At 41.9% G+C, this 120,000-nt stretch overlaps 3 protein-coding genes across 6 annotated transcripts; 1 reads left to right on the top strand and 2 right to left on the bottom strand.

The window, feature by feature from the left end:
- The first annotated feature begins 28,614 nt into the window (after nucleotides 1-28,614).
- On the top strand, nucleotides 28,615-93,637 carry atp2c1 (ATPase secretory pathway Ca2+ transporting 1). Its single transcript, XM_007901701.2, has 27 exons — nucleotides 28,615-28,735; nucleotides 39,557-39,667; nucleotides 45,939-46,055; nucleotides 54,808-54,897; nucleotides 55,562-55,597; nucleotides 58,812-58,873; nucleotides 60,716-60,824; nucleotides 64,805-64,960; nucleotides 65,175-65,243; nucleotides 65,887-65,962; nucleotides 66,359-66,425; nucleotides 68,169-68,293; nucleotides 68,520-68,617; nucleotides 69,622-69,717; nucleotides 69,845-69,934; nucleotides 73,469-73,573; nucleotides 75,285-75,441; nucleotides 80,008-80,178; nucleotides 83,286-83,383; nucleotides 84,144-84,194; nucleotides 87,255-87,421; nucleotides 88,437-88,505; nucleotides 88,798-88,914; nucleotides 89,651-89,798; nucleotides 90,174-90,269; nucleotides 91,888-92,029; nucleotides 92,533-93,637. The coding sequence occupies exons 1-27, from the start codon at nucleotides 28,718-28,720 to the stop codon at nucleotides 92,649-92,651; spliced, it is 2,760 nt and encodes a 919-aa protein (XP_007899892.1). The 5' UTR covers nucleotides 28,615-28,717; the 3' UTR covers nucleotides 92,652-93,637.
- A 2,089-nt stretch (nucleotides 93,638-95,726) lies between these two features.
- LOC103183936 (asteroid homolog 1) lies at nucleotides 95,727-110,630 on the bottom strand. Of its 4 annotated transcripts, none has more exons than XM_042332137.1 (5): nucleotides 110,473-110,630; nucleotides 101,448-102,808; nucleotides 100,720-100,927; nucleotides 99,338-99,524; nucleotides 95,727-98,767 (listed from the first exon to the last, which is right to left on the bottom strand). In XM_042332137.1, exons 2-5 carry the CDS (start codon nucleotides 102,783-102,785, stop codon nucleotides 98,473-98,475), a joined length of 2,028 nt encoding a protein of 675 aa, XP_042188071.1. In that variant the 5' UTR covers nucleotides 102,786-102,808; nucleotides 110,473-110,630; the 3' UTR covers nucleotides 95,727-98,472. The 4 variants fall into 4 exon arrangements, with proteins under 4 accessions (XP_042188071.1, XP_042188069.1, XP_007899893.2 ...); XM_042332135.1 differs by lacking the exon at nucleotides 110,473-110,630 and adding an exon at nucleotides 109,353-109,869; XM_007901702.2 differs by lacking the exon at nucleotides 110,473-110,630 and adding an exon at nucleotides 107,786-107,948.
- LOC121852549 (iron-sulfur cluster co-chaperone protein HscB-like) lies at nucleotides 107,001-107,751 on the bottom strand. Its single transcript, XM_042346522.1, has one exon. It carries the CDS (start codon nucleotides 107,749-107,751, stop codon nucleotides 107,002-107,004), a length of 750 nt encoding a protein of 249 aa, XP_042202456.1. The 3' UTR covers nucleotide 107,001.
- Nucleotides 110,631-120,000: the final 9,370 nt, after the last annotated feature.

The following is a 120,000-nucleotide window of genomic DNA, read 5'->3' as shown; positions in this document are numbered from 1 at the left end:
TGGGCTCTGTGCACTGGGCTCTGTACACTGGGCACTGTACACTGGGCTCTGTAAACTGTGCACTGTACACTGGGCTCTGTACACTGCGCCATGCACTGTGCTCTGTACACCATACTCTGGGCTCTACACTGTGCACCGTACACTGCTGTGTACACTGGGCTCTGTACACTGTGCACCATACACTGTGCTCTACACTATATACACTGTGTACCATACACTGTGCTCTGTACACTATTCTATACACTGTGCACCATATACTGCTCTGTACACTATTCTATACACTGTGCACCATACACTGTGCTCTGTACATTACACTGTGCTCTGTACACTGTGCTCTTAACACTGCTCTGTACACTACACTGTGCTCTGTACACTGTGCTCTGTACACTACTCTACACTGTGCTCTGTACACTGTGCTCTGTACATTGTACTCTACACTGTGCCCCATACACTGGACACCATACACTGTACACCAAATATTGCACACTACTCTATATACTGTACACCATATACTGTACACTACATCATACACTGTACTCCATACACTGCAAACCATACACTGTACACTATACACTGTACATCATATACCATACACTGTACACCATACACTGCACACTGATAATATGCACTGCACACTGTACATTATACACAGCACACTGTACACTACCCTCAATTGGCTTTTCTCCCCCACATCAAAGCCATGGCCCGCTCTGCCTTCCCTCACCTCTGTAACATCGCTCGACTCTGCCACTACCTCACCCCTCAGGCCACTGAAACTCTTGTTCATGCCTTCATCACCTCCAGGCTCGACTATGCAAACCCCCTGCTTGTCGGCCTTCCCAACTCCTCCCTCTCCCGCACCAATCTCCATGACCCCATCTCCCCCACTCTCGCCCGACTCCATTGGCTCCCTATCCTTCAGAGGATCCAGTTCAAGATCCTGGTCCTCACCTACAAAGCCCTCCATGGCCTCGCCCCACCCTACCTCTGCGACTTTCTAACCCCCTACCAACCCGCCCGCTCAGCCGGCTCTGGCCTGCTCCACGTCCCCCTCCCCACCCGCCCCACCATTGGCGGGAGAGCCTTCAGCCAGTTTGCCCCCAACCTCTGGAATTCCATCCCCCAGTCACTTCCCCTCCCTTCTCTCCCCCTGACCCCAGCTCAGGTCTGAAATGCTGTACACTGTCCAACACCTTGGGACATCCTCCCGATGTGAAAGGCGCTATACAAATGTAATCTTGTTGTTGTTGTCTACACTGTACACTATACACTGATAATATACACAGCATACTGTACACCATACACTGTACTCTGTACAATGTACACCATACACTGTACTCTATACACTACTCCATATACTGTACACTGATAATATACACTGTACACTATACACTGTACACTATACTCTATACACTGTACACCATACACTGTACTCTACACTGATAATATAAACTGTTCACTATACATTGATAATATACACTGCACACTGTACACTACACTGCACACTATACACTATATACACTGATAATATACACTGTACTCTATACACTGTACACTACACCATACACTGTACACCATACACAGCACAGCGATAATATACACTGTACACTATACACTGCACACTGATAACATACACTGTACACATACACTGCACACTATACACCATACACTATATACATTGCACACTATATACCATACACTATACTCTATACACTGTACATTGTACTCTAAACACTGTACACCATACGCTGTACACCATACACTGCACACTGATAATATACACTGTACACCATACACTGCACACTGTACACCATACACTATACACTGTACTCTATACACTGCACACTGTACACCGTGCACTATACTCTATACACTGCACACAATACACCATACACTGTACACCATACACTGCACACTGTACACCATACACTGCATACCATACACTGCACAGTGTACACCATACACTATACACTGTACACTAATAACACACTGCACACTATAGACCGTATACTGTACACTGCATACCATACACTGTACACTGCACACTGATAATATACACCATACACTGTACACTATACACTGATATATACATCATACACTGTACACTGATATATACACCATACACTGTACACTGCACACCAAACACTGCACTGATAATATACACCATACATTGATAATATACACAGTACACTGCACACTATACACTGCACACTGTACACTATACACCGTACACTGTACACTATATACTGTACACTGCACACTATACACTGCACACTGTACACTATACACCACTCTACACTGTACACTGCACACTGCACACTGCACACTATACACTGCAAACTATACACTGCACATTGTACACTATACACTGTGCACTGCACACTATAAACTGCACACTACACACTGTACACTGATAATATACAATATACACTGCACACTGTACACTATACTGCACACTGCACACTATACACTGCACACTGTACACTATACACTGCACTCTGTAAACTACGCTGTACACTATACACTGTGCACTGCACACTATACACTACACACTGCACACTGATAATATACACTGCATGTTGTACACTATATACTGTAAACTGCACACTACACACTGTACATTGCACACTGTACACTATACACTGATAATATACACCATACACTGCACACTGTACACTAATAACATACACTATACACTTGAAACTGATAGTGTATAACATTTTTGGAAAACAGTGTTGAATTTAGTGTTAAATAATTTGGAAACTGATTTTTGCAAATCACAAAATGAATTGTAGAAATTTGTAGAAATTAATTTCAAACTAAGTCTGAATTTAAGCCACTTCCAAAGCTTAAATTTTATGATACTGTTTTTTAAGCAGAAGAACATGAGTAATTTGGGGCATCTAAAAATGGCTTTTTAAGATATATATTGAGTGAATATATTGAGTGAACATTAACCTTAATTTATCAGGGATGATTGGTTTCTATGATCACTTTGTGTATTTGTGTTTTTCTTTAATCAGTGTGAATGTGGGGAGGGTGGGGGGAATAGGCTGCAATATGTTATATAATCATTAAGCAATCAGGGTCTCACTGGGCTGAGCTGGCTCCAGGGTGATATGCTTGGCATAGGAATGTCGGAATTGAGTTAACCCTCTGGTGGTCTTGGTACAACAAATTTACATTTATATAATATATTCAGGAGGACATCCCAATGCACTGGTAGCAAGATTCATGAGCCATTCAGATTCGCAGTTCTCCAAGGAACTGTTGATGACAGACACTGTTAATGACAGCCTGGTTCATGGCAGTGTTAAAGGGGCAGGGAGTGATGGAAGAATACGTGCCCCTAGTCTACAAACTCAAATTTCAAAATGTCCTTGAACCCACAACCTAGGGAACCTACACTAAGGAATGAGTGTGTTATCAACTGAGTCAGGCTTGATAATAGTATTGGAAAATGTACTTTTATTTCAGACGGCATGGAAGTATAATTGATGACTCCCTGGTAGACCTATCGTATTTGCAAAGCCTTTGACTTGGAAATTTTTACTCAGGATGATTGGTGGCCAGTTCCCAACTATTTACATACTTAAATAGTAAAATACCCTCACCACTAAAATGCATCTTCAGATCCGCAATAGAATTTTATTTTGGTCAGTCAGGTGTCTGACACATGCGGAAACCCATCACCATGCTTAAGAGTATCCAAACCAAACTGAAAATTCCATGCATCCCACCTACACATGGAAACCACAGGAATTTACTATAGTAAATCTAGGACAAATTAGATGCCATTTAAGAAGTTTTAAGTTAACATAAGATTCTAATAGAGTCAAAAGGCTGCTGATGTAGAACACATATAAAACACTGCAAGGCATTATTATGGTATTAAGAAGGAATTGAACCAGAAATGATTATGGTGGTGGCTCTAGGAGAGAATTATTGTGAACGACATCAAACTAATTCAGCGATTTGGTCAGTGATGGATTTGGGGTATTTCAGGCTAAATATGAAGCAAATGCCTTAAGGGGATAGATTGGTTATTATAGAGTCCTTTATAAGTAGGGAAGTGACATTACTGTATAAATAGTGCGGAGAACTGATAACTTCAACAATTGGATTGATTGTCCAGACCAGTTATTGGTGCTGATTCCAGTTACTCTGGATGAGAAAGTTAAACTTTATTTTAGCAACTGTGACACATTTTTACTAATGATAATAATAAAAAGAACTTTACATTTTATATAGTGCCTTTCATGTCAAGAGGACATAATAATAATAACAATCATTGAATTTGATATAGCGCTTTTCACGTCTTCTAGACATCTCAAAGCACTTCACAGAATACACTGTAAAGTGAATTGACCATATATTTGTGGGTGAAATGCGGCAGCCAATTGCGCACAGCAGTGTTCCACAAACAGTCATGGATTGAGAATGACCAATTTATTATTGTTTTTGGTTTTGGAGGGATTATTATTAGGTGTGTGGAGTAAGAAAACTTGCCCAAGGTTTCGCCCTCTGCCTGGAATTGAACCCAGGTGTCTCACTTGCAAAGTGAGTGCTCTAACCACTGAGCTACACTATATGACATCATAAAGTGCTTCATAAGATTTACTGTGAAGTGTAGCGATTGTGTATTCTATAGGCAAACATGGAGCCAATTTGTGCACAGCAATGTCCCACAAACAATCAATGAAGTGAATGATCAATTTTATCTCGCCAGGATTGTTGGTCAGGATATTGGGAGAAACTCCCTTGTCTTTTTCCAATAGTAGGATCTTGAACATTTATCTGAACAGGCAAACACAACCTTGTTTTAACATCTCATCTGAAGGACTGCTCCTCCAACTATGCAGCATTCCCCAACCACTGTATTGAAGTGTCAGGCTAGACTGGGAGTTCAAAGTACTGACTTGGAGCTTGAACTCACAACCTTCTGATACAGATGCCACAGTGCTAAGTATTGGGCCAGGCTCAATGTTTAAATTGAAAAACTGTCCAACCATTATGTGTTTGTGTAAAAACAATTGCCCAAGAATTAACTTTGGCATGTTGGGGTGAAAGTTTGGAAACATATTGTCTTTCCAAAATACTCAAGCTCCAGTGTGATTGTGTTTAGATTAGGATATTCTACAGACAATGGGCAAATTCTTTCACTCCTCAAATAAATTAGTCCTTTGAAGCTTCCAATGAAACTCGAATCAATGATTTCAAAAGCTCTGGTGTGAAAGGGGCCAAAGGGAGTACATGGAAACAGTAGGACAAATCAGCAGACAAGAAACGCAGAGAGAGGGAGAGAGTTGCATTTCAACTGCCAAAAAAATTACTGTTTTGCAAAGAAAAAGAGATTTCTTCATGTTTTCTAATGTGTTTTATTATTTTACTTACTGCCTTTAAGGTCTGTGCATATATACATTTATTGTTTATCATTCAAAATTAAAAACGTGCTCTTCAACTAGAAATGAGGTCATGGAGTTTGGTGCGGGAGAGGACACGGGCTTCAGAGTTTGGGATTATCTGCAGCCTGTGGAGGGAGGAGTTGGGAAGGCCGACAAGCAGGGGGTTTGCATAGTCGAGCCTGGAGGTGATGAAGGCATGAACAAGAGTTTCAGTGGCCTGAGGGGTGAGGTAGTGGCGGAGTCAGGTGCTGTTACGGAGATGAGAGAAGATAGAGCGGGTCATGGCTTAGATGAAGAAAAGACAGTTGAGGGTTGAACAAGACACCGAGGTTCCTGACTGATTTGGTGAGTTGTAATGTGCAACCCTGGAGGTTGATGCTGCCAGAGCCTGAGGTGCTGAGGCGCTGGCGTGAGCCAACCAGGAGGGCCTCAGTCTTGTTCACATTCAACTGTAGGAAATTTGCCCTCAATTTGGAAATTTGGACTTGATGTCCGACAGACAGTCTGTCAGGACAACAGTGGTCCTGGAGTTGATGGTGGAGGCAGAAAGATAGAGTTGGGTGTCATCCGCATACATATGGAAGTTGACCCCATGTCTGTGGATGATGTCACCAAGGGGGAGCATGTAGATATTAAAGAGGAGAGGGCCAAGGACAGAGCCCTGGGGGACGCCAGACGTGACAGTGCGGGGGCTGGAGGAGAAACCGTTAGAGGCAACAAGGTGGAGACGGTGAGAGAGATAGGAATCGAACCAGGCAAGGGCAGGTCTGCAAAGATTAAGTAAAGCAGAGAGGTGTTGTATGACGATGGAGTGGTCGACGATGTTGAAGGCGGCAGAGAGTTCAAGGAGGACAGGGAGGCAGAGGGAGCCCTGATCACAGATGTTCAGGATGTCATTAGTGACTTTGACCAGCTGTTTCCATGCTGTGGGCAGCGCGGAAGCCGGATTGGAGGGGTTCAAAGAGGGAATGGCGAGAGAGAAAGGAGCAGAGCTGGGACGCGACGACTTGTTCCAGGACCTTGGAGAGGAATGGGTGGTTAGAGATGGGGCGGTAACTGGAGAGGAGGGATGGGTCCAGGGAAGGTTTTTTCAGGATGCGGGTGATGACGGCTGTTTTAGGGGGTGGGAACTGAACCGGTGGACAAGGAAAGGTTGATGACATCGGACAGGAGAGGGACCGGCCAGAAGGTGGAGCTGGGAAATGAAGAGAGAGGTGGGGATGAGATCGAGGGAGCAGGTGGTGGGTTTGAGTTTGCGAATGATGGCGGTGAGAGAGGAGGGAGAGATAGAGTCAAAGGAGTAGAGGGGGGGATGGGTGGGGGCTGGGTCATGAGGGAGAGGTGATGTTTGGGTGGCTGTGGACGGAGCTGAGGTGGCTGAACGTATCCCCTCGATTTTAGATTCGAGGAAGTCCAGCATCTCCTCACAGTTGGCGTTTGAGGAGAGGATGGGCGAGGCGTGGGAAGGTGGACGGAGGAGATGGTTTGTGGTGGAAAAGAGAAGCCTGGGGTTGTCCTTTGCCTTTGATGAAGCCAAATCTGCTGATAGACTGTTAGCTTGGATTTGGTCCAGGCGAGTTTGGCAGCTCGCACTTGTCCTTGAGGGAACAGAGATGGCTGGTGTCCCAGGAGATTTACTGGAGAATGAGGCAGTTCCGAAGGTGAGGGGGGCAAAGGAGTGCAGAATGGAGGAGAGGGAGTTGTGGAGAAAAGAGAGTGAGGAGGGGAGATCGGTCAGGGAGGGCCAGAGGTGTAGGGTTTCAGATGACTCCAGGACAGTGGAGAGGGAGAGGGAGGAAATTTTTTTCCACAGATGGTATGTGATGGTGGAGGGTTGAGAAAGGGGAAGGGGTACTGAGATGTTGAGGGAGTGGTGATCCGAGATGGCTTTATCGATAATGGTGATGTCCGAGACGGTGCGGCCCCGGGTGATCACCAGGTCAAGGGGGTGGCCACGGTCATGGGTGGGGGAGTGGATGAGGAGGGAGAGGTTAAGGGAAGAGAGGAGGGAGGAGAAGTTGGCAGAGGTAGAGCAGGAGGGGGTGAAGTGGAAGTTGAAGTCGCCTAAGATTAGTGGGGCATTCAGAGCAGAGGGAGAGGGAAGATAGGAGGGCGGAGATGTCCGAGAGGAAGGTGGGAGAAGGCTTGGGGGGGACGGTAAACAAGGAGGATTTTGAGGGAAAGCCTGGAGGGGTAGTAGAGGGTAAGATGTTCAAAGGAGGGGAAGGTTCCGGAGGAGTAAGGGGAAAGACCAAGGAGATGAGAGCCACATCACCGCCACGGTGATTAGGCCGTGGGGTTTGGTGAAAGGTGTAACCTGGAGGTGTAACCTCGACTATGTTTGTGTCACCTGGGGTGACCCAGGTTTCGGTGAGGGCGAGGATGTCAATGTTTTCCTCGATGGTGAGGTCATGGATTGTGAGGGACATGTTGGCTAGTGAGCGGACATTCTGCATACCGATGTGGAGGGGCAGTTAGTGGTGGGAGTGTGGGGGAGATGGGGGGGGGGGGGGCGGCGAGTTGGATGGGGATGTGAGTGAGGGAGGAAAGGTTGACTCCCGTGGGTGAGGGCCGGTGGGCCTTGCGGCAAGAGTGGGGGAAGGGGCAGTCAGGATGGGTGCTGTAGGACAGCCAACAGCGTCTACCACAGTGGGCACGATGGAGAATGTGAAGGGAGGAGCAGAGGGAGGCCATGCAGGTTGTCGAGGAGGGATAGGAGTTGGGACAGGTGGAGGGAGAGGAGGTTTGGGTGGGAGTAATGGAGGGAAGGGGACGGGGAATCTTGGGGAAACAGCTCGGGTCAATTGCGGCAGCCAATGTGCAAAAGCTAAGACTCAGAGCGGACAGGAGTGTTCAGTGAGCCTTGGTTAGCCTGCTGCCCACTGTTTTAACTACATAATTATACAGTGTATACACGTACATTATACTGTGTATAATTCGTATGAAACTCGAGGCAGTTCGTTGACGAAAGGAGCAGCATGTGTTGTAGAGCTATTTTGAGGAATGAAACAGCCAACCTCTTCACACCTATGTTTTGATTCATGATGAGCAGGCCATACTTTGGTAAGTATAGGATGGTCTGCTGTTGACTTTATAGCTGATAATCTGCTTTGCCAGGCTAAGGGAGGCTTGTGCCTTTATTGCAAGTGCACTTCTCAACTACTGGGGAGGTGTTTTCCTGCTTATAGATGTGCTGCACATCGAAGTAGACCATCTCTCCGATAGACGAGAAACACAAAATAAAGGTTCTTCCACATTCTTCATGCCTTAATACCCTGACCTAACAAATATCTATCTACCTCAGTCTTGAAAATGTGAATGGATCCAGCGTCCACAGCCTTTTGGGGGAGAGAGTTCCAAATTTCCACTTTAGGTAAAAAACTGCCTCATAATTTCACTCCTAAGTGGCCTAGCTCTAATTTCAAGATTATGCCCCCTTGTTTTGGATTCTCTGTATCTACCCTATTGAATCGCTTTATTATTTTAAAAACCTCAATCAGAGCACCCCTCAACCTACTAAACTCAAGGGAATAGAGACCACGTTTATGCAACCTGTTCTCATAATTTAACTCTTTTAACCCTGGTATCATTCTGGTGAATCTGCGCTGCACCCCCTACAGAGTCAATATATCCTTCCTGGGGTGTGATACCCCAAAACTTCGGATGGAGTCTGACCAAGGCTCTATACAGTTGAAGCGTCATTTGGCTTGCAGGGTTAACGGGAACTGAGTGGGATGATTCCCTGCTCCCAGTGACTGGTCTGCCTTTCCAAGTCCTGCCAATGAGACAGGCTGGCTATGCTGTCAGCAGTGCCCTGGATTACTGTGGACCTGTCTGGCTCAGGAACTGGACTACCAAAACCGCCACAGAGGGCTGGCTTGATTCTGATATTCTGTTGCCAGGCATGTCACCTTGGAGCCAGTTCAGCTCCAAGGAGCTCCTGCTTACCTCCCTCTCCCCCCTCCAAGCAGGATAGCACCATCTGGTTATATATCCTCATCTCTTGATGCCAGTGATTCCCAATGATTATGCTGGAGTACAGTTATCAGGTCTCCAGTACCTTGGTCAAGTAATTCATCAGTAAATAATGGCAGTACATTTAACCATGAGGTCATTGCAGACAACACAATTCTGTCCTCATCTAACATGCACACAAGTACATTTTCAAGTAGCGATCATTAGATATAGTGCTGAGGAATAGAAACCCTAGCTGATTTCCCCTTCTCTACCTCAGAATACCGAGGTCAACTGCCAAGCCTCACTACTTAGCACAGACCACAATATGAACTCAGGACCTTTCTGGTTTATACTGTTCAATACCCCATTTCCCACTGTGTTTACCTATCGAGTTATCTGCAGAGCTACAATAAAATTTGTTCAACCAAAAAGCAAGAACAAATTCCTTACAGAAGATGCTGTTGTGGGGGATGCTAGTCCGGGATGGTAGACCCCAGCAGCTGAAGGTCTTTAATTGTATGAATAAATATCATCAAAATGCTGCAAATAGGAAAATATGTAATTATGCCTACAATACTTCCAAGAAATGGTGAATGACAAATATAGATATTACTGAGTTTGCAACATAGATTTGGTGGAATTTCTTTGTGCCTATCAAGATGATGAATTCAGTAAATAGCTTGTATTTTATAGCACCATTTTACTGTCAAGTATGGAGACTGGTTTTGTAGGCTATGCTGCCAACAAGTTTGTGTCAGCAAGGTTTCACAAATAGGCAAGAGGCAACTTACCAATTCATTTCAAGGATTGTTGTCTGGACACTGGGAGAAACTTCCTTCTTATTGCAATTATGCCATGGGATCATTGATCCGTTAGGGTGTCGACAAGTGAAATAGTTTATTTCTGCTGAATTCTAGGCAGTAACATCTTTGATGAAACCTAAGGATTTGGGTTGTGGCTCATTTCTCATCTGCAGTTGCAGAAAAAGAGGAAGAACAAGAGAAAGGAAACTTTCATTCAATCAGTCTAAACTAAATTTGAACTCAGTTCCTGATGTGAAAGGTCAATAGGTCCAACCAGCGTTTTATCCAGTACCCCAAATTCAGAATTTTATATTGTATAGTGTTTAATCTAACTTTTATTCCAGATATTTACTCAATGAAATAGTTAACTGGGCAGAGTCTGTAAATTATTAGAAGCAAGTCAAGTTGTCTATTCTTCAGTTATGTTAACAACTTGCATTTATATAGCGCCGTTCATGTAGAATAACATTTCAGAGCATTTCACAGGGATGGTTTTAGACACCAAAGAGGTAAGAAAGACAGGGAAGGTGACCATAGGTCAAACAAAAGAGATATGTTTTCAGGTGGTTAACTCACCACAGGTAAACAAAAATATCATAATATTACAGCTAGTAATTTATTAGAGCAATTGTCATTGATATGGCTGTAGAAAATTGTAATGTTTGGTTCAAAGGTTGTGGCCACAGTTTGTTAAAGTAGTTTTGATCAGTTCAAATTCAACCGCCAGGTGGATAGTCCAATGAGAGCGTAGGATGGGTGGATGGTCAGGCAGATGGTCAAATGGGAGCACGAGGCAAGTCAATGGACGGATGGATGATCCGATGGGAGCACACACTCACTGTTATTAAGAATTGCGGCGGTATAAAAAGTTACAGCATGTGTTAACAGTTGTGGCTTCTGCAACAAACATTGTGGCCTGCTAAGCAAAATATGATTCCAAGAAGTAAAGTAAATTGAGCTGGCGAAATTGTTTGAAGACATGGGATTAGCAACAATCCAAAATTACTTACGAACATCTCAAGTGATTAAGTCCTAGTAGCAATAACAATAAAAACAACAACAAAATAACTTTTATAGAGCGCCTTTCATGTCGGGAGGACGTCCCAAAGCGCTGAACAGTCAGGTGTCGGGGCCTGAGAATGGGGGAGGGGTGGTGTAGGTTGAGGGAAAAAGAAGCAAAAAAGAGGGAAGACTTTAGAAGAAAGAAGAAGGTTTTGCCATTCTTCGGATGAGATGTTAACCAGGTCCTGTCTGCCTGTTCAGATGGAGGTTAAAGGTCCCATGCACAATTCGAAAAAAGAACCGAGTTTCTCTCTTCCTGGCCAATAATAAATAAAATCGGTCACTCACTCACTCACTCACTCACTCACCCACCCACTTTGTAGAATAGACATTTTGCCTTTGCAGCAAATACCTTTTTGAAATGGGAAGAAATTATCTTTCAACCAACCATTGCAACAACAACAACAAAGTTACATTTATATAGAGCCTTTTACGTCGGGAGGATGTCCCAAAGCGCTGGATATCACATCAACCTTTAAATATCAACCAAGCATTCCTAGTTCTTGAGCACATGCGGAGATAGATACATAATCCATGGTCATTCAAAATATACTTATCAGATGTTTCTCTTGGAATTTAATGATATATTAATTTTGCCCCTCTTCAGCTGTACTCTATACCCCACAAAATATGCAATTACAATACAATTTACAATTCAATTTATATTTACATAGGGCTTCCACTTGGGAGGATGTCTCAAAGCATGTGATTAATTAGGAAGTGGACTTGATGGTCCAAGTGGCCTTTTCTCATTCCTTGCTCTCTTATGAATATAATTTAAAATTGAGAATACAATCTTGATGTGGGGATTATGCATGGAGTTGCTGCTTAGAAGCAGGATGAATGGATTTATTCATTCTTTGGTGCAGTGCTGTAAATCAAAGTTAAGACAAGTACTGTAGTTGAAATATAATTTTTTTGTGCTTGATTCTTCACCAACAGCCCCAGTGGGTCGTCACGTGTGTTATACTTAAAGATGAATGCACAAACTTCAAATACAAAAGCTCTAGACCATTGTCTTTATTAAAAAATTCTGGCTTTAGTCATCAGGAGCCTTTGTATGAAGAACTGCAACTGACGTTATTATTGCAGGAACTGAAAATAAGGAATTGAGACACATATTAGGGATTTCCCTTCCATCAAACTGGTGATACTGTATAACTGTATGTACATGGTTTGTGGGATTCTTGTCTCTCAGAGAGTTTTCAGGTGGTCTGTTCCCGAAACTAGTTTGCTGCTGCTATATTGACCTTCAGTGGATAAAATGGGGTCATAGTAGTGGTCTGTCCAATATCTATCACATTGAATGGGCCAGACATAGATCAAAACAATGCCGTTCTCAATGCCGATGCCCCAAAAGCTGGGCTTCTGCAATTGTTTTTGGGATTAAGAGTTGTGGTATTTAACTGCTGCTTAATGGGATATTATGATACAAATTACAACACAATTTACATTTGTACAGCACCTTTAGTAAACATATTGGTCAATTCATAGTAAACAAGAATTTCAAAAAGCTGGCACCCCAACAATCACATCCAAACATCTCAAACATCTTCACTTAATCAGTTATTCTAATGTGTGTGACTATTATTTTGTGAGGAATTGTGTCAGCTAATCTGTGCCAGCAACGAGCAATAAAGAGCAATGAGCCAAATATTCAATTATGTATATTTTATGAATTTGGATGATTTGGTTAGGATACTGGGAGAACTCCCTGCTTTGCTTTGAATTAGTGCCCAGGGATCTTTAATGTTTATCTGAATCACCAGAATATCTCCTCTGAAGGACGCCACCTCAAACACAGCCCTCAGTACTACACTGGAACGTAAGCCTAGATGAGGAGCTCAAATCCTGCAGGTGTTGGAGTTGAACCAAGCAAATGAAAAAAAGCTGAGGGCTGCTGGTGAAAGTCATGTGCTTCATATTTCAAGGCTCACAGACTTATTTCCTGACTGGCACAACACTCTTGCCAAGTTGTTCATTTGTCTCAATTTTCAGCCAGCTGCTGGATGAGATTTACATGCATCACATATTCAGTTACGTTTGATAATGATCTTTGCTTCAGTGGTTTGGGAGCACAGGGTATTAGTATTTAGAAATTATCATGTGAACATGGGTTTGTCTATGATTCCCCACAGAATTGGTAACCACTTGAACCATCTGAGAGGCTGCCCCAGCAGGAGGGAAAGAAGAAACCATAAAGTGTGAAAGGCACTATATCAAATGCAAAGATGAATATTATAATAATAATGATCCTTGCATTTGATATAGCTCCTTATCACATCTTTGAGACGTCTCAAAGCGCTTCACAGAATATACTGTTAAGTGGAGTGACTGTATATTTTGTGGGTGCAACACAGCAGCCAATTGCACACCTCAGGAACTGGCAGCATTACCGTCCAAAGATACACATTCCATCTCACTCAACCAATCTGGAACCTTGGCATCTTGTTTGACCTTCAATTGTCCTTTCTACCCCACCTGCTCTGCCTTCTCCACCTCCGCAACATCACCCGGCTCCGCCACTGCCTCACACCTCTGGCCGCCGAAACCCTCATCCACACATTCATCAAATCTAGGCTCGACTATGCCATCTCCCTGCTTGTCGGCCTTCCCAACTCTTCTCTCTACAAGCTGCAGATCATCCAGAATTCTGCAGCTCATATCTTCTCCCACACCAGGCTCTCTGACCCTATCACCCCCACCCTCACCCGGCTCAGAGTTCAAACGCCTCATCTTCAAGGCCCTCCAAGGCCTCTGTGATCTGCTTACCCCATATAAACTTGTCCACTCCCTCCACTCAGCAGGCTGCGGTCTGCTCCATGTCCCCCGCCTGGCCCGACCCACCATCAACAGTCAGGCCTTTAATCTCTCTGCTCTCGCCCTTTGGAACTCCATCGGACAGTCCCTTCACCTTGCTCCCTCCCTTGCCTCCTTCTAGTGTTAATAACTCGACAGGCGGTGGTAAGAGTACAGCGTTTATTCCACTAATATCAAATATATATATATATAAGACAAACGGTAAAGTTCAACAACCTGCATTTAAACCATATGACCATATAACAACACAGTAGTCCACAACATACAACGACATGGATATACAAATCAAATAACAGTGAAACAACAGCATGCACACAGAAATTGCTCAGTACTCCAGAAAAAATAATAAGCCTGAGAATGCACCTCAACATACACAGCAGAGGTCAACCCCTGGAAATCCCTCAGGGACAACTGATTCTGCAACACAAAACATAATAGGGACTGGCGCCCGGTGAACCCTGGGACACAACCAATCCTATATAAAACATACAAAGCAGAGATCACCAAACTATCACACGGAATCACGGAGAGTGGCTCCTGTAAACTCAACAGAAATAATCAGCTCTTAGCCCAGCACCTCACTCGTGCTGCCTAACCTGACTTCTGTGTTTCAAGCAGACCAACCACTACTACTGTTATTACCTCTGTGCCTAACAGACAGAACCGAAAACATATTACCCACTACTCCTCCTCTTTCACTTTGAATGGTCACTTTCCTACTGGAGGTAAATTCCCTCATCCCTGCAGATACATAGATACAGCAGAAACGATATCGATTCCACTGGGAAGTGTGCTGACCCTCTACACAACTTCAACTATTTCAAAGTTACATCTTTTATGTGTTTCAAACTCCATTGCCCCTTGTCACAGAGATAACCCCCACCCTTTGCACAGAGAGAGATATGGACAACTTCTGGGCAGCCTTCCACTGAAGGTTAATAAAAAGCCTTAAAACATGTTGATTGTAGATTATCTCTTCCTAAGATCGGTTATACTTGTCTTCTTCGTTCCCAAACCTTTTTAGTCACGTACGCCAAGTCAGCAGTGAGACATTCAACAGCTTGTTTTCACCAACCATTAAAAAACATTAAACATCACAAATATAATATTATGCAAGGCATGTCTCAAGACCCTCCTCTTCGACTGCCACCCTTTCGGCCACCCTCTTACCCCTACCCTCCTTGCCCTCCCCGCACGCCCACCCCCGATCTCAACACCCTGCTTGGATCCAAATCCCTGACTGTCCAACACCTTGGGATTCCTGATAAGGGATAAATGACTGGTAGAAATAATTGTGTTTTATAGAATGCAGCAGGTTCTTTCTTTGGATCCTTTTGATAATAATATTTGTCCTTGCGTTTGGTGTAGTGCTTTTAATGTCAGGAAGATATCCCAAAGAGCTTAACAGGATATACAGTAAAGTGCAATGACTGTGTATTTATTTTGTGGGCAATTGCTTCCTGCAAAGCATCCTCAGAAAATGCACTGTTATCAAAGTTACAAAATACGGAAGGATTTACAAATGCTGAGATTAAACTCACTTTTTGGAAGAAGCACATCACAGACCAAGAGTAGGATCATTCACCTTTATATTGTATGTCATCATTATCAGTGTGTTGCCAGAAATGTTGAACTAACTTCGGCTCTGCTGGCAGTGTTGAATTTCCATTTGAGGGCTCAGAAAGATAGCCTCAGTTAATTCATTGTGACCAGGTTAATGCTGGAGAGATGCATTCACCGGCTCACTAAAGGAGAGGATGAAATACTGAGTGCTGAGATACTGCGTAACCTTGTGGTAGCCAACTGTGGCCCACGGACTGGAAGTGCCCGCCTGGGCTGCCAAAACGGTTTGCCCCGAACATTTGCACTAGTATTCATGGCATAAATCAAGAAATATTCAATCAAAAAAAATTATTTTGTTAGCTGACCATAAAGGTTGGCCACCACTGGTGTAAGATATAGTTATATATTGGCCACTACACCCGAAACTCTGGAACTCTCTTCCTCCGCCTTGCCCCATCCCTCGCCACTTTCAAATCCCATCTAAAGACCTTCCTTTTTGATGGTGCTTTTTGATCATGCTACAGAACAAAGCCCAGAAAGGGTGGCAGAGAATTATGTTGGTGAATAATCTGTCCAAATGTATTACCTTTTTACACAGAATTAAATGTTGCTTTAAAGCTTCAAAAGGTTCCACCTCCCTCTCCCCCTGGCTTGAGGTCAGACTTTCCCACTGTCACACACTCCGGGACACTACTCTGCATGAAGGGCACTATTTAAATACAAGCTGTTGTTGTATATATGTGCAAATAGTTGGTGTTGTTGAAAGTTGTAGAAAAATTGTGCATAAATAAAAACTTAAAATGTTTTTGATGGTGATATGTCTTGACCTGGTACAAAGCCATGGTGTGTGTCTCACTGCATTGGAGCTATATATTGCAGGGTATAGGACATGCACGCATGACTCCGTATCTCATTGATGAGCCAGAAAATCTGGTCAACTATCAACAATGGGGTGAAAATGCGTTGTTTGCAAACTGAAAGTGGTTGACAGATTTGTGGGTCACAAATGAAATGGCAGGATTTGGAAAAACAAAATCACAAACAAAAAAAGAGAAGAAAATGCAATCCTCGTGGCTTCCAAAGGCCAATATTTTGATTTTCAACCTTTTCTGGGTTTATTCTTGACTCAGAAATGATCCAAATACAAAATGTTAGCACTTCCAGATGAGTCTCGTCGGAGCCAGTTAAACTCCAGGGAGTCTCACTTACCTCTTCTTTACCATAAAGGAGGATATTGTGATGTTCTTGCTCCATCTAAATTAACCTTTTTAAATGCATAAATATATAAACGCTGTTTATTTAAAATTGGGATATCTATTCTGCTGAAATGGCTTAATACAACACCTTCAATGTGTTACTGAATGAAATGTATTGTAACACAATCTGGCTGCTGCAGCCAACCTCCCTTCCAAATTCTACCTTGTATTTTCAAAATGCTTAAGGCAGTTGTGTAACAAGTAACAAAAAAATTACAAGGAACCTTCTGAAGCTTTAAAGCAACATGTAATGCTGTGTAAAAAGGTAATACATTTGGACAGATTGTTCATCACAACATCATTGTTTGCCACCCTTTCTCACCACATTGGGCTTTGTTCTGTAGAGGGAGGCTGTGTTGGGGCTTTGCAATATTTCACGTCACCTACATCCCTTTCTTTCTATATTGCCTGCTGGAAACAAATGTAGCAAGCTGAAATACTGAGGCAGTATAATGAGCATTCTTACGTGCAATACATGTGCAGTATTTAGTTGCTTAAACCTTTCTTATATAATGAAATATTATTTAGTAACCTGGAATTCCACTTTGAACAATGCATCACATTTGCCGCCACCGCACAGCCTTTTTAAATATTACCTTAAAAAGGGACCAATGAACATTCATGGAAGAGCTGACTCTATATAGCGGATTCTAACTCAGAAAATTTAAGATTCCTTTGTCTTGAACACTGTTAAAGGTCCTGTATCGTCCCACTGAGCTTACGGTGCATCAACATGAGCCTGTTGTCATAGTGATGCCTTCTGCAGCATATCATGCTGATTGCTGGTAAAGTAATCGCACAATTCTTCCCTTCAAGACTGAACAGCTGTTGCGCACAGAGAATGACATCAACACATAGCACTGGCATCATTACAAATAAAATTTATACCCATAAAATTGAAATACAGCAAATGAAAGGAATTCATTTTTGGATCAGTTTATTTCTTTTTAGATTCTACTTCCCTAACCTTTGAAGCTCCTTCCCTCTGCGCCTCCGACTCACCCCCACTCTATCTGCCTATATATTCCATCTTAAAACCAACCTCTTTGAACGTGGCTATAGGCTCCCACCTCCCTCTCTCCCATGCTCAGCATCTGACCCCATCTTTGTAAATCTCTGAGATGCTATCTTTCATGAAGGATGCGGTATAAATGCAAGTTGTTGTTGTTTTGCTCATCGCTCCTGTTCTCTGACTTCACCACCTTAGGCACCTAGTACAAAACCATGGTATGTGTCTCATCTACTGGCCATCAATTTTGCAATCCGATATTGTCAAAAGGAAAATCACGAGCTGGAAGGTCCAGTTGATATAACAAATCTGGATTATGCGACACACCATTGGCTTCCTAAATCCTTCTTCCAAATTGGATAATTGCACGCAATAACAATACTTGTATTTGATATAACTCATTTAATGCTGAAGGTGAATTGGCAAATTTTCTGTCACTGACATCCCTTTCTTTCTGCATTGCCTGCTGGCAACATGCTGAGCTAGTATAAAGAACACATTCGTAATCTTTTTTTTGCTCAAAAAAAACCCTTATTATATAATGAAATATTAATTTGTAACCTGGAAATCCACTTCGAACAATGCATCATATTCTTCCAAAGTTCAAAGTGAGAATTCCTAATGTCGATAGTGATGTGACAAATAAGCTAATCACCTGAGAGCTCATGAAAGTATAATGAAATAGCTCTAATCAGGTGTTTTAATATTTAACATCTGAGAATCATTTTCAATTGCAACCTCCACAAGAAAGCATTTACTTTGCAAGTTCACTTTGCGTGTTCAATTAATAAGCTGATACTTTAATCAGTAAAGTAATACTGATTAATGTAATTGTGGATGAATTGGTGTAATATTCGGATGACACATTAAACCAAGGTCCCGTCTGTCTGTTCAGTGGACGTTAAAGATCCCATGGCACTGTTTGAAAAGAGAAGCGAGTTTCTCTCTCCTGGTGTCCTGGCCAAAGATCCCCCAAATAATAAAATTGGTCACTCAATCCATGGCCGTTTGTGGGGCATCACTTTATACAAATTGCCTTCATTTTGTAGTAGATCCTTCTTTTTCATTTAGATTTTTTTTAAAAACCTGTAGATGGTTGGTTTTGTTTAAATATTGATTATCACCTGTGGAGATTAATAATAATAATAATCTTTTCTTTTGATATAGCGCTTTTCACGTCGGGAGGATGTCCCAAAGCGCTTCACAGAACACACTGTAAAGTGAATTGACTGTATATTTGGGGGCAAATAGCCAATGTAGTTCATTGGTTAGAGCACTCGCTTTGCAAACAAGAGACCTGGGTTCGATTGCCGGCAGAGTGAAATCTTGGGCAAGTTTCCTTACTCCACGCGCCTGATAATAATCCCTCATATAAACAATAATAAATTGGTCATTCAATCTACGACTGTTTGTGGGACATTGCGGTGCACAATTGGCTGCCGCGTTCGCCCACAAATATATACAGTCAATTCACTTTACAGTCTATTCTGTGAAGCGCTTTGGGACATCTAGAAGATGTGAAAAGCACTATATCAAATGCAAGGATTATTATTGTTATCCTGTGAAGCTCTTTGATATGTCTCAATGATGTGATAAGATACTACACCAAATGAAAGGATGATTATTATTATTATTATTATTATTAATATTCATTGCCAATTATTTTATATTATATTTCAAAGGGAAACAATAGAAAATTGCCATCAGTTTGAAACCGAATGGTGAGCATCCTCCTGGGGAGGGGAAGGTAAGTGGGGCCTCCTTGGGGCTGAACTGGCATGCTTTGCGCACAATGCACACTCTGGGGTCCCGAAGCTTTGGCTCTTGCCAACCTGCCCCTAATACTTTCCAGAATTAAGTAAGCAGGATGCGTCCCTCCAGGGAGAGAGTGCGTATCCATTCCAACAATCCAACTGTGAGATTTCCATGTGTAGGTGGGATGCACGGAAATCTCAGTTTGGTTTGGATAATCTTAAGCATGGTTTCCACATGTGTCAGACACACGGCTGACCAAAAAAAAGTGAGCATTCCAGCAGAAACAACATCAACCAAATTAGCATCAGCATCACTGTGCCCACAATGGGGAAGAAGTACGACATGTGAAATAATCACTAATGATATTAATACATGCTGCATTTACAAGATATCTTGTTTTTCTGTGGTAATTTCTTCCCTTCTATTCCCACATAGGCATTTGACTCCTTATTTGCTTCTTCTAGTGTATATGAAAACACAGACTCTGGGTGTTGTCGAGTGCTAAGTGACCATTATTCATGTGTGAGCTTTGACAGTGAATGTTGGCAGAATATTTGGTCATGGAGGAAAGATGTTATAGCCCATCCTAATTCTGACCCCATTTGATATCCACACACTTGAACTTTCTAGCAGGAGTTTCTGCATATAATTAGGAGAGATTGATTTTCCCCCATCATAAATCAAGGGCGGTAGACAAATTGTAGAGCTCTGACTATTGCTCTGCCTGAGGTCAGATCATCCAACTGGGATTAGAATTTGTGATCTTCTGGTCAGTATAGCCAAGGCCTCTTCAGTCTTTTGCAATTGCACAATGGAGTCTAACTACACGCTTTGCTAATTCGAGCAAACGGAAATCCCATTACAAATACAAATTTAAAGTCCCTAGAACGTTTAAAGAGCCCAGGATAGATCTGACATGCATTTCTAAAATGTATTTGTATAATTTTATTAATTGTTTCATCGTTGGCTGCACATACTGCATATACTGCAGATGAATATACAATCTATTGTACATTGAACTGAATGCTGACTAAAATACACAGTTTGCAGCTTTATCATTGGTTCCAAAAGCAATATGTATTTTTTCCTTTATTTAAGAAAAGTCTGACTTAGTTTAGTAACACACTTGATGTTTCAACTGCTTTGGTGTTGTTTCTTTGCTAATGCTGCCCTCTCGTGGTTGCAATGACCACAATTATGAAAGAGCACCGAATAAATGATGGAATAAACAATTCTGGGCTTCAGTGAAATGACAATTTGGAAGAGGGTAGAGAAGATGATGCCTGCACTTTCATTGGAATTGTTTAGATACTCAGACTGGAAGAATAGTCATCCTTGTAAACAAGTGTTTGTCCTTGGTGTATCTAAGAGCATTGTTCACCATTTTTCAGTCTCACTTAGCTTCTTATATTTTTCTATCTTTTCCCTTCTGAGATGTTTCTCTTCAAGTCTGAAGTGCCCAAGCTTACATCGTTGATCCTCACATCTCATCCCTCTCATACTTGCTACTCTCCTTTGTATGTATCGCCTCTATGGATGAGGCAAAATCTGTTGAGAACTTTATTATCAGACCAATATAATAATAATCCTTGCATTTGATATAGCGCCTTATCGCATCTTCGAGCCATCTCAAAGCGCATCACGGAATACACTGTAAAGTGAATTGACTGCATATTTTGTGGCCAAACATAACAGCTAATTGCACACAGCAGTGTCCCACAAAGTCGTGGACTGAGTGAACAAATTATTATTTTTCGTAATTTTTTTTAGGGATTATTACCCTCAGAAAAGTGACCTGCCAACCAACTAACAACCAGGTTCCTAATTACTGCTAGCTAAACAGAGGCATGTAGAGTAAGGAAACTTGCCCAACGTTCGCCCTGCCCGAGAATCAAACCCAGATCCTTTCACTTGCAAGGCGAGGGCTCTAACCAATGTGCTACAGTTCTCCACTTGTAACACAATGACAACTGATTGCATTTATATAGCACCTTTCACATCGAGAAGATGTCCAAAGGTGCTGGGAACACCCTCTCCCCTTTTAAAATGATCAACCATATTACAATGAAATGACTGCATCTGTGAGGAAGTCTCTGCCTATAACCTGAACCAATAGAAACGTTTGGCTGCAATTTTGCTATAGAATCCACTACAAACAGAGACCTCCGCTATAAACCCGCTAAAAATGAAGTTTTTGTCCCACGCTGTTTACCCACCGCAACTGTGGATGGAGCGGCTCTGACGTGCAAGTGGGAAATGGGCTTCACTCCACTCGGAGGCCCTGCTATTGTGATTGTCTGTGTGTGTCTCTCTCTCTATGTGTTTGTGTCTGTCTCTACGTGAGTGTGTCTCTCTACTCTGTATGTGTTTGTGAATGTCTCTATGTGAGTGTTTCTCGCTTCTCTGTATGCATGCATGTTTGTGAGTGTCTCTGTGTGAGTTTGTCTGTCTCTCTCTCCTCTATATGTACATGTTTGTGAGTGTGTCTGTGTTTGTCTCTTCAACAACAATAACTTGCAGTTATACAGCGTCCTTCATGCCGGTTAGCGTCCCGGAGCACCTGACAGTGGCGGAGTCTGACCCCAAGTCAGGGGGAGAACAACACCAGCAACAAAATTACATTTGTAAAGCGCCTTTCATGTCGAAAGGATGTCCTAAGGCGCTAAGGAGGGGGAGGTGACTGTAATCACAATCAAAAAGAAAGGTGATTAGGTGAGATTTGAAAGTGAGGAAGGAGGGGGCAAGGCGGAGGGATTAAGGGAGAAAGTTCCAAACTTTTGGGACGTAGTGGCTGAAGGCACGGCCACCGATGGTGGAGCGGAGGGGAGGACGGACGAACAGGAGGCCAGCGGAATGAAGGCAGTGCGTGGTGGAGTGAGGGGTAAGCAAATCAGATAGGTAGGGAGGTGCGAGGGCATGAAGGGATTTGAAAGCGAGTGCGAGGATCTTGAAATTGATCCATTCGATAATTGGGAGTCAATGGAGCCTGGCAAGGACTGGTGTGATGGGGGTACGGAGTTTTGTGCGGGTGAGAATCCAGGCGGCAGAGTTCTGAATTAGTTGAATTTTGTGTATGGTGGAGCTGAGGAGACCAGCGAGGAGGGCATTGGAATAGACCAACCGGGAAGTGACAAAGGGTTTCAGCTGCATTGAGGTACTGATGGAGGTAGGCAATGTGATGGAGGTGGAAAAAAGTGGTTCTGGACAGGGAATGGATGTGGGTTAGAAAGGAAAGCTGGAGATTGAACCTGACGCCTAAGTTGCGCACGGGTTCGGACAGTATGAGGGAGAACCCGGGGAGGTTGAGGAGTTCAGACTCGCAGGAGAGAAGACGTTGATGGGAGCTAATGATGGCTTCCGTCTTACCAACATTCAGCTGCAGGAAATATGTGCTCATGCAGGCCTTGATATCCATCAAACAAACTGACAGGACATCAGTGGAGTGGAAATTGCAGCTGGAGGAGGAGAAGTAGAATTGGGTGTCATTCATATACATAGAGAAGTTTACCCCTTGTCTGCAGATGACATCACCGAGAGGGAGCATGCAAATAAAGAAAAGAAAGAGGCCAAGCCTTGGGATACCCTGCAGGGGACCGGGCGGGGGTGGAAGAAGAAACTGTTTGCTGAGATGTATTGTTGGCAGTTAGTCAAGTAGAGCTCCAACAATGCAGGTGCAGTCCCACTAAGGTGGATGAGGGAGGAGAGGCGATAGAGGAGGATGGCATGATCGACTGTGTTGAACGCGAGAGAGAGGTCGAGGAGAATGAGAAGGCAGAGGGAGCCCTGGTCACAAAGAGAGAGGACGTCATTTTTTACTTTGACGAGCACTGTCTCTGTACCGTGGGCAGCGTGAAAACCGGACTGGATGGGTTTGAATAGGGAGTGGAGTATGCAGTATGGCAATAATATGCAGAGTGGCTTTGAACTCATGTTGTAACTGTTGGCCTTTCCCAAATATCCATCTAAAGGGTTGCAACGTATAACACAGAGGCCAGGGAACCTCATTGCGGTCCGGGGAAGCCTTGGTGGGCACCCGGTGCTTTAGCTCTCTGCTGTATTTTGGAGGCTGTATTTCTTTTAACATTCATGACAGTCACTATGTAATAAAAGCTTTTCACAAATCTGCATTGATTTTTCCGAAGGACATTGTTCGCTCTTTAAAACTTTTGACTTTTCTGTTGTCGGCACTTACTGCCCCGCCATTGGAGGTCAGGCATTCAGCATCTCTGCCCCCATACTCGGAAACTCTATCCTGCAATCCATCCACCTCACTCACTCTCTTGCCTGCTTCAAGTCCTGTTTAAAGACCTTCCTCTTCGACCATGCCTTTGGCCACCCTTCCTGCCCTCCACCCCTCGTGACCCCAACTCCTAGCTTAGGTCCAAAAACCCTGACTGTCCAGTGCCCTGGGATTCTTTCCGATGTGAAGGGCGCTATATCGGTGTAATTTGTTGTTGTTTTTGTTGTTGTTGTTCTAGTTGTCCTTTTTCACATTGAATTTCTTTTTTTGGTGTTTTTCTGCTCAATTAACCCATCCTGCTCTCTCTCTCTTTCTTTCAACTTGTCACATTCTCTGCTGAATTGTCTTTCTTTCCCTTTTTTGTCTCTTCAAAGCTTTATTTTCTGTAATAATACTAAGAAAAAATTAATTTTAAATTCCCCATGCTCTCGGGGTGATTTGGGGAATCTCCTACAATGTGCATGACCAAAAGTGAACCCATTCACTTTCATCCTCTTTCATATTTTCCTGATCTCACTCTTCCTCCTTTGGATGAAAAGAGCTGCCAAAGCTCTGAATCATCCCAAATATGGAGTTAATCCAGGTGGGGTGGATGATAACAGAGTACAAAAATTTGAGGTGTTGCCAATTTGGAATCGGAATTAGTGTGGCCTTTAAAAAAATTCAGTTGATTACTGTGATACCACTTTGGTTGAATTTTCTTATTCCTATGCCTGGCTACTTAATACACTGATGAGAGGCTTTATCAATTATGTGATATGATCCAATATATTGAGGGGAGAATGGTCCCTTTGGATCGTATACCTTGATCATAACCGATTGACCTACTCACCTGGTGAGGCATGTTCTACTCACCTGGTGAGGCATTTCGATTATAATATAATAATAATCCTTGCATTTGATATAGTGCTTTTCACATCTTCTAGACATCTCAAAGCGCTTTATACTTTATATACTATAAAGTGAATTGACTGTATATTTGTGCGCGAAACGTGGCAGCCAATTGTTCACGGCAGTGTCCCACAAACAGTCGTGGATTGAAATGACCAATTTATTATTGTTTTTTTCTTGAAGAATTATTACCAGGCATGTGGAGTAAGGAAACTTGCCCAAGGTTTTGCACTGCCTGGAATCAAACCCAAATTTCTCGCTTGCAAGGTGAGTTCTCTAACCATGAGCTACAGGACTCCAAATACAATACAAAATGACATTTGTAAAGCACCTTTCATGTCAGGAGGACATCCCAAAATGCTGAACATTAGGACCCGAGCGTGGGGCTTGTGATCAGGGAGGGTGCAGGGCAGAGAGGCTAGGAGGATGGCCAATGGCACGGTTGAAAAGGAGGGTCTTGAGGTGTGCCTTGAAGGAGGCAAAGGAGGGACATTCAGGGAATGTGGGGTGGAATTCCAGAGGTTGGGAGCAGAGAGGCTGAAGGCCTGATTGCCAATGGTGGGGCAGGCCTGGTGGAGACATGGAGTCGGCCGGAGCCTGCTGAGCGGAAGGAGCGGACAGGGTGATAAGAGGTCAGCAAGTCAGAGAGGTAGAATGGAGCAAGGCCATGGAGGGTAAGGATTTTGAACTCGATCCTCGAAAAATGAACCTAAATGGTATCACAGCAATCAACTGAAACTTTTTAAATGCATGGCATTTACTTGTTTAGATTGAACGATATTAGTTGCAGTGAACAGCAACAACAACTTGGGTTTATATAGCGTCCTCCATGCTGGACGGCGTCTCAGAGCACTTTACAGTTTAGGATCCCGGGACCGAGCCAGAGGGAGGGGTGGGAAGGTGACCAAAGGCGCGGTTGAAAAGAAAGGTCTTCAGCTGAGAAATTAACCTTTCAAGTGCTGATACAACAACAATAATAATATACAACTGTTTTAACATATTGTTCATGAGTTAAAGACTGAATCTCTGGAGCCGACATATGTGTGAACCACAAATGTTCAGGAGTGTGCATCAGTCGGCCAGTCATTAACCTGAGCAGATAATTTGGTAGTTCTTGATGGAGTTGATCTGAGTTGATCTGATTGCCATCAGAATCAGAGGTTCAAATAGTTGATCCCAACATTTTGTTTTGTCAGTTACGAAATTATGGAACATGGTTTTTGAAGTTTGATTCATTCGTTCTACAATTCCCGAAGATTGAGGATGTTGTCTAATATGAAATTGTTGTTTGATCCATGTAATTACATTGCATATGTCGTTGTGTTACCCGTGAAGTGCCATCTCTGATCCAAATCGATTGCTAGTGGGAGGCCCCATCGGGTAAAATTATAATGTAGTAATGTCTCTGCAGTAGCTTGTGTTATAGTACAAAGTAATGAGAAAGCTTCTACCCATTTTCTGAAGGTATCAATTACTGAGGCACATCGGTGGGGCACTAGGACCGGTAAAGTTGCTCAATCAATTGGCTTATTGTTTTTATCGCCTTCCTTAACTTTGCAAATTCAGCAACAACCTTTTGTCCCCACTTTTCTTCCAAACTCTTTCTTTATTATTCTCCACTACAGCTGCTATTTTATGGCCTTTTGGTTTATCACTGTCTCCCTGTCTGGCCTCCCACTTCATTACCATTCTCCTTTTTATCCAATTCTCATCATGGTCATTATTCACTCGGTTTCCTCAAAATTTGCTATATATGGAGCAGGGCATGAGAAACAGTGCATCTGTAACATCTCTGCTCCAAATTCTCTGTTAGTTGACATTTATTTAGTGCTGGCCCATAGGTGTGATCGAATGCATCCCACAATCTGTCAATGTAACAAGTTGTGTATCCACTGTCTGTCTACATTTTCTAATATTGAATTTGGATCTCCTCTATCGTACCCCACGGCACTCATTATAGATCTGTGCAACCCTTCCAATGTCCCTTCTCCATATTTCATTTGTAAGATTAATACATTAAATACTTGAGTAGCAAGTATCATTATTACTAACTGGCTCTCTTCTCCTCATCACATGTGTTTAGTATGGCTAACCACGAAACCTCATCAAAATGTTCGTAAGCATGCTGCTTCCCATCAAATCTCGGTATTGAGTCGGCCATTGCCTGCAGTTGAATTATGAGGTATGTTAGCCTTTTCTACTTCAGCCCTTTCATCATCAAATTCCACCTGCGTTTGGGTTGTAGTGCATATTGAAATGAACCGATTATCTGACTGTTTTCTTTTTGATTTCCATCCATGGGATACACCTCTATACAGTCTGCTATTAACAGTGACACCTCTACACAGTCTGATATTAACAGTGACCTATATACAGTCTGATATTAACAGTGACACCTCTATACAGTCTGATATTAACAGTGACCTCTATACAGTCTGATATTAACAGAGACACCTCAATACAGTCTGATATTAACAGTGACACCTCTATACAGTCTGATATTAACAGTGACACCTCAATACAGTCTGATATTAACAATGACACCTCAATACAGTCTGCTATTAACAGTGACACCTCTACACAGTCTGATATTAACAGTGACCTATATACAGTCTGATATTAACAGTGACACCTCAATACAGTCTGATATTAACAATGACACCTCTATACAGTCTGATATTAACAGTGACACTTCTATACAGTCTGATATTAAGAGACACCTCTATACAGACTGATATTAACAGAGACACCTCTATACAGTCTGATATTAACAGAGACACCTCTATACAGACTGATATTAAGTGTACTGTCTGATACAACATTTGTATAGCGCCTTTCACGTCGGGACAACGTCCCAAGGCGTTGGACAGAGTACTGCATTTCAGACGCGAGCTGGGGGGGGGGGGGGGGGGGGGAGAAGGGGGGGGAGGGGAAGGGGGGTGGCCGATAGGATGGTCGAAGAGGAGGGTGTCTTGAGGTGGGACTTGAAGGAGTGGAGTCCTGTAGCTCAGTGGTTAGAGCACTCGCTTTGCAAGCGAGAGACCTGAGTTCAATTCCAGGCAGAGGGTGAAACCTTGGGCAAGTTTCCTTACTCCACACAGAGCCTAATAATAATACCTCCAAAACAAAACAATGATAAATTGGTCATTTTCAATCTACGACTGTTTGTGGGACATTGCTGTGCGCAATTGGCTGCCGTGTTCGCCCACAAATATACAGTCAATTCACTTTGCAGTGTGTTCTGTGAAGCGCTTTGGGACGTCCTCCCGACGTGAAAAGCGCTATATCAAATGCAAGGATTATTATTATTATTATTATTAAGGAGGCCAAGAAGGGGGTGAGGCGGAGTAACTGGGGGATGGAATTCCAGAGGTTGGGAGCAGAGTGGCTGAAGGCTCTCCCGCCAACGGTGGGGCGGGTGGGTCGGGGGACGTGGAGCGGGACAGAGCCGGCTGAGCGGGCGGGTTGGTAGGGGGTTAGGAGGTCGCAGAGGTAGGGTGGGGCGAGGCCATGGAGGGCTTTGGAGGTGAGGACCAGGAGCTTGAACTGGATCCTCTGAGGGACAGGGAGCCAGTGGAGTCGGGCGAGAGTGGGGGGGATGGGGTCGCGGAGGTTGGTGCGGGAGAGGACACGGGCTGCAGAGCTGTGGATGATCTGCCGCCTGTGGAGGGAGGAGGTGGGAAGGCCGACAGTCTCTGATGGTGACAGTGAGAGCTGTGCACACGGTGTGAGGTGGAGGGGGCAGTGTCCACACGCCCCGCCCCCCCCAGCGGTTGAGTGACGGCTGTCGGCGCAGGCGCTCCCACACCGGAAGTAGGGTGTGCGCTGCTGCACCGGCGGCCGCTCACTTCCGGTCCGTTGTGTCGGGTGTTTGGGAGTCTCGAGCGGAGCGGCGCGAGAGCCGCAGCAACCGTCTGACTGGAGATTAATGGGAGCGCGAGGAGCCGGCGGTCAGCATGCCGCGGCCTGCTAACGTGAGTGTCTGACTGTGTGTGTGTGTGACTGTGTGTGTGTGACTGTGTGTGTGTGACTGTGTGTGACTGACTGTGTGTGTGTGTGACTGTGTGTGTGTGTGTGACTGTGTGTGACTGACTGTGTGTGTGTGTGTGACTGTGTGTGTGTGTGTGACTGTGTGTGACTGTGTGTGACTGACTGTGTGTGACTGTGTGTGTGTGTGACTGTGTGTGTGTATGACTGTGTGTGTGTGTGACTGTGTGTGTGACTGTGTGTGACTGACTGTGTGTGTGACTGTGTGTGAGTGTGACTGTGTGTGTGACTGTGTGTGTGAGTGTTACTGTGTGTGTGTGTGACTGTGTGTGTGTGTGTGTGACTGACTGTGTGTGTGACTGTGTGTGAGTGTGACTGTGTGTGTGACTGTGTGTGTGAGTGTTACTGTGTGTGTGTGTGACTGTGTGACTGACTGTGTGTGAGTGTGACTGACTGTGTGAGTGTGACTGACTGTGTGTGTGACTGTGTGACTGTGTGTGCGTGACTGTGTGTCTATCTGTGTGTGTTTCTGTCTGTGTCTGTGTGTGTGACTCTGTGTGACTGTGTGTGTGTGTGACTGTGTGTGTGACTGCGTCTGTCTGTGTATGACTGTGTGTCTGTGTGTCATCTCTAATATAATCTAACTTGTCTGTACAACACATTCTGCTCTGTGTGTGTATGTTTTGTGTGTCATCTCTAATATAATCTAACCTGTCTGTACAATACACAGCGCTCTGCTAATATGAGTGTATATTATACAATATAACCTGCCTTTTGTGTGTATACATTTATATATACAACACACTATGGTCTTGGCGGTATAAGTCTGTATCCAATATATGTAACCTGTCATTGTGTTTGTGTGTGTGTGTATATATATATATATATGCACAACACACTGCAGTCTGATTATGAGAATGTCTATATAATCTATATCATCTATATTACCCACCTGTAGTATATATGCAGCACACAATGGTCTGGAAATGAACATGCGCATCTTCAAGATGTCTCAAAGTGCTTCACAGAATAGACTGTAAAGTCAACATATGATCTAAATCACCTATCTCTAGCATATATGTAACACACATATGTCTGGTACTGTATTTGTCTGTAATATATCATCTATAATTGGTCTATGGTAATCAGGGTTGTCAATCTGGCTTAGTTGATAGCACTCGCACCTCTTGAGTCAGAGGATGGTGGGTTCAAGCCCCATGTTGGGATTCGTATAGTTTAAGCTGACGTGCCAATGCAGTGTTGGGAGTGTGTTCCCTTGTTGGAGATCCTTCGATATTATTTGAGAAGGAGTTTCTCTTCGTATCCTGGCCAACGATCTCCCAAATAAAATTGGTCATTCACTTTGTGACTGTTTGTGGTCTGCAGGGAAATTATCTGCTGTCTTTGCCCATAAAACACAGTCCCTATATTTAACAGGGTATCCTGCGAAGCGCTATGTGACGAGAAAGGCGCTATGCTAAATGTAAGGATTTTTGTATGCTGACAACTGTTAAAAGCACGTTTATCTAACATATAATTTATAATCCAGCTGGTAATATATAATATAATCTATATGATCTGTCTATGATCCATATACATTACACCTCAGTCTGGTAATATACATGTTTATCTAACATATAATCTGTATAATTGGTCTGTAGTAAACATACTATTTACCAAATTATTTTTAATGGATTTACCCTTCAACAGGATGGTCCATCTGGTGGCTCGGGGGATGATTTCATCCGGCCCACCGAACATTCTGTCTACCTGCCAACTCTATGGGTTTTTCAGTAGACCGCGTATTTATACGCCGTTTTACAGGGAAAACTATACCTGTAGAAACAGAATGCTGTTGGTAGTTATTGTGCATTTTAGGTGAATACGGCTGCACAGCAATGTCCGACAGCCGTAAAGTGAATGGCCAATTTTATCTGGGAGATTGTTGGCCAGGACACGGGGAGAAATTCCCTTCTCTTTTTGAATGGTGCCATGGGATCTATAACATCCATCTGACCCAGCAGACGGGACCTATATTTAAAGTCTCCTGAAGGATGGCACCTTCAACACTGCAGAGGGTCCCCAACACTGCACTAGTGTATCAGCTTAGACAGGGGCCCAACCTTTTGACTGCTGAGGGCTGGATGCTGGGCTTGAGAAACGTTCTTGGGTCCCATACTACTACAAGAAGCAACAAAACTACTACATTTGTAAAGCGCCGTTCACGTCGGGAGGATGTCCTAACGCACTGGACAACAGAGTTATAGACCCGAGGTGGGGGTCGGTGTCAAGGAGGGTGGAGGGCAGGGGGGGAGAGTAGGATGATCAAAAGCACGGTCAAAAAGGAGGGTCTTGAGATGGATCTTGAAGGAGGCAAGGGAGGGGGCGAGGTGGAGGGACTGCGGGATAGAGTTCCAGAGGATGGGGGCAGAATGGCAGTGGGGTGAGCAAGGCGGGGGATGTGAAGCAGGCCGGAGACCGCTGAGCGGAGGGAGCGAGCAGGGTGGAAGGGGGTTAGGAGGTCGCAGAGATAGGAGGGAGCAAGACCGTGGAGGGCTTCGAAGGTGAGGACCAGGAACTTAATAATAATAATAATCCTTGCATTTGATATAGCGCTTTTCACGTCTTCTAGACGTCCCAAAGCGCTTCACAGAATATACTGTAAAGTGAATTGACTATATTTGTGGGCGAACGCAGCAGCCAATTGCGCACAGCAATGTCCCACAAACAGTCGTGGATTGAAAATGACCAATTTATTATTGTTTTGTTTTTTTGGAGGGATTATTATTAGGCTCTGTGTGGAGTAAGGAAACTTGCCCAAGGTTTCGCCCTCTGCCTGGAATTGAACTCAGGTCTCTCACTTGAACTGTATCCTCTGTGTGATGGGAAGCCAGTGAAGTTGGGCGAGGATGGGGGTGATAGGGTCACGGAGCCTGGTGTGGGAGAGGACATGGGCTGCAGAGCTTTGGATGATCTGCAGCCTGTGGAGGAAGGAGGCCGACAAGCAGTGAGTTTGTGTAGTCAAGCCTTGATATAATGAAGGCGTGTATGAAGGTTTTGGCGGTTCGCGGTGTGAGACAGTGGTGAAGCCGGGCAACGTTGCGGAGATGGGAGAAGGCATGCCATGGCACAGATGTGGGGTAGAAAGGAATAAGCAATATGTTTGTGTTTGCCTTCCAGTAACATAGCCCGTAAGAATAGTATAAAAATCCTATGTTTTAAATTGTACAACAGTATTACTTAATTTCACTATATCTTAGTTATAAAGCAAACTTTAAATAGGCAAATATAAAAGTTTATACAAATTTTATAAAACAAATATACAGCCAGCATCAAGGTATCTGTGTGTGTGTGTGTGTGTGTCTCTCTCTCTCTGTATATCACTGAATTTCTCCGTCTGTGTGTGTTTCCGATGTGTGTGAATAGTGCCATGGAATCTGCTTTTATAAAGCACCCTTCATGCGGGGCAGCCGGGTGAAGAGCACTATATAGATACAAGTTGTTGTTGTCTTTGTACCCCTGTGTGTGTGTCTGTGTCTGTATCTCTCTCTCTCTCTGTCTGTCTATGTATAAAGCAGTCTCTCTCTGTCTGTATGTCTCTGTATCTCTCTCTCTGCGTGACTCTCATGTTACCAGTTTGAAAGTGATCGACATGTTTGCTGCTAACTGCCACTTGTCGTCACTGTTTTTTTCACTGGGTCAGACCAAACTTCAGCTCCGGACACGAATTGCGACCGTGTTCGTTGGCCGGATGAAATCATACCAAGTGTTGTAAGTGGCCGGTGGGAAGCCAGTTGGACCACCCTGGCCTAGATTATGAATCTGTCGTCCTGACAACCTTTTGACACTTAAGGCAAGAGTGCGACTAACTAAACCAGGCTATCACACAAGCTGACATATGAAACTCAGACTGCTTTGGATACTCAAGCATGGTAATTGGTTTCTGTATGTCTCTGACACCCAGCTGATGAAAACAAATTATTATACTTGCATTTTTTTTATAGCGCCTTATCACCTCATAGAGATGTGTCAGTGCACTTCACAGGATATAGTGTGTAAAGCGGCATGAGCGTGTGGATTTTGTGGGTGAATATGGCACCCATTTTGCGCACAGCAATGCCCCACGCAAAGCATGGAGTGAGAGTCATCAGTTTTATTTATTTTGAGACCTAGAATTAATGGCAAGGTACCTGAAGGAAAAGGAGACAAACATTGAGTTTAAAGGAAATCAAATATTTTGAACGTGACCCAAGTTAACAATTGTAAGCAATGCAGTTAGAGTGGTTATCTCACTGTGGAATGGAATTCATGTGCAACGTTCTTGAGAAAGATTTCTCAAAAGTACTTGTTTTGTGATTACTAGAAGGTAGTTCCTCTGGAATATTTTGTTTAAATCTGATGGAAGATTGATTCTAGTAAATTTAGTATTTTAGCTTTACAAAAAATTGTATTTAATAAACCTTGTAAGCAAATCTTCAACATCTGGTTTGTTAACCGAACCAGGCTTTAAGCCTGGCTCTCTTGTTTTGTAAAGACCTGTCATTTGGAAGGATGAGACAATTAGTAATCACTTTACACACTGTGGCAATGACGAACGATGCCAAGTTCATCAAACAACCACATGCCCAACCAAGCCAGCGCAAGATCTATATCGGCCTGTAAACCTGACAGTATTGATCATTCTATTTGGCTTACTTTACTTGTAAAGTAAGCCAAATAGAATGGAATAATAATTATCTTAGAGTGCTTTGCTGTGTTGCAGCACAATCAGAAGATTCAGGTAAAATCTTATCGGCTGGAGGTGTTTGTAACAATCGTGAACTCTCAAGATTGCTTTTAAAAAAGACTTTTTCAAGTCCTGCCTGAAAACTTGCCTCTTCGACTGTGCTTACGGCCACCTCCCAACCCCCCGGCTTGGAGTCGGGCTCTGCCACTGTTAAGCTCTCTGAGACACTCCCCTGCATGGGATAGCGTCTATATAAGTGCAAGTTGTTGTTGTTGATAACCCTGGTTAGATTTTGATATTGGGATCACTACCTGTGCTCCTGTTCTTGTGACTCGCTGTTCAAGTGTTTTCCACACAGGCACTGTACATAGTGTTGCAAACGCACAACAAAGACATCTTGAAAAGGGAAACAAGAACAGAAGTCGCTGGGAGCAGGTCAGGCAGCACTGTTCCCAGGGACTTCTATTTTTGTTTCAGATTTCCAGCATCTGCAGCATTTTGCATCTTGAAAAGGGAATTGGATAAGTATTTGAAAACAATATAAAGGGGAACTTGTGAAGAATAAGGAAATGGTATAAGGTTAAACAACTCTAATGGAAACTAGTATAATATAGCTTTCTTTTGTACTGTAATATATGTATAAACATTTTACACTAAAAATAGCTCTATAAATCTACTATCTGCACATTATAAACTTATTATAAACTATATGAATAATAGAAGTGCATTGGTACCTTTTTATTCTATATATAGACTGTTCCACTTTTTAACATCTACACTTATTTAATTATGCCTTGCTCAAGTGCAATGTCTGTGCATTGTCATCCTACATCAATGAAAGTGAGTCAGTGATGGATGAATTTATTACAGATGCGCCATTTTATAGTTCGGTAACACCCAGACCCAAAGGAATGTTAATCATCTACGTGTCTGAACAGGCAGTATCGTTTTCATCTTACTGGGGGTATAGGGAAATATAAAGTGTGTGTATCACACTCATGGTGGCAAGTTAACCATCTGTCTATGTATGTAGATATGTATATATGTGTTTATGTAGGTTGGGGAGGTTTAGAGAGAGGGAGAGAGAGAGAGAAACATCCTGTATTGGCTTATCTGGGGGTTAGTGCTTGTTTGTATATACTAGTGGTGGGAATCATTAACCAATGCGAGAAAAGATACTCTATATTGGGTTACCTGAAGGTTAATGCTTGAAGAACAGATCCATCACTCAACTGAGCCAGACTAGTATGCTCTTGTAATTATTTAAAAATGTCTATTTTTTGTACACCTGTTTTTTTTAAAAAAAGCAGCTTTGGTCTTTTTGAAAGGGTTTGAAATCTCATTCTGTTTGATCATAATTCTTTTTTTTCTTTTGAACTTGACCAACTCTATTGCGACTCCCACACTCGTTTTAAGTTAAATTCTATATGCTTTGTGATTCAGGAGGATGTCAGTGGACCACCTTGCTGCTGTTTTTTCAAAGAAGTGTGGATTTATATTCTCCTGGTTAACCTGGTTTAAGTTCCCCTCTTCAGAATTTATTCTGAAATTCAAACTAGTTGTTTGTCTATATACCAATCTTCACTTCATCTAGAATTTGTAAAGCGTTTCAAAATATTTTATGCGAAAGGTGCTAGAAGGTGCTGTGCTATAACACATCCACATTTAACCAGGTCTGCTTGTAGTACGGCTGTTACGTGGACCCACATTTTATGGGAGTGCAGTGCAATTCAGGTTTTGGCACTGATCTGACAGTTTACTTTGCATATTGTGGATTCTTTCTATGTCCAGGAAGTGCCATTAAAGTAACATCCTGTGTAAAAAGTGTCAAACTGAATCACGTGGTAGCATTCTCACCTATGAATCAGAAGATTGGGTTCAATAATATAATAATAGTCATAATCAATCTCTGGCAAAAGTAGTTGCTGCTTCCCATGCAAAATACAGTCATTGAGGTTTACCGTATATCCTGTGAAGCACTTGAGACATCTTCCAAATGTGAAAGTTGCTATATCAAATGAATAGATTATCGTGCATGTCTGTTATGAAGTGTCGCCAATTCACTTTGCGAAGGAAATAAAAATGCTGATTAGTATTTTTTTTAGAGTAGTCTTGAGTTTTTGAACCCAAACCATTTATAACCACTTAATCAAGCAAATAATGACTCTTCAATGAAGGAGATTAGACTACTTTTGCTCCTGGTGATTGTAATCGATCTCTATATAAATGCAAATTATTATAATATCCAAAAGACTGAGATACATTTCTTGTGTAATCTTTCAGCACACCTACAAACCTGAAATAGAAAGGGTGACATTTCAGCTGGAATCCATGAGGAAATAACTAGAGCTGGAAGCAAATTCTAAGATGAGAAATATGGTTGTGAAAACAGACTTTAGTAAAATATACAATTGTAAACAAGAAAAGTATAAGACAATAACAGAGACAAAAAGATGGACAAAGAGAAGCACACAATAGAGTTTTCAGAACTGACATCCCTGAACATTTTGATACACGGCTATGTTCAAATCATTAACCTATTTTGCTCTTTCAACTTGTTAAGATTTTCAGAATCATTGTCCAATGAGGTTACATTTTATAAAGCAGATTCTGATTAAGAAAAGTGAAAAGCTATGGTACAGAAAATGTAGAATAAATCTGAAGAAAATGTTCTGTGAGTAGCTAAATTGAAAGGACTTCAAACCTTATCAAAGATGACATGAGCAAAAATAATTGGGAGGAAGGGAAGGACACATTAGAAGGTGGAGGTAAAACATAAGATGAGGAAGAAAGATGTGCAGAAAATCTTAAGAGCAGGAATAGCTGCAGATTTGAGAAGAAAAGGCAATCAGCCAAAATGCTTCTCTAGTTCTTTATGAATGCCAGAGATGGATTCGTGATGTGTGTGTCTACTCTGTCACTTAGCTTAAGTGTACCTCACGCTTTTAGGCTTTAATATTTAATTCACCACAATTCAGATGGGAAAGAGAGAAAAAATTCTGGTTATCAAATTGCATTAACCGTCTGAGGCAGCTGTGTCTTTGCATAATTTATTATAATCAAGCGTTCTATTTTGACTGCCTGTGCAAACACTGCACCATCTGTATTATGAAGCAGTGAACCTTTCATTACCAGTAGTTTTTGTACTTATTATATCTTGAATTTTTACTATTTAAATTAATTGATTTGTGTTTTCTTTAAAAATTCGGCCACCATGCTGGATAAAAAAAACTAAGGAATTCACAGTATTTTTGAAGGTATTTTATTTTTCTATTTCTTATAAACAACTTTATTAGTTGGTTATAAGAAATAATGACTTTTCAATGAAGATTAGACACTTTTGCTTTTGGTGATCATGCTATGCCTTATTATACAGTTTTGTCACAGTAATTACTCAAAACATGTTTTTAGTAACATGTTCTCCCTGTCTAACTATTTATCATTAGCTTGTCAATCTGTGTCTGCTTTCTGGAAATATGCAAGCAGGCTGTGAACCTCCGTGGAGAGAGTATGCAAACCATGCCAGACAAAGGGAAATTTTCATGTGTATTCTTTTATGGTTCAGTACATTCTTATGTTCTTAGATTTCAGAAGGTAAGCGCGGATCTCCTTGGATATGAGCCACTTGCAAGGTGGCAGACTTACCAATAGATTGCTGAAATTGAGTCAACGCTCTGTGGTGGTCTGAATGTGCGCTCCATTCCAGATACAGGGAAATGTCCACGTGTACAAATGTGGAACTCTGGTTTGGATACCAGCTTAGTGATTGTTTTCTGTGTGTAATAATAATAATAATAATAATAATAATAATAATCCTTGCATTTGATATAGCGCTTTTCATGTCGGGAGGACGTCCCAAAGCGCTTCACAGAACACACTGTAAAGTGAATTGACAGTATATTTGTGGGCGAACGCGGCAGCCAATTGCGCACAGCAATCTCCCACAAACAGTCGTAGATTGACAATGACCAATTTATTATTGTTTTGGGTTTTGGAGGGATTATTATTAGGCTCTGTGTGGAGTAAGGAAACTTGCCGAAGGGTTTCCCCCTTCCTGGAATTGAACTCAGGTCTCTCACTTCCAAAGCGAGTGCTCTAACCACTGAGCTACAGGACTCCACAAGACTCCTGGTGTATCAGATCTAGCTGACCAAGAAAAATAATTAGTGGTACTCGATATTTTCTGTCTTGCTTACATTCACTTTGATGCATTTATTCTCGATGCTTAAGCGTATCCAATGCAGGCTGGGTGTTCCACAAATGCATACCACCTACACACACAAATTGCCCTGTGATTTAATCTGAATTCTTCCTGGTCTGTGTTACTTATAATCATAGGTAGGCTTTTGTACATTTATTCACTGAACCATTGGAGCATCCCTAATTAGATATGATTTGTGTATTCAACCATTTTACCCAGGACCATCTAAATTCTAAAGGATTTTTATTCTTTAAATTAACCCTAAATATTTTATGATTTGATAGAGTAGCATTTACTTCATGTGCAAAATAATCCATTGCACAAAGCGCTGAAATGTTTACAAAAATCTCACCCTACCTGTCTTTTTCAGGCCTAACGGGTGTAATTTGTGTTAATTGGCACTCTGACTCAGGATTTTCTACCTACTGTATAGCCCATTAATTTGGCAGTCAATATATATATATATTATAAAAATATACACTTCATAGGAATGTATTGCGATATGTTGCACCATTCTCATTTACATTTTTAGTTGAAAAGTTAATGTCTGATTGAAGTAATGTTTTCATTAACCCATTGAAGGACATAAATTAGACCAGGATAATTTATTATATGTAAGGTTTAGTTTTTATAGATTAATCAAATTGAAAAAAACCTGGTAACTACTAAATGACCAGAGTGATTAATGTAATTCAGCAATTTTTCAAAAGGGATATATTTTCATGTGAAAACCCATCAACCGATGTCATTGTCTGGAAGGGAGGGCCACACCCTGCTTTATGTAATCCCAGATGGCATTTGACACAAATTAGCATGAGCCAAGGTTTCAGAACCCCAGAGTGTGGATTGGATTAAACTCTCACCAATAACCAGCTAAAAACACATAGCTTGCCATACAGAGAGCACTGTCTGCCAAGTTTGCAGTTTGTACTTGTTCAGTTTGGACCACCCTTTCTGTTAGAGCTTTGGCTTGCAGGGTTAACAGGAGCTGAATCCCTGCAAGTCCTCCTGAAAGCCAGGCTGGCTGGTTTGTCATCATCAGTGCCTTGGTACTCCTGCAGACCTACTTGGCTCAGGAGTCGAATCAAACTACAGAGACTGCCAGAGAGCATTGACTCAATTCTGACATTCTGTTTGAAGCGTGACATGTTGGAGCCAGCTTAGCTCAAGGTGAGATCCTACTTGCCTTTGCTCCTTTCCGCCACCACTCCCCTGATGAGGATAGTAGAAAATATTTTACAATGACAGTCTCTCATTCCAAATCAAACAGAGCAAACTTTGGCAGCCAATTTCACGCAAATCATGCACATTTCTAACTTTGCTGTAAACAAAATTATTCAGAGGCATTTCCGATTTAAGCAAACACTCAGATGAGACATTAAACCGAGGTCCCGTTTGCCCGTTCAGATGGATATTGAAGATCCCATGGCACTATTCAAAAAGAGAAGGGAGTTTCTTCTGGTGTTCTGGCCAACAATCCCCCAAATAAAATTGGTCATTCATTTCATGGTCGTTTGTGGGAGCAATTGTGCTACCACGTTTGCTTGCAAATAAACAGTCACTCCATTTCACAGTAAATATTTTGAAGCATTTTGGGACGTTCTTCTGACGTGCTATGGCATTATACCAAATGCAAGGATTATTATTATGTTGTTATTATGATGGAGTCTGATCTCCTGAATGCAGAGGCAACAGGAAATCCAATTTTAGTAGGCTTTTTAGAAATCCAGTGCTGGGAAACCTTTTCAGGTTAGGAGTTGGCTTCAGACGCGGGGTTACCTCAGGGTGCACAATTACAATGCAAAAGAGACGTCAAAGAAAATGATGTGATTATGTTTTCTTCACTGCAGTTCACGACCTTTCTTTCCCTTATTGCAATAGGTTCCGAGTCCTGAGGAATTGTACCACAGTGAAAATGAGACGATGATTCCAGTACTGTCATCGAAAAGAGCAAGTGAACTACCAGTCGATGAAGTTGCCAGCATTTTGCAGGTAAGATATACATCAACAACAACAACAAAATTACATTTATTGAGCGGCTTTCACATCAGGAGGACATCCCAAAGCGCTGAACAGTCAGGTGTTGGGGCCCGAGCGTGGGGGAGGGGTGGTGTAGGGGTGAGGGAAGGCAGAGAGGTGGGAGGAAGACCAAAGGCACGGTCGAAGAGAAGGGTCTTGAGACCGGCCTTAAAGAAGGCAAAGGAGGAAGCGAGGTGAAGTGACTGTGGGATGGAGTTCCAGAGTGTGGGGGCAGAGAGGCTGAAAGCCCGGCCACCGATGGTTGGGTGGGAGACATGGAGCAGGCCGAAGCCCGCTGAACGGAGGGAGCGGGCAGGTTGGTAGGGAGTCAGAGGGGACAAGGTCATGGATTGGCCTTAAAGGTGAGGACGAGGATCTTGAACTCGATCCTCTGGGGGATGGGGGGCCAGTAGAGTCGGGCGAGGGTGGGATTGCTGGGGTCACGGAGCCTGGTGTATGAGAGTACACGAGCTGCAGAGTTTTGGATGATCTGCAGCTTGTGAAGGGAAGAGTTGGGAAGGCCGATGAGGAGGGAGTTCCCTTAATCGAGCTTTGATGTGACGAATGCGTGGGTGAGGGTTTCTGCAGCCTGAGGGGTGAGGCAGTGGTGGAGTCTGGCAATGTGGCGGAGGTGGTGGTAGGCAATGCCGGTCATGGCGTGGATGTGGGGGAGAAAGGACAGTTCAGGGTCAAACAAGGTACCCAGGTTCCTGACTGGCTCAGTGAGGTTGAGTGTGCAGCCGTGGAGGCTGATGCTGCCAGCGCCTGAGGGGTGGAGATGCTGGCGCGAGCCATTCAGGAGGGCCTCAGTCTTGCTGACATTGAGTTGGAGAAAGTTAGCTCTCATCTCGGGCTTGATGTCTGACAGACAATCTGTCAGGACGCCAGCAGTCCTGGAGTTCAGGGTGAGGCAGAGAGATGAGTTGGGTGTCCTCCGCATACATGTGGAAATTTACCCCATGTTTGCGGATGATGTCACCAAGGGGGAGCATGTAGAGGGTGAAGAGGAGGGGACCGAGGACAGAGCCCTGAGGAACGTCGCACGAGACATTGGGGGGCTGGAGGAGAAGCCGTTTGCCGCGACGAAGTGGAGGAGTGTGAAAGATAGGACCTGAACCAGTAAGGACAGAACCTTGAAGGTTGAGGTGGGAGGAGAGGTGGTGGAGGAGGATTGAGTGGTCCACGGTGTCAAAGGTGGTGGAGAGGTCGAGGAGGCAGAGTGAGCCCTGGTCACACATGGTCAGGATGTCGTTTGTGACCTTGACCAGAGCATTTTCCATGCTGTGTGCAGCACGGAAACCCGATTGGAGGAGTTCATGGTGGGAGGGAGAGGAGAGGAAAGAGCGAAGCTGGGAGGTAACGACTCTCTCAAGGACCTTGGATAGGAAGGGGAGATTTGAGATGGGCCGGTAGCTGGATAGCTGTGATGGGTCAAGGGAAGGTTTCTTCAAGGTGGGGGTGATAGTGGCTGTTTTGAGTGGGGGGAGGAACAGTGCCAGATGACAGGGAGATGTTAATGATGTCAGCGAGTAGTGGGGCAAGGAGGTGGAGTTGGGATTTAAGAAGAGGGGTGGGGATGGGGTCTAAGGAACAGGTGGTGGGCTTCATGGAGGTTACCGTGTTGAAGACAGAGGAGGGGGTGACAGGTTCAAAGTTGTGGAAGGAGGGATGGGTAATTGTCGGATGGGTAGTTGTGTGAGGTGGGGGTAGGGAGGGGGTGGAAGTTGGGAGGGCAGTGGCAGCTGAATGGATTCCCTCGATTTTGGACTTGAGGAAGTCCAGCATTTTCTCGCAGTGAGAGTCAGCGGAAGGTATCTGCGAGGCGTGACTGATGGACATGACTGACATTGTGGGAACATTTAGGCAGCGATGTTGGCATTAGATTTTTTTAATTTGGTAAAGTATGCTGTAGTAATTGGTTCTTCATTCATGCTTCACATTCAGGTTCAATTATTCTAATGCCCTGCTTGCCAGACTCCCAAGCTCCTTACCCAAACTACAGATAATCCAGAAATCTGCAATCCATATTCTCTCTCACGACAGACTCCACAAGCCCATCACCTCCATTCTGCTCAGCTCCGATGACTCCCCATTCCCCCAATGAATCAAATTCAAGATCCTTATCCACACTTTTAAATCCCTCCATGGCCTCTATGTTTGTAACCTCCTGCAATCCTACCACGCTGGCCGTCCAGCCCCCACACTCAGCAACAACAACAAATTACACTTGTATAGGGTCTTTCACGTTGGAAGGACATCCCAAGGCACTTGCTGATCGTGGAGTGTCTTAGGTACCCAATACGCTCCACCACCAGTGGGTGAGCTTTCAATTATACCCTGTGGTTTATCTGTTCCAGACATTCCAGTTAAATTGCTGCACTTACAATTGCAGATGATATTGTGCTCCCGGTGGATGGATCTTGGGCGCTGCAGTCACCATCTTGAACACATCTATAAAATACACAGTCACTATACTTTTCAGTTTTTGCTGTTGATGGGCAAAGCAGAAAGTGACATCATTGGTGATCCAACAAACCCATTTTAGCTGCTTAGTGCTTTTTTAAAAAATTGCCAACTAAAAATGGTCAATCTGGTGCCAATGATCTCGCTTCCTAATTTGAGCATTCAGAGCATGGTCAGTGACCTAATGACTCACAAGTCGGCCATTTTCATTTAAGCAGGGCAACCAGTTGGCACTCAGGCCATAAGCCAATCATCTGCGTACTTTTGCATTGAAATCGCGCCTTAATGTAGGATTGCATTGGTGTATAGTATATGCTGTAGTATAGAAAATGCTGATGGTCCAATGCAGTGCTGGAAGAGAATTGCATTGTTAAAGTAGCTGTGCTTCAAGGAGATATTAAAGCAAGGTCCTGTCTGCCTGTTCAGGTAGACGATAAAGATCCCATAACACTATTTGAAAAGAGAAGAGGTTTTGGTTAGCACTCCTCTACTTTAAGATCTTTTACATAAGGAACTATTTCAAATGCAAAAAATATTAAATCATACTGTTTCTACTACACTTCGCAAATAGCTTTTATATAATAATTTAAAATCTAAAGCAACCTTTTGAAATATCAGCAGGGAATGTTGAAAGTGAGTTTAATAATAATCCTTTCATTTGATAGAGTGCCTTATCATGTCTTTGAGCCATCTCAATGTATAATGTAAGGTGAAATGACTATATGTTCGTGGGCGAAACGGAGTAATTCAGTCAGTGGTTAATTATCTTTGCATTTGGTTTTAATAATAATAATAATTCTTGCATTTGATATAGCGCTTTTCACGTCGGGAGGACGTCCCAAAGCGCTTCACAGAACACACTGTAAAGTGAATTGACTGTATATTTGTGGGCGAACGCGGCAGCCAATTGCGCACAGCAATGTCCCACAAACAGTCATGGATTGAAAATGACCAATTTATTATTGTTTTTGGTTTTGGAGGGATTATTATTAGGTTTTGAGATTATCATAAACTGCAAGAGTTTCACTATTTATGGATAAAATTACCTATTCAACATTAAATTAATGAGTTGGGGTTCGACTGCAGGCAGTAGAACACGAGACGCCAGGATAGTTGGTTAATGGAAAATCAATTTTTTATCAACCAGGCTTCAACTGGGCTTTTGGGCCAATTGTAAAAGTTCTGCAAAAGCTTTCTCTGTGAGGTGTTAGTGAAATAAGATTAATTATTTTGCATGAATGCGTAATGTAAATTGAGTCCCCCCTCCCCGCCCCCACCCTTTCAAACTTCACTGGAGCTGCAATCCTAATGTCAATGGAAGGAGTTGGTTTTCGGAGCAGTTTGATTTATCATCAGTTGAAGATAAAGAGACTGATATGACCCCTTGGTCCCTTTGAAAACGTTCTGTGTTGGTCATTCGGATGACCCCAGAATTCTCAAATGTTGTTAAAGGTCTGGTTGCACAGCTATCCCTTTAATTGATACTAAAAAAAAATACAATTTCAAAGTTCTGTGCATATTTGCAATTCTGAACTCGGATGTTGGTGTTTTTAATGGTCACGTTAGGATGCGATATCAACTACGCAGCATAAATCAAGCACTCAAGATCACTCAGTTGTGCTGGAAAACATATTGCTTTGCTTTCAGCAGTATAAGTGATGCAGAAGTCCAGAATATACTCTCTGGTTCGTATCACTCCTAGTATCGTTGTTCAGTTTGACCCTGTTCTAATTTCATTTCAGAAGAAAAGTGCATATTTTGAGCCCTATGATTACTGTACAATGCGGCAGCCGATTTAGAAAATTTCAACATTATGCTAGTTTGAAATGTCCAGTGATGCAGAAAGCTAAAATGAGGTGTTGAGCTTTTATATCTTTAAAAACCTATTTTGGATAGTTTGGCGGGATGCAGTTTCGTATTTCAATCTTGGCTGCAGAGTCTAGAAAGGAGAGAGAAAAATTAAGTTTGTTGACTTTTTACTCAATTACTGCTGTTTCATGTTGCTGTAGTGCAATGAGAAATCACTGTGCAAAGTTTACCAGGATTACGTATCAGCTATTACAGAGAGCTGCTCACAATATATTTGCTCCAGCAAACCATTACTACAGCAGGATTGTATAGCAAGCGCAGATTTTCATGACTGAAAAGTTTAAGATTGTCGATTTTTTCCTGCCACTTTCTTTTGATTAGTACGCTAGGATAAGCCAAATAATGGTCTCTGCACATTTATTGCACTGCAAGTTTTGCTTTAGCAACTGTATTATCAAATCAAGTTAAGTTGTGCAATACTTTTAAACTTGTCATAAGGTCAGCATAATTTGGGAATAATACTCACAGCCACGAAAAATCTGAAATATTTCAGCAACTTATTTTAGATTTATGCAATGAAAAGCATAACTGATGTAAAGCAGACTATTTGAATGTGATGGCATCACATTTGTGTCTGATCCTGTTTATACATATGCTTACTTTCCAGTAGCAACCAGCAATGGAAACTATGGCTGTTTTTTTTTCGACTTCCCTCGTCGCCCAGGGAACACTGAGGCTATTTTTGGCACTGCTGGCCTCAGTCTGAAAGCTTTAAAATATTTCATGCGAGAAATAACCTCCACACAAAATAACATTTACAAAGACCTCATAATTACTTAACAACAACTTGCATTTATATAGCGCCTTCCACGCTGCGCGGCATCCCAGAGCGCTTAACAATGGTGGAGTCCGATGCTGAGCCAGGGGGAGGGGGAAGGTGACCGTAGGCACGGTCGAAAAGGAAAGTTTTCTGGCGCAAATGGATTGAGGGAGGGAGCTTCAGGGTGTAGTGGCTGAAGGCACAGCGGAGGATTCGAAGGACAAGGAGGAGGCCAGTAGAGCGGAGGCAGCGAGTACCGCTGTGAGGAGAGAGGAGGTTGGAGAGATGGGGGGGTTGCCAAGACGTGGAAGGATTGAAACACTCGAGTGAGGATCTTGAAGTTGATCCGCTCTGTGACAGGGAGCCAGTGGAGTTTGGCAACGAATGGGGTAATTGAGGTATGGAGTTTAGTGCGGATGCGAATGTGGGAGGCGGAGTTTTGGATGAGTTGAATTTTGTGAATAGTGGAAGAGGGGAGACCAACATTGTTTGTGATTTTCATAAGCGCTGTCTCTGTATTGTGGGCAGGGCGGCCCACTGTATATTCCTGCATATTGCATAATTCACAAATTAACATTGATAAACATAATTTAAAATCTCTTCTTTGAAGTCCATGTATCATAGAGAAACTAGAACTGTGCAGCATGCCATAACTTCCATGATCATATATGGAGGGGTGCTTAATGAATAAAGATAAACACACTATCAAAATGGATTTTTCAAAAAAACTTTCTTGTCCAGGTTTGTGCTAGCAAAAGGGAATGATTGGTTTATTGCCCACTCAGAAAGGAATATAATCCTTCGGAAGGGAATATAAAAAAGAAAAGAATTTATTTTTAAAAAGGTGAAAAATGTTAAAAAGCTATAGCCAACTGACTTTTTGGTTTTCAAGAAGGTTCAATAATAGTTTGTGTGGGACTTTACGATGCTTTTGCGTGTACTTGTTACATATTTTCTGCTTTTGCATGTACTTAATATTATAATGATCCTGGCATTTGTGCCTTATGATATAGTTGAGCCATCTCAAAGCGCTTCAAAGGATATATTGTGAAGTGCAAGACTGTATTTTGGGGCCGAAATGCATGTCTTTTTGCTATGATTGGATTGAAATACATTTCTGTTGCATTTATTAAGCACCTAATTTTCCAACAGGCTGACCTTCATAATGGGCTGAAAAATGGGGACATTTCTCAGCGTCGAACATTCCACGGGTGGAATGAATTTGAAATCAGTGAAGATGAACCTCTTTGGAAAAAATACATTTCACAGGTCTGTATAAGAATGAATTTTGCCCATTCATTGAAGTAGTTTTTCTTCACAATGTCTTTATTCAAGGTACCTCATGTGATGTGCTCATGCACAGGAACTTGTACTTGCCTCCAACCAGATGAAAGTAAATGCACCCATTCCTTGTTAGCAAGATTACTTATATAGCATCTGAATAGCTAAGCTCAAAACTGAAAAAACTCGCCTCTGACTGCATTCTTCCCCAAAAATCTGTTTTGTCTTTCTGTGCTTCAAATAAAGAAATTATTTGAATGCTGTTTAAATAAATTGTGTAGGATGTACGATAACGGTAGAAAACAATATTCGCTTTTAATGCTTTAGTAACTGGGACCCTAAGCACACTAGGAAACTACCCTGCCTGAAAGGCACTATATTAATGCAAGTTGTTGTTATTGTAACTGCTGTATCACTTTAACAACAACTTGCACTTATATCGCGCCCTCCACACTGGGCTGCGCCTCAGAACACTTAAAAGTGGTGGAGCCCAAGGCTGAGCCTGGGGGAGGGGCAAAGTGACTGTAGGAGCGGTTGAAAAGGAAGGTCTTCAGGCGCGACCTAAAGATGGGGAAGGAGGGGGTGAGGCAAAAGGGATGAGGGAGGGAGTTTCAAAGTTTCAGGGTGTAGTGGCTGAAGCATGTCCGCCGATGGTGGAGCGGAGGATTCAGGGGATGGGGTGGAGTCCGGACCCAGTAGAGCGGAGGCAGCGGGTACCGCTGTGGGGAGAGAGGAGGTTAGAGAGATGGGGGGGTGCCAAGAAATGAAGGGATTGAAACACAAGAGTTGATCCACTCTGTGACAGGGAGCCAGTGGAGTTTGGCAAGGACTGGGGTAGTCGGGGTACAGAGTTTGGTGCAGGTGAGAATGCGGGCCGTGGAGTTTTGAATGAGCTGAATTTTGTGAATAGTAGAAGAGGGAAGACCGGCGAGGAGGGCGTTAGAGTAGTCCAGCCGAGAGGTGACAAAGGCATGGACAAGGGTTTTGGCAGCTTTTGGGGGTGAGGTACTGTCAGAGACAGGTAATGTGGCGGAGAGTTTTAAGGACAGGTCAGGTAGGTTGAGGAGGTCGGAACCGTTGGACAGAAGATGTCGGCGGGAACCAAAGAGTATGGCTTCTGTCTTGTTGACGTTTAGCTGCAGGAAATGGTCTAAACACTTCAGACCATTTATGTGAAATAAAAACTGAAAATGCAGAGCAGGTTGATCAGCAACTATAGAAGAGAGTAAGGTTAGTGTTCAGATTGATATTTAGATAACAGTCATCTTTGTTGGAACTGGTTTAGAAACTTATTTTCACAGAGATTCCTACTCATACAACCTTCATGTGCTGATCAACCTATTCTGTCTTTACATTTCATAAACCACTGATTCAACAAAATGTTCTGCCAGTGGATGAAAATTTCCCAACAAAGCAAATTGATTTTTGATGCTTTCCATTATAATTCAGAAATGTGTTCCATTGCTGATTGATGTTGTATTCTAAAGTTTTCCATTATTGACTTGATCACGATATTCAAATTCAATTGGTGATCTCTAATGTTATGAGTTTTAATTTAGCCTATCAATATATTTTACTAAGACACAAAGTTTTATCATTTAAATTTCAAACGCGGATGGTTCAGATCTGGCTTATTTGCTGTGTGTCAGAGGAAGTCATTATCATTTGATAACCTCAAGTTAACACAAGTTCAGAAAAGTTCAGCTTGGTGATAAATGTGGTGTGGCACTTTGTACTTTTCCTTATAAATAAAGAAGTTAGATTTGAGCTAGGATTTGTGCTGAGATAGCTGATTTCAGATGGGTGTTACTGATACTGAAACTGGCTTCAGTTCCTGAATGAGCCCCAGTAATTGGGCAAGTTCCAGCTCTAACTAGGGAGTGTCTCAGGGCGGCAGATGAGTTCTTTAGAGGTGTTGCTGATCATTAAGCAGCTGATTAACAAGTAATGGCGAAGTACTGTTTCTTCCTATGCTCCCAAAGTGTACTGTTACCAACCTTGGATGATCAATATTATACTAGAAAGAATGAAACCAAGAATGAGCTGAAAAATTCTTCCCCTTCTGTGATAACCACACCCTATTTCCATGCTCATAGTTTAAATTTCGTAATTAATTGCGTGAAAATTACTCGTATCAAATTTTCCATTTTTCACAACCATCTGTGACCACTGAGATTACTATTTTGTACTGGATTAAGGGGTGCAGAGAGTGGATTGCACACATTTTTCATAAAGGGTTTTTAACAATCAGAGAGAATTTCTTCCCATCTTCACTGGGTTTGATTCCTGTTGTAGGGATTAAAGCACAGAATTTAAATGGCTGTACCGCTCAGTACCCTATCCATTGAAAATTATGTTCTAAAGTGGTAACAAGAGACTGCTTTATAGTTACTTCACTTATCTGTGTACAGGGTAGTAAACAATGAGGCTAAGTTTTAGTGAGAATTACATGAAGCTATTGTACTTTCCTAGCAAGAATGGGCCAGAACATTTAATTCTTCAGATGTGCCTTTTAGTGAATAGAGATTATCAAGAAATAGTCCATTTAGATGGTCCTGACAAAATCCTCTTGTGTATAGAAGCCAAATACTGTAAATTAATTCAAAATATGGATTCAGATTCAACCAATTGTTTGTGGTAATTACAAAACTCCCTGTGAAAAATCTTAGGGGGTGGGGGGGGGAAATATTTTGTTTGTATTCACTGACCCCTATTTGAATACCTCCTTTCTGTTTAAGTTGAAGGACGAGAGAATCCTTTTAGAATTAAATGAGCACAATCTTCATCAAGGAATGATTGGAATACTTTTTGTGGTTTGCCAAGCACTTGACCAATGATCCAACTCATGTCAAAACATATTCAATTACAGGAAAACCTTGTGAGAAGGCAATTCACCATACCTCAGATTTGCTAATAGACTTGTATAAAATTGAGTTGTGGGCCTTTGATGATTTCTTACTTTAAAATCAAAATTATGCGACCCAAATTCTGTTATTATGAAAAAATGGCTGACTTCCAGGTCACCTCTAACGTCACTTGCCGTGTTCTGTGCTTGTATGTTATGTGCTAACAGCACTTGTGACATACTGTGTATGAATGCCACAATGATTCTCACATTGGATATAATACATTATCCTAATTGCAGGAATCACTGTTTGACATCTCTTTGCACAGGAATTGATCGAGTTGGTATTTTCTTGCACATTGCACATGTTTGCACTGAACATACAGCAAGTGACTTTGATGTATCAGCCTCGCTCTGTTGGTAGCACTCTTGCCAATGAGTCAGAAAGTTGTGGGTTGAAGGCCAAATGCCAGCTTCTCCTAGTGCCCTGGCCAACACAAAATTGGTCATTTCACTTCATGGCTGTTTGTGCACAAATGAGCTCCCACATTTGCCCACAAAAGTTATTTCACTTTACATTATATTCCGTGAGAAAGGTGCTCTACTAAATGTATTAGTAGTGGTGATGTGAGAACCCAGGAGTCAGCTATTTCATCATGCCTCTTTATAACGCGGGGTCTTGAGATATTAGGCTCAGGTCACTGCATTATAAAGGGATTTCCATTATTAACAAATAACTTGATTGTACCACATTTGACAAAACCATATCTCTGGGTTACTGGCTGCTTAAGTGACTTCTTTAAATTACATCATTGATTCTTCTGTAAGAAACCAGCATCTCCAGTCACAGAATACTTCGTATTTGTTCCCTGATTGATATTCAAACTTTCTTTTGGCTTTTTTGGGAATGAGTTGCAAATGATTCACCATATAGTATATTACAATATGCTACATGTATAGACACTGCATTATATTACACATTGTGAACCACATTGTAAAAGTATTGTAGATTTTCAAGAATGCCATACAGTTTTAAGTGGGCTATAGATGATGTGGTGCTTGTGTTAACCTTTGGTGTGATTGCTTGGGTGGGGGAGTTTTTTTCCTAATCCCCAAATCAAAGTTAAACATATTTAACCCTCTCCGTCACCCGTTGGGTTTATTTTTGATTTGGATGGGATTATCGTGCATTAGTGTTGGTACTGTGTGTGTGGGGGNTGTTGTTGACACTGATATTTGCTATTGGCAGAAGGCCAGGAATGGAGACCAGATCCTGAAGATGTTCTCCTGGTTCAGCCTCAGTGAGTACATCGTTTTTTCAGGTTGAGTAGTTTTCCACAATGCCTCAACCCCCTTGGGCAGATGGGGTGTTGTATTTGCTGGCACTTAGTGGGATACACTACAGTGCTGCAGCTAAAATAAACTTCAATGCTTTCCCATGTTAGGGTCTCTGAAGAGTGTCAGTGGGTTGGATTCATCGCACACATTGCTATCTGAGCTGTTGTTTCAGGAAATGGAGGAATTGTTCCTTCACCATTAGATTTGACTTCTGAATGTGTGAAAAGCTGTGTTGTATTCAGGCCCCAGGCCAGACTTGCTTGACTTTGTATTTTCTGGGTATTCTTTACTTTTCTTTACATTCACAAATCTAATTTTGTTCTGTTCTTGTTGGTAAGGAGGAGATGGCAAGTTAAAGAAAGCCTTACTGCAGAGACCTACAAAAATTGTTACAAAATAGAGTTGCTGCAGTTTGATTGCTACTGATTTTTGTTGATCAACATCAGAGATTATAATGCTTGTGCTGCCAAGTAGTAGCAATAACATTCTAGAGAGAAGCTCTCTTTATTTTGAGCGGTCTTTGGAGGACAAATTTATCTTGTCATTTCAGGAAATATGGTGATCTGTTTATCTAGGTTACGAGATATTTATAGGGACTTTGAAATAAGTGTTGTATTCTGGGCAAGAGATACAGTCTGACCGTCCCTCCCCCACCCCCCTCCCCCACACCATGAGGTTAGCCAAAACTGACTCACTTGCTGCACTTTTCAGCGATCACTCTGTTATTTTCAACTGTGTGCTGACTGACTGGCAACCCAATCTGCCAATCAGAGTCATGTTGGGAGGAGGCAGAGAAGTGGAGCCAAGTCGGCCAAATCCTGAACTTGACCATCTCACCCCCCACCCCTCCTTCGAGCATGCCATCACACACAACGAAAACAATCAACACATTTTTTTATATAAATCAAATTTGAGTGAAAACTGTTTTTGATGGATTGACTTTGATGCATAAGAGTATTTATTGTTGAAAATTTGTTAAAAGTGATTTTAATGGTCCTTCAGTATATGGGGAAGAAGTGGGCCATTCTTCTTTGTTGTATTCATCTATCTGTAGCTTTGCAGGCACAATACTTAAATATTTTTTGCTTTGCATTTAATATCCAGTTGCAGTCCTGTAGCGTATTGATTAGAGCACTTGCCTTGCAAGCAAGAGGACCCGGGTCCGATTCCCGGGCAGGGCAAAGCATTAGGCAAATTTCCTTACTTCCCACAACTCTGTTTACTGAGCAGTAAGTAGGAACCAGGAGTCAGTCGATTGGCGGATCGCTTTTCTGGGGGTAATAATCCCTTAAAAAAAATTTGGTCACTCAAACTACGACTGTTTGTGGAACACCGCTGTGCGCAATCGGCTGCTGCGTTTCATCCACAAAATAGGCAGTCAATTCACTTTTCAGTGAAACGCTTAACGATGTGATATACCAAATGCAAGTATTATTATTATTTCTGAATCTACCTCATCAAAACCACTGTCATCACTCTTATCCTTAAAGAAACCCTCCCTGGATCCTTCTATTCCCTAACTACCGCCCCATCTCCAACCTCCCCTTCCTCTCCAAGGTCCTGGAACGAGTTGTTGCTTCCCTTCTTCCTCTCCCGCCACTCCCTTCTCGAACTCCTCCAATCGGGTTTCCGTGCCGCCCACAACACAGAAACTGCCCTGGTCAAAGTGACAAATGATATTCTGTCCATCTGCGACCAGGGCTCCCTCTACCTCCTCGTCCTCCTTGACCTCTCTGCTGCTTTTGACACCGTCGACCACTTTATCCTCCTCACTGCCTCTCCTCTCACCTCAACCTCCACGGCGCTGTCCTTGACTGGTTCAGATCGTACTTCTCACACCGCCTGCACTTCATCTCCATAAACGGCTTTTCCTCCAGCCCCCAGACCATCTTGTTTGGCGTTCCTCAGGGCTCTGCCCTTGGTCCCCTCCTCCTCAATATCTATATGCTCCCTCTTGGTAACATCATCCGCAGACATAGGGTCAACTTCCACATATATGCGGATGACACCCAACTCTACCTCTCTGCCTCCACCCTTGACTCCAGGACCACTGCTGTCCTGACAGAATGTCTGTCAGACATCAAGTCCTGGATGAGAGCTAATTTTCTTCAGTTGAACGTCAACAAGTCCGAGGCTCTCGTGATTGGCTCCTGTCAGCGCCTCCTCACCTCAGGCGCTGACAGCATCACCATCCATGGTTACACACTCCACCTTACTAAGTCAGTCCAGCACCTTGGGGGCTTGTTTGACCCTCAACTATCTTTTCTATCCCACATCTATGCCATGACCCACTCTGCCTTCCCCCACCTCCGCAACATCGCCCGGCTCCGTCACTGTCTCACACCACAGGCCACCGAAACCCTTGTACACGCCTTCATTACATCGAGGTTCGACTATGCAAACTCACTGCTTGTTGGCCTTCGCAACTCCTCCCTCCACAGGCTGCAGATCATCCAGAACTCCGCGACCCTATCACCCCCATCCTTGCCTAACTCCATTGGCTTCCCATCACACAGAGGATACAGTTCAAGATCCTGGTTCTCACCTTCAAAGCCCTCCATGGTCTTGCTCCTCCCTACCTCTGCGACCTCCTAACCCCCTACCACCCTGCTCGCTCCCTCCGCTCAGCGGGCTCTGGTCTGCTTCATGTCCCCCGCCTCGCTCGCCCCACTATTGTCGGGCAGGCTTTTTGCCACTCTGCACCCACCCTCTGGAACTCCATCCCACAGTCCCTCCGTCTCGCCCCCTCCCTTGCCACCTTCAACACCCATCTCAAGACCCTCCTTCGACCGTGCTTTCGATCTCCCTGCTTCCCCCTCGTCCCCGCCCTCCACCCTCCCCCACTCCGACCCCCAGCTCGGGTCCGTAACTCTGTGTGTCCAGCGCCTTGGGACATCCTCCCAACGTGAAAGGCACTTTACAAATGTAATTTTGTTGTTGTTGTTGTACTCCCCTTCCCCCCTTTCCCAGAGATCTTAGATGAGTATTCTATGCCTTTAAGTATTAAGTTTGCTTATGTTAAGTTAAAATTGGTTCTGATTTCTACCATGGAAAAATGTGAAGAAACCAGAGAACAGGAGGCAGTCAGTGTTTTCTTTGTCTGGTCTCAGTAAATGAGTAATAAGTCCCAGCTATGTGCAGAGTCTGTTCTGTAGGATTTCTGACTTGGTTGTCTCATCCCATGTGTTAGGAAATACGAAGGTAATGATTGTTTGAGCACATTGTGCAGCAGAGGGACAAGTTGCAAGCGAACATTTCGGGAGTCTATGAGACTAGAGCTTTTGTTCTCTGGGCTATATTGACTGAGTTATCAAGGATTAGTTTTGCTTAGTTGTGGAAATGTTAGGTTGGGTATAAATACCCAATGGCTTTAGGTAGAATTGTAATTTTAGAAAGGTATAGGTTTAGATAGAATTTCATACATTCATATTTCTTGGTTTACAAGTTACGCACACAGCTGTCCATAGAACATTGTGATATTGTTTCATTCCTCTGACATTTCTATTATTTTGAAAATGTTAATCAAATTAATTTTACTCCAGCTTTTGAGCAATAACTCAGTTTTGTGCAACACATTTTCACATTGAGCAAGGCAGTCACTTGTCTTGTGTAATTGAAATTCTGCTTGGGTATTGGCAATTTCCATCTTTGTAATGACTTCTTTTCAGCCTCTTGAAGTCCAGACTGACACTTCATTACTGAGAGAGCTCTGCATTGCTAGTCTTGAGATGAGATATCAAACCAAGGTCCCGTTTGCCTGTTTAGATGGATGTTAAAGATCTTATGGCACTATTGAAAAAGGGGAAGGAATTTCTCCTCGTGAATCCTCCAGATAAATTGGTCATTTACTTCATGTTTGTTGGTCTTGTGAATTAATTGGCTGCCGTGTTTGCCTATGAATATATACAATTATTACAATGGACAGCAATTACATGTATATTTACTGAACAAATATCTATCCCCAATAAGTGTATTCTGATTGGTCGAACTTGCTTCTCTATACAACGTTGCTGGTGTTTCCATGGTGCTGAAATCGGGTGTTTTCATCTTTGTTGCACACCATTTTAGCAAGTAACCAAAAGATAGTAAGGAAGTAAAACACGGACTATAATCAAAAAAAGACTCGCACACTGTTTTTCGTCTTACCATCTTATTGACAAACGCACAAAAATGCCAAGATATGCATACGAATATGAGTGCGAACACAAGTATTGAGATCGTATGCCCAGTGACAGTGTCTATTGGTCATTTTTAAAATTTACTAACAAAAATGCAATTTTTCGACATGTGGATTCCCAATTCACCACATGTGGCTGGTGGCCAACCTATTGGATAATTGGACCACCCTGCGTTAAAGTCTGTCGATACGGTTCTATCAGCTAGCTTTTGACAGTCACATTTTGTCATAGCAAAGCTAGTTTCATTATAAGCTAGCTATGCTATATATTGCATAAAAGGTTTGCACCATGGAATTTATACTTATGTGTAGTGTAATTTGGTTGTTGTTGTTTGCAAGAAATGTTTTACGAGGTTCTTGCTTTGTGTATTCTCTTGCAGTTCAAAAATCCTCTTATTATGCTGCTTCTGGCTTCAGCTGTAATCAGCATTCTAATGCACCAACTGGATGATGCAGTCAGCATTACTGTGGTAAGGAAGCAATGGTTAACTACTAATGCAGACTAGCGTAATGCCAAATTTCATGCACGTGTTTGTGACTGAGCAAATCATAAACCATATTGCGGAAAATTTTAATATAAAAAAACCTTGTCATTCGGTTATTCACATTGTTAATAAGGTGCTTCTTTAGATTTATATCAAAATGAATTAATTTTAGCAACATCACGCACGTAAGATCCTGCAGCCTTGCTGCTTTCCATTCTCTGAAACTCCATCCTGTAGACCACCCCCGCCCGACACGCTTCCTCTCTCACTTCATTCAGGTTCCACCTTAGCACCTACCTGTTTGACTCCACCTTCATTGGTCTTTCCCTCCACACTCCACTTGGTTTCCACCCCCAGCTTGGGTGCCAAATATTGTTAAGTGCCTTCAGACATACGCCCAACAAGAAAGGTGCTACATAATTGTAAAGTTATTTGTATTTACTGTATGTATAATTGTGTTGCAAATTTTTGTAAACTGTGTTTAATAACCTCTTGGGGGGTTCCCATATAGTGCTTATTTTTTCAGTAATTCAGTTGTACCTTTACAATAGGAGGTAACCATCTACTTTCCTTATATCATATATACTATATCCTTATAGAAGATTATAATATTTAAGAACTAATTGCATCATTGTTTTTCTTTTCAAAGGCAATACTAATTGTGGTCACAGTCGCCTTTGTCCAGGTTGGTATTTTTAAACGTTTTCTACCGGAAACTTGGCCAAAGCTATAAGTTTTAAACTTGTATTCTTTACTAAATTGTTTCAAATATTTGTACTTGGGCCTACCAGTTTTTTGACTTTTCATTTCATCTACTGTTATTGAAACAAGCAATAAGATTACAGGGATAATGCTTCTCAAATATCAGGTGAATGTTTATTGTAATATTAAGATCATCCAGAAGTCTGCAGCTCGTGTCCTCTCCCACACGAGGCTCCATGACTCTATCACTACCAAACTCGCCCTACTCCACTGGCTCCCATCTCCCAGAGGATGGAGTTCAAAGTCCTTGTCTTCAAGGCTCTCCATAGCCTTGCTCCTTCCTAGCTGTGTGACCTGCTAATCCCATAACAAACTGTCTGCTCCCTCTGCTCAGCAGCCTCTGGCTTGCTCCACCCCAATGCCCCCTACTCTCCCTGATCCCAAGCCTCTGCTCGGGTCCAAGTCCCTAACTGTCCAGCGCTTTGGGATATCCTCCCGACTTGAAAGGCACTTTACAAATGTAATTTTTAGTTTTTTGTTGTCGTTGTTTTCATAATAAAAATACTTAAAAGCTCTTGAAACTAGTTTTAAAGTTGGCATCTGTTCTTCTCGTCTACGTTTTCTAACCGATATCCCCCCTTTCCTCTGCAACTCCCAGCCTCTATCCTTCCACCTTGCCACCTCTATCTGTTTTAAGTCCTACCTTAAAACCTTCCTCTTTGACTGCATCTATATCACCTTTCCCTTCTCCCCTGCTGGATGTCTAACCTCACCGTTGTGAAAGCCTCAGACATTCTCTGCTTGAAGGGTACTATATGAATGCAAGTTGTTGTATGTTAATGTTTGTTACTTTTATCGTTTTACACATTTTAAGTACTATATTTGCTGGTTTTCCTCTATGTAATTCTGTACATCTTTTCTCGAGTTGGGATGTAAATATCCAAATATTGACTTCTGACTGAAAATCCACTCAAAGAGTTTTTTTTAGTCAATTAAGACTCGGGCCATTTCAGATTTGATCTCTTCATAATATTGAAGTAACTAGGTCAATCTGACTTTTAGTGAGAAATGTTGAGCAATCTGGCCACTTGACATTTATCCCACATGATGAATTGTTATCCAGTGGAGTTGATGGCTCTGAATCTGTTTGTTTAGCTGGTATTGTACTAAAGGTTAAAATCTAAATGGACAGAAAAAAAATTGCCTGAATTGTTGAGATTGACTGAATGATCAGAATTTCTTTTCATATCTTATTGCAGTCACAAATTGTGAAAAGTTGGGCTGTAACCTTTATTCTTACCTGATGATCTTTCTGTAATCTTGTAATGATTAAAGTAAAAGATGGTGGTGGTGAGAAATATTACACTTTCCTGCTCGCCTGAGGCAGAGTGAAGTTTTTGCTACCCTGTCCCAGCATTTGGTTTTAATCCCAGTTTCGTGCACCCTTATCACACCAATTCTAATACAGTTCCCCTTTTCATATTATCTTTTTGGCCTTTCTGAGCAAGGCAATTTAAAGTGAATCGCAGCAATTCGGAAATGCAGCCTCTCTCTTATAAGGAAGTGGGTTGAAATATGCCAAAGCCGTTTTACATACCGCTCTTACAACCAAGAGAAAGATGTATGCATCAGAAGATATTTTGTCAATTCAATTGCATCAGATTCATAATGAGGCTTCTGGAGTGGAAGGGTATTGAGATATTGTACCTTCTCCACCTCCCCTCCTCCTCCCTTTCCTTCTTGAACTTTGTTCTTTTGTAATAAATGTGTTTCTCATTGAGTGGTGTAATTTTTCCCTAAAGAATGTAAATAGGCCTCATATAGTAAAATCTGTGAATTTGGTCATTTTGTTTTTTGATAAAGGACTTAATAAGAACCAAAGATGTTGAGCCAATTTCTAAGATTATTTTTTCAGAACTTTGCCTTGGTCTTATTTTAAGATTAGTTAAATTTAGCCCGATACCATAAGCTAAAAAACAAAATTTTTGGCATCTACTGTGCTTGATTGAACAGTTTGGTTGAACAGTGATCGTTCAATTTATTCAGAGGACTAAGGGCAGTTCTTGCCTGTTCTCTAATTTTATTTATAACTGGAATTAGCAATTTTGCGATCATTAATTGAAAATCTACATATTCTGAAAGCTACAAAAGAGCTTGTTGGGTAACTAGAGTTTCAAACAATAAACGTTTGTTCTATTTTTATGACTATAGTGACTATAACCTCTTTAGTCTCCATGGAGAGAGACTAACAAAGAAAGCTACAAATGTTGCCTGTGCTTAAAATAAATGTGAATGTTGGCTCCTCTCTGCATTGGGTAGCACATTGTTATCATAATTGTCAGAAGTGACCATGCACAGCACAGAAAGTAAGCTTATCAAGTTCAGTTTAGTGTCCTTTCTATTTTTATATCTCAAGAATAAAACGTATATTTCGTTTCTTGGGAGATGTTTGCTGAATCTTGGCAAGTGGAGTCCTGTAGATTATTGGTTGGGGTTCTCGCCTCGCAAGCGAGAAGACACTGGTTCGATTCCTGGGAAGGGCGAAACCTTAGGCAAGTTTCCTTGCTCCACACACCTCTGTTTACTTAGCAGTAAGTAAGAACCCGATTGCTAGTTGATTGGCAGATTGCTTTCCGTGGGTAATAATCCCTTCCAAATAAATAAATAAACATTCAGTCGTTCAATCCATGTCTGTTTGTGGGACACTACTCTGTGCAATTGAAATGCTGCCCTGTTTCGCCTACAAAATACTGTCAATTCACTTTATATTATTCTTTGAAGCATTTTGAGGTAAGGCGCTATATCAAATTCAAGATTATTATTAAGTGATAAGTAAAATAATAACAAATAACCAAATCAAATAATCAGAATAATTAACAACCCAAAAAGATTTCATAATAATAATATTAGCAATAGATGTTATGAAAAGCACTCGATACTAAGGTGTGATTACAAGAAAGTAATCAAATTGGAAGAGTGTTGCTGGCTATACTTTACTTTCCTACTTTGCTGTTCTGTTGCATTGTAATGTTACAATCTATCCCAAGTTAATACATCTTTAATTAAGGGTCTAGAAGCAGGGTGAAAGTACATTGAATAAAAAATATATTAACAAGAAAACATTTAACTCTTGTGTGCAGCTGTACATAAATAATTCCACTATGTGACATTGCTTTCTTTTTCCTCTTACCCTTCAGGAGTATAGATCTGAAAAATCCCTAGAAGAGCTAAGCAAATTGGTTCCTCCAGAATGCCACTGGTACGACTTTTTTAAAAAAATTTTATTTTTCTTTTTTGTAGAAATGTTTAAGTATGCTCATTCTTTTGAAATCTTGTCGGTCTGCCTGTTCAGGTGGATGTTAAATTTCCCATTGACGCTATGGAAAGAAAGAAGGGGGAATTTATAGTACAACGTATTTCATTACCTTGATCAGTTTTACTCTATAAAGCAAAGTTTATACAGTAAAACCGATCTGTATAAATAAGTTTCATCTGTATAAATAAATCTGTATAAATCGTATAATCGCCTAAGTCGTACATCTGTCCAAGTCCCATTCATATTCTATGAAAGTTTGTCATAACTCGTACTTTGCAAAAGTCATATTAAATGTGTGGTCCCAACTGATACGACTTATGAGGTTTACTGTATAAGAATACAAAGCAAGGTTTACTGTATAAGAATCCAGCAAAGCAAACATCTAAATAGCCATATTTTAAAACTATCAGGGAACAGGAATTAAGAACATAGATTCAAATTAACATGGTTCTAACTTTCTTCTTTGACATTTTGTTTTTTATTTTAGACTATAGTTACAGAAAAAAAAGTACAAAATTGTTATAGGAAAACCATGATTGCATGACGTGCCTTCATTCAATATTTTTTCCAGTTGTCTGAATGGAATACATCCAAGAATCCTGAGGGAAGTTAATGATGAAATAGAGGCTTTGACTGGAGCCTGGACTGGAGAATGGAAAATATCCCTCCATTGTTTAAGAAAGGAAAAAAACACTATTTGCTAATGAGTTCCCGGGAAGGATTATTATTATTAAGGTCACAATATGGCATGTTGTTGTGGAACATTTAGGAAAGATGGAACTGGTTAGATATGTAAAGGGAATTAGTTAAAGGGAACATTGAGTTCCCTCTAACTAATTTTGTAAAAGGAACATTGAGTATTATTATTATTCTTTCATAAGCAGTTCTATGTATTCGCTATAACATTTAACTATTGATTATAGATAATTAACCAATTCTGCCTTTTGAAGTCGGACAGAAATTTTTCTCCTCAATTGGCCATGGTTCATTTTGTTCTGATTTTTCATCTCCCATGATTGACTAACTTTTAGTAAGAAAGATGGGTAGGTGAATATTTTGTGGAATCGGAGTAAATTGCTCCTGGGAACAATTTACTCTGATTACTCCTGGGAACAATTTTGTTGCCCATCTTCACTTTTTCCTATTCATATGACTAGAAAGTTAAGTGAAATCACACATTGATTGTTTTTTAAAATCCGGATTGATGTTTTTGAAACAGAAAGCTCTTACTGTTTTTAGAGCCTTTTTAAATATTCTATTAATCCAATTTTTTTNGGTCAGAAGGGTGTCTGCCGCATGCGGAAACCCATCATCATGCTTAAGAGTATCCAAACCAAGCTGAGATTTCCATGGATCCCACCTACACATGGAAATTCCAGAGATAGATTGTTGGAAGGGAATGCGCCCTCTCTCCCTGAAGGGGCTCATCCTGCTTACCTAATTCCAGAAAATATTAGGTGCAGGTTGGCAAGAGCAAAGACTTGGGAACCCCAGAGTGTACACTGGGGTAACTGCTGGAGTCTAACCAGCTAAAACCACATTGTGTGCCATTGATATCGCTATCTGGTAAGCTTTCCCACTGTTTGTCCAGCCAGGATCACCCTTTGCATTAGGGCTTTGACTTGCAGGGCTAACAGGATCTGAGTGGGATGATTGGTCTGCTCTTCCTGCTAATGAGCCATACTGTCATCAACAGTGCCCGGGAATTGGTATGTTTTAACAGGAAATTATTCTGTTGTATTGACTGTGCTGCATATTATTTTAAATGTTGCTTTTTTTCTGCAGTGTGCGGGAAGGAAGGGTGGAGCACTTGCTTGCCCGTGAACTGGTTCCAGGAGATACTGTATGCTTGACTGTTGGAGATAAAGTCCCTGCTGATTTGCGTCTGTTTGAGGTACCTGCAGAGCAAAATCTTTAGAATATACTTTGCAAAGTGGCATCGGCATCACTTCCTATGCATATGCAGCGCACAGGAAGTGATTGCGGTGACTTGATGACCTGGAAATTAGCCATTCCATAGTGTTGGAAGCTGGCTGATACATGCTGTAAATGTACTGCAATTCTGGTAAAGGTTAAAAACAAACCCGTACTCAAGTAAGGCACTTAGTAACAGGGTTCACATGTATCTGTATTAATCTCCTGTAGTAAGGGTTGTTTTTATTATGCGTCCACTTTATTCCACTATTGTTTTCTTGAGGGTAGTTGTGATAAGATTCCAGATTAATATATATAACATTTTGTTTACAACGACGACAGTTTACATTTGTATAGTGCCTTCCAAGTTGGTAGGAAATCTCAAAGCTAGAAAATAATATCTTGGGCTACAGTATGTAGTTTGGGACATGAATGCTGCCAGGATGGTGATGACAGCTTTAGAGACATGAAGTGAGTGTTATTAATTAACTGAGTAGAGGAAGTAGCCCGGACAGTAGGATTGCATGAGGTCACAGAGGTAGGCTGGGCCGAGGTTGTGGAGAAGTTTGTTTAGTTTCATTACTTTGGAATTCTAATCTGTCAACTCATCTACATTTTTTTCTGTAGCTGTTATCAGTCCATTTCCTATGTCAGGAAACATTGCTTGGATTCATATTAGGACTTCAATCTTTGCTCAGAAAGCTCATAATGACTGAAAAATGGAAATGTTAAACTTCTATTGGAAAATAATATTTTTGAGTTTGTGGTTTATAGTCGGCACACTTTAGGGAGACACATATTCTTTACAACCAAAATATTTTTCTGCTAATATTATCCTTACATTTGATATAGCATATTTTACATCAGGAAGATGTCTCAAAAGATTGGATGCCTAGTTATTTTTTTTGACGAGGATATACATCTACACAAATAAGCCTTCCCCAAATATTTTTATAACCATTAAACAATATATATATACATATATAGTGTGTAAATTCCACAATGCCAAAAATGGTATGTTACTATGATATAAAAAAGCTACAAAATCTTTAATGTTGTTGGTTCTCTGCTACAACTTCTAATACAATTTACATGTATATAAGCGCCTTTCATGTTAGCAAGACGTCTCAATATGCTCTGTGCTAATCGTCAGAATGTAAAACATCACAAACTGTAGAAATTCTCTATTATTGAACAGGTGTGCTTTAAGGAGATCTCTAGGTCGCGAGGTTAAGGAGATCTTTAAGGTTGAATATAGTTGGTGTTGTCAGTAAAAAAAATTGAGGCTTCAGGAAATTGCATAGATTGTACAGCATAGAATTGTGCCATTTGGTCCAACTACTCCTTGCCAATGTGTTTAGACTTCATATGAGCCTCAGCCCCTCCTAATCCCCTGCCGCATTCTCCTTTACACCCCCATGAATGCAATACATGAAATATAGTTATATGCTATCATTGCACTTATTTCCTCGTATCAGTATTACTCTTAAAGAGTATAATTCTTTCAGTGTATCATTTTTACATGAGCAAATGTCAGTTTTTGAAAATGATCCAATCAGATAAGAATTTTACTTTGCAGAATTTGGGGAAACCCATTTCCTCCTTCAGTTACAAAAAGTTCTACTGAAAAATAACCACAGAATCGCTAACTTGGTAAACAATTAAGGTTTTAGTCAGCACTCAGGGCTATAATTAACTGGAACATTCTATAACTGAGAGAATGAACCGACCAGTTTTTACCAGAAAAGCTCTTTAACCTTGTTTGCTAGTACTGTATTTTTCAGGTGTAATCCTGTCCTTACTGGGCTATTTTGGCCTAAGCACAATTTTGTTTGTAGTAATGAAAGGTATTAAATTTAATTAAATGCCAAAATAAAGATATTAAAACTGAACTTTCTACATAAATGTAATTATTACTTGTGTATCTTAAATGGTACACTATATAGCACCTCCACCTGTAGTCTAAGCTGGCACTTCAGTCCAGGCTAAGGGGGTGCGGCATTGTTGGAGGTGCCATTAAACTGAGTCAATTAAATCTGCCTGTTCAGGTGGATGTTAAAGATCCCATGGTGCTATTCGAAAAGATAAGGGAGTTTATCCTGGTATCCTGGCCAACAATTCCCCAAATAAAATTAGTCATTCATTTCACAATTGTTTGTACAACACTGATATGTGCAAATTAGCTGCTGCATTTACCCAGAAATGCATATGATCTCTGCATTTTACAGTATATTCTGTGGGATGCCCTCCCGAAGTGAAAGACGATATATATAACAAATTTAAGCATTATTATTGTTACTAGATTTAAATGCAGGCATAGTTTTTCTTTTTTGAAGTAACTATTGCTATTTTGACAGGTTAGATTGAAGTCACAAAATTAATACTGATGATCAGGAATGGAAAGAGCTTCAAAAAAGCCATATTGCTTTCTGTAGGAACCTATATACACAGTCAGATTGTATCAAGACAGCACACGTTTTCTATTTTTCATTAACAAAATACATTAATCTTGAACTGAATCTTTTCCACTGCTTTTTTAAGCATTAAACTATAGTAAACCCCCATCTTATCGGACTTGTTCGTACCAACCCAACAGGGCCCAAAATGGAAACATTTAAAATCATTTCCACTGGTCTGCGCACTTGTAGACTCCCGCCAGCCCACTCTCCTTAGCGCATGCCCCCACCTCACTATGCTTGCTGGTCTTCAGTGGCCAGTAATATCAACTTTGACTCGGTTTGAATCCCGTCAGCAGAAGGCAGCTTATTCACTATCTTCTGCTCATTGGATTCAAACAATTACATTGCTGGTACTGGTATTAACCCGGCGATTTTAGACTCTGAAAAATAGCCATCCTCATAAATGGCCAGTTTCGGCACTATAATTGTACTCAACCGTAAATTCTGGTTCGCCAGATCGGACCTCTTTCCCCCCACCCCCCTCTTTTTGTGAGAGTTCTGGTATGATATTCAGCTTCTTCCTCTGAATTACGTTAATTATCTCATATTATTTCAGTAAGAGTTGGAAAGGTTGATTAATTTTGTTTTAAAAAGAAGGCGCGAGTCACAATGGTGTCCTGTGCTGAAAATTGCTGTTTACATAAATTGCTTTGTTGCAACATCAGATGGAAAGCTCCTCAAACAGGCATAATTATCAAAACTACATATTACAGTCTTATAGAAAGGACTGCTTCAAATTAAGTAATTAGATCCAGTCTAATGGTTGGAAACAAATTGGAGACAAATTGTGTGAGATTAGGGGAAATGTCTCTATTGCCTTTGGTTCCACTTATCTTTTAAACCTTAATTTTCTACTCAGTTTTTGAACAAATTGCCAACATAGTTGTGATTATAATGTTCCTAAAAATATTGAGACCTTTCGTTAAAGAGATTATTCTGTACTTGCAACATAAGATGACCAATATTGGTCAAAAGTCAATGTGATTAACTGTCAATCCTAGGTTGGTAAGCTTTTATTCACATCGTAGTTCAGCGAGGACATCATCTATCCAATGCTTGAATTATCTTAGTTGCTGAAATTCAGCAGAAATCCACTGCTGGAGAAAGAAAAAAAAAGTCCATAATCTTGGAGTAATTACATTTCCTGATTTATTTGCAACTTCCGAGTATCCATTTTTTTAAATATAGAAATACAAAACTTTTAAGATATAAAATTACGAATTACCCTAAACTCATTCTTTGAATTAGCACATATGATCTTAAAATTGCTCTTTGAGTCCAAGTAAATAATGGTGAATGTAGAAGCAATAGAGAAGAAGGATAAACAGAGAAAAGAGAAGACAGATAAAGCAAAAATATTGTTTTTCTAACTTTTGTTTTAAAACCTTTTAAATGTTTCATTGCAGTTGGTTAGTGACAAACATATCCATTTGTTCGGATATACTGATATGTTTTGCTCAAGTCTTTACTTTGTAATGAGTTGCTGCTCCTTTTCATCAAGATCGTGGACATTTCCATTGACGAGTCTAGCCTTACGGGAGAGACCTCACCATGTTCAAAGTTAACCACTCCACAACCTACAGCGAGTAATGGTGACCTGGCATCCAGAAGCAATATTGCTTTCATGGGCACATTGGTTAGATGTGGGAAGGCTAAGGTAATTCTGCTCTTTAATCTAGTAAATCGGATAAATGGTTTTAGTTTGATAATTCTCGGTGAGCAATTTTAACTGATTATTAAAACATATTAGAAATAAGATTTCTTGAGGAACATTACTCCATATTCTGGAGTCTGATTTAAAAAGAAGAGTTTGCTTTAATACCAACAACATCCATATTTTAATCAATTAAGCTGACTTTGTGAATTTGCAGGGCATTGTTATAGGAACCGGAGAAAACTCAGAATTTGGAGAGGTTTTCAAAATGATGCAAGCTGAAGAAGTAAGTTTTTGGAAATGATGAAGTAAACTTTAACAAGTAAATATATTTTTTGAGGATCCTAAGCTTTTCTGTTTCCTTGGCATAAAAGTAGTACCTATATTTGTAAAAAAAATACTGCAATTTTCAAGTGAAACCTATTCCCGTTCATTTTACTACTGGACGGTGGTTCTGTGACCCATTATTTTTGGCACTGAACTATTATGCCATCTAAATTCTCAGGTTGCTTCATGTTGCCAAGTTTATAGATTACTTAGGTTTCATTCCCAGTCAGATAGTGATCAGTTTGATCTTCTGTATTATATTTTGTTATATTTACAAGATCTTTTTTGTTTACCTATTCAGTGGAATATTGTCTTAATCCTTTCAAGGCTCGTAGCTTGACGCAATTCTGTCTCCTCCCCCCACCCCCCCCCCCCCCCCCCCCCCCATACTGGCCAATCATTGCTTTAAAAATGTTTTCACCTTGCATGTTTACAGTACTTGAGCACCACCTGTTATTAGCAATAATGTCACTGAGATGCAAGACATTTGGAAGAATATTGCTTTAACCCCAGTTTATAGTTTTTTGTAATCATAGCTAAATGTGCAACATAATTCAAAACAGTTGTGTGCACATTTTTAATTCAATTTAATTATTTTGAAGGCCCCAAAGACACCATTACAGAAAAGCATGGACCTGCTTGGAAAACAACTTTCATTATATTCATTTGGTATTATAGGTAAGAAGTACCATTTTAATTTTAAATAAGGTCTAGTTGAAGAAATTAACTATGATATGAAGCTACCTGTTCGTTTGGAAATAATCCAACATAAATTGCAGATTTCTATTATCTGTTGAAATTTTCAGGAAGCGAGTGGTGAAAGGAACCTAAGTCTATTTTATAGATAATTGATTTCTTGCTCCTCTTAAAAACTGTTCTTTTATCAATCTATTGAAATCTCCCGTTTTCTTTCTTTCTGCTCTCATGTCTGGTTACTGCTTTGAGATATTTATCTTGTGTGAAAAGTACTATTCAAAGGTACTAGCTGTTATTGATTGTATTTCATTATAAAGACTTCTGCTTAAAAGAAATGTGTTAACAGCTTGTAAAGGTGTTACTTTTCCATTATTTTAGGTGTTATAATGTTGGTTGGCTGGCTGCAAGGGAAACACATTCTTGATATGTTCACTATTGGAGTGAGGTAAGCTATGCTTTACATCTCATTTCTCCTGCTTCCAGCCCTAATCGTTCATCTATTTCGGGGGAGTGGGGGGGAAGGTGAGATAAGAGAAATGAGCAGCTCTCTGGCGTGGAGCCAAGGTAATAAGCCTGGCATTAGAATATTGGAACCCAATCGGTGGTCTTGATTTAAATTCCTGAGCCTGATTTCCTCCGGGGGGGGGGGGGGGGAGATGGAGGACTTGGAGCTGAATTCCAACAATTTATGAGTTTCTTTATTTTCTACAAAACTAGATTAGCACACAATGCCTGAAAAATCAGAATATTTAGTGGTGTGGTTGAGGGGCGGGACAGTGAAGTTAGATTAGATGATCGATGTGGAGTAAAACCCTAGAGTAGACCCGATGAACTGAATGGTCTCTTTTTGTGCTGTATGTGGAAACCTTTAATATGATTTCACTGTGTGCCTCTATTATAAACCTCCACCACATGGAGCCAGTGCGGAACCTCTGTCTTTGACCATCAACTATCCTTTAAACCCTGTACCTGGGCTCTCACTCCCTCTACCTTCCCTCACTCTTCAACAGTGCCTGGCTACCCCACTGCCTTGAACCAAGCTGTTGACACCCTTATGCACACCTCTAAAGCCCTCCTTGATTGACTTCTCCAGCTCCTCCATACACAAGCTGCAGACTATCCAGAACTCTGCAGCCTGTGTCCCCTCCTGTGTCCCCTCCCACAACACTGTGGTGTGGCCCTGGATACCCCAAAACAACAACAAAATGACATTTATAGAGCGCCTTTCACGTCAGGAGGATGTCCCAATGCGCTGAACAGTCAGATGTCGGGGCCCGAGCATGGGGGAGGGGTGGTGCAAGGGTGAAGAAAGGTAGAGAGGTGGGAGGGAGACCAAAGGCACGGTCGAAGAGAAGGGTCTTGAGACTGGCCTTAAGGAGGAAGTGAGGCGAAGGGACAGTGGGATGGAGTTCCAGAGTGTGGGAGCAGAGAGGCTGAAAGCCCGGCCACCGATGGTAAGGCGGGTCAGGTGGGAGACATGGAGCAGGCTGGAGCCTGATGAATGGAGGGAGCGGGCAGGTTGGTACGGAGTCAGCAGGTCAGAGAGGTAGGAGGGGACAAGGCCATGGACGGCCTTGAAAGTGAGGACGAGTATCTTGAACTCGATCCTCTGGGGGATGGGGAGCCAGTGGAGTCGGGCGAGGGTGGGAGTGATGGGGTCACGGAGCCTGGTGTGTGAGAGTACACGAGCTGCAGAGTTTTGAATGATCTGCAGCTTGTGCAGGGAAGAGTTGGGAAGGCCGATGAGGAGGGAGTTCCCGTAATCGAGCCTTGATGTGACAAATGCATGGGCGAGGGTTTCAGCAGTCTGAGGGGGTGAGGCAGTGGCAGAGTCTGGCAATGTTGCGGAGGCAATGTCTGGCAATGTCCCCGTCCACAATGGATCAAATTTAAAAATTCCTTCTTTCAAATAGCTCTGTTCTTGCCATCAGTAGGAGCATCTTTAGCCATTTCTGATCCCATTCTTTGGAACTCTATCTGCCTTGCCCCCTTCCCTAACTTCATTGCCCCCTCCATTTCCTGCCTTCGCTGCTCCCCGGCCTTCAAAATGCTTCCCCCTCCCCGACTCCTCGTCAGTTATGTTGCGTCCTCTCAACATGAAAGACGCTTTATGACACAAATTGCATTGTCGTCGTTGCAATTGTCTGTATTATTCATCTGTAATTGTAACAATTTCATTTTTTTTCAGCTTGGCTGTTGCTGCCATTCCTGAAGGTCTGCCCATTGTAGTGACAGTAACACTGGCTCTTGGTGTGATGAGAATGGTGAAGAAAAGAGCCATTGTGAAGAAGCTCCCAATTGTGGAAACTCTAGGTACAAATCAATATGCTGAAAATCAACTCAGTAAACATCTTTGTGCTGTCTTATTTTAACATAAACAAAGCTTTAAGCTCAGTGTTGAAAACTTAATTTGATATCCATACTATTCAATGCATTCAGAATGTTCAGATCAGTAAATATCTGGTTGAGCAAATTTGTATTTTATATTTTATATATTTGTGTTTTGTTATACCCTTCTTAAGTCGGTTTACTTCTTTAGGTTGTTGCAATGTGATATGTTCTGATAAAACCGGGACACTCACGAAGAATGAAATGACAGTAACGCATATTTTTACTTCTGATGGACAGCATGCTGAGGTGAGAATGATTTTATTCTAGCTTGAAATTTCTATTTAAATTACCAACACTTTTTGTTTTCCAAATAGAATGTAAAGCACCAAAAAATAACACCCAAAAATCAGAGGAAAAGCCTAGTTCTAAGCCTAGCATTTTATAAAATCAGCAGGTAATAGTCACTAATTATACAAAGATCTGAGACTCTCAATATAGTTTACAAAAATATAGATTTGTAACTATTTGAATGAAGGGGGAAACCTACGTATTGGGAACAAATGCAAAGCCCAAACTTGTAAGCAGTATCCACACATACTGACAGTATTCTGCAATAAAGCCTAAGATTTTTAACATAACCCAGAGGGAGAGTGCAGTTCGTACATCTCACAGGTTAGATGTGAGAGGAAGAACCCACATTTTCCAGGTTGGTTGACAAGAGAAGAGCCTTCCTTGATATAATAATAATAATAATCCTTGCATTTGATATAGCGCTTTTCACGTCTTCTAGATGTCTCAAAGCGCTTCACAGAATATACTGTAAAATGAATTGACTGTATATTTGTGGATGGAATGCGGCAGCCAATTGCGCACAGCAGTGATATGAGTATTATTGAAGAGTTGGAATTTACAGAGAGTTAACAGTTGTTTATTAAGTGTCGGACATAATATATTTAGCCTAATGGGAGACTGTTGAGCACAACAGACCCAGTCTTATTGGCATTTTCCTGAAAGGTAGTCATTCACAGTTATGACTGAAATGACTAGCTTCCAGGAAAATGACTGGAAGACTGGGACTGTTGTACTCATTGTTTTGAGATTGTGCAGATTCCATCTTCATAAATGGAATATTAATTTTAAATTTGTTGAGTAGAATCTAATAGAGCAAGCAGCTTGGATACTTCTCATTATAACTGGGCTGTAGTGTTATATGCACGCATTCATTTCATTTGACCTTTTTTCAATCCTTGAACTAATAAATTGCTTATAACGTTTACTTTCTCTTGCATTGTATTCTGTTTGGTTTGCAGGTTGTTGGTGTTGGCTATAACAGATATGGAGAGGTATTGATGGATGGTGAAGTGATTCATGGCTTCTCTAAGTCTTCAATAAGTAGAATTGTGGAGGTAAGCTCTAAATAAATAAAAGTTATAAAATGCACCCTTTAAACAAAACCTACATTTTTAAATTTCAAGGTAAAATTCTTTTAGTTTTATCATACTTGGCAATGTTTCTTTGTTTTGTTTTTCCTAGGCTGGCTGTGTATGTAATGATGCTGTTATTCAGAATGACTCCCTGATGGGACAACCTACTGAGGGAGCTTTGATTGCTCTTGCAATGAAGGTAAATATTTCAGAAATTACTAATCTATTATCTTAGGGAAATCCAAGCTGCACAAATACCATGAAACCTACCAGTGTTTTGTATGATACATAATAATAATCTCCAGAATACTGGGAGACACTGCCTTTTCTTTTCGAATAGTGCTATGAAAAATCTAAAGTCCACCCAAACAGTTTACATAAGAACATAAGAAATGCTAGAAAAAAAAGTGAGGTCAATTTAGTTGGCCTTCCACCTTCCTGGTGCTCGCATGCACATATGTCCCAAACTACCTATATCCCATAATGTTATTTCCTAAAAGGAAACTTATCTATTCTGTGTTTGAAAGAATCATCACTTCCTGCTTCAACCGTCTCCCTAGGGAGCCTGTTCCACAGGTTCACTATTCGCTCACTGAAATAGTGTTTGCGTAGATTTGTTCTGAATTTACACCCCCTTCAATCGCAGGCCGTGTCCTTTGGTTTTACAATTCTGGACAAGTTGAAACAGCCAGTCATGATCTGTGTTGTCTTGGCCCTTCAGAATCTTAAAGACAGCAATCATGTCGCCTCTCAATCTTCTCTTTTCCAGCGTGAAAATGCCCAGTTTACTTAGTCGCTCCTCATAGTCCAGTCCTTCCATTCCCTCAATCATTTTGGTTGCTCTCCTCTGTATCTTCTCGATTTCTCTAATATCCTTTTTATACTGCGGCGACTAGAACTGTGAACGGTACCCTAAGTATGGTCTCACCAATGATTTATACAGTGGCAGGATTACCACACTATTTTGGCTTGCTATTGATCTTTTGATACATCCCAACATCTGGTTTGCTTTACTCATTGACACAGAGTATTGTTGGGAGAGCTTCAATATATTGTCAATCAGGAGCCCCAGGTCTTTTTCATTTTCCATACATATTATTTTCCTTCTGTTCAAATAATAGTCCCAGGATTTTTTGTCCCCATGTGAAGTACTTTACATTTCTCCACATTGGATTTCATTTGCCACCGATCTGCCCAATTCCCAAGTATGTTCAAATCCTCCAGTAACCTATCTTGTTCAGCTTCGTAATCTACCACCTTCATTAACTTTGTGTCATCTGCAGATTTAGCCACTATGTTTGCGACTCCTAGTTCCAGATCATTTATAAAAATATTAAATAAACGTCTTGACCCCATAACCTTCTGACTTGCAGGTGAGAATGCTACCAACTAAGCCAAAGTGACACCAATAGAACAAGGATTTACCACTATTTTACATTTTGAGTAAAATATTAAGAGGCAAAGAAACACTTATCAAATGAATTAATGAATATATGATCTTAATTATAACTTCTGGAGTCACTTAATGCTATCTTAAGACCAACAGGTGTCAGTTAACAGCACTCTCACCTCTGAATAGTAAGGTTGTGGATTCAAGCCTAATGTACAAACTAATGTTTTCTAGATTGACATTCGAATGAAATGCTGGGGGTGCAGTGCTTTGTAATTGAAATGTTCTTCAGATGAGATATTAAACTGAGGTCCTGTCTGTCTGTTCAGGTGAACATCAAAAATACCATGGCACTACTTGTAAAGAATCGAATTTCTCCAGGTGTCCCGACCAATAATCCCCCAAATAAATGTTGTCATTTACTTCATGACTGTTTGTCGGATATTACTATGTGAAAATTGGCTGCCATGTTTGCCTACAAAAAAATCATTACATAATACTGTGAATTACTTTGAAACATTCCCATGTTGTGAAGGGCGCTATATCAAATGCAAAAAATGTCTCAAAATGCTTTACACAGCTGACTGGGCACCCAAGTAGATGTGGGTGGAGAAGGTGATCGCAAGTGTGGTTGAAAAGATAGTTCTTAAGCTTGTCTTTAAAGGGAAGGAGGGAGCAAGGAGGAAGGACTCTATGAAGGAGTTTCTGGCAGAATGGTTGAAAACTCACTCACCTTTGGAGTGAATAGAGCAGGGTACATGAAGCTGGTGTGCTAGAGATGCAGGCCGTTGCAGAAGTAGGGTGGGGCGATGCTGTGGAAGAATTTGAACACAATGAGGATGTTGAATTTGATCTGCTGAGGACTGAGTAGTCAGTGGAGCCGATCAAGGATGGAAATGATAAGTAAACCAGATTTTCTCCAAGTGGCAAGCAGACTCCTAAGTATTTGTCAAGGCTGAAGAGTCTTATCGGACACCAAGTCTCATGAGACTGTACCTGTTTACAGTGAGGGCTTTTTTGGCAGTCATGGAATGGTGTCAGCACTAAAGTGCTCATTAGATACTTCTGTTTTAGATGCTGATATCCTGAGCACACTCCTTGTGAAAAATAATTAAAAATTGATCCCACCCTAAATTGATTTGTATTAGATACCATGTGCTGTGTAAATGATGAGGGAAGAGAATGTCAAAGCAAGTTATCACTTTTCGTGATCAATACAAGGTTCAACCAGGTGATTAATCCTTCACAACACAATTTGGCATTTACTGTCCTGGTTTTCAGTTTCAAAGGTAAACACTGCCTTGTCACTTGTGCTGAAGATTAATGCTTGTGTTGTTTGTGGATCAGCAAATGTCGTGTGCAGAATTTTAAGCAATTGTGCAAGACTGCAGATTAGTAGAAAATTACTCCATAAGATGACATAGAATGACACAGCACAAAAAAGGGCATTTAATTGGCCATTTAGATTGTGCTGGTGCTTATACTGCACACGAGCCCCCCTCCTCTCCTATTCCACTCTTCTTTACCTCTCTGTCCTGGCTGGGTATTCTCCTAGAAATTAGCTTTATTTTGTGTAACAGAATATTCCTTTTTTTAATGGTAATGAGATTAACAGCGCCTTGGGATGTCTTCCCGACATGAAAAGTCCTATATACATGAAATTTGTTGTTGTTGTTCTATTCAACCTGCGAGCTTCTGGGTGAGCAGTATATTAGATTTTTAATGTTGTTAAAAATTAATAAAGTGAATGTTAGACTCCACTTCTGGCTGGGTATTCTCCTAGAAATGAGCTTCATTTTGTGCCACAGAATATTGCTTCAATTTTATGGGAATGAGAATAACTGAATTTTCCAAATAAACTTCAAGCACTTTGCACAACTTGTGTTGTGATTAATGCTCTAAGATTATTTGGTCTATTGTGAAGTGCTCAACGATATCATTGCATATTGCTAATTTACTGTTTTGTAAGATCATCAATACATACAATACAGTGAGTGGCTCCTGCAGTTTATCTATTGATGAATATACCCAGAAGATGATCAGGCGGGGCAGAAGGCTACTGGAACACTGCAGTAATCTGAGGTTTATTTCTCTCCTCTTGTTTGTGAGCTAAGGATTAAGGTCACACTTTGTGGATGAGGTTAATAATACATGAGGCGAAGAAATCCAGTTGTCCAGGAGAAAGCCAGTTTAACATCAGCATAGAGAGCAAGCTCAGTAATGACTGATTCTAGTATTCTCAAACAGATTTGCTCATATATTTGAAGATATTAAATAATATAATAATAATCCTTGCATTTAATATAGCACGTCAGTTCTAAATGTTTTTTCCTTCTCCCTTAGATGGGTCTGGAAGGTCTTCAGCATGATTATTTAAGAAGAGCTGAATATCCATTTAGTTCGGAGCAGAAATGGATGGCTGTGAAATGTGTGCACAGAACTCAGCAGGTTTAACAATATTTGATTTTAACATTGATTCGGGCAGTTGCATTTTATAAGGTTAAAGCCAATGAACACTGCATAAGATTTCAAAATGTATTTAACCTTTGACTATTGTTTTTAACAATTATTGTTTTCCATTCATTCTTCTTAAACTCACTCTTCAAATTGCTTTTGAAAACTGTTCTGTGTTTGACTGTAAATTCCTATAGTAATTGTACTCCTAATTGCAAAGGAAAAATATGGAGTAGTATATTTGAAGTTTGCTTTTATATTTAACTTATCCCCCTATTCTATCTGAGTGGTGGAAGGAAAAACAAGTTTCAGATTTTTTTCTTGGCTTCTAACAGTGGAGTTTATATAGTGAATAAAACTGAGCCATACAGGAAGGAAAGTCCTAGGTTTGATGCCTACTCTATGTTGGTAAATGATTTCACACAGGAATGTACACTAGTTTGCCTCAAAACTCCAGATTATGCAGAACAAAATTAGCAACCAGTACTGGAGAAGCCAGATTGAATTCTTAATGCAATTCTGCGTGCAGTTGAATAACAATTATTTTCCATTCTTGAAGAGACCTACCAATTGGGCTTCTCTTCCTTTTCAGAGACCTGACTGCTCCACTGGTATCAGTCACAATACCATCACTGAGCGGGTTTTATGAGAAGGTTTGCAGATTGGCATGATTTGGGAAGCTGGTAAAATTCAGTACTGTTGAATGACACGGCTGCATTTGCCTGCCTCTGTGTTTTCCTAGCTCAGACAGAATGCCAATCAGAAGTTTCAAATACAGTATTTCCAAAGAAGTGAAAAGCTTTTTAACCTCAGCAGCAATACAATAAACTGAGATACGCCTTGATTACCTTTTTTGTATGTAGACACTACATTTTTGCTAGTGCTTAGGAATCCGTTCTCCGTATGGGTGACAATTTTAGCTCATTATTCTATTTTTTCCCCTGACCTTGGTTCTAGTCCTCTGAATTCTGCTTTGGTTCCCTTTTGTTTGCCCAAGCTCCGTATGCCTCAAATTGGGTTTCGAATTTCCTGAATTTCACCAGAGCACAATTTAAAAGGTAATTTTTTCAAACGACAAACAGAAGAAATTGAGTGTTTTGGATTTTTCGGTGATTAACTGGATTTGTTTATTTGGAATATGAGCCTACAGAAGCTGGCACTTATTGGACCTATTAACAGTTGTTTTTCTTTGGTGAGCTTTTGCACTGGAGCTTGTTGCATCACTCATTAGCTTAGAAATCTGGCAAGATAATGCACTTGTTATCTCGTGAACTGCTTACATTCCTAATCAACAGTTCAACAAAAAAATCATCATATAAACAAAAAACATGGAATCGTGGAAACATGGAATATACAATGCAAAAGGAGGCCGTTCGGCCCATCAAGCTTGCACCATTGTGCTAATCTGTTGTACCTTTTAATTTCATCTTTATAATTGAATTTTTGTATTTTTGAACTGTGATGTTGTTATACCTAGCTGAATAATTTACTGTGAGCTAGCATTGTTTTCTTCAAATGTGGTAAGTCCTCACACCATGATGTCTAATATGGATTGCCCTGGATGGATTCATTGCTTCTACTGATGTGAAGAATTAGCTGTCTCTGAGGCAGGGCCCGCCCAAGAGAGTGTTATTAACACCTCATTGATCAAAATCAATCGTTTTGAATACGACAGTTTTATATTTATCAATTTCTTTCCATATAGGATAAAGCAGAGATCTATTTTATGAAAGGCGCCTATGAACATGTAATTCAGTTTTGCTCAAGCTACAACAGCCAAGGTCAAACTCTGTCACTCACCCAGCAACAGAAGGAATTATATCACCAGGAGAAATCGTACATGGGCACTGCTGGACTTCGAGGTAATGCTACTATTTCTTTGAACAATTCTGCAAGCTAGTTTAACTTCGGAGGTAGCGCTTCTTGTGTGTACAAAGATGTTTTTGCTGATACCTGAATTCCAACTTAAAGGAACTGACTTTTTGGTATTGACTTATCATTTTCAGCCTATCATTGTACTCAATTTTGCATCATCCATAGCCTTTTATGATTTAATTCTTACATCTATTTTCTTAATTATGTTACACCCATATTAAATATGGCCCCCACAACTATGTTTAAATTGTGCACACCAGAGATGAGAAAGAGTTTATTTAGAGAGAGAGAGGAGAAGAACATTGTTACAAAGAGCTGACACGGAACCTGCCACTAACCTGGACTGATACTTTTCCAGAAGTGCAGAATGACTAGGCTATTCTTGATTCTGATGATATTTGACAGCTTATATTAAATGCTTTCAATCCTGGCAGACCCTGCAGGTCATTCATTTGTATGTTTAAATTGTCTCATTAATAAAGTACCATTACACACGAGACAAATTGATTTTCAGCCCGCCAGCCTATATACACTAAGCAACATTTCAGTTCAAAATGGACATTGTGGTAAGCCAAGTAACTATAGATCAGTCAGTCTAACATCCATAGTGAACAAACCTTCAAAGGTCATCACTTTAGTAACCATTTAACCAATAACCATGGAGTCCTGTAGCTCAGTGGTTAGAGCACTCACCTCACAAGCGAGAGACCTGGGTTGATTCCCGGCAGGGCGAAACTTTGGGCAAGTTTCCTTACTCCACACGCCTGATAATGATCCCTCAAGAAAAAAAAAGAAAAGAATAATAATTTGGTCACTTCAATCCACGACTATTTGTGGGACATTGCTGTGCGCAATTGGCTGCCGCGTTTCGCCCACAAATATACAGTCAATTCACTTTACAGCATATTCCGTGAAGTGCTTTGAGATGTCTAGAAGACGTGAAAAAGCACTGTATCAAATGCAAGGATTATTATTATTATTTAGAAAGATGTATGCACAGACAGGTCCTCTTTGACTAATCAAAGTTCTTCAATGAAATAACCAAGAGAAAAACTGAAGGTAGTGGTGGGGGGTGTTATTTCCACTGGTCAGTGCGTGAATGACTAGAGAGCATCAATTTAAGGTAATTTAGGAGGATTTTTTCCCCCACATTAGCTTTTTTCAAGCAGAAACTAGGTAGATATATAAAAAGTGAAACAAAGACAGAGAGAGCTGGGAAAACTCAGCAGGTCAGGCAGCATCTATGGAGAAAGGAAAGTGAGTCAACGTTTCGGGTCCACGACCCTTCGTCATATAAAAAGTGATATAGAACATGGGCAAATGGACCTGAATGGATGGCTCTATCAAAGATCTAACACAGGCAAAATTGGCTGAAAGGCCTCTTGTGTTGTATATATCTGGTTTAACACATTAATACCCTGAATCTAAAACTGCAATATGTAAAGGAAAATTGACCAGTAATCTTTAAGAGATGTAGACTGGATTTCAGTTTTCACTGTCTTAAATTTAATCCCATGTTTATATGAACCTGCCTTCTCATAATTTACTGAACCTATTTTACGTGCAGTTTACAAACTACACACTGTTTCAGTCCTTTTTATATAGTGGGAAGTAAGTAGAGTTTTAACAAAAAATTTATAAAATTCAAAAGGTGTTCAGAAATGTATTTGTAGATATGAATGGATACCTGAATAGATCTGAATGAAAGCCTGGCTATGCTAGCTCCCTTCTCGCCGGACTTCCCAATTCTTCCCTCCACAAGCTGCAGATTATTCAGAGCTCTGCAGCCTTGTGTCCTCTCAGCAGCAAACCTGATCACCACCATCCTCACCCAGCTTCACTGGCTCCCCAGTGAATCAAGTTTAAGATCCCCCTTCTCACTTTTTAAAACCCTCCACAGCCTTGCTCCTCCCTACCTACTAAAACCATACAAACCTGCCCACTCCCTCCGCTTGGCAGGCACTGGCCTGTTCCATGTCACCCGCCCTGCCGGCCCCACCATTGACAGGTCTGCAGCCTTTCTGCCCCAAACCTCTGGAATTCTATCCTGGAGTCCCTTCACCTCGCCCACAGACTTTCTTTTTTGTCATCCTCCCCCTTGGCCCCACCACTTTTGACTTTTAACCCCCAGCTCAGGTGCAAACCCTCGACTGTCCAGCGCCTTAGACATCCTCCTGATATGAAAGGCGCTATATAAATTCAATTTGTTGTTATTGTTGATGATGATGATTTGATTGTAATATAAGCATATATTCCATTTTGTAGTATTTCATGTAAGATGGGTAATTTTACCATGGTTAAAAACTATTACAAAATCTCCTTTGATCTTTTTGTGGCAGAAAACAGTCTGAAGTTGCAAGTGCACTAAAACAGAGCCAGGAAGGAGGGTGACAAAAGCAAACCTTTGTTACAACAACATGTGGCAGGAAGGGACTGTGTTAGAAGAATATTTTTTGCAGTTTGTTACCAGGGTGTGTGATGTATAGTATGTAATTTTTGCAGATATATGATAGATGTGAAAAGAATACGAAGAGATGAGGAAATAAGTCAAAAAAACAATTAGGAAGGAGAAGAGGAACTATTAAATTATCGAGGAATATAAAAAAAAGTTAAATATTCTACAGACATAAATAACAAAAGAAAAATCAAAATAGAAATAGGGCCACTAAAGGATGGAAAAGATAAGCTCACAGGCAGTGACAGCAAAATGGCAGAAATATTGATTAATTACTTTGCCTCAGTATTTACCAGGGAGACGGATCAGGTGGACAGTAGAAGAGATCAAAAATGATATAAATACATTTAAGATAATAAAGGGGGGAGATATTCCATAAACTAACCAAACTCAGAGAGGATAAAACCCCTGGTCTAGATGGATTGCATCTGCATATATTAAAATAATCTAGGGAAGAGATAGTCGAGGAACTATTACATACATACATAATAATTTATTAGAAAGGGGAATAGTGCCAGAGAACTGGAGGATAGCTAATGTTATGCTTATATTTAAAAAGGGAAATAAAACAAGCACAGGGAACAATACACCTGTCAGCTTAACATCAGTGGTAGGAAAGATAATGGAATCCTTACTGAAAGGTAATAGAAAAACATCTAGAAATCGAAAATATAATAAAGAATAGACAGCACGGATTTCAAAAAGGAAGGTCATGCTTGGCCAACTTCATTGAATTCTTTGAAGAAGTAACAGAAAGAGTAGACAGGGGTAATGCAGTAGATATAATAATAGTAATATTGGATTTCCAAAAGGCGTTTGATAAGGTACCGCATAGTAGACTAATGAATAAGGTCAGAGAATGTGGAGGCAGGGGAAAAGTAGCAGAATGGATAGCAAGCTGACTACAAGACAGAAACCAGAGAGTAGGGGTAAAGGGTAGCTACTCAGCCTGGCAGGGGGTGGGCAGTGGTGTTCCACAAGGATCGGTATTGCGACCACTGTTGTTCACAATTTACATAAACAATGTGGACTCTGGGATCAAAAGTACAATTTCAAAATTTGCGGATGACACCAAATTGGGAGGTGTAGTTAATACTGAGGAGGATTGCAACAAATTACAACAAGACCTTAATAAACCAGCTGAATGGGCATTTAATTGGCAAATGAATTTCAATATAGATAAGAGTGAGGTGCTATTTTGGTAGAAGGAATAAGGAGGTCACATACTGCCTGGAAAATAAAAACCCAAATGAGGTAGAGGAGCAAAGGGATCTAGGGGTACGGATAGACAAATCGCTAAATGTAGTGACGTTTAATAAGGCCATAAAAAAAGCAAACCAAGCACTGGGGTTCATTTCTAGAGGGATAGAAATGAAAAACAGGGAAGTTATGCTAAACTTATATTGAACCTTGGTTAGACCACACTTGGAATACTGTGTAACGTTTTGGTCCCCATATTATAGAAAGGATATAGAAGCACTGGAGAAAGTGCAACAGAGATTCACAAGGATGATACCGGAACTGTGAGATTATACCTATCAGGAAAGGCTGAACATGCTTGGACTCTTCTCTTAAAAAGAGAAGGGTGAGGGGTGACCTGATACAGGTCTTTAAAATTATGAAAGGTTTTGCTGGGATAGACATAGAGAAGATGTTTCCATTTGTAGGTGAGACCAAAATCAAGGGCCATAAATATAAAATAGTCACCAATAAAGCAAATGGGGAGATCAGAGGAAACTTCTTTACCCAGAGAGTGTTGGGAATGTGGAACTTGCTACAACAAAGAATAGTTGAGGCGAAAAGCATAGATGCATTTAAGGGGAAGCTAGATATGTACATGAGGGAGAAAGGAATAGAAGGTTATGCTGATAGGCTTAGTTGAGGAAGGGCAGGAGGAGGCTCATGTGGAGGATAAACACCGGCATAGACCAGTTGAGCCGAATGGCCTGTTTCTGTGCTGTATATTCTATGTAATTCTGTGTAAGATGCCTATTCTTTTACAATTGTGTAATAGTTATTTTTATTTGGAGATGATGTCATGATGTTGAACAAATGGATGTGGAGGATAACAGTAGTGTTTGGCATTCTTCCTATTCAGTCCTCGCTCTAGCGTCTGGACCTGAACTTGGACAACTCACCTTCTTGGGACTGGTAGGAATGATTGATCCACCAAAATCAGGTGTAAAAGAAGCAGTCACCACACTGATTAACTCCGGGGTTGCAATCAAAATGGTCACTGGAGATTCACAAGAGACAGCAGTTGCCATAGGTAATTATACGGCTCAATATTGTACTAAGAGGTACAATGCATGTATAGTGAACCAAAAGGCACTTCACTGTAATGGTCAGGTGCCCCGTCTGCTTCATTACAAAGAGGAAAATATATCTGTTGCAGATATGAAATTCCAGATATGAAAGTGCTCTGAGAAGCGCTATATCAAATGCAAGGATTATTATTATTATTACCAAACGTGAAGGGTGCAAAATAATCGTGCTGTGAATTATTATAACATTACTACCATATCATGATCGGTAACCCTGCATATTTGTTGTTCACTATTTGGACCTAGGTCGCAAACGTCAAGAAAAGTAATGAAGCAAACTATTTCCATGTTATAAGTTTGTTTATGTCCAGTTATTAGAAAATGCACATCAAAACTAATTTCAAAACTTTGTATTTGGAGGAAATTTCAAGTGCCCCTGTCACAGTCAGTTACAGTTCTCCTAGATTGTTTAGTCACTTCAGTAAGCTCATAGAAACCTGCGTATAATACATTATTAGTTTTGCAATGCAAGAGCAAAATGTTATATCGAAGCAGTAAGGAAGAACATGCCTCAATATAAATCACTGCAACACAGGAGTAGCTTATTTTGTAAAACTATTTTTGAAAAACAAAATCTTTTTATTGATCAGAAGTACATAAGAAATAATTTCATAGCAATTTATGGTAAAGCTTCTCAACTATTTCTCTCCTCTAACCACTAGAAGAGTACGGAGTTTGAATTGGCTAAATAATAATTTTAAATTAATCTCAAACAGGATATATTTTTGTGAACTAGAAGAGAGTATGTAGGATGACATATTCTAGTTAAATGTTTTCGATTTGTGCTATATAAATTTAAACCTATTAATTTAGCAAATTCATTTCGAACATTTAATATTGGCTGGGAAAGAAACCTAATGTAGCTGAAAGCTCATTTTCAGAAGGGGAATGTGACAACATTTTAGAAATATTAATTTCAAAGCTAATTCTAGTTAAGCTCTGTACAACTTACCACTGCTAAGTGAACTGTGACTAACGTATCCTAAGATGTTTGACCACGGGTCATTTGCTATTATTTCATTTGATTACTCCAATGTTTCTCAAAAACTCTGTTGAAGGATTAGTCTAGCATGCTTCAAATTAGACTTACTTAAACAAACAGCTTGAAACTAATTATTTCTAAAGATGCAGTGTCTTTCAGCATTAGCTTTTCAGTAAGTTCAAATACAGTAATTTGTCGTGTAGATTCCAGACAAGATCTTTTAGATTTTTTTGGGGGGATGGGGTAAGGTGGATATCTGACACAATCCAGTGCTTAAAGATTTTTTTTGGTACTGATAAAAGTTCTGGTTCTATTTCTAGATATCTTCCTTTTGAACATATTCCAAATGAGCTTCTTACCTTATGACTATGTTATTCAGCATCCCTTATTAATTGGATTAATATTTGCCAAGAGGCTGATGAAATCATAAAATGTTGGAATTTTGTTTCCTAGAAACAATTTATGGAAATTAAATTTGACTCTCTGACCATCTGTATGCATTGTATGCAATATATATTTGAAAAGGTTGATGAAATGCCCCCAGTGACTGGTCTGCCCTTCCAAGTCCTGCTGGTGAGCCAAGAACTGAATTACTGAGGCCGCCATAAAGGGTGGACTCAATTCTGAAATTCCATTGTCAAACATGTCACCTTGGAACCAGTTCAGCTGCTCGGGGACCCTGCCTGCCTTTTCTCCTCCTCCTCCCCTCCCCCCCCACCAAGGAGGATAGTTGTTATTTGGTCATTTGACATCTGACAAGTGCGGGTTTGAGACCTCACTAGATAGGTTGCATATACCAGGAATTGGTTCTGAGGTATAGATAATTGCAAAAAACAATGTATTATTCACTTCATGATGGGAGTTGCTGAAATTCTTTTCATATAAATGGTCTTCCCACCAAATTGCTTTTGTTTTCAATGGTTTTGCAATTCCTATTTTTAATTTTCCTTTCTTCCTTTCCCTGTGTCAGAGGAGTAAGAAAGTAATTTTGCCTCCTAATGATATAAATATGTACTAGAAGATTTCAGTACTTAGATTCCTTTGTGCTGTATTTCCTGGTAATTTATACATTTGTAATTTGCAGGTACTTGCATCAACACGTGGAGATTATTTTCTTCTGACCTCGCAGCCCAGCTCAGTTAGTCACACTGTGCCCTCTGAGTCAGAAGGTTGTGGGCTCAAGCCCTACGTTGGGACTTGAGCTCATAGTTTATGCTGACACTACAATTCAGTGCAATGCTTCAATGTTGAGCATTCCGTGCTATGGATGAAACATTAAACTAAGGATGTTACAGAAGCCTGTTTGAAAACAGTTTCCTGGCTAACAATCCTCCAGATGAAATTGGTCATACGCTTCATGGCTGTTTGTGGAATATTGCTGTGGGAAAATTGGCTGCAAAATATTCAGTTACTGCATTTCACAGTAAAAATCATGCGAAGCACTTTCAGACATTTTGTGGAGTGCTATGTCAAGTGCAAGTACAGGATTTATTGTGAAGGGCAGTGCTGTCTATTTTATAGGCAGCCAATGATGTTAAAGAAGCCATGGTATTATTCAAAAACAGTTAATATAATATTATTATAGACTTGGGAGCTAATTTGTGTATTGTAATTGCTCACAAACAGCCATGAAGGCCACACTGCGACTGTGGTACTAGGAGGGCCATCCATTGAATGTATCCAATAAAAATTGGAGGCAGTCAGATAAACTAAATAAAATATTTCAAAACGTAGCGGAGAAATACAAAATTAGCTACAATATATAAACTAAAGCTAATATGGCAATTGTCCCTAACAAAGTGATCTATGATTCCCATATATTCATCTAACTTACAGAGGTTACATCTAAAATTTCAGACCACTAGAACATTTGATCACTGCAGTAAATGGAGGTCAGTCATATAATTGAATTAAAATGATCAATCACTTGAATTATAGAAAAAATATACTGAATAAACATATAATGTTCTTTGTTGTGCAATGTTTAGCTGGTTAGCAATAGATACCGTGCATGATATTAATGTCAATAATATTCATTGACCTCTTTTAAATATTTTGTATTCTGTGCAGCCACTCGTTTGGGTTTATGTTTCAAGGGTTCACAAACCATATCTGGAGAAGAAATAGATTCACTTGATATTCAAGAACTATCACAAATTGCCCCGAAGGTATGCAATGTAGTTGATAAAATGCTTATTTTCTGCATTGTAGTGATGATAAAAATGAGATTCATGAAAGAAGAGTTCATAAACACACTACGTGTAAGGTGTATTTAAAAGAACATGTCAGCATTGAAGTATTATCGGGATTACAGTGCTAAAGTTATTATTGAATAATCAACTTATCACTCGTCATTTTACTTTCATTAACTCGAGCGTTTACTTTCAATTTTATGCTTGCTCCATTCAGCTTTGCGTAGTCTGTACATGCAGACAGCCCTCAATTATTTACATGGAATTTTACAATTCAATGTTATTTTAACTAGTGCTAAAACATCTAGCCTGTCTCACCAGAACAGTATAACAGTACAGTACATCATTTTTGGCAACCTATAGGAAGTGATATCACTGAGGATCTGATTTACATAGATTTACCTAGATTGTGCAGCACGGAAATGGGCCATTGGCTCAATTAGTTCATGCTCGTGTATATTCTCCACAACTGGAAGTTAGCTATTTTTAGCACACAAAGCCAGCAGATCCCAGGACGCTAGCTGGCTTTCTGCACGCATGTCCAGTGAATGATGAAGCGCTGACAGGTGATCGCAGGCCATTATATCATTGCTTGCTATTTTATGGACCCACAACCACCATGTTAAAATAGGTCTTTGCTGTAGAGGAGTTTAAACCTTTTACGTGATATGAACTTGATGATGCCTTTATTGAGATCTGCCTAAACTATTGTATTAAATGTTGTGTCCTCTCACAGGTGGCAGTGTTTTATAGATCCAGTCCTAGGCACAAGCTGAAGATCATTAAGGTAAACAATGTTAGTGTTAGCTGACTTTATCACTCACCATGTTAAAACAGCGTGAGATAACATTAAACAAGGCAAATGGGTGCAACTAAATCAGTTAAGTTCAGATCCCCATGCTCATGCTACACCATGCTCTGGTGAGGCTGCATCTGGAATACTGCATACAGTTCTGCTCACTACGACATAAGGGAGCTGCCCAGGCTCTAAAGGCAATGCAGAGGAGAGCAACAAGGATGATCCCCAGTTAGAGGGATGAGCTATGAGAAATGATTGGACAAGGTAGGGCTCTTCAGGTTTGATGAAAATGTCTCAAGAGTGGACCTTGTAGATGTGTGAAGCATTGTAAATGGGATTGAGAAAGTAAAGCCAGATCAATACTTTAGAATACACAAAGACTGTTTGTGGGATGTCGCTGTGTTGCCGCGTTTCGCCCACAAAATAAAGTCATTCCACTTTACAGTGAATCATGTGAAGCGCTTTGAGATGTCTCGAAGATGTGATAAGGTGCTACATCAAATGCAAGAATTATTATTATTGAGACATTTGAACAAGAGGACATACGTTTACAGTTGTAAAAGGAATTTCAAGAAAGATACCCAGAAGTTTTTCTTTACCTGAGGGAATAATTAACAACTGGAACAGGTTGCCAGGAAGGGTGATTGAGATCAAAACACTGGACTAAAAAGCAGCTTGATGCTGTGATGGGAGCTATTGTGGGTATTCTGGAAGGACATGTGATCAGTTGGGCTGAAGAGCCTTCTTCATCCAGACCAGTCTTGTGAAATAGATTCAGTTGGGACACTTTCCTACAAAAAACTTTTGTCTACTTTGTTTTTTTAAAAATGCTTTATGTATTGTAATGATTAGTTTAGCTCAGTTGGTAGCACTATTATCAATCACTATTATCGTGGAGCTTGCTGCGGCAGAGGACACCAACTTTCTGAATTCAGAATTCTGAATAATCTGCATCTTGTGGAGGGAAGAGTTAGGAAGTGCAATGAGTAGGGAGTTAGTATGGACAAGCCTGGATGTGATGAAAGTATGGAATGAGGATCTTGGAAACCTGAGAGGTAGTGGCAGAGGTGGGCAGTGCTGCGGAGGTGTGGGAAGGCAGAATGAGTTGAGACATGATTTGGTATTTAAAGGACAATTGAGGGTCAAACAAGACACCATGGTTCCGTACTGGCTCAGCGAGGTGGAGAGCTTATTCATGAATAATGATGCTGTCAGCACCTGAAGTGACGAGAAGCTGATGGGAACCAATCATTAAGTCCTCTGTCTTGTTCACATTCAACTGGAGGAAGTTAGCTCTCATCCAGGACGATGTCTGACACGCATTCCGTCAGCATAGCAGTGGTCCTGGAGTCGAGGGTGGAAGCAGAGAGATAGAGTTGGGTGTCAGCCGCATACATGTGGAAGTTGACCCCATGTCTGTGGATGATATCACCAAGTGCGGGCATGTAAATATTAAAGAGGATAGGGCCAAGGGCAGAGCTCTGAGGAACACCACATCAGACTGTGCAAGGGCTGGAGGAGAAGCTATCAGAAAATACAAAGTGGAGACTATGAGAAAGTAAGAGTGAAACCAGGCAAGGACAGAACTGTGAAGTTGGACCTCAGAGGAGAGGCAGTGGAGACAAATAAGGTGGTCATCAAGTGTCAAAGATGGCAAAGAGATTGAGAAGGACGAGAAGGCAGAGAGAAACCCAGAGAGATGGACAGAATGTCATTTGGATTTTGACCAAGGCTGTGTCTGTAATCTGAGCAGCACAGAAACCCGATTTGTACAGGGAATGGAGAGACAAAGCTGAGAAGCAATGACTTGTTCCAGGAAAGAAAAGTAATTTTTGGAGATGGGACTGCAGTTAGAGAAAAGTGATGAATCATAGGAAGGTTTTTTTGGATGGTGGGGATGATGCCGGCAAACTGGAAATCGTAATTAGACCCCACTATATTATTCCTGAAGTCTCCATGCTCATATAATGTAAGATGCATCTTCCCTGCGCTCCTCAGTTTGTCACCAAGAAGAAATTAACATTGGACTCAACATAGTCCTGCTGTAATGTGCTTCTTTGTAGCACTAATTCAGTTATAAGATCTTGTGATGTGGACTCAATTCACTGTGTAGACAGCCCATTTACAATCACACAAAAGTGGCCAACTTTTTGGTACTTATATTGTCGCTGATTTCACTTCTAGTGCACAGGAAGTGATGTCAGCAGAGACCTGATGACTTGAAGTTGGCCTTTTTTTTAGTGCCAGATAGTGTTTTTTTAATGCCACTGCCCAGGAAATAAGTGTTTGAAATGTCCCCCAGTACACCTCTGTCACTGCTTAGTTACATGGCATTGGTCGTAATTTACAGACCCTGACCGTTGAGTTATAACAGAGTTCCACTGCAGTTTCTAATCCAACTACAGTGGTGGGAAGACAGGGAGAATTAAGATTCAATATCATGTTTCCCAGCATGTTGATGATGAATGTTTTTTATCATAGGATCACAGGTACAGAGGAGTCTCTTCCGCCATTCTGTAAGATCATGGCTGATCTGTACCTCAACTCCAAATACCGTCATTGCCTCATATCCCGTGATACCCTTACCTAAAAATAATTGAAAATATGAATGGATCCAGAATCCATAGCCTTTCGGGGGAGAGTTCCAAATTTCCAAAAAGAAGAGCTGCAGGATAATTGGCTGATAATTATCAACCCTCCCGTTCCCTCCGCTCAGCCGGCTCCAGCCTGCTCCACGTCCCCCAACCCACCCGCCCCTCCAATGGCGGGAGAGCCTTCAGCCACTATGCCCCCAACCTGTGAAATTCCATCCCCCAATCACTCCGCCTCGCCCCCTCCTTAGCCTCCTTCAAATCCTGCCTCAAAACCCTCCTCTTCGACCATGCCATCGGTCACCCCCTTCCCTCCCTGACCCCAGCTCGGGTCTGAAATGCTGTACACTGTCCAGTGCCTTGGGACGTCCTCCTGACGTGAAAGGCGCTATACAAATGTAATCTTGTGTGTGTATTTTTGAACCCAAATACAGTTTATGTTCTGTTCATGTTTCAGTCTTTACAGAACAACGGTGCTGTGGTAGCAATGACAGGTGATGGAGTAAATGATGCCGTTGCCCTGAAAGCTGCTGACATAGGGGTAGCCATGGGACAGATGGGCACAGATGTCTGCAAGGAAGCAGCAGACATGATTCTTGTGGATGATGACTTTCAGACAATAATGTAAGTTGTTTTATTTTGCTCTTACCATTCCTTGGACAATCAACTGCTTAATGTTTTACACAGCCATTCCCATAAAAGACAGTGAACAAAATGCCTGCACTTTATTAAGTGAAACCGTATTTGTAATGTACACAGAGCTATGAACTGATAACAACATTGTTTATTGCACAGTGAATTACCAAAATAGTGAAGTAGGGGTTTCTCATTTTGTTTCCTGGCAAAAATGAAAGAAAGACCTAAAATATAGAAAACTTATTCATTAAATGGTCTCTTCCCAAAGGGGAGTTCCCAATATGCTATCCCTCCGCCTTACCCCCTCTATCCCCGTTTTGCCCCTGAAGACCTTCCTCATCAACCTTGCCTACGGTCGCCTTCCCCCTCCTCCCAGCTCGGAGTTAGAACACTACCCTTCATGAGGGACGCTATATAAATGCAAATTGTTGCTGTATTATCTTGGTATATATTGCCCAGTTTCTTAAATGAAAAGTGAAAAATGAAATGAAAAGTTTAAAAATGTCTAAATCCCAATTGATTCTCTAATGCCATAAAATGTTTGCAATCGCTGTGGTGTTTCATGGGGCACTGATAGTGAAGCATGTGAGTTTTGCAGATCAGCTGTTTTTCTAGATTATCTGTATGGATTTAGTATTCATTGATCTAGAATATGTCTTGATTTTTTGGTCCAAAAGTTGCGATCACAGTTTAAAGTTGTGGTTTTGGTGCAGGGAGTTCACATATAAGTATCCAGTTTGAGTAAGTCCACCTGTTAGACAATCCACCTGTCCATCAACCCATCCTACTGACAGGTTGATGGGCCAATGAGAGTGTTAATCACTAGTCATTACACACCAGTTATTACACATTGCGGCAACTACAATAAGTTGCAGTGTGTGTTAAAAGCTGCCATTTCCACAACAAAAACATTTTTTTTTACTGCTTTATTTGTGATCTATTGAGTTTGACTCCATTATCAATATTTTAATCAATGTTTCTAACTGTTCTCTTCCTGTTTCAGGTCTGCAATTGAAGAGGGTAAAGGCATTTACAACAATATCAAAAATTTTGTGCGATTCCAGCTCAGCACGTGAGTACAGCTTGTGACAGTATGTTGTAATTTGTTAGTGCAAGTGGAACAATTTTAACTGAAATTGTAAATTTGGAAAATAAACAGTAACTTGCATTTATACATGATGTCCTTTACAAAGGGCAATGTCCTGAAGCCTTTACAGGGACGGGGTTTGTTGCCAAGCAAGGCTGGGGGGCAATAAGGACCACTTGAAAAAACGGTTTGAGAAAAATACTTTTAAATGCGTGTTAGTATTATCCTAAAAATGCTGAATATATAACATTTTTCTGCAACTCTTATTATTTTCTAGGAGTATAGCTGCTCTAACATTGATCTCCCTAGCCACATTGATGAATTTTCCCAATCCACTGAATGCTATGCAGATTTTGTGGATTAACATAATCATGGATGGACCACCAGCACAGAGGTAAGAACAGAAGACTAATGTAAAGGTAAAGGAGTCTGTGGTTTAAAATTAGACATTCCTAAAGCATTGAATAGCAATTATTCACTCTTTTACCCCTTTGCTTTCTCTTCTTCTCCCCCCCCCACCATTACACTGTTCTTAGTAATGATGTTCATGTATCTGGCTCCCACTTAAGGTTCAAGTTAGAGGAATCTCAGGTTTTGATAAACAAAAAATGGTCATGATTCTGCAAATAGTATCAAGTTCCTAAAGTTTCTACCAAGTGTTAAATTTCAAAAATGTCATGTTAACACAAGAATCTTTATTAATATAACAGATTACAAATTTGCTAAAATGGCTAAAAATAACTGATTCCTAATTGAAGCAGATTTGAAGCTGATACAGTGGAGCTGCGTTGTGCAACAACAACTTGCATTTACATTGAATTCTTCACGCCGGGTAGCAACTCTGAGTGCTTTCGAGCCAAGCAGTAGCTTGGATTCATCAAATCCCAACCTACTTTAGAACCAGGCCAAGATAACCAGTTCACCCTGCACAGTTGTCTGCCTGTATGCAGTGAATTGGGTCTTGATGTTTAATAGTGGCATGCACACACAAGTTATTCAAAAGTCGCTTTCTGTATAATAAAAGTTTTTGCGTCAATGTTCTTTTTTGAATATTTCATTGCAGTATTCTGGAATTCTAGTAAATACACGGTGGCAGTCGAATTGTTTATGCTGTATTCTTTTTAATCTAGCCTTGGAGTAGAACCTGTTGATAAAGATGTTATTAGACAACCCCCAAGAAATGTGAAGGACAGTATTCTGACCAGAAGTCTCATTGTGAAAATTCTTGTTTCTTCATTGATGATTGTTTCTGGGACATTATTCGTCTTCTGGAGAGAGGTAAGGATTGTCAACTGGATCAATGAACTGAATTCATTTTACCTGTTAGCATGAAGGAATATAGCAATATAGCAATAACGACAAATTACATTTGTATAGTTCCTTTCACGGCGGTAGGATGTCCCAAGGTGCTGTGCAGTTAGGGATTTGAATAAGTTTGGATAAAATGTACTGGTTATATTTTCCTTAAAGCAAACTAGAAATTCAAACTTAACAAAAAAAATGTTTACATTTTTTTATTTTGGGAACTCAATTCAGTTATTAGATAAGGCAGTTGAGAGGTTTTAGTCTTCTATAAACAACCCGTTTTTAAAATGACTATAAAATACAGAGTGTGTTAGCATTGATTTTGAATTGTCCATCTGGATTTCTTAGTTACAGGATAATGTCATCACACCCCGAGATACAACAATGACTTTCACCTGCTTTGTGTTCTTTGACATGTTCAATGCGTGGAGTTCCAGATCACAGGTAGGACACAAAGTGTTTGGAATTTTAATTTGAGTGTATTGATGTAGTTCAGTAACCAGGAAACAAATACGTTTTTTTTGTAATTTCATGGCTGATTTATTTTGCATTAAAATATGTACTGAAAAGCTATTGTACGGGAGGAAAAAAGTTATTTAGAGAAGCAAACAAGACTTATACGGTACTTTGCTTCTGTTTTGCTTATGAAGGTGAAAGATTGTGAGAGCATAAATAGTGAGGGAATGGTTAATAAATTGATAAGGGGTATAAACTCAAGATTGTCACTGGAAAAAATTAAAGGGCAGTTTAGAAGAAATATTTTCATGTAGAAGTTCATTAAGTTATGAAACACCTTATTACAAACGGCCATTGAAACAGACAAATATTTGAAAGAAAATTGGAAAGACACTTAAATATAATATAATAAATATAATAAAATATAGCGCCCTTCACGTGGAATAGCATCTCAGAGTGCTTAAAAGTAGTGGAGTTTGAATCCGAATCAGGGAGAGGAGGAATTGTCTGGTGACCGTAGGTACAGTCAAAGTTGAAGGTCTGGTGTGTAAACTGAAAATAAGCAAAGAGGAGGGAAGGGGGAGGGATTGAGGCAGAGAAATCCTTAGTTTCAGGACATTATAGCTGAAAGCATGGTCTCTTATGGTGGAGCGAAGAGTACCATTAATATTTAAAAGGCAAGGGCCACCTTAGCAAAGTGGGTAGTTAGCGGAGTGGGTTGTAAGCAGGTCAGAGGTAGTGGAGTGCCAGGGCATGAAGTGATTTATATGCAAGTGTGAGGAATGGTGTTTTTCAGACTGAAATGATATAAAACAAGGGAAATTGGGATTCAAGTTGTTGCCTCTGGTGGAGGTTATAGGCTCAGATCATAGGCTGATTAACTTCATGTGCTATAATTCAAATGGTCACTTGCTTTAAATCAGAGATTACTAATTTAAAACTGGCCAATTTTATCTATTTGTGAGCCTCCCTTCTCACCAAATAATTCTTTACTATTCCTCAAGAGAGAACCACATATACATACATTAAAATCTATTGCTCCATTGATTCACTGCATTAATGCTCTGAAAGGTGCCCAAATAGGTATCTGAAATATGTTTTCTGGGAACAGAATGCATCATTGAATAGTTTTGTAGGTGAGGCTCTCAGTAGACTTGGATTCAAGTGCAGATGAGTGCACGTGAATGTAAATGCAAATTATTTGTAATCTTACGAATGCAAATCCAATGCTTCACCATTTAGTAACACTTAAATGCAAATCCAAATGTGTTATGTCCAAAGTCAAATATATTTACACATGTACTGGATACTAATGTGGCATTTTCTCTTCAGTCAGAAATAAATCAACAAAAGCAATATCAACTACAAAAAGCATTATGACGTGTGTGTGTGTGTCTGTATTATGTCTGAGCACATTTAAACACAAATGCAAATGCATTTGGATTTGGACCCAAGTCTGGTAGAGGTAATGATCAAACATAAAATATATCCAAGTTAGAAATATGTCAAAGTAAATGTTCATGTATTATGATCTTAGCTCTTGGTGACCTGAAATAAATGCCTGAAATATTCTTCCTTTTCTTCCCCTCCTCTCCTGCCCTGCAAGACAAAATCTATCTTTGAAATCGGGTTGTGCAGCAACCGAATGTTTTGTTACGCCGTTCTTGGGTCCATCATGGGACAGTTGCTGGTTATTTACTTCCCACCGCTCCAGAAAGTTTTTCAGACTGAAAGCCTCAGTATTCTAGGTAAGACATTGCCCATTGGTTTAATGATCAGACCGGCCTTTTCCTTTAAGGTACCTAACTTAATGCTAACATTTAGCTATCGTGACCCGTTGATTTGACATTTGTCATTTCAGATATGAATCTCCCATTCTTTCCCTCTTTCCACCATATCTTTTATATTTCTTTGTTTTAAATATTTCTCTAATATCTTCTTAAAAGTTAATCTGGATTTTGCCTCAAGTACTGGCTTTGACAAACTACCTATACAATGGCATAGTAACTCCAACCGGTATCATAAATATTTAAAAAATTAAGAAATATTAAGATTAATCTAGAATGGTACAGAAATTTATAATGATTATATATTATGAAGTAATGTGGAATATTTTGTTGAACATGGTGTGGGCAGTATTTCAAAGCCCCACTCAATGCTGACCCCTTTATCTTAGTTATGAATATGAGATCACAAAGCTGCTTGCATTTTTCATAATGTACTAATAATGTACTCTACCTTTCTCTCTTAGATCTTCTTTTTCTAGTGGGGCTTACTTCCTCAGTTTGCATAGTCTCTGAGATCATAAAGAGGCTGGAGAGACGAAAAGAGAAAATGGGGAAGCAATCCAGGTGTTTTCTTGATGTATGATGCATATTGCATCTTGGAATTTAATAAGGCAAGATACTAGGAACCTAATGACCTAATGGTGATTTTGAAGGGGGAGGTAATTTCTAAAGCTTTACTTTGAACATTATGGCACTCATTGTAATTTAAAGGAACTAAAAAAAAATGTTGAAAATTAGGACTATGAAGTAAATCTCAATCTCAATCCATTGAGATAGCAGAATACAGCGGAATGCAGATTTTTTCCCCTGCAGACAGTTTTTGCTGCTTTAAGTGTACAGAACCGTTTGCTTTCGATTTTGGAGGAACCCTTCTGTGAATGGTTGCAGAGTAGAGTCTGCATTACACTGGACAGAATGAAGGACTTTTCCCCATTTGTTTTTCATTATTTAACAATGGTTGGTAGGTTATTTTATATATGGTGGTGTGGAGTTTTCATCAGCACAATTTAGGTGTATATATGCATCTGCCATTCCATTTTGTCCACGATGTGAACCACAAAAGTGAAATGCCTGGAGCTGTTTTATTTTTTAATGTAATATTAAATAATAAATAGCTGAATTGCTTTTGTGCTGGTTTTATTAAATTTTACAGGTCTTGACCACTATAGAAACCATGGTTTGAAATGTAGAGGTGGTTTTACATTACATCAGAAGTGTACGTATGTTTTAACAGAAAAAGTGCAAATGTGTACAGTTTTGTGTTGAATTAAGTCTGCATATGCTTGAGCATCTGATCAGTTAGTAGTCTAAATACAGAACCCACATTCTTGTTTTTTTAACGTGTGCTTTTCTTGCCATTAGTAGTTGAATGCAGATTGTGTAAAATGTGGCAATATAAACAGCATTGCTTTTTCTAAGACATGCAAACGTAACAGAATGGAAATTAAGCGGTGAATTTTCTACTGTATTTGGATGACACCATTTCTCAGGCTACTTGCTCTGTGATGGATATGTATAATGTATTTGAAAAATATAAAATTTGTAATTAAACAATCTTTGTAAAACTAATACTTCTTGTCTTTCTCGTATTGTTAACGTCCAAAGTGTAATATAAAACATGTCTATCTATACAATAAAATACTGAGGAAATATGTAAACATCAAAGAAGGATGATTAGCATAACTAGTACTGTTACTAGATAGACCCTCCTACCCCCGCCCTCCATCCCTCCTGATCCCAATCACCAGCTCAGGTGTGGATCCCTGACTGTCCAACGCTTTGGGACATCCTCCTGACGTGAAAGGTGCCATACAAATGCAAGTTGTTGTTGTTACTCTTCATGTAATGAACAATCTTATTCCATATTAATGCTTGCATTTAACATAGCACCTTCCATGTCAAGGGCATTTTAAAGTGCTTTTCTGTAAAGTGTAGTGACTATTTTGTAGTGAATGCCTAGTGTTATACAAAACCAGCAGACTTATTAAACAAAACAATTGGCGTATAATGACACATCATTTCAGCTACTCAGTTGGTGGTCCATCGAACATTCACTTTCAATATCATGTGAATACTCTTAATCATCAGCAGCAAATGTAACATTCACTGTGGCTTAAGTCATATTTATATGCTAGGATAGACATTATGTGTTTTCTCTCATACTGAGTGTTTGTGAATGGAAATCTAGCGTATTTTGAATACTACTATCCCTTTCAGTGCATATTGCAATATTTTCTAACCACTTTGTTCACTATTACCATCTCTCTTTACCTTTCTGATGAAGCTTGTAATGTTGGCCTATTTTTCCTGTATGTGTGTCTCTCCTCTGTCTGTATGTATGTGTTTGTGAGTGCGTTTCTCTGATTCACGTGCTGTGCATGTTCAGTATTTTTATTTCGGATATTTGACATTTAATTTTTCTCATTTATATTTATCGTGCTACAGGCTACAGCTTTTTATTCTGTCTTCTATATTATTTATGTATTTTCCATCAGTTTTTCTTTTGACATCTAACTGGATATTGAGTATGCACGCATCAGTTTTTAAAAATAAATCCTCAAACCTGGATCTAATTTGAATTGTTGGGAAGGAGCAATAACGTGAGAGTTCAGATACCAAATCACTGTTGCACAACTGTACACTGGTTTATTTACTCTGAAGCAGCCGAGCAGCCTGTTTAGTTTCCTTGCTGTGTTGGATTTGGAAAATATAACGTTCACTTAAGAGAAGATAATGCAAGATGGGTGCCTGACAGTAAGAAAGTTGTGGCTGCCAAAGAGCTGTTATTTAACCAAGCTAGGAGATGCAAGCCATGTTTGCCCACAAAGAAGTCACTCCACTTTTCAATATAATCCTGTGAAGTCCTTTTCAATGTCTTCCTCCTGATGCTATACCAAATGCAAAAATTATTGTGTTGCTAACAGAATAGTAACTATCACACTCCTGATGATCTGAGCCAATAGAGAAGTGCGACTGCAATTTTTCCCGCTGAACCCACCATAAACAACACCCTCCTCTATAAACAACCTTCTCCAATAAAACCTAAAAAAATTAAGTTTCTTCATCGCCAGAGTCTCTGTGCGCTGCTGTCGGCTGTTTACTCAACTCCATTGGGGGCGGAGTGGCTTCGAATGCACACGCACGGTGTTTTTGAGATGGTGTGTGTGTGTCTCTCCTGACTATATGTGTGAATGTATCTTTCCTGTCTGTGTATGTGAGTGTGTTTCCTGTCTGTATGTGTCTCCTCTGTCTATGTATGTGTGAGAGTATCTCTCCTCTGAATGTATGTGTGAGTGTGTCTCCTGTCTGTGTCTGTGTGTGTAAAAACTTAAATCAGTGCCAGGGGTGGGTTGGATTGTCGGAGGTTACGTCCTTTAGATGAGACATTAAACAGGTCCCACCCGCCTCTTTAGGAGGGCGTTAAAGATCCACTGGCACTATTCACAAACGGAAGGGAGTTTTTCCTGGTGTCCTGGCCAACAATCCCCCAAGAGTTGTGTGCAATTGGCTGCTGCGTTTCACCTATAACATATACAGTCAATCCACTTTACAGAGTATCCTGTGAAGTTCTTTGAGACGCCTCAATGAAGTGATAAAGCACTATATCAAATGCAAGGATTACTGTACTTTACTCCAGCACAAAATGGATACCCAAATATTACATTACAAAAATCTTTATTTTGAAAATGCAATAATTTTACTAATTTATCATGTATCAAATTCAGTTACATTTTTCCTCAAACAGTATTAATTACAACATTCCTTCAATTAAATTCAAACATTTTCAACGATTATGCAATACCACATTGGAGATCAACTTATGATGATATTTTTGCTGGATTAGTTTACAGTAGGTAATAATGGAATACAAAATGGGCCAATGTGGAACATTAACTCAAAACAAGTCAATAATCAAAAACTCCAGAGATGAAGTGAGTTGACATAGCAATTTGTTTTGAATGCTAAGATATTTATATGTGTGAACTGCCATTCGAAAGTTTGAGCTCTCTGCTGGCACAAAAAACAGGAGCAAAGCTACCTAATTTTCTGTCACATCTCCAAGGCTCTACTGATTGAATCCTCCCCAAAAATTCAAACAGTTGTGTAAATATGTGAACATCTTAACATCATTGTGATATGAACAGTAGTAAATACATCTGGACATGCAATAATGTGATACTTGTGTTAAACTAGTTAGATTTCTTCTAACCAGAACTCAGAATAGAGACAAAATTGAATAACTGCTTCCTTTTATTGACTTTAGGATGTATAACAAGCTTGAAATTAGGGAGAATTAAAACCTGATCTAAGAGAGGTGTGCAAATTGCAGATTGAATTTTCTCCCTCCAGGCTTTTTAAAAACAAATCAGTGAAGTCTCATGTATATAAAAATTCCGAGACTCTTGTTTACCGTTCTATTTCTGTTTGGTTTTCATTACCTTGCATAGCTTCAGGTGGTATTGTCGGAAGGATGACAATTGAATCCCAAACCACTGATTGCTGAATGGGAGCACTGCCATTGTTTTAACAAACTGGTAGCTGGACGTCGTGATTCAATGATAAACTCCCCACAATTTCTAAACTCAAGACTAAAAATTAACTACATCCCTGATTGACTTTTTTNGTTATTTCAGTGAACAAAATCAGACACAAAATACATCATGAAATTCCTGATTTTAAAATCCACAACATTTTACAGGCCATAATTTTGAAAGGAGTGTGTATTAGAATTTGTGGCAATTGGACAAATTTCCTATGACTGAAAGCAGCAAAACTACTTGTTGGGGAAAAGGCAATGGGTATTTGAGACCAAGAGCTGAAAATGTTTTCTGAAGCTGTATTTTCATCTAGCTTTTCTCAGCCTGGAATTCTTAAGACTGTAATTAGATGCGAGGTAAACAGCTACTTTAATTTGGTAAAATAAAAAGCCTGCAATTATTTCAATTACATAAGCTGCACTATTCTAGTTACTTATAGCCACTTGGTGACTTCAAATGTTAATCAGTCCAGACCATTAAGGTGACTTTGGTATACCCATCTCTGGTTGTTATGATCCCTCTGATTTGTCAAATAAACTCAACATTGAGACCCAGTTTTTCCTATTGATTTTTACCCCTATGAAGTAGTAAAAGGCTAATAGGTTGACTATTTGGGTTCTTAGAGGGGGGATTCACGGGTGCTCGGGGCTGATTGGGGGGAGATGAGCGGTATAAAAGGTGGGTGGGGGGGCTATAGAGTGGGAGGGAGTGTTTGAGCATCGGAGTTTGGCTAACACTACTAACAACTCTGAAAACTCCGACCCTCAGGGCCTGACACAAGTTTTAAAATCAAGTAAAGTCTTTTTATTTGTTACTGGGGTCCCAAGTGTTGAGGCTCAATGGTTACGTATTTTAGTTTAGATTGTAGTTATAGAGTTTGTTATATTTGTAGTGATTGTTCCAAAAGCAGGCATAAGTTTATATTTAATTGTACAAAATGAATAAACACAAAAGATTTTATAGAAAGCTAAGTGTTGAGTGTGGTTTGTCAGGTCGCTCTGACCGGCCACGTATCTTCGACAAAATGGAGGTGTTATTCTCCCCTAGAGCACAAGAGTACCGTGTACCGATACAGCGATCACTGAAGCAACACAGCTCCTGATATAACAATCCATTAAACCGAATCAACAAACTAGTACACACAAATGTTTTTCCCCCATGACTGTATTGCAATCTGCAATCAAGCCAAAATGGTGACAGCGAGTAAGAGGGAGGTTGTCACTGCAAGTGAAGCTGCAAATTGTTAAAAGATTTAGAGGAGAAAAACAAATCTCAGGCAGTGATCTGCAAAGAACTTGGACTACCGAAAAGCACAGTTGCAACTGTGTCGGCAAATCGAGAGAAAACTAGAGAATCTGTTGTGCATGGGGGAATGCGGGCAGGTAGGAAAAGGATCTGTGGGCCAGATCAATTCCTGAGCAGCTTTATATGTAATTCTTTATGTATCGTAAAATCACATAAATCTTGTTTTCCCTCAAAATATAAGAATTTTAAAAACAACTATTTAAAAAATCTACCCAACAATCTGCATTTGGATTTGCCGCTATAACAAAAATGTACATTTATATCTTGCCTTTCAAGCCGAGAAGAAATCTCAAAAGCAATTATTCAAACTAACAAGAGTTCCATTTGGGTCGGGTGAGAGGGTCAAGAAGATGTTTCTTAAGGGTGAGGTTTGAAGCTGCGAAAGAGGGGGCAAGGTGGGGGATGGAGTTCACATGGGGGGGAGGGGGGGGGAGGGGAGACAATTGGACGGACATTGTTTGCCGAGCGGAGGGATTGACCAGGGAAGTAGGGTCGCAGGAGATTGTAGAGCTCCAGGTGATGCTGTGCTATAAAGCAATCTAGCTCAATTCATTTGTAAATTTAGTTCAAATCCTCAGTGTTCAAGGCTGCAAATCGGTTATTTGCATCATGCCAATCAGAGTCTTCCACACTATTCTTACCTAATAGAGATACAGCTAAAGCAGTTGCTTGTTTTCCCTTTGATTTCTTAGATTTTCTTTTCTTTTGAAAGAATCCTCCAGGTACAGTGGCAGTTACTGTGCAGAGAAGCGAGTGGTAAATCTGATGTGCAGTTGGAGATTCTTTCAACAGATGATCAGCAGAAACTAATTTCAGCTCATAGTATGTGAAATGAACCCGGGTCCCACTGTATAGTCTTTTGAGGATGAAGGGGGAAAAAAAGCAGATATTAGGAGAGAATCAAGTTGGTGTTGCACAAAAAAGTACAATAAACTTTGGTGGTTAAAAAGTACACATGTATATAGTAGTGTACTTGACCGGTAGGCCAGAGATTTTAGGTTCTTGCTATGACAGTTGTGTAATTCAAATTTTAAAAAATTAGGAGTTGAGCTATTAGCACCACAGAAAATGCCACAGCTGTCCCAAATTACGATAACTTTCAAAACCAGGAATGCATAATAAATCTCATGATTAAAAAAAATGAAGGTATGTTTTGTTTCCCACAGAAGAGTAACTTACACATCATTATCACCTACTGCAGTCAAATGGAAACTTTAAAATAGGGGTTTTCTTGTTACTTAAAATTTGAGACGATTAGAAGTCTTTGCCAGGTGTTGCCATACCACACACTTACCGAATTCTTTGTAAACATTACAACTGGAAGGGAAGGGGGTGAACAGTCGATGTGAAATTCATGTTAGAAGTGCAAATGGCCATGTTTTTTTATTGTGCAGTTCCCGACAATACCCAGTTTACATTTCCTTACCGTGTAAGATCTGGTTCTGGAAAAGGGCAGCCTAGCAGCTGGTTCAGGTAGATCCCCATTAGAAGACAACTCTGCCACTGACAAAAGATATGGGCCACGTCTACATCCAGGTTTCGTGTCCTTGGTTTCAGATGAGACAATCTGTCATACACCATCTGAACACCACATTCCAAAGTGCCGCTGCTATCTGTTAACACACGAAGCCGTGATGTTAGTGCATCATTTTGAACCTCAACAAAATGCAACTCTCACATTACACTGAAGCTTACGAATATATGCGTTTTTACAACTTGCGCTTCTGCTTACGTAATGTCACTGGAATGTCTCATTAAATAGTTTCAAATCCAGAATTCTGTTCTGACTGTAAAGCAGACAATATATTGCTCAGGTCAAGTGGCTTAACAATCATAGTCGAGGCTGACACTTCAGTACAAAGCTGGGGGAATAGTGCATTGTTGGAGATATTGTCCTTTTGATGAGACATTAACCCATGGTCACGTTTGCCTGTTCAGGTGGATGTTAAAAATAGCAATATTTGAAATTAGAAGGGAGTATCTCCCGGTGTTCAGGCCAACTACAACCCAATTTTAAAAAAANTGGTTGTTTGTGGACATTGCTGTATACAAATTTGCTGCATTCACTGCACTTCACAGAAAATGTTGTGAAGTACTTTCAAACATTTCAACACAAATCAAATAAAATAGTTAAGAAATAGCAATTTTGAAAGACATGTGGAATACTATATAAAAAAATCACTCGTTACCTTTTTTCTTTTAACATTTAACATATGCTATAATTTAAAAAAGTGAACAGTAAAATGTCAAGTATTTCAATGTCATTTCTTAGAATTTACCTTTTAATACTTCTATAACTGCCTCTTTATAACATACAAGAAACATCTCTACTTCCTAGTGAAGAATCCTCTAATACAAAAACTGATATTTATACAAATGCAGCACATTCTCTCTAAAAGCATTCAACACTAGATATGCTATAAATCTGCACCTTAGAATATATAATTTTGTTCTCTCCCTTTTCGTTTTGGAAGATTATTTCCCAGAACCACGTTGAGACACACAAACAGCATTTAGTCAGTAACTAAACTATAGCAGATAAACAGTTAACCTTCTAACAATCCTGGTTTTGAATCGAATTGAAATATCAGAATTATAGGTTGACTTATCCTCTTACATTTTCTAATTTGGCCCAGACAGTCTTGACTATGATCACAAACTTACTACTTACTATGTGTAAAGAAACTGAAGGCAAAAACACCAAATCCACAGTGCTGCACAAGTATACGTACTCATGTACTTCAGCATTAGACTGGTTTACAATAAACTAAACCTAGGCATTAAACCTTTTTTCCTGCTACATTTTACCTGCTTCACATATCATTTTATGCAATTCTCCAGTCATAAAGCAAAGCAGCAGAGCCTGGAGGTGAAATAATGTTACTCTGGGTTCAGCATGCGTCATCCAATAGCAGGTTATGATAACAGGTAATTGCAAATGAGCTGGTAAGGGCAGGACATCAGGTTTCACTTCAAGAGCCTCCAAGAGATAGCTGGCTTTGACAGATGCAGAAATCTGCAAGATACCAAATGCAATCAAGACATGAAAACAAATCAATCCTTTTGTAATTTTTCACACTTGATACAGCTCATTTACGATTGCTATTTGGACAACATAAAATTTATTCCAAATCAATTTTTCTCATGCTTTTCCTGAAACCATTTGACCTTTTTTCCCCTTTTTATTAGGGATAGTTCCTGGTACATGGTCAAGTTGCCATTATACCTTTGAGATCCTCTAATATTGGGGATTGGCAGACTATTTGATCATCACTGGCAATCAAGAGTAGCAACCCTGACGACTTCCCATTTCTCCCCACCCTTAACCCAGGGCAATTATGGAACCTGACTGAGATCATCACACATTGGAAATTAAATCTGGAATTTTCCCGAGTCAGATGTTCACTGTACCTGACTGAGATCATCACACACTGGAAATTAAATCTGGAATTTTCCCGAGTCAGATGTTCACTGTATACATCTAAACCATCTTATTAGTAGCTACAAGTCATGTGCAATTTATATTTAAAACTTACCTCCGGTAGTTGGTTCAGTGAATATCTTCCAGGTTTTGCTTGAATGGTGTTTTTTTTCAGGGATTGTTCATGCCTATCAAATTCCTCCACATAAAACATTTTACACTGTTTTTCAGCAACTGAGTTTGTCTTCCCTGACTCTGCACTAGAGAAATTAAATGTAGAATCTGGAGAAATCTCATTGCTATTTAACAACAGTCCATACATAACATTGCGAATATGCAATGAACAATTATGACTACTTGGCCTGCGCGTGTTCTCCACTTGAGAAGGCAGAAAAACACCTCGCATGACTAAGCAGTCACTAATAAATGGGGCCATGTTGCCATTCATCAGAGTAACTATCAGCCACTCTGGAACTTTGCTGGCCAACGCAGCTGGAACATGGGAGAACCCCATTTTACCACTCTGAAAGAATACCGCAAGATCTACTTCTGACTCAGTGTAGTCCTCCATAAGAACAGGGAGACATTTTCGAAGTTCCTCCTGATCCTTTTCGTTGAAATACTTCAGAATGATTTCAATTACAGCCTTTGGCTCTGCAAATCCTGAGAGCCATTTTAGGAGTCCATGGATGCGGATGTGTTTTCTTCCACTTGAAGCAGAGCGCCCAATAGGAAAACACTCCTTACTGAAAAAAGTATCCAAAGCCAGATTCACATAATCATTGCCGATTAATACTCCAATGAGGGGGAGAAGGTCTCTATTCATATTGCTAAAATAGGTACAGAACTTTTCAATGGAGAAACACAGGGCTGGAATATAGAGGCCTGAACTGTCTTTAGAAACACTAGTGTTCTTCCATTTGAAGTTCTTTAGAGGATAATAACCAGCTTTCAAGTTAAAGATACAAAAGTCACTGTCCTGTGATAGAACAGGGCAAGCCCATTGATTAGCCAGAGTAGCTATTTCTCGGTCTGCTTCTGAGTGACACTGGACGAAAGGAACTTGCATTTGAAATAAAACTTGTTTGAACAGTTGTCCAGCAAGTATTGGCAACAATGTTCCTCCATCCCCTCTTGAAAGAGCATGGGCAATTCGGATTTTGTTTTTGGCACGTTCTTTGATCGTTTCGATCTTTTTATCTGTGCTATCTCTTCCACCATCCAAGACCACATAAGGACAAATATGACATTGAGAAAGTGCTTCAAAGAACGTGTGTATGGCATTGGTAAATAAATCATAATCACCACCATATTTAAAATCCAGGGCAGAGTCAAAGTAAAGGCGATGAAACAAGTTATTGCCATCAATGATAATTTTGGTATTTTGCAACTTGACTTTATTAAAGAACTGATGATTTTCATCAATGTAGCCCGTCAATCCATGAACACCCATGATGATGAATTGAAAGCTTCAACCTAGGTAAAAAAATAAATAGTAATCAGTATTTTGTTGGCATGTAAATACTACATATAGTACAGAAACAGCTAAAGTTGGCTTATCAGCTAAAACAATCCTAGAACCTTTCACTTTGATGTATTTGCTGAATTTTATTAATTGACATGGTATCTAAGCTACTGGAACTGAGAAAGGTTTTATACTTTTCTTTCATCCTCTTCCCCACCACCCAAACAAAAACAATCTGATCCCAGATAGATCTTTTGATGATCTTCACTCATTGCGTAGAAGTGTTTAGGATTCTTTAGATTCCTCTTTTATAGCCCAAGAAGTGTCAGGCACTGCATGGGGAAGATGCAATTATAATATAGTATCCCCCATCCTACCAATTTATGGCACATCTTAATGGTCTAACAAAGCATGCACATTATTTTATAACCCTAACATTTCATGTAGCACTTTTAACATTGAGTGTCTCAAAGCACTTCACAAAATATACTGTAAAATTACTATTTTGTGGCTTTCAGCCATTACACCCCCAAACTATGGAATTCTGGCTCAATCCTCCGCCTTTCCCAGCTTCAACAACAACTTGAATTTATATAGCACGGCTCAAGCAGGATAGCGTCCCAGAGCACTTGGGGTGATCTTCAGAACACTCCTGAAGACCTTCCTGTTCAACCGTGCTGTACATCTCCCCCTTCTCCCCAGCTCGGTGTCAAGCTCCACCACTGTTAAGTGGTCCGAGACACTACCCCAGATGAAGGGTGCTAAATATTGCAAGTTGTAGTTAACTAAGAATCTTTGCATTTTATAAAGTGCCTTATGTGGATGTCAAATCAAAGCACTTAATAGGATTTACAGTAATAACTGATTTGTAGGTAAATGGGCATTCAATTTGTACACAACAATGTCCCAACAACAAAAACAACTTGCTTTTATATAACATCATTCATGCAGGGTAGCAGCTTGAAGCACTCAAACCGGCAATGAAGCAAATGACCAATTTTATCTGGAGGATTATTGGTCAGGTAACCGGGAGAAAGTGTCATAGAATTTTTAACAACCAACTGAACAGGTGTCTGTCCCCTAAATGCAGGACCAATTTACATAGTGATACAATGACAGGATTTGGGGCAAAATAACAACTGCAAAATAAGAGATACCAAGATAAATCAAGGTTTTACAGTAAAACCTCATTTTAAGTGTCAAAACACTGAAGCAAAACCATTTGGATACATAATTTACAAGTAATGTGAATGGAAAACAGCTTGATTTTTCTTGCTTAGACTTGTAAAGTGTAGATCTGAAAAAATGAAAACGCTCTAAATGAAAATTTTCACTGGATATGTTTATTTTCTCTCTTTACTCCACAGTTCAATGTTTGTTTGATACAAAACAAATCCAAACATAAACAAGCAAATGGAAAGTATTCTTGCACGCCATGTTAATTGTCAGATCTTGAGCACAAACCATGTTTTTTCTACAATAGAGTACAACAGTGATCTTACAATTTATGAAGTACTATATACAGAAATAAAACTGATTTAGTGATACAATGGAGTGAAAATAACTCAACATGTTAGCAACTGTGCACAGAACAAGACATCCATGTTCTGATACAAAATAATGCAATTAACATATCTTAGCAATACTAATTGCTAATATTTTCCACCCTCTTCAAATGGATTTGTAGTCTAAATTGGGTGTGGATAGAGCAATACTGTTTAAAATCCAGTAAAATGGATAACGTTCCAATTATCTACGTGCCTTGACCATACAGTTATGAGATACTTACAAAAAATTGTGTGCACGATTGCAGCTTTTCACAGAATTTTTAAAAATTCTCTTTTGCTCTATCACTTTAATAATAATCCTTGCATTTGATATAGCGCTTTTCACGTCTTTTGACGTCCCAAAGCGCTTCACAGAATATACTGTAAAGTGAATTGACTGTATATTTGTGGGCGAACGTGGCAGCCAATTGCGCACAGCAATGTCCCACAAACAGTCGTGGATTGAAAATGACCAATTTATTATTGTTTTTGGTTTTGGAGGGATTATTATTAGGCTCTGTGTGGAGTAAGGAAACTTGCCCAAGGTTTCGCCCTCTGCCTGGAATTGAACTCAGATCTCTCGCTTGCAAAGCGAGTGCTCTAACCACTGAGCTACAGGACTCTGATCATACTTTTATCATATTGTAAAAACATTTCAAAAGCACTTCACAAGATTAACTGTAAATGCAGTGACATTTGTAGGCAAACAAAGTAGCCAATTTACATACAGCAACGTCCCACAAACATACATAAAGTGATTGACAAAAACTATCAGGGAGATTGTGGGCTTGGACACTGGGGGAAACCTACTTTCTTTTATCCAAAAAGTGCCTTGGGCTCTTTATATTCGCCTGCTCCCCGGCACTAAATTAGTATCAGCCTAGACTAGCCCAAATTCCCCAAAAGGGGGGCATAGCCCCACAATCTTCTAACTCAGGTGTTACCAACTGAGCAAAGTACCCTTTTTTGTCCTGAGCAATTTAGTGCAGTGAAGGCAAAGAAGTAGAGAAAAGATAGAAAGATAAGTGTTGGGAGATATAAAGAGTCACAAGAGTGTGTGACTGAGAAAGTCTGGCACAGCATGGTACAAGTGTCATAATGCTTATTGGAAGGATGTTTTCATTTTCACTGCAGTTTGGTTTTTGCATAATGTCCAATTATCAGTTAACTGTTTCTCTGCAAGGACATGCATTAGGGCAGATAATCATCCCTACTGTAAATGCAGCATATTTGCATCAGTCTAGCACACGGTTTTTAGTTTTGTGATAATAAATCTCCAGGTTTCCATGCAGTTTGCATGAGAGGGTGAATTTTTCTTGATCCTTCCAAGAGTAGAGGTTGGCAATACAGGAGAGTGCAACCTCAAGCTTCAAAACTATTATATCATACTTCCTTGAACTTTGAAAAACAATCATTATACTTGTGTGTGAAATGTGTAATGGTGTTTGCATATTTGCTAATTGTACAATTGATGATGGCAAGGGCTTTCAAAATAATTTGAGAATTAGTTAAAAAAACTTAAATATACATATTAAAGCATTTTGCCTAAGTTCCAACGCATAGTTGTATCAACATACCCAAAGACAGTAAAAATACTGTAAAAACTTAATTGTAAATTGCAACCAAGTGATCAGCAGATTAATTGACTGGATATAATCCTTAGACAGAGAAAGGGAAAGTGGATTTATTTTGTTTAATAAGCACACACAAATTCTCATCATTGAATGACTTCAACAAACAACGCACCATTGATAGATAGTTAAGTTGACTGTCCTGCTGTCTGGTTCAGCAATGAATTAAGTAAGTGTGGACCCGTAATTAACTCCTGGGCCAAAAGTTCTAACAGGTTAGAAACAATCCAAGCCAAGCTTGATCCTGGGTTATATAATTATGGTTGCATTTGTTACATACATGTGAAATTTTCAATGAACCTAATCACTTCATAAGAAACACATTAATAAGAATTACTGAAGTGTTGTTGTAAATTTGCCCTTTTGCTGCCTTCACTGTTCCTTGAGAATTTTTGTGAAATGCAATAGTACGTATGGTTTTTTTTACAAATACGAGGCTGCAAAGAACACACTGAGCACGACATTATTTAATAGCCAACCATATCAGTTAATTCCACAAACAGCCACTCCATGGCTGCTTGTGTGTCAATGCTGTGCCCAAGTTGGCTGCCACCTTTCACCCGCTTTAGTGTGTCCTGTGAAATGCTTAAGAGACTTCTCAACACCAGGTTTGTAGCGTATTCCGCAGAAAAATTGCAGCCGCACTTACTTTTCTATCGTTCCAGGTGATAGGGCACCATATCAAACGCGAGGATTATTAATTTATAACCATTGTTGATTCGGCTCTTCCCAACTCGAGTCTGGAAAGAGCAATTTGAATTAGGATAAAAATAAGGTCCTGAGTACTCTGAGCCCCCACAATGGCCAGTGGGTGGGCAGGAGGGCAGATGATAGCCATGTACCCCGGAGGCTCTCCACACCAAACCAAACTCCCCGCAGATCAAGTGGCGGTGTGTGGGGGGAGAAACGAGGTCCGAGGTCCTTTGCATAAGTTTCAGCGGCTCAACTCTCTCCGCCAACAAAACACACGTTGGATATTTACCCCAGAAACTGATTTCTCCCCGTGGCGTCTCGAGGCCGAAGCCGTCAGGAGGGGAACAGCTTCTCCTTCACCTTATCCTCGATGCTCGAGAGGTATCTCATCTCGGACAGGAGCCGCCCGGCCTCCCCCAGCCTCCCGCCGTCGAAAGCCTGCGCCACGCTCTCCGCCAGCCGCCCCAGCTCCGCCTCCAGCTGCTCGGCCACCAGGCCCACCTCGGCCTGGCCCCGGGCCTCGGCCAGCCGCTCGTTCAGCTCCAGCACGTGGGCCAGGAAAGCGGCGCTGACCCGCTCGCCTTCCCCCTCCCGCACCCCCTCCAGCTCCAGCAGGTACAGGCCGCGCGACAGCGGCCTCGACAGGGTCTGGTAGGCCGCGCTGACCAGCGCCGAGTGGCCGTGCGAGTAGTCCCGCTCCGCCTCGGCCCCGCGGCTGAAGTTGTCCGGGTGCAGGAGCCGCTGCAGCTCCTTGTAGGCCTTCTGCAACCGGGCCTGATCCAGGCGGAAGGAGCGCTCGCTGCCCAGCAGCGCGAACCAGTCCCGAGACTCGTCCGGGGGCTGTAAGGCCCCGCACGCCGGGCAGAAGAAGGGGAGACCGCTCGACCCCGCACGGGCCCCGCAGCGCCAACAGTCGGTGCCCGCGGCTTGGCCGCCGGACGTGAGAGCCCTGAGCAGTGGGAGGGCGAGGCGGGGGCGCTGCAGTCGGCTGCAGGGCGGCCCCGAGCGGAGGGCCCGGGTCCGGCGAGAGACGCGGGGAGAGGCGAGGGCCAGGGCCGCACGCAAAGCCGTTACCAGCCGCATCGTTTGAAAATTGCGGCTCGAGAGCCGGGCTCACCTCGCGCTCGTCACTGTCCGGAGAGGGTGGGGAAGGGGCGCGCGCGGGCTTCCCGTCAGCGCCTCGAGAGGGATTCCACACACGTCACAGCTCCTTTACGACAACGGCCCTCTGGAAGCCCCACAGCCACAACCTCCACAGCCACACCCCTCCCCCACAGCCACACCCCCCCACAGCCACACCCCCCCACAGCCACACCCCTCACAGCCACACCCCTCCCCCACAGCCACACCCCCTCACAGCCACACCCCCTCACAGCCACACCCCCCCACAGCCACACCCCCTCCACAGCCACACTCCTCCCCCACAGCCACACCCCCTCACAGCCACACCCCCTCCCCCACAGCCACACCCCCTCACAGCCACACCCCCCCACAGCCACACCCCCTCACAGCCACACTCCTCCCCCACAGCCACACCCCCTCACAGCCACACCCCCTCCCCCACAGCCACACCCCCTCACAGCCACACCCCCTCACAGCCACACCCCCCCTCACAGCCACACCCCCCTCACAGCCACACCCCCCCCACAGCCACACCCCCTCACAGCCACACCCCTCCCCACAGCCACACCCCCTCACAGCCACACCCCCTCCCCACAGCCCACCCCCTCACAGCCACACCCCCCTCACAGCCACACCCCTCACAGCCACACCCCCTCACGCCACACCCCCACAGCCACACCCCTCCACAGCCGCAACCCCCACAGCCACACCCCCTCACAGCCACACCACCTCCCCACAGCCACACCCCTACAGCCACACCCCTCACAGCCACACCCCTCACAGCCACACCCCTCCACAGCCCACACCCCCCTCACAGCCACACCCCTCCCCACAGCCACACCCCTCCCCACATCCGCACCCCCTCACAGCCACACCCCCCCACAGCCACACCCCTCACAGCCACACCCCCCTCCCCCACAGCCACACCCTCCCCCACAGCCACACCCCCTCACAGCCACACCCCTCCCCACAGCCACACCCCTCCCCACAGCCACACCCCTCCACAGCCGCAACCCCCACAGCCACACCCCTCCCCCACAGCCACACACCCACAGCCACACCCCTCCCCCACAGCCACACCCCTCCCCACAGCCACCCCCCCCCAGCTCACAGCCACACCCCCCAGCTCACAGCCACACCCCCCTCCAGCTCACAGCCACACCCCCCAGCTCACAGCCACACCCCCCCAGCTCACAGCCACCCCCCCCCCCAGCTCACAGCCACACCCCCCCCAGCTCACAGCCACCCCCCCCAGCTCACAGCCACACCCCCCCCCAGCTCACAGCCACCTCCCCCCAGCTCCACAGCCACACCCCCCCCCAGCTCACAGCCCACCCCCCCCAGCTCACAGCCACACCCCCCCCACTCACAGCCACACCCCCCCAGCTCACAGCCACACCCCCCCCAGCTCACAGCCACCCCCCCCCCCAGCTCACAGCCACACCCCCAGCCCACTGCTTTGTGTGAGGCTGTGTCTCCAGAGCGCAGTTTCAGACCTAAAACACACAAAATCACACACAAGTGAGTATAAACAACTCTGCACACTTGCAATTCAAACGCACCTTTTTAGAATCAGGCAGACAGAGCTGAAGTTGCAATTTTCTTCAGGTTTTTTTTCTCTGTCTTCATCCGCCTCTTCGTTTTAAGTTGCTTTTGAAGGGAAATATGTGCAACTTCTTTCCTTCCGCCCCCCCCCAAATGAAAATAAAATACATTTTTATTTATATTTATTAACTAGCTATAATTATTCCTCCTTTCTCTCAAAACGTGTGGACTCTCCGGCCCTTATTATGAGAAGAAATAAACAAAAGGTAAAACTGAATAAAGCCAATTGTGAACTTTGCTGCTTTCAAACTAAATGCGGAACCATTACCGGGATACTAAAGGCTGTAAAGAGAGATTGAACTTTTGCAGTGCATATCCTAGGATGTCCGAGCGGGACCAAGTCTGCAAATGACAAAGTTCCGACACAAAACATAATCAACAGCGCAAAAAGCATTTACAAATACTACATTGTATAATAATCCTTACATTTGATATGGAACGTTTCATGTCGGAAGGGCATCTCTAACTCCTTCACAGGATATACTGTAAAGTGTCATTTTCTAGGCAAATGTATTTCTTTTATATAATTAAAGTGAAAATGCGTTTTAAATATTAAAACTTGTTTCCATATTTCAAAATATTGGTCAAATTAGGATTACCAATCCAATGTTTGGGTTGTGAAATAAGAAATATTAGAATTGTACAAGAAGTATTTTCAATATTTATCTTCATCTAGATGTGAAATCTCAAATCAGAAATTTCAGTAAATATTCTCTCAAAATTGCCCCATATTATGCTGCTACTCCAACCTACCCCCCTGTCGAAGGTGTTGGAATGTGACCTTGCTTCCCATCTTCTCTACCACTATTCCTGTATGAGTCTCTCCCCAATTTAGATCCACCCACCCAACCACAGTATAAAATAGTTGTTTTGGGATTGTTCGGATGTCTGACATGTAGAAAGTCATCGCTATGCTTAAGAGTATCTAAACCAAGCCCATCACCCCCAATCTTTGCTCGGCTCTACTGTCAGGGCCCGGGTCCGGCGAGAGACGCGGGGAGAGGCAGGGCCAGGGCCGCACGCAAAGCCGTTACCAGCCGCATCGTTTGAAAATTGCGGCTCGAGAGCCGGGCTCACCTCGCGCTCGTCACTGTCCGGAGAGGGTGGGGAAGGGGCGCGCGCGGGCTTCCCGTCAGCGCCTCGAGAGGGATTCCACACACGTCACAGCTCCTTTACGACAACGGCCCTCTGGAAGCCCCACAGCCACAACCTCCACAGCCACACCCCTCCCCCACAGCCACACCCTCTCCCCCACAGCCACACCCCCACACAGCCACACCCCTCACAGCCACACCCCTCCCCCACAGCCACACCCCCTCACAGCCACACCCCCTCACAGCCACACCCCCCACAGCCACACCCCCACAGCCACACTCCTCCCCACAGCCACACCCCCTCACAGCCACACCCCTCCCCCACAGCCACACCCCCTCACAGCCACACCTCTCCCCCACAGCCACACCCCCTCACAGCCACACTCCTCCCCCACAGCCACACCCCTCACAGCCACACCCCTCCCCCACAGCCACACCCCTCACAGCCACACCCTCCCTCACAGCCACACCCCTCACAGCCACACCCCTCCCTCACAGCCACACCCCCCCACAGCCACACCCCCTCCCCCACAGCCACACCCCCTCACAGCACACCCCCCTCCCCCACAGCCAACCCTCTCTCACAGCCACACCCCTCCTCACAGCCACACCCCCTCACAGCCACACCCCTCACAGCCAACCCCCTCACAGCCACAGCCCCACAGCCACATCCCCTCACAGCACATCCCCTCACAGCCACACCCTCCCCACCAGCCACACCACCCCCCACAGCCACACCCCCTCACAGCCACACCCCTCCCCCACAGCCCACACCCCCTCACAGCCACACCCCCCCCACAGGCCACACCCACCACAGCCACACCCTCCACAGCCACACCCCCTCCCCCACAGCCACACCCCCTCACAGCCACACCCCCCACAGCCACACCCCCTCACAGCCACACCCCCTCCGCCCACAGCCACACCCCTCCCCCCACAGCCACACCCCCCTCACAGCCACACCCCCCCACAGCCACACCCCTCCCCCACAGCCACACCCCTCCCTCACAGCCACACCCTCCCCACAGCCACACCCCTCCCCCACAGCCACACCCCTCACAGCCACACCCCTCCCCACAGCCACACCCCCCCCTCACAGCCACCCCCCCAGCTCACAGCCACCCCCCCCCAGCTCACAGCCACACCCCCTCCAGCTCACAGCCACACCCCCCAGCTCACAGCCACACCCCCCCAGCTCACAGCCACCCCCCCCCCCAGCTCACAGCCACACCCCCCCCCCACAGCTCACAGCCACCCCCCCAGCTCACAGCCACACCCCCCCCCAGCTCACAGCCCACCCCCCCCCCAGCCTCACAGCCACACCCCCCCCCCAGCTCACAGCCACCCCCCCCAGCTCACAGCCACACCCCCCCAGCTCACAGCCACACCCCCCCCCAGCTCACAGCCACACACCCCCCCCCAGCTCACAGCCACCACCCCCCCCGCCCAGCTCACAGCACACCCCCAGCCCACTGCTTTGTGTGAGGCTGTGTCTCTAGAGCGCAGTTTCAGACCTAAAACACACAAAATCACACACAAGTGAGTATAAACAACTCTGCACACTTGCAATTCAAACGCACCTTTTTAGAATCAGGCAGACAGAGCTGAAGTTGCAACTTTCTTCAGGTTTTTTTCTCTGTCTTCATCCGCCCTTTCGTTTTAAGTTGCTTTTGAAGGGAAATATGTGCAACTTCTTTCCTTCCGCCCCCCCCCAAATGAAAATAAAATACATTTTTATTTATATTTATTAACTAGCTATAATTATTCCTCCTTTCTCTCAAAACGTGTGGACTCTCCCGGCCCTTATTATGAGAAGAAATAAACAAAAGGTAAAACTGAATAAAGCCAATTGTGAACTTTGCTGCTTTCAAACTAAATGCGGAACCATTACCGGGATACTAAAGGCTGTAAAGAGAGATTGAACTTTTGCAGTGCATATCCTAGGATGTCCGAGCGGGACCAAGTCTGCAAATGACAAAGTTCCGACACAAAACATAATCAACAGCGCAAAAAGCATTTACAAATACTACATTGTATAATAATCCTTACAATTGATATGGAACGTTTCATGTCGGAAGGGCATCTCTAACTCCTTCACAGGATATACTGTAAAGTGTCATTTTCTAGGCAAAATGTATTTCTTTTATATAATTAAAGTGAAAATGCGTTTTAAATATTAAAACTTGTTTCCATATTTCAAAATATTGGTCAAATTAGGATTACCAATCCAATGTTTGGGTTGTGAAATAAGAAATATTAGAATTGTACAAGAAGTATTTTCAATATTTATCTTCATCTAGATGTGAAATCTCAAATCAGAAATTTCAGTAAATATTCTCTCAAAATTGCCCATATTATGCTGCTACTCCAACCTACCCCCCTGTCGAAGGTGTTGGAATGTGACCTTGCTTCCCATCTTCTCTACCACTATTCCTGTATGAGTCTCTCCCCAATTTAGATCCACCCACCCAACCACAGTATAAAATAGTTGTTTTGGGATTGTTCGAATGTCTGACATGTAGAAAGTCATCGCTATGCTTAAGAGTATCTAAACCAAGCCCATCACCCCCAATCTTTGCTCGGCTCTACTGTCTCTGAAAGGATCGATTTCAAGATCCTCACCCTCAAGTACAAACCCCTTCAAGCCCTAGAACATCCCTACTTTTCCGATCTGCTCATACCCCACTCCTCTGCTTCCCCCCTCCCATCGTTTATCAACATTGGCCACCATCAGTGGTTGTGCTTTCAGCTACTATGCCCCTAGCTCCCTGCCTCAATCCTTCAGGCTTGCCCCCTTTTTAATTTATCTTTAAATCCCCTTTTTTTGGGTCAGCTGGGTGTCTGACAAGTGGAAACTTGTCAAGAGATATAAAAGATGTGCCAGGAATACACAGATTTGTAGGTGAGGACCTTGAAATGGATCTGCTGGGAACCAAAAGACTGATGAGGACTGGATTGCTGGTCGTGTGGAGTTTGGGGTGGGTGAGGTTGCAAACAGTAGTTTTGGATGAGTCGCAGCTTATGTTGGAAAAGTCTAAATGGGAGTGCTACAGCAACATTAGGTGTGAGATAGTAACAAGACGGAGGCAGGCAATGTGGTGGAGGTGAAGAATGGCAATCTTGTTGAGGGACTGGATGTGAGAAAGGAAAGCTGGGGATTGAACTGGATGCCAATGTTGTGCACAGGTTCAGAGATTGAGAGAGAGGCCAGGGAGGTTGAGGAGGACAGAGCTGGAAGGGAGGAGACAATGTGATGGGTTTCTATGTATGTTTGGTATCTACCTGACCAAAAAGTGGACTTGTGCCTAAGAGGCCAGAGTGCTTACCAACAGTGTCAGTCTAGGCTGTTTGCCCTCATTTTGCACTAATCCGCCTTGCTCACCCCAGTATCGGCGGGCAGGCCTTCCGCCACTCTGCGCAGTCCCTCCGCCACTCTGCGCAGTCCTCCGCCACTCTGCGCAGTCCTCCGCCACTCTGCGCAGTCCCTCTGCCTCGCCCCCTCCCTCGCCACCTTCAAGACCCACCTCAAAACCTTCCTCTTTGACCGTGCTTTCGATGTCCCTGTTTCCCCCCCACCCGGACCCTCAGCTCGTGTCCGTAACTCTGTCCGTCCAAGCGCCTTGGGAACGTCCTCCCGACGTGAAAGGCGCTTTACAAATGTAATTTTGTTGTTGTTGTTGTTTGTGGTGCAGTACCTGGCAGTGTGCTAAAGTGGATGCTACATGCTTACTTGACAACCAAATGAACTGCAAAGTGCTTTGCAACTGTTTCGACGGTATCGGGCGCCGCGAGTGACATTATGATTATTATTATTTTCCCAGACTATTACAAATAGTCACACGGTGATGTATTCCGTAAAGCGGTACAGAACGAACACAACCGACCCCACAGCAGTGTGCGGAACCGTGACCCAGCCACACAATCCAAGGCAAGAGCCCGCAACCACCTCCCAGCCCTGCCCGGCCCTGCCTGGCCTGGCCCTGCCCCTCCCTGCCTGGCCCTGCCCCTCCCTGCCTGGCCCTGCCCGGCCCTCCCTGCCTGGCCCTGCCCCTCACTGCCCTGCCCCCCCTGCCTGGCCCTGCCCCTCCCTGGCCTGGCCCTCCCTGCCTGGCCCGGCCCGCCTCACTGCCCTGCCCCCCCCTGGCCTGGCCCTGCCCCTCCCTGCCTGGCCCTGCCCCTCACTGCCCTGCCCCTCCCTGGCCCGGCCCCCCCTGCCTGGCCCTGCCCCTCCCTGGCCCTGCCCCTCCCTGCCTGGCCCGGCCCGGCCCGGCCTCACCCTCTGGCTCTGTGGCTGCTGTGGGGGTCTCGGCCTCAGCCGGCGGCCGCCATGGCAGTGACGTCACGGTGAAGCCGCACGGCCCCGAGGCTGGCGGCGAGCTCTCCCGGCATGCCCCGCGCCGTCGCGGAGAGACGGAGCGAACGCTGTGCTGGTCCGCGCGCAGCGGCCACTGCGCAGCCTCTCCAGAGCAGCTCCCAGTGACCTACTGCGCAGCCTCTCCACAGCAGCTCCCAGTGACCCACTGCGCAGCCTCTCCAGAGCAGCTCCCAGTGACCCACTGCGCAGCCTCCCCACAGCAGCTCCCAGTGACCCACTGCGCAGCCTCCCCACAGCAGTTCCCAGTGACCCACTGCGCAGCCTCTCCAGAGCAGCTCCCAGTGACCCACTGCGCAGCCTCTCCAGAGCAGCTCCCAGTGACCCACTGCGCAGCCTCTCCAGAGCAGCTCCCAGTGACTACACAGCCTCCCCACAGCAGCTCCCAGTGACCCACTGCGCAGCCTCTCCACAGCAGTTCCCAGTGACCCACTGCGCAGCCTCTCCAGAGCAGCTCCCAGTGACCCACTGCGCAGCCTCTCCACAGCAGCTCCCAGTGACCCACTGCGCAGCCTCCCCACAGCAGCTCCCAGTGACTACACAGCCACTATACACTACACAGCCTCTCCTCAGGGCACCTGCCTGCTATTACCTCGGCAGGTGAGCAGCAAGATATCTTGTAGGAGCTTTCAACTCCACTTTCAACTCACCTATTCAGTAGCTGTGTGTCTCGCTTCCCCCTCGAGGTCTATGTAACATTCACACAAGCCTCGCTTTGTACAGCCACGCAGTGGGGTGGATGCTTTGTTCTTGTTATAAGATGTTGATCCTCGCTATTTGGGGTATTTCTAAAGTAAACAACTGTTGGAATTGTTTCCTTGTTTCGCTGCGTCACTGGAAGATGCATTTGCTGTATTTATTGTGAAATGATCTTTTCTTGTATTCTCTCCACCAAAGCGCTGCGGTTGGGGCAGGTAAAGTTTTTTAGAAAGGCAGAAAAGTTTGTGTGGTTTCAAGTCGTCGGAATAAATGATGCTTCTGCCAGAAAGACTAACTGCAGAGAACCAAGATGTTCTCACATAAACAAACTAATTATTAAGCTCAATGATTATTGGTATGTTGAAAGATATGCTAAATAAAACATGATTTTGAAGATTTTTTGGGTATATCAAGTTCTGCAGGGGCACATTCATCAAATGCCAGGATTATTATTTGCTAATGTACAGCACAAGTATGCAGTAGCATAATAGTGCCAGTTGTCTAGTTATTCGATAAGTGGCATACAACAACAACAACTTGGATTTATATAGCGCCCCCCCACGCCGGACGGCGTCTCAGAGCGCTTCACAGTAACGGATCCCGGGGCCGAGCCAGGGGGAGGGGGGGAAGGTGACTGAAGGCACGGTCGAACAGAAAGGTCTTCAGCAGAGACCTGAAAATAGGAAGAGAGGGAGCGAGGCAAAGGGAGTGAGGAAGGCAGTTCCAGAGTACTCGGGGCATAATGGCTGAAGGCACAGCCACCGAGGGTGGAGCGAAGGACTCGGGGGACGAGGAGGAGGCCAGACCCGGAGGAACGAGGGCAACGAGTACTGTTTTGAGGAGAGAGGAGTTCAGAGAGGAGGGGGGTGCAGAGGAGTGAAGGGAATTGAATACAAGGGTGAGGATCTTGAAATCGATCCTCTCTGGGATAGGCAGCCAGTGCAGTCTGGCAAGGACTGGGACTCGGGTGATCGGGGAGCGGAGTTTTGTCGGAGGTGGAAAAAAGCGGTGCTGGTGAGGGAACTGTGTTGCGGCATAAACTGCAACACAAGTTTCTCTGTTCATAAATTTTGAATACCAAAAGGTTTCAATCTTCTCTCCAAATTGTGCATGTGACCTGTTCACTTAACCAAGATCACTTCTTTGGTTTTAGCTAGGATACTTAAGAGAACCTCCCTTTTTTGGGAAGTTTCGATTGATCTTTAATGCCCACCTGAACAGAAAGACAGGACTTTGGTTTAACATCTCATCTGACGAATGGCATCTCTGACAATGCAGAATTGCCCCAGCAATACATTGGAATATCACCCTGCCTAGACGTTGTGAGTTTAAAGTCCTGATGCCTGGCTTGAACCCACAACCTTCTGACTCAGAGGTGAGGTGCAACTAATTGAACCGGGCTGACTGAGTATTGTGGACCGCTTTCCAATAGCTGTCATCCCAGCACAAGATTAACCTGCACTGGGACTCATCTACCACTGAAGATAGATAAGAACAACCAGAGTGCCCTTTGTCCCTTCTCAACGCAGTGCAGTCCTGAAGGACAATATCCAAGGAAATGATGGGTCCACTACAGCCCCAGATACTGGTGCATTGGAGTGGATGCCCTTGTATCTTGCAGTGAATACCTTTGAGATCCCACTCTCAAGCCATGCAGAGCCATAATACCATATCTTGCTAAGTGGCCCAAAGTAGGTGCACTGAGTGCAGCCACGAGATGACCAGGTGAGTCCACCAACAGCACAAAACCACCTGCAAACAGAAGCACCACAACACTTTTAGCAATGGCTCATTTGCCTGCCAATACTTGCTCTCAGGGCTAATATATGACTGTCCAGTGCCTTGGGACACCCTCCAGAGAATGAAAGGCGCTATACAAATGTAAATTTTTGTATTGTATGATGTATACTGGTCACTTTGGCTGAAGAGTTGAATGCATTCTGTACGAAAGAAAAAGACACAATCACTGGAGTGGTTCCTGAATATCTTATGAACTGTAATATTAGGTTCTAAATGATTATGTTTTCAATCTTTAAATAAATCAGAAACTGTGTGTAAAAACATATATAGCTAATAATGCCACAAAATATGCAGTCAATTCACTTTGCAGTGGTGATTGCAATTGGCCTGTGAAGCGCTTTGAGACGTCTCAAAGACGTGATGAGGCGCTATATCAAATGCAAGGATTATTTTTATTATTATGTGATCAATGCTATCTCATTCGATGTGCATGAAATAACATTGGACCAGAACTAGTTTTCCATTAGCTTCTGGTATTTGCGGAACATTTTCATAGTCTCATTACTGTATTGGGGAGCGTCACCTGTAACCATAGTAACTCATGCTCTGGCAATTGGCACTGAGCTCTCTGGTATCCATATTGCATCTGCACAGCTGTTCTGAAGTTAAACATCACCTTTATTTCAGCGTTTAACATGGCACGGTTACCTTGGAAACTATCATGCACATTTAACCCAGAACTGCTAATTAAGAGACCTTTTCAATCAATGACACTAATGCTATTCTGGAACCTCTTTGAAGTAAAGCATTTAACCTTTATGTCAGAGCTGTCCAAATATCTCTTTCGATTTCCCTTTAATAAACCACCCACTGATTATAAAATGAAAATGGAAGTCTTTCCCAATATCTTTGTGTTGCACATTCTGCACCTTCCTGCATAAGCATCCATTAACTAATGCTGACTTATATACCTTTAATGATTAGCCACTGTCTTTGTGATTGTTCACCGTGCTGAACATAAAAAAAAAGCTGGAGGATACAGGACCAAATCCACTCCTAAACAGTAAGTTAAACTCACATCTCAGATAGAGTTGTGTCTCAGTCAAAATATAGTACTGCACATAAAAACATAAGAATTAGGAGCAGGAGTAGGCCATTCGGCCCTCGAGCCTGCCCCGCCATTCGATAAGATCATGGCTGATCTTCAGACCCAACTCTAATTACCTGCCTATGCCCATATCCCCTAATCCTCTATTTTTAAAAATCTATCAATCTCAGCCTTGAAGATGTTCAAGACTGAGCATTTACAGCCTTCTGGGTAGTGAATTTCAGTTTTTCAGTCAGTTTCTAAGAGGCTGACCCTTATTTTAGACTGTGACCCCTGGTTATAGATCTCCTACCAGGGGAAACACACCCTAAGTGTCTACACAAGCTAATGGAATATTTGTTTCATTTCACAGCATTATAGCTAAAGTGAAGCTTCATTGCTTGTAAGTCTTGTTCATTCAGGAAAAAAAAATGCAGATTCTCTGATTACTATATGGAGCTTTCAGCCACTATACCCTGAAGCTTTGGAACTCTCCCTCAATCCCTCCACCTTTCCCCCTTCTTCCCCCTCCTTTAGATCACTACTGAAGACCTTCCTCTTTGACCATGCTTACGTACCTTCTCACTCCGCCTGGTCCTGCGTCAGGATCTGGCACTGTTAAGTGCTCTGAAACGCTGCCCCTTGTGAAGGGCAAGTTGTTGTTTACTGTTCATGGTTTTCTACTGCAAGCTGTAATTACTATTGGATCAATAGCTTTTGTAATGTTACATTAAAACTAACAATATAATAATTTTCTGTTTGTTTTAGGGCCTCGAATACACTATTGGAAACACAGCCAACGCTTTATTTTAATGGACATTTGGTAGTCCCGTTTCTGCGGGTAAAAATTCTTTCTGGAAGGAACCGGTCAGTTCTCTCCTTCTGGAGAAAACAAAAATGCCTAAATTTCGAGAAGCAATAAAATGCATCACAGGCGCTTCAGCAGGAATTGTCTGCACTGAACCATTGATTGCAAGAAGATATCTGGTTAAGGAAAGACTCGGCAGAGGCAGTTTTGGAATGGTTTCCCTTGTATTGGATAAGAAAGCCCGGAAAGGAGAAGAACTGTAAGTTGGTGCTTTATATTTTGAACATAGTGAAGACATGATGGTATAGAGTCAGCCTAGCTTCACTGGTAGCACTCTTGTGGATTCAAGCCCCACGTTGGGACTTTTGAGTTCATGATGGGAGGAAGAGTCGCAGAGTGTCTGGTGCACATATTGTCCTTTCCAGCAAAGAGTAGAGAGTTTCTCCTGGTGTCCTGGCCAACAACAACAATTTGCATTTATATAGTGCTGTTCACGCCGGAAAATTCCCCAGATTAAAACATTTGGGCAATCACTCATGACTGATTGTAGAATATTGCTGTGTGCCAGCGTCCGGAATCCACCTGGTTTGGCTTGCAGAGAGGTAAGCAGCAGCGGCTTAAACTCCCCGCCTCCAACTGGTGGAAGGCAAGAGAAGGGACGTGTGTCTGAGCTGCAGAGAGGAAGATGATGACAATGCTCTCACGCATTTCATGCTGAAATGTGTTGTCACCGGCCAGCTCACAGGGAGGTCCTGGTACCTACCATCCACTTAATGAGGACTCAAACCACACAGTTGGATATCAA

The sequence above is a fragment of the Callorhinchus milii genome, unplaced genomic scaffold (genome assembly GCF_018977255.1).
Source record: "Callorhinchus milii isolate IMCB2004 unplaced genomic scaffold, IMCB_Cmil_1.0 Scaffold2, whole genome shotgun sequence".
Lineage (NCBI taxonomy): Eukaryota > Metazoa > Chordata > Chondrichthyes > Chimaeriformes > Callorhinchidae > Callorhinchus > Callorhinchus milii.
The sequence above is the reverse complement of the archived record's forward strand: the minus strand, read 5'-3'. Positions and strand labels throughout refer to the sequence as shown.

Excerpts from the sequence above, each read along its gene's own strand:
- LOC103183936 (XM_042332137.1), bottom strand. The coding sequence starts at position 102,785 with ATGGGTGTTCATGGATTGACGGGCTACATTGATGAAAATCATCAGTTC. Across the intron at positions 99,525-100,719 it reads TAAAATGATATGTGAAGCAG|ATAGCAGCGGCACTTTGGAA; the intron begins GTAAAATGTAGC and ends GTGTGTTAACAG. Across the intron at positions 98,768-99,337 it reads CCAGAACCAGATCTTACACG|ACTATACAGTGGGACCCGGG; the intron begins GTAAGGAAATGT and ends CATCCTCAAAAG.
- atp2c1 (XM_007901701.2), top strand. Across the intron at positions 87,422-88,436 it reads GATGACTTTCAGACAATAAT|GTCTGCAATTGAAGAGGGTA; the intron begins GTAAGTTGTTTT and ends TTCCTGTTTCAG. Across the intron at positions 89,799-90,173 it reads TATTCGTCTTCTGGAGAGAG|TTACAGGATAATGTCATCAC; the intron begins GTAAGGATTGTC and ends TGGATTTCTTAG.
- LOC121852549 (XM_042346522.1), bottom strand. The coding sequence starts at position 107,751 with ATGCGGCTGGTAACGGCTTTGCGTGCGGCCCTGGCCCTCGCCTCTCCC.